This window comes from Mastigoproctus giganteus, chromosome 7 (assembly GCF_048544385.1).
Source record: "Mastigoproctus giganteus isolate SK-2022 chromosome 7, ASM4854438v1, whole genome shotgun sequence".
Taxonomy (NCBI): Eukaryota; Metazoa; Arthropoda; class Arachnida; order Uropygi; family Thelyphonidae; genus Mastigoproctus; species Mastigoproctus giganteus.
In genome coordinates, this window is record NC_143581.1 from 36,927,067 (window position 1) to 37,071,245 (window position 144,179).

The following is a 144,179-nucleotide window of genomic DNA, read 5'->3' on the forward strand; positions in this document are numbered from 1 at the left end:
GAGATTCAGCAATAATACACAATTTCAAATTATTTCCTGTTAAATATGAAACTTCCAACAATGCCCTTAAAGCTTTACAAGCACCTGCTGTATGTTTCTTCATGAAAGATTTCAGACCTTGTATGGCATCAGCGTGTTTTTTGAAAAGGATTCAGTGTTTTTCATTATCTCTGGATGCTTAGTATGCAAGTGTCTTTTTCATTTAATAAGTTTCATGCTTTCGTTATCCAGTTTTTCGTAACATATTACGCACAAAGGATGTTGCTCATCATCAACTGTAGTAAAGCTGTACTTCATAAATTCCTCTTGATATTTTCTATTCTTTTTGATTTGAAATATGAATCCTCTCTACCAGAAATTGGTGGTTGCACTACACTTGAAATAATGTTAGTGTCCAAATTTTCACACTATATTTCTTACCCTTTCAGCTTCTGAAGTATCTGTGGCAATCCTGTCACTTCTCGACCATTTTGTTCTGATTTCCCAATTGTCCATGGTAAAATATATAAAAAAAATTTTTTCTTCTTAAAAACAATAATATAAAAAGTAGCAGAATGAAAAAGACATTCAGGCTGACGTGAAAGCACCAAATTACGAAGCAGAATAAAGCGTGCATGCAACAGACTTGCTATTTACTGCCACTGCATATTTGCACCTCTGGCCTTTAGAAAATTTCAGAAATTTTTGCTAGGAAGCACGAATTAAGATCTAAATGGATTACAGTTCAGCAATTGAATTGTACTGGAAGTATTGATATATACTTAGAAGTCACACTAGTCAGCTGCTTTCTGTGTGTCCATAGCTAGTGAGCAAATTAAGGTGTACCTCCCCACTCCCCTGATCTGATGCCTGCCATGGCCGAGTGTCAATAGCAGGAGTGCAGTAGCACATGCTCTTTGAGTAGACTGGATTCAAGCCCCTGACTCTTAAATACAGTCGATCTGCCAACCTGCACTGGACCAGTGTGGTAGATAGATTATGGTCCATTTCCCTCAGCTGAGGAGTCTTCCATCCTGCATTGGATTGATAATGGCTGTAGTTTCTTTTTTTTTTTACCCACAAGGACAATAAGTAAGAAAGCCACCTGCATCACGTGAAACCACCCTAAAAAATAGAGTGGCAATAAGGTTCATTCGTATCTCAGACATCGTTCGAATAGTAAGGTCTCTACACCCACAGTATTGAAAAAGTAATTTTAGCAACAGGTTTTTTAGCTTTTATGTACACAACTAATTTTATTTAAAAATTTCTGCAACCCCCTTTAATTCATCTCCCAATCTCTAGGGGTCGCCCCACTTTCTTAATAAAATCTTCCAAAACTTGTTCTTTGGAAAATAACCTTCCAGATAATGTGATGCAACTATTTTGTGATACTATTTTCATTCCAGGTTTAATTTCATCTGCACTCACTGCCATTCCATACTTGATAATTTCCCCTTTTTCTTTTTTTTTTCATACATATTTTAGCCCTCTTTTTACATTTTATATTCTAATAAGAATTAAGTAGTTTTATTTGCCAAAATATTTCTTACAGTATTTTTTCTTTCACTGCTTTTCTAACAGCTTGATTCCACCAAGGCATTTTTAATTTCCTGTCTTTACACTTTTTTCCACATCTTTTTATCTTCACAGACTTTTTGCCACATCCATCTTCAGCAGCTTCCACTAGAGTTTTTCTCAGATTTTTGTTATTCTTCATCTAACATCATGTTAGCATTAGGAATGTTATTTAACTTTTGAGTAGTGGAATTTCTATATTTAACTGTAGTTGAACTTTTCAATTTTTGATCATTTTACTACTTTTAAGACACACAAACATATACACACACACACACACACACTCTTATTTTTGGTAATAATTACTATTTTAATTTTTAAGTCTTCAATTGGGCCACAAGCACAAACAAATTTCACCATTCCAGCTTAAATTTTTGTCATATAAATCTACTATAGTGGTTCTCAAACTTTTTTCTCGACCACTTGAAAACTGCTCAGTGTCTTGGCAGACCACTTAATTTTTCTGCCTGTTTAAAATTTACAATGCACCATGCCGTAGATGCAAAATTATAAAAAAAAATATGTGTGTGGAATTCAAATTTTAATACAATAAAAAAACTAAGGGAAGTTTTTTTTTTTTTAACAACACGTAGAACAAAGCTTACAGACCACAGTTTGGGAACCTCTGCTCTACTGAATGTTCCCAGTCAACTGAATTTCTTCCAAGTAGGAGTACAAAGGCTACCTTGCACTCTTACTTCCAAAATAAGTGATCTTTATAATAAATTATTTAGTTGCAGATTTGCTGCACTCTGTGATACCTGGTTCTAATATATCAATTTAGTTCTACTAATTCCACTTCCATTTCTTTGTTCTATAAGATCACTACAATACTATTTTGATTGTTGTTCCTATAGCATATTTAATACCTTGTTCTGCTTGATGAAATGTTCCATACTGGTTACATCAGAGATGATATGGGATGTAACTAGCACGGAACTGATTTGTTCCTACCACAGTGAAATTTTTAGCAACCTGTTATGTCTATTTTTCATACAAGGGCAAATCAATAAAGAATGATCATAATTTTTCATGAACAACCATACTGCTTGCTATTGCTACCTGAGCTGTGTAATTTAGGGCCAAACCAAGCTGCATCAGATAGCAACTGTACATGTTGTGACCTTGGCAGTTAATCAAGTTTATCCCCGTTCAGTTTTGTGTATGTAATATGCTGCTCTCAAATTTTGTTTCCTTCTCAGGAAAAAAAAAAAAAAAAACACAAACATATCAAATGTTAAAAGAAGCTTATGGTGAATCTATGCTTCCATATAGCACAGCTCACAGGTGGTTTAAAATTAAAATGTTTAAAGATGGCCATAATTCAATCACAAAAATTGGCAGCCTTGGAGCTCCAACCACTGCTGTCACCACAGAAACCATTAAGACTGCTTCTGTAATTGTGAGAGAAGATTGTCATATAACAGTAAGGAAATTGGTCGAGAATATCAGCAGGAAGTGCACACAGTATTTTCCAAGACTACTCACACCTGAGCAACAGAAGTTTGCATGGAGGTTTGTCAGGAGTTTCAATGAATGGTTACTGAAAATGGCAAGGTTCTTCACAAGGCAATAATGGTTTATGAGACATGACTTCATCACTTTGACCCAGGGCATAAACAACAAAGCTGTTTGGAAGTCTACGTCATTGCAAACACCAAAAAAAGCAAAAGTTATGGCTTCTGCAGGAAAGGTTATGGTCATCTTTTTTTCTGACATCTAAAGAATGATTTACCAGCATGTTGTGCCACGTCATATGTCTGTTATGGGACCTTACTACAGAACTATTCTGCACACTTTATAGGATCACATTCATTGCAAAAGACCAAAACTGCACACAGGTGGATGGATGCATCACGACAGTGCAAGAACTCACATTGTTCATCCTGTCTTCGAGCCAGTACTAATGTCAAATGTGCTCCTCATCTGCCCTACAGTCCTGACCTTACATCCACTTTTTTTTTTTAAATTTTTAATTTCCAAAGTTCAAGCAGCTGCGAGGAAAATGTTGCCAGTCGTCAGAAGATGTAAAGACATAAGAGGCGATTCTCAAACGCATGTCAAAAAATGGCTTCCACCATGTTTTTGAAGAATGGCAGAAATGTTGGAGTAAATAGATTTCATCAAATGGGGACAACTCTAAAAAAAAAAATAAATAAATTATGATCACTTTATTGAATCAGTTACACTTGAAAGAGAAAGGAAGATACTCATTTATCCTCAATGTCTATCTAGTGCACATGTAAATGAGTATGTCCTGAATTAAGTGCTTTATAACAGCCAACCCAACAATCAAACCACAATAAATATAATGCACATGCCTATAGAAAATCAGATTCCTATAATTCTGTACAGATCTGTAACAAGTACAGGTCAATGTTGAAAAAAAAAGCAGTGAGTTGGGTTGAATTTGAAAGTGTCTGCAATTCTGCCCATACACGATAGGAGGGAGTATATGATGAGAGCCTTGTTGATCAATTTGTCTCTATAGAGGGTAGAATTTTGCTCAGCCTGGTCTGTGCTTCTTAACAGGAGAAACTGCTTCTACAGGGATGGGATACACTTAAATAGAAAGGGTGCAAGAATATTTGCTGACGTTATCGAGGCAGTGTTAGGAAGGTCAGAAAACTGCTAGCTTGGGGGTATACATGGACTAATAAATTAACAGAATTAACAGTAGCCACTAGCAGAGGTGAAAGTGATTCTTGCACTGCTTCTATTGGAATGAGCAGCAGCCTAGAAAACAAGGTGCAGAGGATTTCAGAGAGTGATGGGAGTCATTGCACAACAAGTAAATACATGGGCTGTGTTAGGATAACTAAAAATAGGAACAGGTGTATGTATACTTGTGTGTGCACCGTTCCTATTTTTAGCTATCCTAACACAGCCCATGTATTTACTTGTTGCTTGAAATATTGTTGAGATATCAGAGACGTGGTGTCACACAGATGTAAGGAATGCAGAAATGGAATTTGGGGAGTACAATGTGTAGGAAGGGAGGAGGGGTTATGCTATTAGTTAAGAAACACAAAATCAAAGCAAGTACAGTCAGTCGACATGGCTGGACAGTGCAGTGTCGAGACAGTTTGGTGTGACATAGCCTCCGTAGCCGAGTGGGCAGGAGCGGGAGTGCAGTAGCACACGCTCTTTGAGTAGACCGGGGTTCAAGCCCCTGACTGCTGAATACGGTCGATCTGCCAACCCGCACTGGACCAGCGTGGCAGATTATGGTCCATTTCCCTCAGCATGAATTGTTGAGGAGGCTTCCACCCTGCAGTGGGTTGATAATGGCTGCACTTTACTTTTTTTACTTTTAAGCAATGGGAAAGCAAGATTGAGAGTAGGAGGGTGTTATAGGCCTAATGACTCTGATGAATATAATAAACAACTGTGCAGAAAAATAGTGGGCCAGTAAATCAGAAAGTCTTATAATGGGGGATTTTAATTTCCCAGATATCGACTGGAATTTGTGGGTTTGTCACTCACACACTGGCAAGGCTTTTGTGGATTTATTGGATGATTGTTTTTTACAGCAGCATGTTCAGGAGGTAATTAGAGGGAGTAATACTCTATCTGATTATCAGTAGTGATTCTTCATGCATTAAGAATCTGCAGATAAAGGAACCACCACTAGGTGGCAGTGATCACAGTGTGCCTAAGTCAGATTTACTCAAAGAGGTAACTACCATCAGGAGTAAAGGGAAGGGTTTTTGCTTTTGTCGAGGTGACTATGGTGGTCTGAGACAGTATTTAAACTGTACGGTGGGACCAACTGATGATGTTACCAACAGAAAATTCAAAACTGGAAGCATTCAAAGAATTAATCTTGGAAGCTATTAGGCTTTTCATACCAACTAAGAAATACTGTTCAAGGTTTAGGCCAAAATGGATGTCAGATGAACTAATGAGATATGTGGCATAGAAGATAAATGCATGGGATATATATAAATTAACAGGTGACATGGAAGCCTATGACAGGTATAAGCTGGTCTGTAACCAAGTTACAAAGGAGGTTACGCAGGCATAGGCAGATTATGAGAAATCTTTAGCAAAGGATGCAAAGAAAAACAGCAAAGAGTTCTTTATTTATGTAAACTCTAGAAGGAAGGGGATGAATCAGATTGGTCCACTTGACATCGATGGTTCAACTGTTGATGACCTTGCTCAGGTAGCTAACAAACTAAATGAATATTTTGCATCAACATTCACACATGAGGAGTTATTCAGGGAGGGGAATGCCAGAGGTGTATTCAACTCTGGCAGTAAGCTAGATAATCTTGTAATAACTGAGAGTAAAGTGGAGGAGAAATTGTTGAAGATAAACACAAAGGCACCTAGGGTGGATGGAATCTATGCAGTTATATTAAAGGAGGTGGCAAAGGAAGTAAGCAAACCCTTAGCCATAATTATGAGAGCTTCCCTGGACTCAGTGGAGGTACCCATGGACTGGAGATGTGCAAATCGGACCCCAATCCACAAAGGAGGATCAAAGGGAGACACAAGTAATTACAGACCTGTTAGTTTAACTTCTGTTCCAGGGAAATTAATGGAGGCACTGATTAAAGAAGCACTGCAAGATCATCTAGACAAGACTTCAGTTATAGTTCGGACACAGCATGGTTTTGTTAAGGGAAAGTCTTGCCTGACCAATCTGATTGGATACTATGATGCAGTCACAAAAGAACTGGATGCAGGGAATAACTTTGATATCATATATTTGGATCTTAGAAAGGCTTTTGATACTATTTTTCATGGAAGACTGCTGCACAAATTGGAGCAATGGCATTGGAGGCAAATTGCTGCTATGGGTAAAGGGATGGTTGAGTGGTAGAAGACAGAGTGGTAATTTTAATTACCACTCTGTCTTCAGAATGTTAATCAATGGACACTGCTCTTTGTGGACTAATGTTATTAGTTGCATTGGGTCCATTGTTGTTTTCTGCATTTATTAATGATAGAATATCAGGCTTAATGTCTAAGTTTGCAGACGACATGAAGGTTGGCAGGGTTGTTAATGACACTAATGACAGTACGCTACTGCAACACGATCTAGAAGAGTTGAGCAGATGGGCTGAGAGGTGGCAACTGAAGTTTAATTTTGACAAATGTAAAGTACTGCATATGGGTAGCTGTAACCCCAGAGTAACAAATCAACTGTGTTCTACTACACTCAGGGTGGTAGAGAAAGAAAAGCATTTGGGGGGTAATTGTGCAGTCAGATATGAAGTTTACTGAGCAGTGCAGACAGTCTGCAAGAGTAGCTCATGGTGTCTTGTCAATGATATAGAGGAATTTTTATAGCAGGGATAAGGAGGTGATTATCCCCTTGTCTCCAGTTGTCTGGATGCCTCATTTTAAAAAGGATGTAGAACTGCTGGAACGAGCACAGAGAAGGGCAACAAGATTAATGAATGGAACAAAGGATTGCTTTTATAAAGAAAGGCTTAAGTTTTTCAAATTACAGTTTCTGGAGACTAGGCACCTGTGAGGTGATCTGATTGAGGTGTTAAAGTCTTGAATCGTTTGAGCATGCTCAATGCTGATATGATTCTTCCTCTTGCTCAGAATAATTGCCTGAGAGGGCATAAATTCAAATTGAGGAACGACAGTTGTAGGATAGATGTGTGGAATTTGCCTTTAGCCAGGGGTTGGTTGATTGCTATAACAAAATTCCATCTGTTGTCGTAGAAGTTGAAAGTTTAAATAGATTCAAGGCAGAACTAGACAAACATTAGGAGCGATTGGTGGGTGAAATGAGATGGGTTTTTGTTTTTTTTTTTAGCTGATGTTATATAAGCTTGCTTTCTTACATCATGGGCCTTTACTAATGCTAATTCTGAAACTGACATGGTTCAGATGTGGATGCAGTAACACAACAATCGATTTGTTCATCAGAAGGATGAACGAATGGAGATATGTATATGATACAGAAAATAACTAGCATGAAATGTAAAATCACATAAAAATAAAACAAAGTATGATATTTTATTTCAAATCCCACATTGTACTGCATGTTTATCCAAGAAAAATGGAATTTCAGCACAGGAAAATAACAGCTGTCCTCTTATTAGAAACTGTCATGTGCAGCAGTTTGAAACTAAGTAATCCAGTTATCAGTTTCTTATAAATCTTATATTCATCATGTTAATATTTTTACACACACATTAACATCTCAATATATGGTAAAAAGTACTTTATAAACATTAAATCAGTTTACCTTGACAGCCCATGCACGTATGTAAAAAAAAAAAAAATCTCAGATATAAACTTTTTTCTTAAACGAATAAGATTTTATCAAAGAAAAACAGGTGTAATCTAAATGAAAATTTTCATATTAACTAGAAACACAAAATTTAAACACAGAGCAAATTATTTTTAAATCTGTTGTCTTCCAGGATAATGGTATCTTCAGGATATCCATCTAAGTTTACAAGAAGATATCGATACTCATATTTTCCCCTATCATTCTACAAAGAGAAAATATTTAGATTAATGATTCAGAAACTACTCATTGGAAAACAATCGAGTATATAGCTAATTTAAAAATTTTTTATAATCTGAAAGATAGCAATCAATTTTATGGCAATGATTTTTCTCAAGTAGTGAATACAATATTTTTTATGATTACAAAAGATGCAAAATTTTTATTCATATGATAATGTAAGAATCCATTATCCTTGACTGATGTGCAGCATAGTTTAATACAGTTGCGACCAGTGTCTGTTCCACAACTGATTTTTTCATGATGTTCTTGTTGTCGCTTCATAATCAGTAAGACTGTCAATTTGTTTCATTTCTGTCTACTCTGGTATGATATTCACTTACTTGACTGAATATCACAGTGAAACCTCCCTTAATAGACAGCTCTTGTTTTGGACAGTGAAGCTTTGGTCCTGGCCAAAAAGTATTAGAAATTACACATTAAATGACTTCTCCAAACTGGACACTTTCATGTGTAACCAGCACATAATGGGATTTGCAGTGAAAAGATGCAAACACATCAGTTACCCTCGAAAGTGTCCATTTGTATTCATTCTATACAACTGTATTTATTTCTCTAAATACATTAACTGCATTTAGCAATCACACAGGCTTGAACCATGGTCCACTCAAATGATGCAGAAGATACTCATGGGCTACTAGCCAAATTTTGTTTTATTATTATTATTTTTTTAAATAATTATTCGGGCTGTGAATCAGTTCTATGTCAAACATCACAGCAAGGCAATAAAATATAAAATTGCCAAAATGAGAGATGCTGTTGCCAGAATAAATAAATAAATAAAACCCTGGGGATACAGCTGTAATACAGTTTAAAAAAAAAAAAAATTTAAAAACCAAATTTGACTATTAGCCCACTGTGGTTTGAATCCACATGACTGCTAAATGTGGTTAACATAGAGGAATGAATGCAATTATATTTATCATCAAAATAATCAATTGTAAATTTCTATGACCTAATTAATGGCTGTGCCAGAATATAAACAAGAACATTTTTAGGCCCAATATAAGTGAAGGATTAAGAGTGAGAGTGCAGTAATTACACTCTCACTCAGTAATGCACATGCTTTTGAGTAGTCTGTGATTCAAACCTGCACCTGCTAAACCACCACTAGTAGGTCAGAGGTAAAATTATAATAGATCTTAAAATAATCGTAAACTCCTCTGACCAGTAGTGATTGTGCTGGAGTATAAACAAGAACTTTTTTTTTTCTGATAGAAACAACACTATGTGACGCTTGATATTACTTTCATAACTGCTTTAGTGACAAGTGTCCAGCTTTTTACTGAGGGATGATGACAATTTTCCTGCCAATACACAGTACTTTCTCATTTCTCACTTAGCAGTAAGAAATGGCAGTCATTCAGGCAACTACATAACAAAGGTTTTCAGTATATATACAGGTTTTTACTCTGAAACACTAGTCAAAATTTTTGTGCAATTACACTGATTGCATGTTAATTTTTTAAGAAACAAAATTTCATGCTATTTGCTATAGGGGAGGCAGAAATTTAAAATGGAAGGGGCGATCATGGAATTCTTTTAATGTAATATCCTATTACATTAAAAGAACTCCATGTGAGTAAAAACAAATATGGACTAAACTAGTCCGTGACCAAAATTATCCATAATGAAAATTAAATTGTAAATAAAATGCTCCAAACAAAATAATTTCTATCATTTCCTAAAAGTCAACTATGTGTTGACTAAAATTATTGTTATGGGAGTTTGATGGCGCATAAGCTGCTTGGCTATAACGCGCCTATTCGTTTATTGTAGGAATAGATGAGAAGTTTTCATAACGTCAGAAAAATTCAGAAACATTTGCACTGTCACTGATAAGATGCTCTAGATTTATTGGTTTCCGAAGGCTAATGATAGAAAGGTTGAATTTCTGTCTTGTTTATAGTATGGGCATTCAATGAGAATATGCTTCACAGTCAGGTTTATAGAACAATATGGACACTGTGGTGGATCATCTGTTAGTAAATGAAGGTGGGTCAGATGTGTATGACCTATTCTTGCTCTTGAAAGCACTACTTCTTCTCGTCTAGATGTACGGACACTGGATCGCCAAATTTTGGAATCCTGTTTGAACTGCAAGAGCTTGTTATTAGTTTGAGAATGCCAGATTGTTGTCCATTCTGATAGGCATGCAACATGAATAATTTGTGCATAGTCTGATGCTGGAACAGGGATATTGGTTAAACCTAGGTCGTTGGATTTTTTGCAGCCTTATCAGCCAGTTCATTACAAGAAATTCCAGAATGTGCCAGAATCATTGGCGGCATTTTCAATCTGCAGTAATAATCTTCTAATTTCATTTAGAACAGGGTGAACTTTATCTGAAGAATTACATAATGCTAAGACTGAGCTGAGGGAATCAGTGTAAATGACAAATTTTAATGAGCAGTCAGAACAGAGATTTTCTAAGGCCAGTTTAATTGCATATAATTCTACTGAGAAGATACTGAATTCAGATGGAAGGGATGCTGAAATAGTGTTATTTCAGAACACTGTTGTTACTACAACATTTTAGTTGGATTTAGAGCCATCTTTTTTTTTTTTTTTTTTATGTAAACCCCAAACACGAGAGGTATTAGAACCTATAGTACTTAGTACCGCGAGTGGGTTGGAGGTTGAGAAGACAAAAGAAGATATTTGTTGACATTGGATTTAACTTCTGTAGAGTGTATTTTTCCGGAAATACGTATGAAGGAAGGTTGTTCCAGAAAACGGCAGTTGAATGAATAAACGAGGAAGATGAAAAGTTGGTTCTGAGTTTTAAGTTGGACAGTAAATGGATGTTGGCTGGTGGCGGCACGTGTTTGGACTGTTTTGAAAGAGAGAGCGGGAATAATAGAAGCCAATTCAGAAGAACAGTGCCCATGGAAGAATCTGTAGAAGAGGCATGCAGCAGAAACAGTACGTCTATGAGACAGCGAGTTGAGAGACTCTGTTAGAGATGAATCATTAATTAACCTAACTGCCCTCTTCTGAATGGAATCAAGAAGCCTGAGAGAGGTTTTGGGGGCACCATCCCAGATGTGGGAACAATATTCCATTGCAGGGCGGATTTGTGATTTATACAGAGTGGGCAGCTGTTTGAAAGAAAAGTAACGCCAAGAGCAAAAGAGAAAACGAAGTTTTTTAGATGCGGAGGAAGCAATATTTGTAATGTGCTTGTTCCAAGAGAGATTAGAAGTCAGGGTAATCCCCAAAAGATATATATCATTTTGCCTAGAAATCCGAGTGTCACTAAAGATAAGCATAGGAGCAGAAGAATCCTTTTTGCGAGATATAAGACAAGACTGAGTTTTAGAAGGGTTGAAATCAACTAAGTTGTCTTTGCCTCACTGGAGAATTACCTGAAGATCGGCATTTAAGGAATTGGTAGCAGATTTTCGAGAAATTGAGGCTGATTTAGCAGGACTAGGTTTCTCAAAATGGAAAGTGGAATGCAATGTGCTATCATCGGAAAAACTATGGATAGGATTTACAGTCAACGGAAGAAGGTCATCAATATACAAGAGGAAAAGAGTGGGAGAAAGAACTGACCTTGGGGGACACCGGCATTACTGGAGAAGTTAGAAGACAGAGAGCCATCTACCATCACCCTCAGTGAGTGATCACAGAGAAAACTGGATAACCAATTACTAAAAACAGTTGGCAAACCATAAGATGGAAGCTTGTTTAGAAGACCTTTATGCCAAACACGATCGAAAACCTTTCAGATGTCAAGAGCAACTACTTGTGTTTCCCCGAACCTTTCCATTGAATTAGTCCATAAATGGGTAACATAAGCAAGAATATCACCAGTGGATCGACACTGACAGAATCCATACTGGCGATCGTTGATCAGACGGAAGGTTTCTAGGTAGTTTAATAGTTGGCGGTTAATTGATTTCTCCATTACTTTAGAAAGAGTAGAAGTAATTGCAATGGGACGATAATTGGATGGGAGGGATTTATCACCCTTTTTAGGAACTGGCTGGATATGAGCAAATTTCCAAGCAGAAGGAAAAACACCTTTGGAATAAGAAAGTGAAAAAAGGCGGCAAAGAATAGGAGTAAGTTCAGGAGACAGGTTTTGAGAACAAGTGGAGAAATACCACCGGGACCTGGAGCTTTCTTAGCATCAAGATTCGTCAACATCCTTTTGACGGAAGACCACATGAGGCATTGAATGGAGCATGTTGGGAATGGTAGGAGATGTTTTACAAAGATCATTAATACATGAGTTGGAAGAAAAATGGGATGCTAGCAGGTCAGCTTTATCCTTGGCTGAAGTGGCAACAGAACCATCTGGTTTGAATAGAAATGGGCAAAAGTTGCAGGCAATAGCTTTGGGAAGAGACCAGAATGCTCGGCTACCATTACGGCAAGAAGCAAGTTTTCTACTCTTAGCCAGTTCAAACTCTAGTTTGGACTGATTAATAACTGCTTTACAATTGTTGCGAGCTTTGGTGCAGGCAGAAAATGAAACTGGAGAATTAGAAACAAGCCAATTACGATATGCAACATTCTTCTCTTGAACAGCCTTAGCACATTTATTGGAAAACCAAGGTTTAGATAAAGGACGAGATTTTAAAGTGGCGTGTGGGATAAAGGATTCCATTCCTGCAAGAATAATTTCACTGACACGATCTGAGCAAACGTTGACATCACAAGTTTTGAAACAGTAATCTCACCAAGGAAAAGAAGAAAAGAAGTCTCGCAGGTCATCCCATTTTACATTCTTGTAATGCCAAACAACAAGAGGTTGGGAATAGCCATGAGATAAAGGTTCCACTGGAGAAGAGACAATCACCAAGTTGTGATCTGAAGTGCCTAAAGGACCTCTCACTTCAACCGTGTACTTAGAAGGGTTGTTTGTGAGAAAAAGATCAAGTGTATTGTCTGTATGATTAGGATTATCTGGTATTCTTGTAGGTAAATGAACAATCTGTGCAAGGTCATTAGTAATTGCAAAAGCCTCAGCATCTCGACCAGCTGGGTCGGTGTAACTAGAAAACGGAAGCCAGCTGGAGTTGTGAACATTAAAATCACCAAGGAAAATTACCTCACTGTTAGGAAAGTTGGACTGGAGAAAGTCAAGTTGCAAAGAGAGGAAGTCAAAGAGCTCCAAGCGATTAGTGGAATTGGGAGAACAGTAGAGACAACAGATGAATTTGACGCAATGAGGTAGAGAGATTTTAAGCCAGAGGAGATTCCAAATTGCCAAGTCTCTGACAGGGAATATCAGGATGGACATATGCACAAGTACCACCTTTGAGGTGAAAGGAAACATACAGCGAATAATTTGGGCATCTGAGATGAGCAGTAGTTGAATCAACCGATAACTGAGATTCTGTTAGAAAAAGTACATGGGGTTTGGCAGACTGTAAGTGGAAATGGTCATCGTTGAGATTAGAATTGAGAACCATGTATATTTGTGAAATGAATTAGGAAGTGCTTGGGAGATTTAGATCTCTTCGCAGATAAGCTTGCTCTATTAGTTTGACAATTCATGGTGTATTCAATAGTAAGAAAAGTGGGTGGGACATGCTGTATGAAGTAATGAAATTTTTGGAAATGGCGTACATAGGGTAAGAATATTCCCAAATCCTTGACATAACGTGGCCTCGAGAATGCTCCTCGCATACACACTACCCAGACTCCTTCCAGTCACTATCTGGCAGAGTAGAGGTAACAAGATGCTGATCTGGAAGCCTCCTAGAGAGTTACAAATAGGTTCGGTCCGTTGTACTTACTAGTGGCCGGCCTGCGAACACCATTTTAGAGCTGTACCCTCGAAATGTAAGGAATATTGGATCTCGCCACGATGTTCATCATAACCTCAAAAGTCATCAATCATACTGCATGATGGAAGAGATAGGGAATGGTTGACCGGAACTTAGCTCTAGAGACTAAAGATGGGTTCCATCACTTCAAGCCTCCAATAAGCAAAGTGGTGGTATTGCACCGGTTGATGAGAGTCATTTACCACCTAGTACTGCCTGGTAACATAGAGGGGCGGCATTCCTCCATGTGGTGTGGGCGCCACACCTCGACCCTCTGCTTACATTGGTTCATACCAGTGTGGTCACCCACCATGTACTTGTGCATGGAGGTTATACCCAGGATTACTAACAGTCCCACCGTCGTGAAGGTGCAAGCAGAGGATTTGACTGTCACAGACCGTCTGGACTTCGCCGAAATTAGGTCCACTTGACTTGAGTGTCACCCGAGTATCAGTTCCATCAGCGTTTTAGACTCCCAGGTAGGAAGTGCAGCTTGTCTGGCAAATCTGAGAGAATCTCTGTGACAACCTCAAGGACCCAATCTGTATAAATTGGAGAAAAATCAATATATCTGTGAGTGTGAACTTCATGAAGTTGTTTCACATTTGATGCTTGTAGAATATTTTCGCCCCCATTGGCAGAGGTAAGTGTCACAGGTCAGTAGAGGAAGAGTCCATGGTGGTTGAGCGTATGTTACTACCTGTTGTACAGAATGAATGGAAACATTCCAAACCTGCATCAGTTTGAGAAGCCGGAGACAAGCTGGTTTTATTATGCTAAGCTTATTTCTGTAGAGGTTTTCTAATGGTGGATTGAATTGGTATGACTGAATTGGATGCGAGGCACAACTTTGTATTTTGACAGAATACTTTAGTAACAGTGTTTTTTTACGTGAAGTAAGCGGGGGCTCTTGAGCGTCAATGCAGAGGCTATGTGCTGGTGATGTTCTAAAAGCCCCAAGTGCAATCCTCAAGGCACTGCTGAACTGGATGAAGCCAGCACAAAGCACTTGCTCTGGCAGAATCATAGACAGGAGCACCATAATCAAGACGGGTTCAGATTAAAGCCCTGTATAACCAAAGCAGGGAGGTGCGATTTGCACCCCATGCTAGGTCAGATAAAGCTCTGAGTATATTTAACTTTTTTAAACAGGAAGTACATACATTTTTAATATGGACTTAGAAATTTAATTTGTTGTCAAGGATTAATCCTAGAAATCTGATGTTACTAGTGACTGGGATGGAGACATTGGAAATTTGAAGTTCAGGATCCAGATGAAGTTTGCATTTTCTACAAAAATGGATAGCAACTATTTTCTGTTGTGAGAGTCGATAGCCGTTAAGGCTGGCCCATTGTTGTATTTTATTTAGTGATATCTGAATCTGAAGCTACCTTTCAATAGATCTCATGTTTTGGGAATGGCAGGAGATGAAAAGGCCATCCCCATAAAAGTACGTCTCAATTGTCTTTGGAAGCTGTTTAGTGATGGAATCGATTCTAAGAGCAAAAAGAGTGGCACTCAGTACTGATTCCTGAGGAACACCTTCCTGAATGAAAGTTGTAGAGAGGTCATTTTGGTATCTTACTTGAAACGATCTAGTCTGTAGAAAGTTTTGAACAAATATGGGAAGGTTGTCCCATAGACAGAGAGAATAAAGATCACTAAGTATGCCATGCCACCATGTGGTGTCAAAAGCCTTCTCTATATCTATAGAAACCATTACTAGATGTTTGTGTTTAACGCAGGCATTGCAAATGGCAAATTCAGCCTTGATCATGAGATCGAAGAATGACCTGTTTTGTCGAAAGCCATGTTGATTATTGCTCATTAGATGTTGTGACTCAATGATCCTGTGAGTCTACTGTGGACAATTTTTCCGAGGATTTTGCTGAGGCAGCTTGACAGAGATATTGGTCTATAGCTGTGGGGGTTGGTTGGATGGATCTTTTCCAGGCTTCACAAATGCCAAAACAATAGAGTGGTGCCAAGAAGCTGGATAAACATTTTCTAAAAAAATACGACTGTTAAAGACCAGGAGGAGGCGCAAAGCTTTATCATCAAGATGTTGCAGCATGACATAATAGATTCCATCTTGTCTGGCGGCACCATTATTAGCTGTTTTAATGGCATGCAAAAGTTCAGAATATTGTAGAGGTTTGTTATAGGGTAGAATGAGGGCAGTTTGTAAGTTAATAGAATGCTGTTCTCTACTGTTTTTAATTCGGTGGAAAGATGTAGTATAAGCTGATGTTGCTGAGATTTCAGCAAAAAGTATTGCCCAAAGCATTAGCTATATCTGAGGGACTATATAAATCTTGCCCATTCCAGGAGAGGACTGGAGAAGGTATGGTTGGAAACTTACCAGAAAGCTGTCTTAATTTTTTTCCAAATTAATTTGCTGTCAGTGTTTCTGTTAATTGTTGATGCAAAATGGGTCCAGGATTCTTTATTGGCTTGTCTTTTTAAGAAACATGCGTTTGCCTTTAATTTCTTATAATTTATCAGATTGGCTGTGATTGGATATTGACAAACAAATTCCAGGCTTTGTTTTTTGCTTTTTTTGCATTCCTCATTCCACCAGTAGTTATAATGCTTTCGCCCGGGGTATTTGATAATGGTATTGTGTCTTTGGCCACATTTAGGGGATGCGCTGTGATGTAATCTGTCACATCATCAATAGGCTGGAGATGAATTTTTTCCTTGTCGAAAGAGATTGATGACTGAAATTTTGCCCAGTTTGCTCGGGCAAATTTCCATTTCCTGCAGGGTTTAGTTAAAGGAGCCTGTGCTATCAATAACTTGCATATGATTGGGAAGTGATCACTGCCCATAGGGTCATTTATAACAAACCACTCTATGGTCAGGACCAGTACTGGAGAACAAATGCAGAGATCTATTGCTGAAGTATGTCCAGTTGGGAGCTGAATGTGAGTGTGCGTGCCAGTATTCAGTATGGCGAGGTTTAGTGCATCTAAAAGGCTTTCAATGAGTCGACTCCGTCTATCTAATTTAGAAGCACCTCATAAGGGGTTGTGCCCATTAAAGTCCCCTAATATACAGAGGGGTGGAGGTATCTGTATGAAGAGGTCTTCGAGTTATTTTAAACAATAAGTATGGTTTGTCCGTAAGCAGATCGAGACTAGTGTTATTGCAATATGGAGAGTTATACGAACAGCAACAGCTTCTATTTCAGTTTAAGTGGGATGTGCTCAGTTGGGATCTTTGAATTTATTAGGATTGCTACACCGCTGTGAGCAGCATTTGCTGTATTGCGATCTCTTTGATAAAGGCAATAGTTCTTTTTCGAAGGAGAAATTTGCGAGGTTAAGTAAGTTTCTTGAAGACAAAGAGCAACTGGAGAATAATGGTTAATTAAATCATGGATATCATCTGTGTTGCAATGAAAGCCTCTGCAGTTCCATTGTATAATGAAGGCCATTATTTGTGTTTAATTGTTGGAGCTGTATCTGACTGCTTTTTGAAGGTGACTTGTTTATGACGTTCCAGTTTTTGTTTGTCTTTTTTTTTTTTAGGAAAACTGGCCGACCAGTGTCCATTTCTTCTTTGACATGAATTTCTAAAATTGGATCTTCCTGTATAGATGTGAAATCTGTGTCCATGGTTGTGTCTTGAATATTTTTCATTATATTTGAATTTGTAATACATGGTGTGGTAGCACTCATTGAAGGAGGAGATCCCGCTGGTATTGTCAGAGGAGTATTATTTGCTTGGTCTGAGAGTTTGGGTTGTTGTTTACGTACATTAGATTGTTCCTCAGAGAGGACAGTTCTAGCCCAATCAGAAATTGATTTATTAGTAGGAACTGTGACATCAGTTTGAGTAGAGACTGTTTGGTATTTTTTAACTGCATTAGCATAGGAAATATTTTTGTTCGTAGTAGGTGCAACTAGTCTTCTTGCTTTTTGGTAACTGACTTTGTTCTCAACTTTGTATTTTACTATTTTTTCTCAGTTTTCCATTTTTCACAAGTTCTGGAATAGGCAGGACGATCACCTTTGCAGTTTGGACGGGTCATTTTTGTAGTTGTACAGTCACTTTGTATGTGATCCGAGGAACCACAGCTGGGGCAGACAGGAACTCCTCTGCATATAGTTTGTGAGTGGCCATACTTTTGACATTTATAACATCTTAAAGGATTGGGAATGTAAGGGTGGATATGGCAAAGTAAATAAACTGCTTTTACAGAGGAGGGTAAGTTGGGCGTATTGAACGTGAGAATAATGTTTCTGGTAGGCATAAGTTGATTATCTTTCTTAGTCATTATACGTTTGGCTTGAAATACATTTTGTCCCTGCAGCTCTTGGGTTATTTCTTCCTCTGTAACATTTAAAAGGTCCCAACTGGATATGACACCATTAGATGAATTTAGGGTTGCATGAGGAGATATTTTTACTGGAATGCCAGCAAAGTTTGTTAACTGTAAAAGTTTCTCTGAATGCCTGTGGTTCATAGTTTCCACTAGCAGGTCTCCTGATTGCAATCTTTTGACAGTCTTAGGAGATCCTGCAATACCTTCCAGATGTTTTTGTTTTAAGAAGGGAGACAGTTTGCTCATTGGCTAACTAGTGAGGGAGTGGAAAATTTAAAATGATGGGCAGGGTTACTCCATCTGATTAGTCTTCTGTCTCTTTGGACGATCATTTCCTAAGTCGTGATTGGAGTCGTGGTTAATGTAGGTGTCTGTTCTGGAGCTCGAAGGCTCTAACGGTGGATAACTATTTTTATCCATAATGGCTCCTTTTGGCCCTGGGGGTTTCTCCTTACCATCCAGGTTACCGGTCCTGCCACGGAGAGGCAGGAGCAGTGCCGCTTTGTGGTCAAGCATAGAGTTAGTACGGTTAGTAAGTATATCTAAATTAAAGAAAAAGGTGCTTTCCTTCTTCTGGGCTCTCTTTTTATTTCTTTATAAGAAATTAGAGCTACTTAACAGAAAATTTAAAATTAATTAAAATTTTAATTTTAAGAGAAAACAAAGGAAAACTCAGTCATCGGGAAGAAAAACGTTCGATATACGCACAATAATCCCTTGGCCATGGAAACGCTTGGCACCCGGGGCCGACTAAAATTGTGTTATTTATTAAAAGTTAATGTGTTATTTAATTAAAGTTAATTAACTGAAACACAAATATGTATAAAAAAGTAAGTAACAAATTACAGCAAATTTCAGCTTTCTACATTATCGAGGCTGGTTGTACTGATCTTTGCAAAGCAGATATTTTTATATAGGGACACTTTCTCCTGACCAAATGAACTAGAATTCATACTTGTCTTAATGATGTCTGCTTTAGAAAGGTTTCACTGCATTTATTAATCACTTTTTTGGGGGTGGGGGAAGGTAAGAAATGGTAAAAAATGTTGAACTTTATAATTTTATTCTAATATTGTATTGGATTATAACAAACAATATCTTCAATAACAGCTGTCCTATTAACAAAAAAAAAAAAAAAAAAAAAAACACCCCAACAAAACTTCGACTATCTCAATGCAGTTCTCAATAGCACACTATAAAATTGAAGAATATGGGTTTCTGGAAAGATACATTTTTTTTGAAAAATTTTGCTGTTTTATTTACCTAATTAACATATAAAATCATATTCAGTACACACACACAATCTTTATAGTCCTGATCAGGTTCATCAGTTTATTTTTAAATTTAGCTAGAGATTTTCTATGGTTGGACTTACTAAATGTAGAACCATTGTATCAGTGATTGGCATGAATATTGTATATCGTAATTTATACTGTAGTATATTGTGGAGAATTCTAGTGTTTTAATTGTGGTGAATAGGTATCTTGAAAGTTCGAATCACATATGTTGGCATTAGTTAGATAATTTTATTATCAATTATAATTAAATTATAACTTTACAAACGTAATAGTATAGCAAATACATATAACAAACTCTTTTACTCTGAAACACTGGTCAAAAATTTCCCAGCCTTATGTAACAAATACACATAACAAAGCATAACACTTTTAACTTATATATATATTGGGGAGGGGGGGATTTACAGATTAATATATTAACAGTAGCTGCAGGCAAGAGGTGGAAGTAATTCTTGCACTGCTTTTATTGGAATGAGCAGCAGACTGGAAAGCAAGTTGCTGGGGATTACAGGAACAGCTGGGAGTCATCATGGAACAAGTATGGGCTGTTTTAGGGTAACCAAGAATAAGAACAAGTGCATGTATACTTGCATGTACACCAATGTTAGGAGTATAGTAAATAAATTTGATGAACTGAAAATGGTGGTCAAAACATCAAAGGTGAATATTGTTAGGATATCAGAGATGTGGTGTCACACAGATATAAGGAATGCAGAATTAGAATTTGGGCAGTACAATGTGTACAGAAAAGATAGACAGGATAGGGAGGGAGGAGGGGTTATGCTGTTAGTTAAGAAACACACAAAATTTAAGGAAGTGCATCCAGCTGACATGGGTGGACAGTGCAGTGTCGAGTCAGTTTGGTGTGACATAAGCATTGGGAGATCAAAATTGAGAGTAGGAGTGTGCTATAGGACAAATGACTTATGAGTGCAATGAACAGAGAAATAGAGTGAGCAAGTAAATTAGAATGTCTTATAATGAGGGATTTCAAGTTCATAGATATTGACTGGAATTTGTGGATTGGTCACTCACACACTAGTAAGACTTTTATGGATTTACTGGATGACAATTTTCTACAGCAGCATGTTAGAGAGGCAACCAGAAGAGCAATACTCTTGATTTGATTATCAGCAGTGATTATTCATGAATTAAGAATTTGCAGATAAAGAAACCACTAGGTGGCAGTGATCAGAGTGTACTGATGTAGAATTAGTTAAAGATGTAACTACCATCAAGGATAAAGGGAAGGGTTTTTTGCTATTGTAAAGATAACAGCAAATTCTAAATGGGAATCATTCATGGAATTAATCTTGGAAGCTATTAGGCTTTTCATACCAACTAAGAAATACTGTTCAAGGTTTAGGCCCAAATGGATGTCAGATGAATTAATGCGACTTGTGGTAGAGAAGAAAAATGTATGCGATACATATAAATTATCTGGTGAGGCAGAAGCCTATGGCAGAGATAAGCTAGTCTGTAATCAAGTCACAAAGGAGGTTAGGCAAGCGAAGACAGATTATGAGAAATCTTTGGCAAAGGATGCAGAGAAAAACAGCAGATTTCTTTACTTATATAAATTCTAGAAGGAAGGCGGATGAATCAGATTGGTCCACTTCATATCGATGGTTCAACTGTTCATGATCCTACTCAGATAGCTGACAAACTGAATGATTATTTGGCATCTACATTCACACATGAGAAATTCTGTAGAGAAGTGGAGAACAGAAGCTGATTAAAATCTAACAGGGAGTTAAATGATTTTCTAATAAGTGAGAGCAAAGTGGAGGAGAAATTGTTGAAGTTAAACATGAGAAAGGCATCTGGGGTGGATGGGATCTTTCTAGTTATATTCAAGAGGCAGCAAAGGAAGTAAGCAAATCATTAGCCATAATTATGAGAGCATCCTTGGACCTGGACATGTGCAAATGTATCTCCAATTCAAAAAGGGGAATCAGAATGGTGACATGAGTAATTACAGACCTGTTAGTTTAATTTCTGTTCTGAGGAAAATAATGGAGTCGCTAGTTAAAGAAGCACTGCAGGATCATCTAGACAAGATGGCAGTAATAATTTAGACACAGCATGGATTTGTTAAAGAGAAAGTTTGTATGACCAATTTGATTTGATACTATGATTTGGCCACAAAGGAACTGTGCAAAAATTAAATTTTGATATCATATACTTGAATTCCGATGAGACCAAGATATCGACGAGGAATACTACAATATTCTGAAAGTGATAAAGCCCAAGGAACTTACAGGTAAAAAGAATTCAAAGGAAAAAAATGGTCAAAAAACAAGTCTTGTTGAACCGAAAACTACAAATGAAGAGCAAGATAAACTCTGACAAGGATAAAATTGAGACTGAGTTATGCAAAGCCATTAAAAAGAGATTCAGAGAGGACATAAGAAGATTTAACAAAAGAAAAGTAGAACAAGCATTAAGGGAAAACAAAGGACTTAAATCAGAAGCCATGAGCAGTAATACAGAAGGATAAATTAGCATTAGTAGAGCCATACGATGAAGAAAGCAAGCTTATTCAGCATCAGCAAAAAAAAAGAAAAAAAAAATGCTCCCATTTCATCCCTCCGTTCGTTCCCAATACCTGTCCAACTCAGCCTTCAATTTATTTAGGCTATCAAGTCCACAACAAAATATGGAAGTCTGTTCCACCAATCAATAACCCACTGGCTAAAGGCAAACTTCTGCACATCAATCCTACAACTGTCTTTCCTCAATTTGAATTTATGCCCTCTTAAGTGACTAATCTGAGGAAAAATCCCATAAGCATTCAGCATGCTCAAACCATTCAAGGCTTTATACACCTCAATCAGATCACTTCGCAGGTGCCTAGTCTCAAGGCGCTGTAATTTGCAAAACTTAAGCCTTTCTTCGTAAGAGCACCCCTTTATTCCATTCACTAATCTTGTTGCCCTTCTCTGTACTCGTTCCAACAGCTCTACATCCTTCTTAAAATGGGGCCTACAGACCTGTGTACAGTACTAAAGGTGTGGCCTGACAATTGCCTTATACAAGGGGATAATCACCTCCTTATCCCTGCTAGAAAAATTCCTGTATATCATTGACAAGACACCATGAGCTACTCTTGCAGACCACCTGCACTGCTCAGAAAACTTCATATCTGCCTGCACAATTATCCCCAGGTCCTTTTCATTCTCTACCACTGTCAGTGTAGTACCACAGAGTTGATACATTACTCTGGGGTTACTGCTTCCCATATGTAGTATTTTACATTTGTCAATGTTAAACTTCAATTTGCTACCTCTCTCAGGTGATTAATCTCAGCTCATCTGCTCAACTTTTCTAGATCCTCTTGCAGCAGTGTGCTGTCATTAGTGTCCTTAACAACCCTGCCAACCTTTGTATCGTCTGCAAACTTGAAACCTGATATACCATCATCAATATCATTTATAAATACAGAAAACAACAATGGACACAATACTGAACCCTGAGGGATTCCACTAATAAGATTGGTCCATGAAGAGCAGTGTCCATTGATTACCATCTGTCTTCTCCCACTCAACCATCCCTTTATCCATAGCAGCAATTTGCCTCCAATGCCACACTGCTCCAATTTGTGTAGCAGTCTTCCATGTGCAACAGTATCAAAAGACTTTCTAAGATCGAAATATATGATATCAAAGTTATTCCCTGCATTCAGTTGCTTTGTGACCACATCTTAGTATCCAATCAAATTGGTCAGACAAGACGTCCCCTTAACAAAACCATGCTGTGTCCGATGAAAGCTTGTTTAGAAGACCTTTATGCCAAACACGATCGAAAGCCTTTGAGATATCAAGAGCAACTACTTGTGTTTCACCGAACCTTTCCATTGAATTAGTCCATAAATGGGTAACATAAGTCAGAACATCACCAGTGGATCGACGCTGACGGAATCCATACTGGCGATCGTTGATCAGACGGAAGGTTTCTAGGTAGTTTAAGAGTTGGCAGTTAATTGATTTCTCCATTACTTTAGAAAGAGTAGAAGTAATTGCAATGGGATGATAATTGGATGGGAGGGATTTGTCACCATTTTTAGGAACTAGCTGGATATGAGCTAATTTCCGAGCAGAAGGAAAAACACCTTTGGAATAAGAAAGTGAAAAAAGGCGGCAAAGAATAGGAGTAAGTTCAGGAGCACAGGTTTTGAGAACAAGTGGAGAAATACCATCGGGACCCGGAGCTTTCTTAGCATCAAGATTCGTTAAAATTCTTCTGACATCCTTTTGACGGAACGCCACAGGAGGCACTGAATGGAGCGTGTTGGAAATGGTGGGAGGTGTTTTACCAAGATCATTAATACATGAGTTGAAAGAAAATGGAATGCTAGCAGGTCAGCTTTATCCTTGGCTGAAGTGACAACAGAACCATCTGGTTTGGACAGAGGTGGGAGCAGAGATTGGTGCCCGTCACCACCAAATACGGAGGATGCGGAAAGGTCAGGGAATGACCACCGCATATCCAGGAGCAATATGGCCTTAGTTGCTAATGCTCCTAAAAACCAAATAACAACAAACAGCAGAGATTGGTAAAAGTTGCGGCAAATAGCTTTGGCAGGGGACCAGAATACTCGGCTACCATTAGGGCAAGAAGCAAGTTTTCTACTCTTAGCCTGTTCAAACTCTAGTTTGGACTGATTAATAACTGCTTTACAATTTTTGCGAGCTTTGGTGTAGGCAGAAAATGAAACTGAAGAATTAGAAACAAGCCAATTACAATATGCAATATTGTTCTCTTGAACAGCTTTAGCCCATTTATTTGAAAACCAAGATTTAGATAAAGAATGAGATTTTAAATTGGAGTGTGGAATAAAGGATTCCATTCCTGCAAGAATAATTTCACTGACACGATCTGAGCAAACGTTGACATCAGAAGTTTTGAAACAGTAATCCGACCAAGGAAAAGAAGAAAAGAAATCTCGCAGGTCATCCCGTTTTGCATTCTTGTAATGCCAAACAACACGAGGTTGGGAATAGCCATGAGATAAAGGCTCCATTGGAGAAGAGAATCACCAAGTTGTGATCTGAAGTGCCTAAAGGACCTCTCACTTTGATCGTGTACTTAGAAGGGTTATTTGTGAGAAAAAAGATCAAGTGTGTTGGCTGTATGGTTAGGATTGTCCGGTATTCTTGTAGGTAAATGAACAATCTGTGCAAGGTCATTAATAATTGCAAAAGCCTCAGCATCTCGACCAGCTGGTTCGGTGTGACTGGAAAACAGAAGCTAGCTGGAGTTGTGAACTTTAAAATCACCAAGGAAAATTATCTCACTGTTAGGAAAGTTGGACTGGAGAAAGTCAAGTTGCAAAGAGAGGAAGACAAAGAGCTTGAGTGATTAGTGGAGTTCGGAAAATGGTAGAGACAACAGATGAATTTTACACAACGAGGTAGAGAGATTTTAAGGCAGAGAAGATCAAATATAGGAGATTCCAAATTGCCAAGTCTCTGACGGGGAATATTAGAACGGACATATGCACAAGTAACACCTTTGAGGCGAAAGGATTCATACAGCAAATAATTTGGGCATCTGAGATGAGCAGTAGTTGAATCAACCAATAACTGAGATTCTGTCAGAAAAAGTACATGGGGTTTGGCAGACTGCAAGTGGAAATGGACATCATTGAGATTAGAATTGAGACCACGTATATTTGTGAAATGAATTAGGAAGTGCTTGGGAGGTTTAGATCTTTTCGCAGATAAGCTTGCTCTATTAGTTTGACAATTCATGGTGTATTCAATAGTAAGAAAAAATAGGGGGGGGGAACATGCTGTATGAAGTAATGAAATTTTTGGATATGGCATACACTTGGGAAGAATATACCCAGATCCTTGACATAACGTGGCCTCAACAATGCTCCCTGCATACACACTACTCGGACTCCCTGCAGCCACTATCTGGTAGAGTGGAGGTAGCAAGATCATACACTAGCTGATTCGGAAGCCTCCTAGAGAGTTACCAATAGGTTTGGTCAGGTGTACTAACTAGCGGTTGGCCTGCGAACACTGTTTTGGAGCTGTACCCTCGAAATGTAAGGAATATTGGATCTCGCCACGATGTTCCTCAAAACCTGAAAAGTCATCAATCATACTGTATGATGGAAGAGATAGGGAAGGGTTGACCGGAACTTAGCTCTAGAGACTAAACACGGGTTCCACCACTTCAAGCCTCCAATAAGCAAAGTGGTGGTATTGCACCAGTTAATGAGAGTCATCTACCACTCTATTGCAGAGGTGGTACAGAAATTGTGCTATCTCCATTTGATGGTATCAAGAGTGTATTGGGAATACACCATTTCCAAAATAACATCTCATCGTGGACAGTGCTGTGGGCAGAGAAAGCTGGTGGATGAACGTGGCACAAATCACCGCTGACTTCAACTAGGGAGGTGCTGGAAATGTCTCCACCAAGACCATCAGGCGAGCATTAGCCACAATAGGTTATGGGAGCCGCCAACCCACCAGAGCCCCATTGCTAACATCACGACACATAACTTTGCATCAACTGGGTGAAAGAACATCAGCACTGGACCTTGAATGATTGGAGACAGGTCTCCTGGTGCATTGATTCCCATTTCAAGTTATTTCAAGCAGACGGAAGGGTGCGTATTTGGGGGGAACCACACAAAGCTATGCACCTGTCATGTCAACAAGGAACTGTTCAGGCAGGTGAACAGTCGATAATGGTCTAGGGTGTGTTCAACTGCCACATGTTGGGACCTCTGGTACGTCCTGACGCATCTTTGAATGGTCCACGTTACTTGCCCATCCTTGCAGACCATCTGCATCCCTTCATGGTCATTGTGCACCCACAGGCAATGGACTCTTCCAGCAGGACAATGTGCCTCTCTACAGAGCCATGGTGACTAGAACATGGTTTGAGGAGCATTCCACAGATTTTACTACCATGGAATAGCCTCCCTGTGGAAAGGTTCATTCGAGCTTTGGATTGTCCACCCAGGAATGCCATGGAATTATGGGATAATACCTGTGGAATGCTTTCATAAACTAGTGGACTCAATGCCTTGCTGTGTGACTGCCTTATCCACGTGAAAGGTGGGCCTACTCGTTACTAAGTAGGTATCTCATGATTTCAGTCCACTCAGTGCACTTCTACAGGGAAGGGATATCTTTAAATAATAGGGGTGCAAGAATATTTTCTGATGCTATTAAGGCAGTGTTAGGAAACTGCTAGCATGGGGGCATACAGAGACTAATAGATTAACAAGATCCACAGGTAGTGGTGAAAATGATTCTTGCACTGCTACTGGAATGTACAGCAGCCTGGAAAGCAAGGTTCCAGGGATTTTAAGGTCTGCTGTGAGTCATCATGGAACAAGTAAATATATGCCCTGTGTTAGGGTAACTAAGAGAAATAACAGGTGCATGTATACTTTCATGTACACCAATGCTAAAAACAGTAAATAAATTTGATGAATCTGAAGTGCTGGTCAAGTCATCAAGTGCACACACAATTGGGATATCAGAGATGTGGTGTCACTCAGATAAGAGAGGTGCAAAATTTGAATATGGGGAATACAATGTGTACAAAAAAATGATAAAATTGTCAAAATGTTTATGTTTCATGGCAGTCTCCGGAGTTTCCTCTATTAGCTGCTGTAGATTCTATATGAGGCATGTGCCAATGTTGTTGTTTGGTTTTTAGGAGCATTAACAACTAAGGCCATATTGCACCCCAGGGGCTCACATCTGGTGAGTATGGGCTTGGCAAACCCAGAGTCCTGAGCTGGATATCATCATTCTTCTCTTTCTTGGTGATTCCCCTTCTACTTTTCTCCCCCCCCTCTCACAGAGTAATGCAGAATTTTTTTTTTTTTTTTTTGGCTGGTGCAGCATAAGCCTCAGGCTTCCTTGCACCATATGGCAAATAATAATAATATGCGGTGGTCATTCCCTGACCTTTCCGCATCCTCCATATCTGGAGGTGACCAAATACGGAGGATGCGGAAAGGTCAGGGAATGACCACCGTATTTGGTGGTGACCAGCTCGAACCCCGGTCTAATCAAGAAGCGTGTGCTACGCACTGCTGCTCCTTCCCACCTGGCTACGGAGGCACCTGCATGTGCCAATGCTGGAATTACGGTAAGTGTGGGTGTGTAGGGTGGTGTGTTTGTTCTGTTGAGTGTTATCTGCTAGCTCCTGGTATTTTGGCTGCAATGGGGCACAGAACAAGTTTGTTTGCTGCTCCCTGCCTCCCATCCCTAGCCAAGTAGGTGTGCCAGGGTTCACAATACACTGGCAGTACACCCAGGAAGTGGTTCCTCCAGAGAGGATCCTCCTCCTCCTGGAGGCGCCTGGAAAAAAATGAAAGGAAGATTGTATGTCAGTTTGAGAAGTCAGGTTTTTGGGAGGAGTAAAGTTTTAGGCAGTAGGCGATGGAAGAGAGAGAGGCATCCCTTGAGAAAAGTAGAGTTAGGACAGTGGAACCCTTTTTCTGATCAGGATTCTTTGGTTTGGCATCATGCTTTGGTGTTTGTCATTGTTGGTGAGTGTCCAAATCGGTGTATATCTGTGTTCAGGTTCTGTCTACAGTAGTAAGGATTCTTCGCCTGCATTTGAAGATGACATCAGTGAACAAGATGAATCTTTGAGAAGCTGAGATGAGATTTTTGATGTTTTCTTAATCATATACTTCAGTCAGTATTTGTAGATGAGCTCTTAGGTCCTGATAAATGTGGCACTGGAAGATTAGGTGATTGACTGCCTCTGGTGATCCGCAGGAGCTGAGAGGTGAGTCTGTTAGCCCAAGAGAGTAAAACTTTATGAGTTTATGCTGCCATGTCTGTTCAGCAAAAACGATAGGCGAAGTCCAGCCCCACACCACATAGCACATCATTTGTAAAATACTTTAGTGCTTCAGTAGGAATTCATATGTGGTTCTTCCTAGCACTGAGCTAGTCCACTCCCTTTTCCACTCATCAGTCATTGCTTGGATTATTCTCTTGTCTTCTTTAGTTGACATGTTCAGATTGCATAGTCTCTATTTCTTGCAGGGAGGCTCTTCCTTCTGTAGTATTGAAGATGGTGGAAAGTTACTTCATGTTGGATTGGTAGCTTGCCACAGATGACCTGGTGTACAACTGTGGACACTGTTGTACACCTGGGTCTGCATTAGGCATTTCTTCAAAAAGCTGTTGGTGATTCTGTGGCCCCGGGCACTTACAGCATAACAAGCAATGGAGGATGAAGATGTATTATAACACAGTCTGAGGGTCGAAGGCTTGATGCCCCACACTGCCCTAGTAATCCTGATTAGTTTTCCTGTGACCTGTTTGATATTTTTTACTATATACTCGACATGCGGGACGAAGCTCAACTTGCTGTCCAGCAAAATGCCAAGGTATTTATATGTGGTCTCCATCTTGATAGCCTGATCATTGACTTTGATTGTTGGTGGTCTGTTCAGAATTCCTCTAAGTAGCACTTTCTTTGTTTTGGGAATAGAGATGTTAAGCTAGAGAACAGAGCACCAGCCAGTAAGGTGGTCCAAGATACCTTTTGTAAGGTCCTCCAATCCCCTCCTTCAGCTGCTGAGAAGCAGGACGGCTAGATCATCTGCATAGGCCACTTTGATGATATTTTCCTGCTCCACCCTCAGCCACCTATCAAAGATGCCATTCCAACAGAGAGGGCCTAGAATGGATTCCAGAGGGCAGCCTCTGGTGCAGGTTCTCAGGGTTATAGCAAGGAACCTTTCTTTGAAGTAAATAGTAATTAATCCATAAATCTGGGCCAAGACCCCAGCCTTCCTAAATCTCTCCAGGATGCTTTGCCACCAAAGGATGTCAAAAGTCCCTTTGCAGTCTACGAAGAGGCCAAGGATTATTTAGTAATGGCAGTTGAGGCCATGTCCACTACCATCCTGATGGAGTCTATGGTGGATCTTCCCACCATAAAGCCAAACTGATTGATAAATCTTAGTCCCTTATCTGTGTACCCTGTTTCGAATCTAGTAGAAATTATTTTCTTGAGTACTTTCCCTATTATGGGCAGTAGGGCTATAAGTCTATATGAGGTAGGTGATTGTTCTGGTTTATCTGGAATCTTTAATAGGATTTTAAGGCTCGCCTTTTCCCAGGTTTTGGGGACATCCATCTCGTAGACATGTATTTAGAAGATTTTGGATGAGTTTGGGCCTCATGGACCAGACCCTCTTCAACACTTCCACAAGGTCATTTTCCATTCTTCATCGATTTCACAGCTTCTTCAACTTCTTGGACTGACTGGTTCCTCCTCTGTATGGTCAATATACGTCAGGTTGTTTCTTCTGATCTGTTTGTTGAGGGTCTCTGACTGAATTTCGTCTTCATGTATGATTTCATCTAGGATGGTATTAATTGATTCACCCAGGAGACCCTTTGAAGGTCTCTTCACCTCCAGAAGTGTGTACAGAGGAATGTTTCTCTCTCTCCAGGGTGTATTTTTTCCAGTAATGATTCGATAGGCAATAAGAACTCGGCATATAGGCAATACTGCCTATATGCCGAGTTCTTAAACTTATTCCAGGCAGCTTTCTTCTCTTTGTATATTGTGTTGTGGTACTCTCTTCTGTGGTTTTTATAAATTTTTTGTGGTCAGGGTGTCTCCTCCAGAGGTCTGTTCCTTCCTTCTTTTGGCTTTTTGGTAGTCCTTTCGGGTCACTCTTGTGGTATTTCTCGGTTAAGTTAGTCACTGGGTCCACCAAAGGAGTTCTTTCTTTTTATCATAAAAGTGATAAGCTTCACTTCCATGATAAGCCCAGAAGCTTATCACGGAAGTGATAAGTTTCCAGACCTCTTCGGCTTGGATATTTGCAGGAAGTGAGGCAATCCTATCCATGTTTTCCGGCATGACTTTTTCTTTGAGGTTCACATCAAATCTTTCCCAGTTGGCAATATGCATCTTAAACCTGGGGAAGTCATGCACAATAGTCTGGCAGGGGCTGTTGCTTGAGAGAGCTGGTATTCAAAAGTGATCAGGTTGTGACCACTTCCAGTCCATGAAGTTCTGATCTGCCAGTATTTGATGCTGTCTTGCTGGCTTTTTTTTTGTTAAGGTCAGGTCTACGAATGATTGCCCTGTTGATGAGACAAAGGTGGGAGGATGTCCAGGTGTATTAAATACCATTAATCTGTTTGCCTGTATAAGTTCTTCTAGAAGTTCACCTTTCGAGTCTGTTTTGGGGCTATTCCAAAGGGTGGAGGAGGCACTGGCATCTGTTGTGATAATTACCTTCCTCCCCACCAGTCTGTGCAGGGGCTCCCCCAGGTATGGTACGATGGGTCGTCTTTGTTGGCTGCATTGCATATCCATTTATGCAGGCAACATGCATCGCATAAGCGCTGTGCAGGCAACATGCATCGCATAAGCTGTTTATTCTTGTGATTGTTATGTTGGGGTATGAGATGACCAAGGCAGCCCATACTCTGGCCACTGCTTGCTGCCAGTACCAGTGGTTTCGGTGTTGGATTTCACTATTTTAGTTCCAAAGGGCAGCCCTTAACAAGCCCTTTGTAGGAATAGGACTCCTGCAGCCCTTGGACATGAATTCCATTGTCTGCTATAATTTTGGAAATACCATTCATCACATAGATCGAATGTTGACAGTTTAGCTGCATAAATTTTATTTTTCCTCTTTTATTGTTGTCTTGTATAGCTGTATTATCCATAATTAGTTCTTGCTTTTATTAACTCTTGTGCTCTGACATACTTGGGACAGGTTGGATCTCTGTGAGAATGGTTGTGGTTTATTTTCTTACTTCTGCAGTTTGGACAGCTCAGTGGTTCATCTCTCCCTCGGCGCCTCCGTAGCCAGGTGGGAAGGAGCAGCAGTGCGTAGCACACGCTTCTTGATTAGACCGGGGTTCGAGCCCGTCACCACCAAATACGGAGGATGCGGAAAGGTCAGGGAATGACCACCGCATATCCCGGAGCAATATGGCCTTAGTTGCTAATGCTCCTAAAAAAAAACCAAACAACAACAACAACAACATCTCTCCCTCTTTGGACATTCTTTATATTGATGACCCTGGCAGCCACTGTGCCTAGATGTTGTTTCCTTCTGGATACAGTTTTTTGTGGAATGCCCATAGCATCTAGATGCGACTACAAAGTTCCTGACACCATACACTGACCAGCCAATGTAGGCTTTTTTACTGGACTTCCTTATGGCCCTCTGGATGGTACTGGGGACTTCTACAATCCAGTGCATGGTGTACTTGGACTTAGATTTTATCTTAAGCCATAATTTTACAGAGCTCTTAAATTCATCCTATTGTATATCTGCCTCTCTCAGATTTTTCTCAAAGAGGTCATCCAGGGACTCCTCTGTGGCATCTTTATTTATGTTGTACACAATTAGTGTTGGGTTCAGTTTCTTTGGTCTTTCAAATACTAGTTTTAGTTCCTGTAGCCTATATTGCTCTTTAATTTTTCTATGTCCCTGTAGGTTGCTGTCTCAATCAAGATGCCTTTGTTCCTAATCTTCCTCAACGTCTTGATTTTAATACTCTAAGTCGGATTTCAGATCTTGTGATACATGTTGTTTTACTTCTTTGGGCATCTTTAGGTTGGTGTCTTGTTACTCGTATGATTAGGCCATGTTTGGACTTGTTTGAATTGGGGGAGGTGGTTATTGACTTGGTAGTAACTACTGAGTCACGGCAAACAGCAATCAAAAGTTGCTATTCACCGTGACCTGGTGTAGCTTGTCACAAAGTGCGTGTTCAGAGTGTTATTGGTTAAAGTAGGCAGTCACCAGGGTTCCTTCTATATGCTGCTGTAGCATCTGTAAAGCAAAAGCCATTGCCGGTAAGTGTGAGTCAGTGTAAGTGTGTTTGTATGTTGTGTGCCGGCACCTGGTGACTTTGCAGCCAGGGAGCAGGGAACACCTGGTCACTGCCCCTTGACTCCCATCCCTGGCTACGTGGAGGCACACCAGAGACTACCATCAGAGCGAGACATGTTTGTTGTTTGTTATTTGGTTTTTAGGAGCATTAGCAACCAAGGCCATATTGCTCCGGGAATATGCGGTGGTTATTCCCTGACCTTTACGCATCCTCCGTATTTGGTGGTGACAGGCTCGAACCCCAGTCTAATCAAGAAGCATGTGCTATGCCCTGCTGCTCCTTCCCACCTGGCTACGGAGGCGCCCTAGCACAAGACATGTACTGAGATTTCCAGAACTAGCCGTCAGACAACTAACACACTTTGCCATATGCCACCAAGAGAAAGATATTCATAATAAATGTTGACAGCTTCCAGAAGATAGTATTTTCAATACTATCTTCTAGAACGTAGTTTCCTGCAAGTTAATACCTTTGATCTCGTACATAGTCATTAAAATTCGATACCTATAATATATATCATTAACAGGACTTATTTTCGTGCAAAATTTAATTTTGCAGGAAAATAAGTCCTGTTAATGATAGAACTTACAATATATGACAGCAAAACTCAGAGCCAAGTAGAACCATATAAACTCTTTAGCGTTAGTGCCTTATTAAGGATTAAACATTTACAATGCGTTTTCATCTCCTAAACACTATCAGCAAATTCAGAAAATACAAGAAATTCTCCCTTGTTTCCAAAAACTGTGGAAAATCAGTGGGACTATATACATTTGTCAAAATCTGTAGCTGATTTCTAACATCTAAATAATGGTTACATTCTAGTTGTTGTTGTTGTGTTATTTGGTTTTTAGGAGCATTAGCAACTAAGGCCATATTGCTCCGAGGATATACGGTGGTCATTCCCTGACCTTTCCGCATCCTGCGTGTTTGGTGGTCACGGGCTCAAACCCCGGTCTAATCAAGAAGCATGTGCTATGCACTGCTGCTCCTGCCCACCTGGGGTTGCATTCTAGGATTAAATGATCAACTGTCTCAACAGCTCCACAAGGGCAGAGAGGTGATGCAGACAATCAAGTGCATTTAATTTGGAGTTTATACTCCCATGACCTGTAATCATAAATGTGACATTTAAGCCAGGACAAAACCATTTTAACTGCTTAGTGTATTCAAAGACATTAGGAATAAAACTATATGTAACCCTGCCCAAAAAAAACAGCATTCCATTTCAATACCCAATCTCACATAAATTCTGATCTGAATTTAGCTACATCCTCCTTTTCAGATAAATCCATATTCAAAGTATAGTTATCAATATTAGCTGGGAGATCCCTACTTCAGTGATATAATAGATACTGCGGTGTTATGTCATAATAAATAGGTGGTATTCGACCATTCATAACCTGCAGAGCAACTTCAGAACAGTTCCATATGCTCTGTAGGTAGCTAGAAGGAATAAATGTTGAGATTGGATAAGATATTTTTTTACCATGATATTAACCACCTTAAAGCCTCATGCACCTGCAATATAGCATATCATGGGCAAAAATAGACTTTTATAGTAAAGCTTTAATGTAGTTGATTTTATACCCCAATTGTTACTAATTTTAGTATTTTCCCTGTTAAAGTCTTAACCTTGTTTCAAAATATACTTTACAGGTTAGATGAAAGAGAGCTTATGATCAAACATTACTCCAAGATATTTGTATGTTCTTTCTAGTTTGATACTTTGGTTATTAAGTTTAACAACTGATGGTCTATTTAGATTTAAGTTTTCCTTATGAAGTTGTTTCATTTTGGGAACGGAAATAACTACAGTGGCAGACAAAAAACTGCATCACTTAAAAAAAAGTAACATTTGTAGTGAAGCGTATAAGATATTGTTTGATTACAATCATTTTGTTTGTCACAAAGCAAAGGTATCGCATCAGATAGTAATTGCAAGATTACTGTCTGATTACTGCACGCTCATTAGTATCCTGTTTTGAAGAGGTGTATATATGGCTCTATATGTTCAGTTGACACCAAGAAAAAAAAGTGTAGCTGTTGCTCTGTCCCAGGAAGGGCTTTATACATGTGCTATCACTGATAAAATAGGCTGTCAACAGTATCCTGCGTGCTGAAATTAAAGCATGAAACTGGTGATGTGAAGAGAAGACCTGGATCAGGCCGTAAGAGAGTGACTATGCCTTCCCAAGATTGATATTTGAAATGGCTATGCCTTTGTAATCGCCATGCTGGTGCTCCTGATCTAAAACTGGACTTTGAGATGGCCTCTTGTGTTGAAACAAGTGTACAAACTATCCAAAGATGGCTTTCGGAATGTGGTCTGCATGCCTATTGACCCGAGAAGAAGCCTTTGTTGACCCCAACAAATGAGGAAGAAGGGACTTGCTTGGCCTAAAACGTATGTTTCATGGACAAAAGAGCAACAGGACACCGTCATCTTTTCTGATGAATCAAAATTCAACCTACATGGCTCGGATGGAAAGCAATAGGTCAGAAAACAAAAATCGGAGGAACACCATCCTGACTGCATAACACCGACTGTAAAGTTCCCCGCCGGTCAGATGGTCTGGGGATGCATAACAAGCAAAGGAGTGGGGTGAATTAAGTTTATTAACAGAACAGTGAATGCAGAAACCTACACTGCTATCTTAGAGGAGTGCCCAAAACCCATTATTAGGGATCACCACACAGACGTCCAAAGCTGCATTTTTCAACAGGACCCAGCACCCTGCCACACAGCAAAATTGGCAAGTTTTATGCTATTTAGATTTAATGATGAGTTTGTCTTCTTGTCTCACAAGGCTTAAAACATACACTAATGTTTTCCCCTTTAAGGTGCAGTCATACTTCAGAAATTCTCAGAATTACAGTGTCGGACTGGCCTGTCAACAGTGAGGAGCTCACATCTGGTGAGTATGGGCTTGGCACACTCTCTTGGTGATTCCTTTCTACTTGCTCTTGAAAATTGCTGGCACATAATGTCATCTAAAATTGCTCAGAAGCCAACAAGTAAGATTCAGTTGCAGAAGAACATTGTAAGGGTGTAGTACCACGAAATTGGGCAACTGTATATATCCAGAAGTTATTATTATTATTAGCTATATGGTGCAAGGAAGCCTGATGCTTATACTGCACCAGCCAAAAAAAAATTTGAGTACCCGGAGAGAGAAAGAAGTAGGAGGGAACCACCAAAAAACAGAATGATGATATCCAGATCATTGCAAGGTTGTTATTGCAGTTTGTGGAGGAACAACAAAATATTGAGGACTTATTTTGCTGATTTAAAGTACATAATACTGTTAGGTTAACTTGTCATGACTGCAATTTGAATGATTTCTCATATTTCCATTAATAATGCATTTTACCCTTTGGGAATATACTTATTGCAATTAGGTATATCAGGTGGAGTGTTTATATTGGATTTCATTAACAGATATATATATATATATCATCTAACAAATGCATTTCAAACATTTCTTCAACCCACAATGCAGCACAAAACACATTAGATGCAAAATTCATAAGTGATGCAGTGTTTTTGTCTGCCACTGTATGTGCAGAAATTTGCATTCAACTAGAGTGACTGTTTAAATAAATTTAAAGAATGCTTGGATAAATTAGCATGTTTCCTCAAATACCTCATGCACATTTTCTCTGAAACTTGAAATTTCTCCTAAAGCCACAGCCAGGTTTTGCTAACTACCAATATTTAAAATTTTCCTTTACAGAATTAACATTGTTTACTAGTAAAGACATGATTTATTCAAATATCAGGACCAATATTGTTTATTGCTCAGTGGAAATGAAAGGTCACGGGTAATGGAGCATTCGTCATTCATTTGTCACTCTCCCTTACCAATAACAGAAACTGCCTAGCCCATTTTACCAGTGAATGTAATATATAAAGTATCGTAATATGTGTTCTGCTGAACATGAGTACAGTCAATCCTCGTATAACATGCGTTTACATTACGAATTCGATCATAAATGATTTATAAATAGGGGAACGATATCTTATATAACACAAACCGAATTCGCTTATGCATGATTCGCCTTTGTGTTTACAAGAAATGGCAGTCGAACGCAGAATCACCCCAACCGAACGCAACACGATAGGAATTAAGAGAAGATTCTGAAAATGTATTTATGTTTCTTATATCAGTGAAGGGGAAAGACATTTCACATAATAACCCACACAATTCCAGCTATCGGTTTATCGCAAATGCAATTAGATCGAGTTTACTACCAGTTTATAACAGATTCCACTAGCAGAAACACAACTGGAAATGTGCTTTTGTAAAATGTGAGGTGTTAATAGTGTATCTCTGCCTTTACGGTGTTGTTTATTCAGTTGCTACACGCGCGCAGCTTTGTTTATGTGTATCAAGCGTGCCTCCTCATTTTGTAATTGTGCTTTATTCCCTAAAAATTAGTAAAATACTTAAAAGGTGTGAAAAGGAAGCATCCTGGTGAATACACTACAGATTCAGAGAGAAAAAGAAAAGCAATATCGATAAACAGAGGCGGACTGGATCAAAAATTCTTAACCGGGAAAATTTATAGTGGCCTCGTACTAGCATTTATGGCCAAAATCACACTGGCCTCCGGTAAGGCTTATGGCCAGTCCGCCTCTGTCGATAGATAAAAAAATATGAAATTGTGAAACGCTTTGAGCGAAATGAAAGACCATGTGATATTGCACGTGCTACAGACCTATATGAGGCAACGCCGAGAATTACAAAGAATGCAGAGAAAATAAAAACAACTTTCATAGCAGGAACAACTCAAAGTGTAATTAAAATCCATTAGATTAAGACACAAAGAATTGGAAGAGATGGAATGGCTGTCATCTGTTTGGATAGAAAATCAAACAAAACAAGTTTGCTTACGATAGAAGCAAAAGCATTAGCAATATTTTATTACGTAATAGTCGTAATAAAATACGTAAGTATTTCATTACGATTATTTATTGTGTTTAGTAATGTTTTGGTTACAAATGTGTGTTCAATCTTGGGTGGTCGGCACCTAATCCTATTTTTCCCATAGGGCCTATTGTTTTTTTTTTTTTTTTTGTAGTTGTTGGCGCATAGGCTTCTGTGGCCATAATGCACCTCCCAAGGTTTTTGCAGTACTTTGATCCAAGTCCGAGGCGGGAATCGAACCCGTGACCTTTGGGTTGCCAGGCAGGCACTTTACCCACCCGGCTAGCCCGGTCGGCGGGCCTGTTGTTCATATTGCACGATTTTGCATTGCACGAGGGTTTCTAGGAACACAACTATCATGCTATACGAGGACTAACTGTACTAAAGACATGCAGTTATAACCTTTTACAGTTTGTAAAAAACTGAAAATAATTCAAGAGACAGTAACAATTTGAAATCATTTGAAGTAGAAAATCAATTCAGCTTCCCCCCCCTTTTTCATAGCTTAAACTTTATTCAAGGGCACAAAGTATTCAAGAAAATACAGTGCAAATTAAACTTTTATTTTAATTTTTGGCTTGTGCTGCATAAGCTTTGCTTCCTTATATCAACATTTCCAATACTAAAATTGGTCAAATGGTGCTAAAGTGAAATTTTCTCTTCCAATTTTTAAAGCTATTTCTGTGAAACTGTGTCTACAAATAAGAGATGCAGCACACAATTCACATGTAAAAAAGATACATCAGTTGAAGCAACCTTCAAAAATACATCCCTATTTAATTTAAAATAAAAATCTTACTCTGTAGGTTGGTTTTATGCCACATCACACTTATGTCATAGCAAGCATTCATATTATGTCTCTAAAAGTGTGTGTTCATGGGCTGATTTGTGCATTGTGAAGGAAGAAAAGAATAACTGATGGGGAACCCTACTTAGTTCACCTGAGATTAGCTAACTAGAGCCTTGATTGAAGTGGCCTGAGAATTACTCGTCTTCAATGGGATAAGAACTCAGGCCTCTTCGAATGAGTGAAAAGTGGCAAAATCACTATATGATTAAAGAGGACTTTTTACACTGCAAGCAACCATGATAATATTATTAGTTTGAATATTATAATTGCATATTTAAAATTACACCAAATTAACTACATACTTCTCTCACTTCAACTTGAACTGTCCCCTTCCTTTTGCTTCCCTCAACATAAAACTTTAGCCTCATATGATTAACACCATCCTTGACATACTTGATGTGACTAAAACAAAATTTTAATAAAAGTATTTTATGTACTAATTCAAAGAATAAAATAGCTATTTTATGTACTGAAATTAAGTCAACTACACAGCAATTTGTGTTTAGTTTTGAAAAAAAAACCAAAAAAAACCCCAAATAAATCAGCTTTACACAGGTGGGAGAAAATAATAGAAATAACTACCAGAAATCAGTTGTGATGGTGTGAATAACTGTGTGGCTAGGTGATGGCAAGGAATCCACATGACTGATTCCAGAACTCTGTCACAGGAATCTGGTACCATTTCTTCAATAAGTCACTAATTCACATGGGAGTGGCAGATGAAACCAGTCAGAGGAAACCACTCCAGAAACTTCTAAAAATGTTCTATGGGATAGCATATGGATAATTTAGTCTCTGTGATATATACATTACGATCCTGGAAAATCCCTGTCCTGGACAGGCAGAAATGGGAGAGGGGAAGGGAACTGAGATCACAGGTGCAAAGTTACTCACTCAGGATGGGTGCACAGTTCACACTAGTACATGACCATCTATTGGGGTGAGTGGGGCCATATTAGTGTATCCCCCCAAACTATTACAAAAAAAACTGGACCCCTTTGACTGTGGGATACTGATACTCTTGAAGGTATAGTTCCATTGACTGTCACCACACATGCACTCATCACAAAAAAGAGTGACGGTTGGATTGTCGAGCCATATCACATTCTGAAACTGCTCGACAGTCCATGAGCAGTTTGTGCAGCATCCTTCAGGAAGACAGGCTGAACTCTGTACACATTTGGTGTGCCTTTACTTGTCTATTATTATTCACAATTGAGACTAACAACTCGGCAAACTTATTGCCAGCTATTGCCATATTACACCCATACCAACATCACCTTGGAGATATTTCTTATCATGTTAGTGATCACAGATACTCATGCCCGCTGGGCTCCGATATCTATACCCCATTCTAAGTCATTGACATCTGCTCATGAAACTATAGTCACTCATAATACCATATAACATAGCCTACTTTTATATTTATGACTAGAAGACTGCTGGGAAATGATCTACTGTGTAATTTTCTATTATTATTTTTCCACCCATATAACAAACAGTTTAGCAATGCTTCAATATAAAGGTCACAACTCAACTTAGTAATGGTAAAGGCAAATTAAAGATATTATAAAGTTACTGTACAGCAATCATATAGATATGAAATTTTCAATTGATAAATGTTAGGAAAATTTAGTATAACATATCACACAGCATAAAAGCACAATCACTTCTGTACTAAACAGAAGCTACCATAGTGGTTTACATCACACACTACTTTCCATTGCCACTCTCATATATTTTTCCTCATCAAGGTCTTACTGCTCTGGTATTTCATTTCACCTTACCACAGTATCATCTATTATCTTTAGTGGTTCCATCCAGGGTCACAAATTGAACTACTGATTAACAAAGCAACAGCCAAGTATATATATATATTATTCTTATATTTCAGTGCTAACCTAGCTTCTAAGTTTGTCCCATGTTAGAACCATTCATGCTGCCAATTACAATATAAAATTAATGGTTGGTTACCTTTCTAGCATGCCAATTTAGGATGACTTCAGTTTTTCTAACTGATACAGTAGGAACAGGAAACCTTCAATTTAGTTTTGAATAAATATGAACATACAAGTGGTCAAGTCCACTAAAATTAATGGGAGTCTTCAAAATATAATAACTTACTATATTTCATAAATTATAACAAATGATAAAAAGAAAATGAACACCACAAGAAGAATGTTATTACTTCCACTCAGTTCTTCCTTCCTGTGATTTCCTATTTTTATGTATAATTTGATCTGTGTGTAGATAAGATATCTGATCTGCAATAAGATATTTGATCTGCGTGTAGATAACTTTGATTTTTTTTCAACTTTGTATGTAGATATTAGATACCTGTCCTATACTAAAACAGTCATGAATACTTACATTCAAATATGACATAGAAACACTCATGTTGTCCTTTGAAATGAAATAGTGCTGTAATGCATAGAGAAACAGTAAACATGCAGTGAACAGTAACAGTTATTGAAATTCGATTCTTAATGTGAACTACATGCTTATGTACTCTGAAGGCAGCAAGTATTTCTTTAACTATAACTAGTGTTCTTACAAACATGCATAAATTAAACTACTGTTCATATGTGACCTTATAAGCTGTAGTAACACAGGGATAAAACTTGGTTTCAGAATCAAATTCTGTTGGACAGACAACTTGTGTAGTCAAGACTCGCTAAATTAGTGGGTCTAAATTAAACCTGGTAAATTAGAGGATGGTATTAATGAAAAGCCCCCACAGGCTTCAGGACACCATCTCCCTTTATGTCTACAATTACTCCCCATGAATTAGATTTAGAACAAAAGCTGGCTTTTTCCTTCGTCCTCCTTCCATATAATTACAATTTCAACACCTTCTGAATTACACCTCACCTGGATGCAGCCTTCCCTGAAGAAAACCCCAGGTAAAAGTATTCTTCTGCCTTAAAATAAATTATATAATATTCTTAAAATTCAATATTCCTTTAAAATTTCCAAAAATAGCCTATACTACCCTTTTCAAAAAAATCCACAAAGTTTATTTTGAATCCATAATGAGATCGCAGATCCCCTAAAAGGAAAAATTACAATAAATTATTAGAATTTGTCCGATTTTACGAAAATTACCGGGTCTCGACTACTCAAGTTGTCTGTCCAACTGTTTAATAAAGTTTTGAGACTTCAGGACCTCCACATATATTTTTTTACTGTTAAAAAGGTTGAGCAGTTCTTTCATCAATATGGATGAGTAACAGTAAAACTGTTTTTAGATTAATTTTTCTTTAATTCAATGCCCATCACCATTCTTTGTTAACTTTGAAAGTTAGATTTTCCAGCCACTTTCACTGAGAGCAAATAAAATAAATACTTTTAACTTGGAAATCTTTACTTCTAAAATACTGTAAATGATAGAACAATAAATCTTTGATAACTTCCTTCTTAAAGTAAATGGCTGTACCAAAACCTTAGAAGTTTCCTCATTGATTCTGATTGTCTTCATTTGTTCCATATAAACAGAGGAATAAATGGCAGCGGTAGCCTATAACATGTCAAATTGAACTCATTAAAATAAATACCATCTCATTAAATTGCCTAATGAAATAAAACTAATCTTCAGAAGATTATTTTTGCTTAAAAGCAGAAGGTAATGCAATACCAACTATAACTCATGATTTTTTTTTTATAAAAAACTCCAAACACGACAGGTACTAAAACCTATAGTAATTAGTACCATGCATGGTTTGGAGGTTGAGAAGATGAAAGAAGATATTTGTTGACATTAGATTTGAACTTCGGTAGATTGTAATTATCAGGAAATATGTATGAGGGAAGGTTGTTCCAGAAAATGGAAGTTGAATGAATATATGAGGAAGAAGAAAAGTTGATTCTCTGAGTCTAGTCTGAAGTTGGACAATAAATGGACGTTGAGTGGTAACGCACGTGTTCAGACAGACAGAGAGAGAGAGAGAGAGAGAGAGAGAGAGAGAGAGAGAGAGAGAGAGAGAGAGAGAGCAAGAATAGAAGCCAATTCAGAAGAACAGTGCCCATGGAATTATCTATAGAAAAGGCATGCAGCAGAAACAGAACGTTATGGAGAGACGATTCATTAATTAATCTAACTGTCCTCTTCTGAATGGAATATAGAAGACTGAGAGCACCAGATATGGGAACAATATTCCATGGTGTGGATTTGAGATTTGTACAGAGCGAACAGCTGCTTGGAAGAAAATTAAAAAAGAGACCAAAAGAGGAAACTCAGTTTTTTAGATGCAGAGGAAGCAATATTTGTAATGTGCTTATGCCAAAAGAGATTAGAAGTCAGGGTAATCCCTAATAGAGATACATCATCTTGCCTAGAAATCGGAGTGTCATCAAAGACAAGCATAGGAGCAGAAGAATCCTTTTTGCAAGATATAAGATGGGACTGAGTTTTAGGATTGAAATCTTTGCCTCACTGGAGAATTACCCGGAAATCAGCATTTAAGGATTAGGATTGTCCGGTATTCTGGTAGGTAAATGAACAACCTGTGTGAGATCATTAGTAATTGCAAAAGCCTCAGCATCTCGACCAGGGTTCGTGTGACTAGAAAATGGAAGCCAGCTGGAGTTGTGAACATTAAAATCACCAAGGAAAATTACCTCACTGTTAGGAAAGTTGGACTGGAGGAAATCAAGTTTCAGAGAGGAAGTCAAAGAGTTCTAAGCGATAAGTGGAGTTTGGAGAATGACAGAGGCAACAGATGAATTTGACAGAATATGGTAGAGAGATTTTAAGCCAGCGAAGACCAAAAAGAGGAGATTCCAAATTACTTGGTCTCTGACAGGGAATATCAGAATGGACATATGCATAAGTACCACCTTTGAAGCAAAGGGAATCATACAGCAAATAATTTGGACAACTGAGATGAACAGTGGTTGAATCAACTGATAACTGAGATTCTGTCAATAAAAGTACATGGAATTTGGCAGACTGTAAGTGGAAATGAACGAGAAAGTATTTGGGATGTTCAGATCTTTTCGCAGATAAGTTTACTCTATGAGTTTGACAATTCGTGGTGTCTATCACAACATCAAAAGACATCAATCATACTGCATGATGGAAGAGATGGGGAAGGGTTTACCAGTTTTGCTCTGGAGACTAAACATGGGTTCCACCACTTCAAGCCTCCAATAAGCAAATTGGTGGTACTGTACTGGCTGATGACTCATCAGCCACCTAGTATTGCCTGGTAACAGAGGGGCTGCATTCCTCTGTGTGGTCTGGGCTCCACATCTTGACCCTTGCTTACTGGGTGACAACCCAGTTTTCACCTGGGTGGTCACCCACAGTGCACCAGGTTGTCGTATTACAGAACTTGGAAATGGGGGTTATACCCTGGGTTACTAACAGTCCCACCAATGTGAAGGCACAAGCAGGGGATTTGGCTGTCACAGCCAACTGGACTTCACCGAAATTAGGTCTACTTGACTTGAGTGTCACCCGAATATCAATTCCATCAGCATTTTAGACTTTCAGGTCGCAAGCACAGTTTGGCATATCTGAGAGAATGTCTACAACACCCACAAGGATAGTTCACCAATTAAAACTCCACGTTACTGACTATATCTGATAACTTTTTTTCCACTTTCTACTCTCTTACATTCTTTTTTTTATATACTCAAACTGTTCTAATTACTGTGTTTCAACTTGAGTGCAGGGCTAAGGGCAGATTCAATGACAAAAGAACAAAAACTGCTTAAAAAAAATTACACTCAGAAAAAAAATATATAGATATGTAAATAATATGATTGTAAACTACAAATACAGTCGGTCCTCGTATAACACGTGTTTGCATTACACGAATTCGATCATACACGATTTATAAATAAGGGAACGTTATCTTATATAACACGAACCGAATTCGCTTATACACGATTCGCCTTTGTGTTTACAAGAAATGGCAGTCGAACGCGGAATCACCCCAACTGAACGCAACACGATAGGAACGAAGAAGATTCTGAAAATGTATTTATGTGTTTTATATCAGTGAAGGGGAAATATTTCACCATAATAAAGTAAAAACCAACACAATTCCAGCTATCGATATAATAGCAAATGCAATTAGATGGAGTTTACTACCAGTTTATAACAGATTGCACTAGCAGAAACGCAAATGGAAACTGTTTTTATTGTTTTATGGTAGTAACCCCCAGAAATGTGCTTTAGTAAAATGTGAGGTATTAATAGTGTATCTCGGCCTTTACGGTGTTGTTTATTCAGTTGCTACACGCGCGCAGCTTTGTTTATGTATATCAAGCGTGCCTCCTCATCTTGTAATTTTGCTTTATTCCCTAAAAATTAGTAAAATACTTAAAAGGTGTGAAAAGGAAGCGTTCTGGCTAAAACACTGCAGATTCAGAGAGAAAAAAAAAGAAGCAATATCGATAAACAGAGGCGGACTGGGTCAAAAATTTTTACCCGGGAAAATTTGTAGTGGCCTCATAATATGGTTTATGGCCAAAATCACACTGGCCTCCGGCCCACCGCGGTTTCCCCCGTAAGACTTATGGCCAGTCCGCTTCTGTCGATAGAGAAAAAATATGAAATTGTGAAACGCTTTGAGCGAAATGAAAGACCATGTGATATTGCACGTGCTACAGACCTAAATGAGGCAACGCCAAGAATTACAAAGAATGCGGAGAAAATAAAAACAACTTTCATAGCGGGAACAACTCAAAGTGTAATTAAAATCCATTAGATTAAGACACAAGAATTGGAAGAGATGGAACGGCTGTCATCTGTTTGGATAGAAAATCAAACAAAAAGCAAGTTTGCTTACGATAGAAGCAAAAGCATTAGCAATATTTTATTACGACTTACGTATTATAAAATACGTAAGTATTTTATTACGACTATTTTATTTAATATAATAATTTTTTTACGAATAAAATACGTATTTTATCCGTAAAAATACTTTTTTAGTATTAAAAAATACTAAAAATACTTTATTATAATATAATATTATTTTTATTACGTATTTTAATCGTTATGAAATACGTAAGTATTTTATAACGATTAAAATTACCCGATTATTTATTGTGTTTGGTAATGTTTTGGTTCCAAATGTGTGTTCAATCTTGGGTGGTCGGCACCTAACCCCACTTTTCCCATAGGGCCTGTTGTTTATATTGCACGATTTTGCATTGCACAAGGGTTTCTAGGAACGCAACTATCGTGCTATACGAGGACAGACTGTATTTCAGAAACAGACATTACTCATGTGAATTTAAATTAGACTATTACTGCATACATATGCTTTCTCAGATAATGTGACAATTTTGTGATTTTTAAGTTCCTTTTTTATTACAGTTCTTTAAAGTTCATTCTTTATAATCTTTTGGGCTTCTGTTTAATACCAATACTGAGGATAATTTTAGAGTTCATTGTTTGATAATGTGACCTGGGCATGGAGGCTCCATGCCCAGATCCCATTAACAGGTAAGCCCTTCCAACTAATTTTGGGAGAAAATCTAGAGATTTTTTATTGAATTTATGAGTTAATTAAATTATAAGGAAAAGTGTAATAATTATATGACAATTGTACATGTACAAGACTATAGTATAATTAGAATACTTTGTATGTATATAATCATTGAAAACTTGTAGGACCACTGTCCAATGTTATATTCCCCAGAGACGGGGAAACAGAAAGTTCTCAAAATTTAGGCATAAATAGTTTAAGTGTTTAGCATCAAGGTGGTTCAATTCCTTTAAAATTGTAACATTTCAATAATAAATTAATTAATCTACCATGTGATTAAGTGTGGTGATATAATAATAGTACAGTCTATCAATTCATTAAAATAATTTGGAAATGTTTTAAAGAAATGATTGTCTCTAATAACAGCAAGTAAATTTACAGGTAAGTTCTAACTTATTTAAATAGACTGATGCTAATTATCTACATATCAATACTAATAAATGTTTATGGTTTCCAATACTGATTCCCACAATTAGCATTAGCATTAGTAGAGGCATATGATGCAAGAAAGCAAGCTTATGCAGCATCAGCCAAAAAAAAAAACACTTCCATTTCACCCTTCCATTCGTTCAAAATACCAGTCCAGCTGAGCCTTAAATTTATTTAGGCTATCAACTTCCACAACAAGGGATAGAAGTCTGCTCCACCAACCAACTACCCGTTGGCTAAAGGCAAATTTCCGCACGTCTATCCTACATCTGTCTTTCCTCAATTTGATTTTATGCCCTCTCAGGTGGTGATTATTCTGAGCAAGAGGAAGATCCCATCTGCATTGAGCATGCTCAAACCATTCAAGGCTTTATACACCTCTATCAGATCACCTCGCTGGTGCCTAGTCTCCAGACACTGTAATTTGCAAAAGTTGAGCCTTTCTTCTTAAGAGCACCCCTTTGTTCCATTCACTAATCTTGTTGCCCTTCTCTGTACTTGTTCCAGCAGCTCTACACCCTTCTTGAAATGAGGCCTCCAGACCTGTATACAGTACTCAAGGTGTGGCCTGACCATTGCCTTATACAAGGGAATAATCACCTCCTTATCCCTGCTAGAAAAATTCCTGTATATCATTGAGCTAAAAAAAAAACACCATGAGCTACCCTTGCAGACAACTTGCACTGCTCAGAAAACTTCATATCTGCCTGCACAATTACCCCCCCGGGTCATTTTCATTCTCTACCACTGTCAGTGTGGTACCGCAGAGTTGATATGTTACTCTGGGATTACTGCTTCCCATATGTAGTACTTTATATTTGTCAATGTTAAACTTCATTTGCCACCTCTCAACCCATCTGCTCAACTTTTCTAGATCCTGTTGCAGCTGTGTACTGTCATTAACAACACTGCCAACCTTCGTATCATCTGCAAACTTGGACAGTAACCCTGATATACCATCATCAATATACAAAGGGTACTAGGAAAGTTTTGCAATATGACGCAACAATGAATCACAGGAAGCTGCTTGTTGCTGCATGTTGAGACATGTTCATACGTGCATAGTAGCCGCCGTGCCAAGTCGATGGGCTCAGTTATTCATTAGTAGTGAGAGTGTAAAGTGCTTGCGATGGCATCGTGGTCACGAAATGAGATAAGGAACAGTTTTGCAGTATAATTTCGTGTGTGGTTTAACCACAGACCGGTGCTCAGAAGAAACAACTCTTGCACTAGATGATGATTGTCCACATTGTACAACGATATTCAGGTGGTATAGAGAATTCCAAAGGGGAAATTTCACTCTGGAGGATTCTGAGAGGCCGGGAAGGCCACGAACGTCAGTTACGGAGGAAAACGTTACTGCTGTGAGGAAAATGCTTGACGAAAACAGGCGAGTGACCTACCAACAGATAGAGGATACTTTGGGCCTAAATGCACCAGCAATTCGTTCGATTCTGCAAGATCATTTGCACGTGAAGAAACTTTGTTCTCTCTGGGTGCCGCATCAACTGACTGAAGAGCAGATGACACGACGTGTGACTTGGTGCCGGGAGATGTTAAAAAAGTTTGATAAGGGACAATCTCGGTATGTGAACAACATCGTGACAGGTGATGAGACTTGGCTGTACTATTACGATCTGCCGACCAAGGCTCAAAACAAAGTTTGGGTATTTGATGATGACGACACACCCGTAATTGTCAGAAAATCCCGATCTGTAAAGAAGAAAATGATAGCTGTATTTTTCAAATCGAGTGGAATTGTGGAACGTGTCGTTTTGGACACGCAGAAGACAGTCACAGCTAAGTGGTATACTGAACAATGCCTGCCTAAAGTCATTGGATCTATGAAGAACCTGCGGCCAAAGTCAAGAATGGACACCTGGTACCTCCATCACGATAATGCTCTAGCTCACCGCGCCAAAGCCTGCACCGAATATTTGACCACGACAGGACTGAAACTTCTCGAGCACCCTCCCTACAGTCCAGACCTTGCTCACTGCGACTTTGCACTGTTCCCGCATGTGAAAATGAAGCTAAAAGGGAGGCGGTTTTCCAGTGATGAGGACCTTCTACGGGCTTGGGATAACGAGTGTGCTTTACTCCCTAGTGAAACTTGGCAGAACTGGTTTAAAGATTGGTTTCGGAGGATGGAGAGGTGTATTGAATGTAGAGGAAATTACTTTGAAAAAATTAAATAAACAAAGCTGTATTGCAAAACTTTCCTAGTACCCTTTGTAATTTATAAATACAGAAAACAACAATGGACCCAACACTGAACCCTGAGGGACTCCACTAATAACATTAGTCCATGAAGAACAGTGTCCACTGATTACCGCTCTCTGTCTTCTCCCACTTAACCATCACTTTATCCATAGCAGCAATTTGCCTCTAATGCCACACTGCTCCAATTTGTGCAGCAGTCTTCCATGTGCAACATTATCAAAAGCTTTTCTAAGATCCAAATACAGTCAGTCCTCGTATAACATGCGTTTAGACTACACGAATTCGATCATACATGATTTATAAATAGGGGAACGATATCTTATATAACATAAACCGAATTCGCTTATGCACGATTCGCCTTTGTGTTTACAAGAAATGGCAGTCGAACGCAAAATCACCCCAACCGAACGCAACATGATAGGAATGAAGAGAAGATTCTGAAAATTATTTATGTTTTTATATCAGTGAAGGGGAAACACATTTCACCATAATAACGTAAAAACCAACACAATTCCAGCTATCAGTATAATCGCAAATGCAATTAGATCAAGTTTATAACAGATTCCACTAGCAGAAACGCAACTGGAAATTTTTGTTTTATGGTAGTAGCTCCTAGAAATGTGCTTTAGTAAAATGTGAGGTGTTAATAGTGTATCTCTGCCTTTACGGTATTGTTTATTCAGTTGCTACACGTGCGCGCAGCTTTGTTTATGTACATCAAGTGTGCCTCCTCATTTTGTAATTGTGCTTTATTCCCTAAAAATGAGTAAAATACTTAAAAGGTGTGAAAAGGAAGTGTCCTGGTGAAGACACTATAGATTCAGAGAGAAAAAGAAAAGCAATATCGATAACCAGAGGCGGACTGGGTCAAAAATTCTTACCCAGGAAAATTTATAGTGGCCTCATACTAGCGTTTATGACCAAAATCACACTGGCCTCCGGCCCACCGCGGTTTCCCCGGTAAGGCTTATGGCCAGTCCGCCTCTGTCGATAGATAAAAAATATGAAATTGTGAAACGCTTTGAGCGAAATAAAAGACCATGTGATATTGCACGTGCTACAGACCTAAATGAGGCAACGCTGAGAATTACAAAGAATGCGGAGAAAATAAAAACAACTTTCATAGCGGGAACAACTCAAAGTGTAATTAAAATCCATTAGATTAAGACACAAGAATTGGAAGAGATGGAACGGCTGTCATCTGTTTGGATAGAAAATCAAACAAAAAGCAAGTTTGCTTACGATAGAAGCAAAAGCATTAGCAATATTTTATTACGACTTACGTATTATAAAATACGTAAGTATTTTATTACGACTATTTTATTTAATATAATAATTTTTTTACGAATAAAATACGTATTTTATCCATAAAAAATACTTTTTTAGTATTAAAAAATACTAAAAATACTTTATTATAATATAATATTATTTTTATTACGTATTTTAATCGTTATGAAATACGTAAGTATTTTATAACGATTAAAATTACCCGATTATTTATTGTGTTTGGTAATGTTTTGGTTCCAAATGTGTGTTCAATCTTGGGTGGTCGGCACCTAACCCCACTTTTCCCATAGGGCCTGTTGTTTATATTGCACGATTTTGCATTGCACAAGGGTTTCTAGGAACGCAACTATCGTTTCAAAAAAGCAATATTATAAAATTCAAAAAACTTACAAACTACAACTTTGATATAAACAACATATTTGCTGTGTGATTTCATATTACATTCAGACCTGTACATAATTATATAGTTATATACCTCTTTCCTAGCCACCGCCGTGTCTCACAGTGTAGAAAACTTGTGCCAACAGATTGGCTGTCTACAGGAGTACTATGTTTTATAACGTCCTGCTTACTGTTTCATTATGTTTTGTCGACGTTATTATTTTTATTTAAATTTTTCTTTCTTTTTACATTTCCTCAATAACAAACTGACTTAAACACATGAGGCATTTGTCCAGTCATCCGTCCAGGACCGACTATAGTATGAGTTACACAACCCCAGACGGCCTGCGCACAACTATATTACCCTTCTTCCAATTTCTTTCTACTGTCCTTAATAACTACAACTTATTTCTCTGCACGATTAGGCTGGCCGAAAGCAATATCAAGATGCTGTTCCTCTGCTATCGCTCGCTCCTCTATTTCTTCTAAAACAAAGTTCAGTGTCTTTTCTACAGTACCTTGTTCGTCATTGATTCTCTCTTTACTGGCACTTTGCCTCATTTGTTTAATTGCTTAATTTCCCATCACACAGGTATGGTTCACCCCGACAATTTCACACCTTCCCCCCACTATGGATTACTTCAACTGATATAAATATACTGTACAGAGAACTATCGGCTTTCATCTTTCGTCTCCGATGTAGCTCCTTATTCACCACAGCTAATTTCACCAATTCCGATCTAAGCACACAGTAATTAAATAATCATCCAAATCGTCATCAGGTTTATGACAACAGTAAGTTTTCATAAACCTGATGTTATCCCTTTATCTTAAGTTACTGTGTTTAAATTTCATACGAAATTCTGCCTTCTTTTTGAATTCAAACTTTCATTCGTTTTTCCTTTAACAAGATTGAATTGGCATTATTTTAGCTTTTTAACTCTATTTTATTTATGTTTGAATTTTATTCCTTCCTTTTGGTCTCTGCTGTGGCAGCTATGATGTATACGTTTTTTTGTATGTATACATCACAACAGAAACAGAGACCCTGCTTATTGCGGTGGTTCCTACGGTTTTGGCTGCCAACCCTCTGATGAAGTAGTTAAAGTCCTAGGACCCACTGCTTTAGGTACTATAGTTGTTATCATTATCATTTTTATGTTAATCTTAATTTTATTTAATTTCAGGTAATCTACTTTTACCTTGCAGGCAATCTCAATTTTTTCCATGGTAATTATATTTGACAGGTCAGCACCTATACCCGATACACTGATATATATACATATATATATATATATATATATATATATACACACACATACATACATATACACATATATAGGCAAACAGATTAGATAAGTGTGTGGATAGGGGTGCTGACCTGTCAAGTGTGGTAACAATGGAAAAAATTAAAAGTGCCTGAAAAATAAAAGCAGAGTACATAAAAATTTTAAATAAAATTAAATGAAAATATATAAATGGTACTTAATGCTGTAAGTCCTAATATTTTAACTACGTCATCAAGGACCGGCAGCCAAAACCAAAGGAATCACAGCAATAAGCAAGGCCTCTGTTTCTGTTATGATGTATACGTAGCAGACAGAAAAAGTGAGCAGCTGTATACACCATAGCCGGCCTGACAGAGACCAAAAAGAAAAGGAATAATAAAAAAAAAAAACATACTAAGATAAATAAAAAGTAAAAATCAAAATTATATTAAAATTAAAAAAAATTGATATCAGATAACAAAAAATGAATGAAGAGCCTACCTGAATTTTAATAAAATAATTTCGCCAAGAACTTACAGCTAACCCCTAACTCCTTTGGTTACAGCCCTGTTGTGTTGGCTTCCCTCAGCTCGACAGTTAGTTGTCATATCTTGACTACATTCTCCCATCCTGAAACTTTGCTTTCTTTGTTAAAATTCAGGTAGGGCTGGTTGCTATTCATTTATTTTTCGTTATCTGGAATCAATCGGTTTTAATTTCAACATAATTGTGATTTTTACTTTTTATTTATCTTAGTATTATATTGGTATTGTTTTTCATTATTCCTTTTCTTTTTGGTCTCTGTTGGTTGGCTATGATGTATACGGCTCCTCGCTTTTTCTGTCTGCTACGTACACCATAACAGAAACAGAGGCCTTGCTTATTGTTGAGGCGCCTCCGTAGCCAGGTGGGAAGGAGCAGCAGTGTGTAGCACACGCTTCTTGATTAGACCGGGGTTCGAGCCCGTCACCACCAAATACGGAAAGGTCAGGGTATGACCATCGCATATCCCGGAGCAATATGGCCTTAGTTGCTAATGCTCCTAAAAACCAAAAAACAACAAAACAACAACAGCTTATTGTTGTGATTCCTTTTGGTTTCGAGTAAACCTAATGTAGTTAAAATCTTAGGGCCTACAGCATTTAGTACCATTTATATATTTTCATTTAATAAATTTTATTTAAAATTTTTATGTAATCTGCTTTTATTTTTCAGGCACTTTTAATTTTTTCCATTCTCTAAATGCTACTACACCTGACAGGTCAGCACCCCCATCCATACACTTATCTAATCTATTTGCCGATATTTCATTATGGTTGCTGGGCATTTCTGCTGTGACTAGCAGTGTCCTGGATCCATAATCAATTATAATATATTATTTTTTTTCTCATTTTTTTTTTTTAGATGTTCTGTTTTATTACTACAACCTATTATTATTATTATTATTATAATATACAGTGGAACTTCTCTATTACGAACTTCTATTTAACGAATTTCTCTATATTACGAATTTTTTGGCAAAACATTACACCTTGAAACGAAATTACAGGCAAAATTAACCCTGTATAGCGAAGTGTTAGTCTCTCTATAACGAATTTTTAAAAAAATTAGTAAAAGCATTTTTGAAGATTTTCAAGCATTTACTGCTAAACAGCCACTCAAATATACTGCCTCCTTCCCTCCAAAATTGTGCATTAGCATCTGGAATTAAATAATCATCCTTTTAGTGAACACTTGTGGCCATTGATGCCCATAGGAGGGTCTTTGTTTCATTTTTGTTACTGTTATAAAACCAAATGGGTTTTCTTAAAAGTGGTCATAAACTTTACAATAAATAGGGTAGATTTGTAAATTGATGTTGGCAAAGGGGAAACGAAATTCACTGCGGTAAACCTTTAGCATGCTGCAGTGGCAATACATTGAATGCTACCACAGTTGGTTTTTAGTAACACGTACTGAGTGACATTCGCTTCTCACCTCAACCGTACCACGTGACCTTCCTGTCAATCATTATATATGTCCGTTCTCATCTAACTGGACTCCCAGTAGATGGTTTTCATGAATTTTTTATTTTTTTATTTCGTTCTTTTAGAACAATTTGTCAACAATCAAATAGGCTATATGCTCTTGTATTTTTTTTTTTCTGAAAAGTAACATACAGCATAAATTAATCATAAATTTTTTTTCGTGTATATATGAATGAAAGCAGAATAAAAGAAATTCACAAAGTTGTATATTTCTTCAAAATGACTGATAGGAAAGGTCACATGATACTGTTTAAGTGGCAAGCGAATGTCATTGAGTAGGCGGTACTAACAATTCACTATATGGCCAGTGCAGCGAAGTTTGCGGTGTATGTATCGGCAAGAGCTGCAGTAGAGTAATTTTTACATTGCGAAAACAATGTCGAAGAGAAAGTGTTTAAAGTATTAATGATAAAGCAAAGATTGTTATGATACTGACCAGGGTTTTAAGAAAAAAGATGTTGCGGAGAAATACAGCATATCTGCAAGCAGTTTATCTACGATTTTAAAAAATCGAGAATCAATTTTAAATGCAATTGAAGGAAAAGCAGACAAGAAGCGAATTATGTTGTGTACATATGAAAATGTTGATAAAGCTGTTCAAAAATGGGTGCAAATGATATGTGAAAAGAAAAATTTCAAAATTATAAAATTACAAAAAAATAGAGGAGACAGGCATAACGTCAGTAAGTTTTACCTCTCGACCATCATTTCCAGAATCGATGTCTTCGGCTGATAAGTATGCTACTGTGGAGATTTAGAAGGGGTTGGCTGAAAGAACATATTAATAGATGACTGACGGTGGCTTTTTCTTTTCATTGTAGATTGGCCGCCTCCGTAGCCAGATGGGCAGGAGCAGCAGTGCGTAGCACACGCTTCTTGATTAGACCAGAGTTCGAGCCCACGACCACGAATTACGGAGGATGCGGAAAGGTCAGGGAATGACCACCACATATCCCCAGAGCAGTATGGCTTTAGTTGTTAATGCTCCTAAAATCCAAATAAACAAACAAACATTGTAGATTTCTTTGTAGCAAACACGCATATCATTCACCCCTCTGTTAACTTTTAAGAATCGTTCACTGTCAGGATCCTTCTCAAACCTTGCCATTACCGATGCAATTTCATGAAATGCTATTGCCATCTTTCTGGCGATGAAGCGTCTCAGCTCCTCATTTGGTTCATCTCGAGCTTTGTCAGCATTTTCTTCTTTCCCTAACGCTGCTTGCAAGTCAATAAGTTCTTCATTAGATAATTCCTTCTCTTCTTTCTCAATTAACTCCTCCACGTCTTTGGCATCAACTTCCAACTGAAGTAGCTCAGCAACCTTCACAATCTTATCTGTAACATCTTAATATGATTTGTCTTTTTCAAATGCTTCGAAGCCTTTTACGTGCCGTGGGCATATTTTCTTTCCATGCGCCATTTAAACAACTTTTAGTTTTTTTTTATGAAAACCCGAAACACAAGAGGTATTAGAACCTATACTTAGTACCATGCTTGGGTTGGAGGTTGAGAAGATGAAAGAAGATATTTGTTGACATTAGACTTGAACTTCTGTAGACTGTAATTTTCAGGAAATACATATGAAGGAAGGTTGTTCCAGAAAACGGCAGTTGATGAATAAATGAGGAAGATGAAAAGTTGGTTCTGTGAGTTTGAAGTTGGACAGTAAATGGATATTGGCTGGTGGCAGCACATGTTTGGACTGTTTTGAAAGAGAGTGGGAATTATAGAAGCCAATTCTGAAGATCAGTGCCCATGGAAGTATCTGTAGAAAAGGCATGCAGCAGAAACAGGGCATCTATGAGACAGAGAGTGGAGAGAAAGACTGTTAGAGAGGAGTCATTAATTAACCTAACTGTCCTCTTCAGAATGGAATCAAGAAGCCTGAGAGAAGTTTTTGGGGCACCGCCCCAGATGTGGGAACAATATTCCATGGTGGGATGGATTTGCGATTTGTACAGAGTGAACAGCTGTTTGGAAGAAAAGTAATGCCGAGACCGAAAGAGAAAACTAAGTTTTTTAGATGCAGAGGAAGCAATATTTGTAATGTGCTTGTGCCAAGAGATTAGAAGTCAGGATAATCCCCAAAAGAAGAAGAGAAGGAGCTGAAGAATCCTTTTTTGCAAGATATAAGACAAGACTGAGTTTTAGAAGGTGAAATCAACTAAGTTGTCTTTGCCCCACTGGAGAATTACCTGGAGATCGGCATTTAAGGAAATGGTAGCAGACATTCAAGAAGTTGAAGCTGACTGAGCAGGGCAAGGGATGCCTTCTTAGCCAGGTGGGAAGGAGCAGCAGCACGCAGCACACGTTTCTTGATTAGACTGGGGTTCGAGCCCATCACCACCAACTACGGAGGATGCGGCAAGGTCAGAGAATGACCACCGCATATCCCGGAGCAATATGGCCTTTGTTGCTAATGCTCCAAAATAACAAACAAGAAGCAGGGCAAGGTTTTTCAAAATGGAAAGTGGAATGGAATGTACTATCTTCGGCAAAACTATGGATAGGATTTCCAGTCAATGGAAGGTCATTAATATAAAAAAAAGAAAAGAGTGGGGGAAAGAACTGAACCTTTGGAAACACCAGCATTAGTGGAGAAGTTAGAAGACAGAGAGTCATCTACCATCACCCTCAGTGAGCAATCAGAGAGAAAGCTGGATAACCAATTACAAAAAACAGTTGGCAAACCATAAGATGGAAGCTTGTTTAGAAAACCTTTATGCCAAACATGATCGAAAGCCTCTGAGATGTAAAGAGCAACTGCTTGGGTTTCACCAAACTTTTCCATTGAATTTGTCCATAAATGGTAACATAAGCCAGAACATCACCAGTGGATCAACACTGACTGAATCCATGCTGGCGATCATTGATTAGACGGAAGGTTTCTACGTAGTTTAAGAGTTGGCGGTTAATTGATTTCTCCATTATTTTAGAAAGAGTGGAAGTAATTGTAATGGGACGATAATTATATGGGAGAGATTTGATACCCTCTTTAGGAACTGGCTGGATATGAGCAAATTTCCAAGCAGAAGGAAAAACACCTTTGGAATAAGAAAGTGAAAAAAGGCGGCAAAGAACATGACTAAGTTCAAGAGCACAGGTTTTGAGAACAAGTGGAGAAATACCATAAGGACCTGGAGCTTTCTTAGCATCGAGATTCGTCAAAATTCTTCTGACATCCTTTTGACGGAAGCCCACATGAGGCATTGGATGGAGCATGCTAGGAATGGTGGGAGGTTTTTTACCAAGATCATTAATATAAGAGTTGGAAGAAAAATGGGATGCTAGGAGGTCAGCTTTATCCTTGGCTGAAGTGACAACAGAACCATCTGGTTTGGACAGAGGTGGGAGCAGAGATTGGCAAAAGTTGCGGCCAATAGCTTTGGCAAGGGACCAGAATGCTTGCCAACCATTAGGGCAATAAGCAAGTTTTCTACTCTTAGCCTGTTCAAAATCTTGTTTGGACCGATTAATGACTGCTTTACAATTGTTGCAAGCTTTGGTGTAGGCAGAAAATGAAAGTGAGGAATTGGAAACAAGCCAATCAAGATATGCAACATTCTTATCTTGAACAGCCTTAGCACATTTATTGGAAAACCAAGGTTTAGATAAAGGACGAGATTTTAAAGTGGAATATGGAATAAAAGATTCCATTCCTACAAGAATAAATTCACTGACACGATCTGAGCAAACATTGACATCAGAAGTTTTGAAACAGTAATCTGACCAAGGAAAAGAAGAAAAGAAATCTCGCAGGTGATCCCATTTTGCATTCTTGTAATGCCAAACAATACGAGGTCAGGAATAGCCATGAGATAAAGGCTCCATTGGAGAAGAGACAATCACGAAGTTGTGATCTGAAGTACCTAAAGGAACACTCACTTCAACCGTGTACTTAGAAGGGTTGTTTGTGAGAAAAAGATCAAGCATGTTGGCTGTATGGTTAGGATTGTCCAATATTCTTGTAGGTAAATAAATTTGTGCAAGGTCATTAGAAATTGCAAAAGCCTCAGCATCTCGACCAGCTGGGTCAGTGTGACTAGAAAACAGAACCCAATTGTAGTTGTGAACATTAAAATCACCAAGGAAAATTACTTCACTGTTAAGAAAGTTGGACTGGAGAAAATCAAGTTGAAAAGAGAGAAAGTCAAAGAGCTCCAAGTGATTATTGGAGTTTGGAAAAAGGTAGAGACAACAGATGAATTTGAAAAAAACCACTTCAACTTCATCCCTCTGTTCGTTCAAAATACCTGTCCAGCTGAGCCTTAAACTTATTTAGGCTATCAACTTCCACGACAAGGGATGGAAGTCTGTTCCACCAACCAACCACCCGCTGGCTAAAGACAAATTTCCGCACGTCTATCCTATATCTGTCTTTCCTCAATTTGAATTTATGCCCTCTCAGGTGATTATTCTGAGCGAGAGGAAGAATCCCATCAGCATTGAGCATGCTCAAACCATTCAAGGCTTTATACACCTCTATCAGATCACCTCGCTGGTGCCTAGTCTCCAGACACTGTAATTTGCAAAACTTAAGCCTTTCTTCGTAAGAGCACCCCTTTGTTTCATTCACTAATCTTGTTGCCCTTCTCTGTACTCGTTCCAGCAGCTCTACATCCTTCTTGAAATGAGAAGAATTTACAGAATTTAAGCTTCTCTTGGTAAGAGAACCCCTTTGTTCCTCTCACCAATCTTCTTGCCCTTCTCTGTTCTTCTTCTAGCAAATCTACATCCTTCCTAAAACGAGGCCTCCAGAAATGTACACAGTACTCAAGGTGTAAAAGAACCAATGCCTTATACAAAGGTATAATCACCTCTTGTCTCTGCTAACAAAATTCCTATATATCATTGACAGAACTCCATGACCTGCTCTGGCACCTGTCAGCACTGCTCAGAGAACTTCATATCTGACTGCACAATTACTCCCTGGTCTTTTCATTCTCCACCACCCTGAGTGTAGTACCACACATATTCAGTACTTTGAATTTGTCAATATTAAACTTCAGTTGCCACTTCTCAGCCCATCTACCTAACTTTTCTAGATCCTGTTGCAGTAGAAGTGTCTTTTCTATCATTAACAACCCTGCCAACCTTTGTATCATCTGCAAGTTTGGACATTAAGCCTGATATACCTTCATTGATATCATTAATAAATACATACATTAAATAATAACATTAGTCGACGTAGAGCAGTGTCCATTTATTACCACCCTCTGCTGTCTCCCACTCAACCATCCCTTTATCCATTGCAGTAACTTGCCCATAATGCCAATTTGTACAGGAGTCTTTCATATGCAACAGTATCAAAAGACTTTCCTGAAATCCAAGTACAGTAAGTTCTGCCATAACGCACTACACGTGTTCATAAAAATCTCCAAGTTATAGTATTTCATGCATTAAAAACAACAGAGTTTATGGGGAAAATAGGGATAGGGACAAAGCACTCAAAAAAAAAAAAAAAAAAAAAAAAATGTCCAGTCTGGTAAGTAAAACACTAAAAAAAGTTAGAAACCCAATAAAATTGCTAACACAGGTTTAAACATCTTAAATTTCTAATAAATAAATAAATATTACAATAAATATAGCAGTTTACCTTGACAAGATATGAAGTTTGTTTGATTGATATTTCTGTTCACTGACATTTTCATTCTTTTTTTTTTTTTTTTTGGATTGTAAAATTTAAAAGAGTAAAAATAGTTAAGCAATCAATAATGATGAACATGGCATGCACAAATTGCACAAGTGAGATACAGGTTACAAGTTTACGAAACTTAAAAAATAGAAATGAAGAGAAGATTCTGAAAATTTGTTTATGTTTTTTATATTAACAATGCGAGTGTAGCACGAAAATTGCACTATACTAGCATTATTGCCTAATATATCAGTTGTGTTGGAGCAAATTTGCATTGTATATGATATCAAAATTATTATTTGCATCCACTTCCTTTGTGACCACATTGTAGTATCCAATCAAATAAGTAACACAAGACTTACTGCAGTTTTGTCTAGGTGATCCTGCATCATGTCTTTAACCAGTGACTCCATTATTTTCCTGGGAACAGAAGTTAAACTAACAGGTCTATAATTATTTGTGTCACCCTTTGAACCCCCTTTGTGAATTGGTGATACATTTGCACACCTCCAGCCCATGTGGACCTCATCTGAATCTAAAGATGCTCTCATAATTATGGCTCAGAGTTTGCTTACTTCTCATGCTGCTTCCTTAAATATAACTGGATAGATTCCATCTGCCCTAGTTAACATTTTTATATTTAACATTTTCTCCTCCACTTTGCTCTCCATTATTCCAATATCATTTAGCTCCCTATTAGAGTTTAGTAAACTTGTGTTCTCCCCTTTCTTACAGAATTCCTCATGTGTGAATGTAGATGCAAAATATTCATTCAGTTTGTCAGCTATCTGAGCAGGTCATCAACAGTCGAACCACCAACTTCAAGTGGACCAATCTGATTCATTCCCCTCCTTCTAGAGTGTTTACATAAGTAAAGAAGTCTTTGTTGTTTTTCTTTGCATCCTTTACCAAGGATTTCTCGTAATCAGCCTTCGCTTGCTTATATCTTCCATAGGCTTCTGTGTCAGCTGATAATTTATATGCATCGCATGCATTTTTCTTCTCTGTCACATCATCATCATCATCAGCCATTTTCAATCCACTGCAGGATGAAGGCCTCTCCAGCAACTTTCCAGTTCCTTCTGTTTTGAGCACTGGCCATCCATTTACTACTCAAACACTCATGAATTTCATCTATCCATCTCCGCCTTTGTCTTCCAGGTTTTCTTCTAGCTCCTCTTGGGTACCATTCTGTTATTTTCTTAGTCCATCTGTCATCATGTCTTCGAGCTATGTGTCCTGCCCAAGACCATTTTAGTTCTTTAGTTTTGATAAGAATGTCCTTTACTTGAGTTTGCTGCCTAATCCATGTGTTTCTCTTCTTATCTAACAGTCTGATTCCCAATATAATTTTTTCCATTCTTCGCTGTGTAGTTCTTAGCTTCTCTTCCATTCTTTTGGTGAGTGCCCAAGTTTCACTTCCATAAGTCATGGTGGGGAGTATACATTGATTCATTATTTTACGTTTCAGACAAACTGGGATATTGCTCTTCAGTATGTGACTATATTTCCTGAATGCTATCCATCCAAAATTTATTCTTCTCTTGACTTCCAGCCATTTATCATTATTACAGCTAATAACTTGTCCCAGATAAGTATATGACTCCACCTTTTCAATTACTGCTCCATCAATCATTATTTCCCTTTCCGTGGCATACTTGTTCATCATTACTTTTGTTTTAGCCATATTCATCTTTAGTCCAAAATCCTTACTAACTGTGCATAACTGATTAAGATTTTCCTCTAATTCTTTGGGATCGTGGCTTATGACCACAATGTCATCTGCAAATCGTAAATGGTTTAGGTACTCTCCGTTCGCATTGACTCCTTTCTGCGACCAGTCTAATCTTCTGAAAGCTTCCTCAAGGGCAGCAGTAAACAGCTTCGGAGATATTGTGTCTCCTTGTCGAACTCCTTTCTCGATTTTAAATTTGCTACTGTCTTTGTCTAGTCTAATAAAGGATGTAGCACTCTCATATATTTTCTTCAAAATCATAATATATGGAGTATCTATGCCTTGTCTTTCCAGTGCCCGAAACATTGCCTTATGCTGTATGGAGTCAAATGCCTTTTCATAATCCACAAATGCCAGGCATAATGGTGTTTTATATTCATTTGCTTTCTCCATTAGCTGTGATATTACGTGAAGGTGATCCATAGTTGAGAATCCCGTCCTAAAGCCAGCTTGCTCTTTCGGTTGATTCTCATCAAGTATTCTTTCTAATCTGTTAGTAATGACCCTTGTGAACAACTTGTAGATATGGGATAACAAGCTAATTGGTCTATAATTGCCAATTTCTGATTTATCTCCTTTCTTATGCAGCAAAACTATGATTGCATTATTCCACTGCTTAGGCATCACACCTTTTCTAATGCACTTTGTGAAGAGCCTTGCCAGTTTTTGTGTTATGTCTCTTCCTCCCAATTTTAACAACTCTACAGTAACTTCATCTTCCCCCGGGGCTTTCCGATTCTTCATTTTCTTCAATGCATGTTCTACCTCATCAGGAAGAATATCGGGTATGTCGTATGTGTTGCTACTTTGCAATCCATCTTCCCCACTGCTGGTATCATTCCCTCGCTCCTTGTATAGTTCTCTATAGTAGTCTTCTGCTATTTGAATTATGCCTTCTCTGCTGTTTATAAGTACACCATCGCTATTCTTCAGTTTCAGTATCATTTGTCTTTCTGTATTACTGCTCATGGCTGCTGATTTAAATCCTTTGTTTTCACTTAATGCTTTTTCTACTTTTCTTGTGTTAAATCTTCTTATGTCCTCTCTGAGTCTCTTTCTAATGGCTTTGCATAACTCAGTATACTCAATTTTCTCCATGTCAGTGTTTTTCTTGCTCTTCATTTGTCGTCTTTGGTTCATCATGACAAGTGTTTCTTGACTAATTTTTTCTTCTTTGGATTTCTGTTTCCCTATAGGTTTCTTGGGCTTTATCACTTTCAGAAAGTTGTAATATTCCTCTTCAATATCTTGGTCCTGAGCAGTCTGCAGAAGCTCAAACTTGTTCTTAAGTTCCAGTACATACTGCTTTTTCTCCTCCTCTGTTATTTCAAAGACCTTTGTATTATTTACTCGAGTCAGTTTTTTCCTTTCCTTTCCTACATCTATATCAAGTGTACATCTTACCATTCTGTGATCACTTCCAACATTTACCTTATTCAGGACGGTAACATCATTCACAATATATCTTCTGTTAGTGAGGATGAAGTCGATTTCATTAGTTGTTAATCCATTTGGACTCTTCCATGTCCACTTTCTGTTCACCCTTTTCTTGAAAAAAGTGTTCATTACTGACATTCCTTGAGATTCTGCAAATTCCACAAGTCTTTCACCTCTTTTATTTCTTTCACCAATTCCAAAATTTCCTATAGTTCCTCTTTCTGTGCTGTTTTGCCTTTTTCCAACCTTAGCATTGAAGTCCCCCATAATAATAGTGTAGTGGGTTTTCTGCTCATCTAGAAGACTCTCAATTTCGGTGTACATTTCTTCAACCTCTTCATCATCATGGCTCGATGTTGGTGCATAAATCATTATAATCTTTAGCTTGTACCTCTTAGAAATCTTGAGTATTAGTCTTGACACCCTTGGTGATGTACTTTTGAATTCCAAAATGTTGTTTTTAAAATCTTTATGGACCAGAAACCCAACTCCACCTTCACTCCTTTCACTGTTTCCATTGGTGTACAGCAGATTTCCACTTGATAAACTTATAAGTGATTCATTTCTTCTTCTTGTTTCAGCCAAACCAATGATATTCCAATTCACATTTTCTAATTCCTTTTCCAGCTCTAATATCCTGTCTTCACCGATGAGTGATCGTACGTTATAACAGGCCAAGTTCAATTTCCGTGCATGGCAGCCTGGTCGTACCCAGAGATTCTTAGCACCCTCTGCTTCCACTCTGATCCTCTCGCTGCCGTAAGAGGGAGAGTGAAAGCTGCTGGGGACTGAGGGCCATTTGTATTGTTGTGCTCTCATTGCTGGAGGGTTTGGTCTTTTCCTCTTCACGCTGACCAGGCGTCTTGAAGAGAACCACTCTACACGTTCGTTGCCACCTAAGTGACGTAACAGGGCTTACCATCGAGAAGGTGTGCATGAGTGGATTTTAGGGAGGCAGGCCAACCGGACTTCTCCTAAATCTTCTGTAATAGAGAGATATTAGATCCATCAGTGTTTTAGGCTGAGTGTCTGATAACACACAGGATACCTGTTCCCCTCTAAGCCCCTTTCTTCTCTGTCACAAGCCTCATTAATTCATCTGACATCCATTAGGCCTAAATCTTGAACAATATTTCTTAGTTGGTATGAAAAGCCTGGTAGCCTACCAAGATTAAGTCCCTGAAGGCTTCCCATTTATAATTTACAGTTAGTAACATCATCAGTTGACCCACTGCATAGAATTTAAAAACTGTCTGAGACCACTGTAGTCACTTTTATGAAATCAAAAGCCCTTCCCTTTACGCTTGATGGTAGCTACATCTTTAAGTAAATCCCACATCAGTACACTGTGATCACTGTCACCCAGTGGTTCCTTTATCTGCAAATTCTTAATGCATGAATAATCACTGCTGATAATTAGATCAAGAGTATTACCCCCTTTGGTTGCATCTCGAATATGTTGCTGTAGAAAACAATCCTCCAATAAACCCACAAAAGTCTTGCTAGCATGCGAGTGACCAACCACAAGTTCCAGTCAATATCTGGAAAGTTAAAATCTGCCATTACAAGACATTCTGATTTACTGGCCCACTCTATTTCTCTGCACAATTGTTCGTCGTACTCATCAGAGTCATTAGGCCTATAACACACTCCTACTCTCAATTTCACTTTCCCAATATTTATGTCACACCAAACAGACTCAACATTGCACTGTCCACCCATGTCAACTGGATGTATTTCCTTAGATTTTATGTTTCTTAACTAACAGCATAACCCCTCCTCCCTTCCTACCCTGTCTGTCCTTTCTGTACACATTGCTCCCCAAATTCCAATTCTGCTGGGATATCAGAGACATGTGTGACACCATGTCTCTGATATCCCAGCAATATCTGCCTTGATCAGCACTTCAAATTCATCAAATTTATTTACTGTACTTCTAGCATTGATGTACATGCAAGTACACATGCACCTGTTCTTACTCTTAGTTAGCCTAACACTGCCCAGGTATTTACTTGTACCATGGTGACTCTCAGCAGCTCTTGAAATCCCCAGCAACTTGCATTCTAGTCTGCTGCTCATTACAATAGAAGCAGTGCAAGAATCACTTTCGCCTCTACCTGTGGCTACTGTTAACCTCTAAGTCTGTGAATCCTCCCTAGCAGTTTTCCAACCCACCTAACACTGCCTCAACAGCTCAGCAAATATTCTTGCACCCGTTCTATTTAAGTACATCGAAATTAGGTTAGAAATACCTATCTATGCTAATTGGACACAATCCTTTTAAAGAGAACCTATAAAAATATAAAATTCCTCTTTCTAAAAACAATTAACTACAGAAGACATAACTGCAAAATCAAAGTGGTTGCACTTTTGTTTTGCATAATTTTCTTGTTTTTGTCAGTGGAACAGCAGAACAAGGGGTTTGAATTATATCATCAAGATTTGAATTGGTCATCCCAAACAGAAGAATGTTTGCCATCCCATCACTCATATCAGGCCGTAGTAGCTGAGTGGCCATGTGCGAGTTTGTATAAGTATACACATGCCTATAATATGGTGCAGATTCTTGTATTCTCCCTAACGTATGAACTCCTCTGACCATGTGGTGGTCCAGGAGTATAAACAGAAAATTTATTTATTATTCATACTGGTATTTCCAAATAATGCAAAGAAGTAAGCTTATATAAAGCATCAGTTAAAAAAAAAAAAAAAAAAAACTACTCACCTCATCCATAAATCACTTCTGACAATTTTTTTCTAATCCTACCTTAAAATTATTCAAGCTACTCCAACAATAAATTACACTCAGGCTGAAACAAATTTATTTTTGTGCAACAAAAATAAATTTGTTCACAATTGCATTTCACATTGCTTTTACAATTGCATTTCAATTTAAATTTGTGTCATCTGTGGAAGAGTAAGTATGCCATTAGAATTTAGTTTACTCAATCCATTTTAATGAATCCATTGCAGAATAGATGTTTGGAAGTTTGCCTTTAGCTAGCAGGCTCTATTCTACAATAGATTGTAAAAAACCACATCTATTCTACAATCCATTGCAATCCATTATGCGGAAGTTTTCCTTTAGCCAGTGGGTAGCTGATTGCCGGAACAGACTTCCATCTATTGTTGTGGAAGTTGATTGCTTAAATAAATTTAAGGCTGAACTAGACAAACATTTGGAGTGACCAAACAGGCAAAACGGGAAGGTGTTTTTTTTTTTTTTTTTTTTTTTTGACTGATGCTGTACTGTATAAGCTTTCTTTCTTGCATCATATGCCTCAACTAATGCTAATGCCAATTAAAAGCCTCACAGATGCCTAGTTTCCAGACAATCCAATTTACACTGAAGTCTTTCTGGATAAACGTACAGTTCTTGTTTAATCTCATTGTTTTTTGCCCCTATTCCAGCAGATCCACATCTTCCCTAAAATGAGGCTTCCAAACCTGAATGTGGTAATCAAGATACATTCTACTCATTACCTTAAACAACAGAATAATCACCACCTTATCCCTTCCAGCAAAATTCCTGTATATCATAAACAAAATCCCATAGTCTGTCCTAGCAGCCTGATTGCACTGCCCAGACAACTACATGTCAGACTATACAATTATCCCAAGATCTTCCTTAATCTCCACTACCCTGAGGGTGACACCACCCAACTGGTACATTACTCTGGGATTACTGCTACCCAAATGCAGTACACATTTATTTATTCAAGTTAAACCCCAACTGTCACTTCTGCCTAATTTATGTAGGTTTTGTAGTATATCCTGATTCCTGTCATTAACTACTCTGCCAGCCTTTGTATTTTCAGCAAACTTAGGCATTAAATTAGATGTGCCTTCATCAATATTTAATCAATATTGAAAACAATAACAGGCCTGGCACTGAACTCAGAGGGTCTCCACCAATAACATTATTCCAAGAAGAACAGAGAAGTGTCTTAATAACAACTGTCTCCTGTCACTCAACTATCCCTTCTCCATAGCAGTAACTTGCCTCTAATGACACACTACTCCGGTTTGTACAACAGTCTTTCATGTGGAGGTGTTGGAAGACTTATTTAAATCCTGTTATGTGTCAATATCCAGTTTTTGTTACTATGTCACAGCAGTTAATCAGATTGGTCAGATATCTAACAAATTAGATATCTGAACAATCATTTACCCTTAAATCCATATTGTGTGATTTCTGTATAAATGCATTCCTGAAAAGATGATATATGCAAAACAAAATTCTATTGCCCTATCTTCATAAAAATTTTGGCTTAATAATAAACTATGTAAAAGTTCTGGGATTTTGTGGGCTTTGCAATACAAAGATCAAAGAGGAAATATTCATTGGTCCACAAATCAAAATGTTAATGAAAGACAGTTCTTTTGTCAAAATACTCAATGTATACAAAAAAGCAGCATGGAATGCCTCCAGGGCACCCTGCCAAAACTTTTAATGAAATTAAGGATCTGCAAACTATGAGGAGCTTGGTTACAAGTCCCACAAGTGTACAAAGAACTGGATTGTAATATAGCTTAAAGTTAATTTTCTACATTTGCAACTTAGTTTTTTTTTCTTTCCCCCAAACTTGGTGACACTGGCAAAAACATGGAAAAATGGCTATTTTTTGTATAGAAAAAGGTATGAAGGCAAGTGGAATCTGAACAGGCTGGACACTTATGAGGGAAGCCATGGGGACAACATACAAGTGGAAATCTGGCCTCCAGACATTTTAAGTTCATAAAAAATTCATCATTTGTCAAAACTTCTTAAATGACTTGTTAACAAACTAATAATATAAAAATGTTAATTTTCTCATAAACTGTACATGGCATTAATATTTTAAGGTTGTATTCATGTTGAGTACTATTATATAAATATGGATAACATATTTTATTATAAGAAAAAAAAAACCCAAAGTTTTCAGCCAGATAATTCTTAATTCTAACCTGACATGCCGCCTCCGTCCACGAACAGTGATTTCTCCATAACCCTTAATTGGTTCACCTACAATTTTTATTACTCTTTCATCTTTACGACATCTTTCCAGAGCTTCACTGTAAACAGAGTTTGGGCTATTACCAGAAAACAGTTCATGGAAGATACCATAAAATAACAGACCTAAAATACATAAATACAGAAAAAAAAAAAAAAATAAATAAATAAAAAAAATATATATATATATAAAGATCAGAAACTGAAACACATGAAATAAAAATTGGACCTTTTTCACATTTATTTAAGAACTAGAATTGCATAACGTTAAGAATTAAAATAAAAAAAATTATATACAGGGTTCACCACTACAAGTGCGACAAACTTGCAGGAGGTGTAGGGGGCACAAAGACGAATTGGAATCACATAGCATTGCATGGTCCGAAATTCCTTCATCATGCGGTAGAGGACGTTGAACGGGAGGTCGCATGAACAGCGATCCCATTGGAAGTCAGCATTTGCGAACCATTTCTGTTGAAGAAACCAAGTAGCAAAAGTCCTCCGGAGTGGATAATTCACAGGCTCCAATGATTGGACGCATTGCAGATGGTATGAACTCATTTGGTTTGTTGACAGTATCCTCCATACAGTGGATTGGGAAATACCCAATCGTTGGCCTATCGCTCGAGTACTCGTACTCGGATTGCCTTCTGCAAGACGTACGACATTCTCCTCATTGTCTGGCATCCTCATCATTCGCTCTCGATTCATGGTACCTCTCGTGAAACAAACAGTCTCATGTAACCTTCTGTGCACACGTGCGAAAATCGTATGATGAGAAGCACACCTGTGTGGGAAACGTTCCTGGTACAAGCGCAGAGCGGCACGCCCGTTACAGTCCACAGCTCCATATGCGAGGTGCATGTTGGCCAGTTCAATGTTTGAATACTTGTCCATCCTACTGCCTCAGGAACCGGTTCGCAAATGCTGACTTCCAGCGGGATCGCTGCTCACACGACCTCCCGTTCAACGTCCTCTACCGCATGACGAAGGCATTTCGGACCCTGCAATGCTATGTGATTCCGATTCGTCTTTGTGGCCCCTACACCTCCTGCAAGTTTGTTGCATGGTAGTGAATCACTCTGTATATAGGGTGGCTTAGATTAACATTCTACAGAATGTTATGAGAAAACAGGAAAAGAAAAAAACAAAAACATTATACAGAAATTATGCTTTCCATGCAACTATCTGGAATGCACAGTGTTAATCAAAATGTTTTCCCCCACCCTCCAAAGATAAAATGTTACAAATTGAAATCATTCTTGAAATTCCTAGATGCAACGTAAACAACAAAAAACATATGAGAAATTTTCAACCATCAACTCAAAATCTGTTACAGGCCAAAATTTAAGTAATACACTATTAATCAACACCACGCTACATAAATACATATAATATTTTTGTTATTGTAATAATAACATATTTTACATCAATTTTTAACAATACACAAATTTAATTTAAAGCATCTGAGAAAAAAGCTAGATTTGATTTCAATTTAATAATACAGCCCAGTCACATCAACCACAAAAACCTGCTGAGTTAAATAATTTCTATTCACACTTTTACTTTTTCTATCAACTTCAGCATTAGAAACAATGATTGTTTTGAAAATTTGCAAACTAACACTATTGATGAATTTGAAGTGCTGATCAAGACATCAAAGGAAAATATTGTTGGAATATCAGAGACAGTGTCACACAGATACAAGCAGTGCAGAATTGGAATTTGGGACTTCCTACCCTGTCTATCCTTGGAATTTGGAACTTCCTACCCTGTCTATCCTTGGAATTTGGAACTTCCTACCCTGTCTATCCTTACTGTACACATTGTATGTGTACAGTAAGGATAGACAGGGCAGGAAGGGAGGAGGGGTTATGCTGTTAGTTAAGAAACACAAACCTAAGGAAGTGCATCCAGTTGACATGGGCAGACATTGCAATGTTGAGTCTGTTTGGTGTGACATAAACACTGGGAAAGGGAAAATGAGAGAGTAGGAGTGTGTTATAAGCCTAATGACTCCGATGAATATACCGAACAGTTGTGCAGAGAAATAGAATGGGCCAGTAAATCAGAATGTCTTGTAATGGCAGATTTTAACTTTCCAGATATTGACCCAATGTTGAGTCACCACACTGACTCAACATTGCATTGTCCCTTTCTGTCTCGTCTATCCTTTCTGTACACATTGTACTCCTGAATTCCAATTCTACTCTTCTTATATCCATGTGGCACCATGTCTCTGATATCCCAACAATATCCGCTTTTGATGTCTTGACCAGCACTTCAAATTTTATGCTCCTAGCATTGGTGTATATACAAGTATACATACACCTATTCTTACTCTTAGTTACCCTAACACAACCCATGTATTTATTTGTTCCATGATGACTCCCAGCAGCCCTTGAAATCACCCTCGTACCTCGCTTTGCGGGCTGCTGCTCATTCCAATAAAAGCAGGGCAAGAATCACTTTCACCTCTTCCTGTAGCTACCGTTAATCTATTAGTCTGTGAATCCTCCCAAAGCTACAAGTTTTCTGACCCATCTAACACTACCTCAATAGCATCGGCAAATATTCTTGCTGATGCTATAAATAAGCGTATCCCATCCCTGTAGAAACAATCTCTCTTGTTAACAAGCATAGACCACACTGAGAAAAATGCTTGTTTTGGAGAACCCCATAAGCCTTGCACAATCTCTCCAGGGCCGAATTGATTGACAAGGTTCTCATCATATACTCCCTCCTATCATGCCTGGGCAGAGTTGCAGACACTTTCAAATTTAACCCTAGCTCCTGACTTTTTTTCAATATTGACCTGTAGTTAAGTTAGTTAGCAGATCCCCTACTTGTATTAGTGCCAACGTGTACAACAATATCACCCTTTATGCCCTTAAAAGATATCTGTTCTAAAACGTCATCTACTTTTGCCCCTATATGGAGTAGGATCAGTCATATCCTGGTCCTACTCCACCTATCCGTTTTGCACTTTTTATTTCCCATCTCCCTGACAACAGAGTCACGATAATAACTATCTCCTGTGGGACCAGCACATTCTGCCTTGAAGGTTGCCACTGCGTTGCCTGATGATCAAGTGCAAGCTCTGGCATTGATGTGGGCAGCTGAGAGCTTGATGGGTCTCTCATTTTAAGTCCTTTGAGGGCATCTACCCCGTACTTCAAGCTCTCATAAAGGCCCATAACAACACTGAGTTGGCACCTAACTTCTTCATACTGCGTACATCAAGCAAGTACAAAGACATTTCCCTTGGCAATACCATGTCCCATCCCAGAAAGATCTGCAAACATTTCACAAGTTGCACATTTCTTTATTCTGTTGAATTGAATAATCACCACCTTCAGTTCACCCCTGGCCACAGCACTATTGCTACTTTGTGCACGTTGCTTTGCTGCTGTAGTCTGGGGCATGATTTCTGTTTAAATTCTACCCCGGGGGCTCACATCTAGTGAGTATGGGCTTGGCAAACCCAGGGTCCTGAGCTGGATATCATCATTCTTCTCTTTCTTGGTGATTCCTTTCTACTTCTCTCTCTCTCTCTCTCTCTCTCTCTCTCTCTCAGGGGGTAACTTGGGGATTTTTTTTTTTTTTTGGCTGGTGCAGCATAAGCCTCAGGCTTCCTTGTACCATATGGCCATTAATAATAATAATAATAATAATATGATTTAATTAATTAACAACGAAAATTAATAAGGTTAATGAATTTAATTGATTAATTTACTATGCTATACTTGACTATACAATACTATACTGAGCTAATGCAGTAATACATATTCCATTATATAGTTTTACATTGTACCTTAGCATTCAAATTCAAGATATACAGTAATACCCCGAAGTTACGCGATAGGTGGGTCCGACGAAAATCGCGTAAGTCGAATTCGCGTAAGTCGGGGGTACAACTTTGCATATAAATACATATAAATTTTGCTTAATTGGGACCAAGGACTAACAAAAACACTAATTTAGAAGAAAAATATTAATAAAATTGCAGTTCTTTATACATATTAATACAAAATATGTATTAAAAAAACAAATGACTTACGTAAAAAAGTTATTTCGATGTCGATGGCTTCATAAAATCTAACAAATTCGTCTGACGACACAGCGCCTTCTTTTTTTCACGCAGAATTTCGTCGTAGCAAGCTAATAATTTTTTTATTCCTTGCTTTGTAGCTATAACGCGTTCTTCGTTGGAGTCTATGTTTTCTAAAATTTTTAAGCCCTTTAGAATTGAGCCCTTTTCAATTTTCAACCTGTCAAGTTTGCAATTGTCATGTGCTTTTCGCCGTTGCTTCATTTAGGCCTGTAGCACGTGCAATATCACATGGTCTTTCATTTCGCTCAAAGCGTTTCACAATTTCATATTTTTTCTCTATCGACAGAGGCGGACTGGCCATAAGCCTTACCGGGGCCAGTGTAACCCCGGTGGACCAGTGTGATTTTGGCCATAAACCGTAGTATGAGGCCACTATAAATTTTCCCGGGTAAGAATTTTTGACCCAGTCCGCCTCTGTTTATCGATATTGCTTTTCTTTTTCTCTCTGAATCTGCAGTGTCTTCACCAGGACGCTTCCTTTTCACACCTTTTAATTAAGTATTTTACTCATTTTTAGGGAATAAAGTGCAATTACAAAAAGAGGAGGCACGCTTGATACGCATAAACAAAGCTGCGCGCATGTAGCAACTGAATAAACAACACCATAAAGGCAGAGATACACTATTAACACCTCACATTTCTAGGGGTTACTACCATAAAACAATAAAAATCCAGTTGCATTTCTGCTAGTGAAATCTGTTATAAACTGGTAGTAAACTCGATCTAATTGCATTTGCGATTATACCGATAGCTGGAATTGTGTTGGTTTTTACGTTATTATGGTGAAATGTGTTTCCCCTTCACTGATATAAAAAACATTAAAGCAGCAAAGTTGAATTTTGTTCATCTTTCGCTCTCATTCTCCGCCGTCGCACCGTATATCGATAACATATGAAAAACGACCTTGAAGATAGTGGGCGGCAGCGTTGCCAAACAAAAAAATGAAGAACCGCGTAACTCCGAGTTCGCGTAAGTCGGGGTAGCGTAAGTCGGGGTATTACTGTACGTTATCAAGTTGTTAACTTGATAACGATCACAATGCTAAATTAGCTATATACTTAGCTAAATACAAAAGATATATGCCCAAAAAGTGATTAAAACCTTCAAAATATTTATTTATTCCAATTAAATCCTACTATGCTATGATATTCCAGCCAAAATACCAATACGATAGTGGTAGGAGTAGTGAATTGTAAATTACAAAGTCCCTAGCTAAATTAAAAAAAAAATACGCTAACTAATGCTACTAAGTCTATTAATCTATTTGTAAAACACAAATTAATACGTTAAATAATCAAAAAATACAACAGATATATGCCCAAAAGATGAATAACCCTTTAAAATACTTATTTATTACAATTTAAACCTTACTATTCTTCAAAGCTACTGGCTACACTATAACATTCCCGCCAAAAACACTGCTACGATAGGAGTAGCAAGTTGTAACTTGCAAAATCAAATTTAGCTAAATTTAAAAAAATTAGCTAACAAATGCCACTAAGCCTATTTAATCTATTTGTAAAACGCAAATTAATACACTAATTAATCAAAAATACAATGAAAACTTATCGGCTTGCAAAAGCCTCAGAAGTCTACGTCTTCACTAAGCAACACCTGGGGCCAATAATTTATTTATCCAAAGAAATGAAAATATAGCCTTTAAAATCAAGCATATTATAGTAATAAACAAATTATTTATGTCATACAAATATTAAAGAATGTTTATTATTCACCATCATCAACTAAATGCACACTCCTTGGTCCTTGAGGTTGTCACAGACATTCTCTCAGATATGCCAGACAAGCTGTACTTGCTACCTGGGAGTCTAAAACGCTCATGGAACTGATATTAAGGTGACACTCAAGTCAAGTGGACCCAATTTCGGCGAAATCCAGAAGGTATGACAGCCAAATCCTCTGCTTGCACCTTCACGATGGTGGGACTGTTAGTAATCCTGGGTATAACCTCCATGCACAAGTACATGGTGGGTGACCACCCAGGTGTGAACCAACATAAGCAGGGGTCGAGGTGTAGCACCCAAAACCATATGGAGGAATGCCGCAACTCTATGTTATCAGGCAGTACTAGGTGGTAGATGACTCTCATCAACCGGTGCAATACCACCAATTTGCTTATTGGAGGCCTGAAGTGGTGGAACCCATGTTTAGCTCTAGAGCTAAGTTCCGGTCAACCCTTCCCTATCTCCTCCATCATGCACTATAATTGATGACTTTTGAGGTTATGATGAATCCAATATCCCTTACATTTCAAAGGTACAGCTCTAAAACGGTGTTCGCAGGCCAGCCCAATAGTTAGTACACCAGACCAAACCTACTGGTAACTCTCTAGGAGGCTTCCGGATCAACTAGTGTATAATCTTGCTACCTCTACTCTGCCAGATAGTGACTGGAGGGAGTCCAAGTAGTGTGTATGCGGGGAGCATTCTCGAGGCCACGTTATGTCAAGGATCTGGGTATATTCTTACCATGTGTATGCCATATCCAAAAATTTCATTACTTCATACAGCATGTCCCACCCACTTTTTCTTACTATTGAATACATCATAAATTGTTAAACTAACAGAGCAAGCTTATCTGCAAAAAGATCTAAACCTCCCAAGGACTTCCTAATTCATTTCACAAATATACGTGGTCTCAATTCTAATCTCAATGATGTCCATTTCCACTTGCAGTCTGCCAAACCCCATGTACTTTTTCTGACAGAATCTCAGTTATTGGTTGATTCAACTACTGCTCATCTCAGATGCCCAAATTATTTGCTGTATGATTCCTTTTGCCTCAAAGGTGGTACTTGTGCATATGTCCGTTCTGATATTCCCTATCATAGACTTGGCAATTTGGAATCTCCTTTCTTTGATCTTCTCTGGCTTAAAATCTCTCTACCTCATTGTGTCAAATTCATCTGTTGTCTCTACCGTTCTTCCAACTCCACTAATCACTTGGAGCTCCTTGACTTCCTTTCTTTGCAACTTGACTTTCTCCAGTCTTGAGTGGAGAAAGTCAAGTTGCAAAGAAAGGAAATCAAAGAGCTCCAAACTTTCCTAACAGTGAGGTAATTTTCCTTGGTGATTTTAATGTTCACAACTCCAGCTGGCTTCCGTTTTCTAGTCACACCGACTCAGCTGGTCGGCATGCCGAGGCTTTTGCAATTACTAATGACCTTGCACAGATTGTTCATTTACCTACAAGAATACCGAACAATTCTAATCATACAGCCAACATGCTTGATCTTTTTCACAAACAACCCTTCTAAGTACACGGTCGAAGTGAGAGGTCCTTTAGGCACTTCAGATCACAACTTGGTGATTGTCTCTTCTCCAATGGAGCCTTTATCTCATGACTATTCCCAACCTCGTGTTGTTTGGCATTACAAGAATGCAAAATGGGATGACCTGCAAGATTTCTTTTCCTTGGTCGGATTACTGTTTCAAAACTTCTGATGTCAACATTTGCTCAGATCGCGTCAGTGAAATTATTCTTGCAGGAATGGAATCCTTTACCCCACACTCCACTTTAAAATCTCGTCCTTTATCTAAACCTTGGTTTTCCAATAAATATGCTAAGGCTGTTCAAGAGAAGAATGTTGCATATTGTAATTGGCTTGTTTCTAATTCTTCAGTTTCATTTTCTGCCTACAACAAAGCTCGCAACAATTGTCAAGGAGTTATTAATCAGTCCAAACTAGAGTTTGAACAGGCTAAGAGTAGAAAATTTGCTTCTTGCCCTTTGGTAGCTGAGCATTCTGGTCTCTTGCCAAAGCTATTGGCTGCAACTTTTGCCCATCTCTGCTCCCACCTCTGTTCAAACCAGATGGTTCTGTTGCCACTTCAGCCAAGGATAAAGCTGACCTCCTAGCATCCCATTTTTCCAACTCTTGTATTAATGATCTTGGTAAAACACCTCCCACCATTCCTAGCATGCTCCATTCAATGCCTCCTGTGGTCTTCCTTCAAAAGGATGTCAGAAGGATTTTGACGAATCTCGATGCTAAGAAAGCTCCAGGTCCTGATGGTATTTCTCCACTTGTTCTCAAAACTTGTGCTCTTGAACTTAGTCATGTTCTTTGCCGCCTTTTTTCACTTTCTTATTCCAAAGGTGTTTTTCCTTCTGCTTGGAAATTTGCTTATATCCAGGCAGTTCCTAAAAAGGGTGACAAATCCCTCCCATCCAATTATCGTCCCATTGTAATTACTTCTATTCTTTCAAAAGTAATGGAGAAATTAATTAACCACCAACTCTTAAACTACTTAGAAACCTTCCGTCTGATCACCAGTATGGATTCCGTCAGTGTCGATCCACTGGTGATATTCTGGCTTATGTTACCCAATTATGGACTAATTCAATGGAAAGGTTCGGTGAAACACAAGTAGTTGCTCTTGACATCTCAATGGCTTTCGATCGTGTTAGACATAAAGGTCTTCTAAACAAGCTTCCATCTTATGGTCTGCCAACTGTTTTTAGTAATTGGTTATCCAGTTTTCTCTCTGATCGCTCACTAAGGGTGAAGGTCGATGGCTCTGTCTTCTAACTTCTCCACTAATGCCGGTGTCTCACAAGGTTCAGTTCTTTCTCCCACTCTTTTCCTCTTGTATATTAATGACCTTCTTCTATTGACTGGAAATTCTATCCATAGTTTTGCCGATGATAGCACATTGCATTCTACTTTCCATTTTGAAAAAACTTGCCCTGCTCAATCAGCTTCAACTTCTCAAAAATCTGCCACCAATTCCTTAAATGCCGATCTCCAGGTAATTCTCTAGTGGGGCAAAGACAACGTAGTTGATTTCAACCCTTCTAAAACTCAGTCTTGTCTTATATCTCGCAAAAAGGATTCTTCTGCTCGTATGCTTATCTTTAGTGACACTCCGATTTCTAGGCAAAATGATATTCCTCTCTTGGGGATTATCCTGACTTCTAATCTCTCTTGGCACAAGCACATTACAAATATTGCTTCCTCTGCATCTAAAAAACTCGGCGTTACTTTTCTTCCAAACAGCTGCTCACTCTGTATAAATCGCAAATCTGCCCTGCCATGGAATATTGTTCCCACATCTGGGGTGGTGCCCCCAAAACCTCTCTCAGGCTTCTTGATTCCATTCAGAAGAGGGCAGTTATCTTAATTAATGATTCATCTCTAACAGAGTCTCTCCACTCGCTGTCTCATAGACGCACTGTTTCTGCTGCATGCCTCTTCTACAGATACTTCCATGGGCACTGGTTCTTCTGAATTGGCTTCTATAATTCCCGCTCTCTCTTTCAAAACAGTCCAAACACATGACGCCACCAGCCAACATCCATTTACTGTCCAACTTCAAACTCACAGAACCAACTTTTCATCTTCCTCGTTTATTCATTCAACTGCCATTTTCTGGAACAAACTTCCTTCATACGTATTTCCTGAAAATTACAGTCTACAGAAGTTCAAGTCCAATGTCAACAAATATCTTCTTTCGTCTTATCAACCTCCAACCGAAGCATGGTACTAAGTACTATAGATTCTAATACCTCTCGTGTTAGGGGTTTACATAAAAAAAAAAAAAAAAAAAACCCCACTCATTAATGGTTTATTGCTCGTTGGTTGGTTTGCTGGAAGCACAAGGAGTCATCTTCCGAAATGCTTCAATAGTGGTTTGTTTCCTAGACCAGCGATTCCCAAACTGGGGTCTGCGGATCCCAAGTTTGGGAATCGAAAATAACCCAAGTAACTTACCTGGGGGTCCATACACCAATTTCAGGGGGTCCGCAAAATGGACCCGCTGGAACTGGTCAAATTATTCATTCTATGTATAGCAAATTGATGATAAATAGTTAATAAAAAATAATTTTGATATCATATACTTGGATTTCAGGAAAGCTTTTGACACTGTTGCTGTTGTTATTTGGTTTTTAGGAGCATTAGCAACTAAGGCCATATTGCTCCGGGGATATGCGGTGGTCATTCCCTGACCTTTCCGCTCCGTATTTGGTGGTCACGGGCTCGAACTCCAGTCTAATCAAGAAGCATGTGCTACGCACTGCTGCTCCTGCCCACCTGGCTACGGAGGCGCCGACACTGTTGCACATGGAAGACTACTATACAAATTGAGCAGAATGGTATTAAGGGTAAGTTGCTACAATGGATAAAAGGGTAGTTGAGTGGGAGACGACAGAAGGTGATAATCAATGGACACTGCTCTTTGTGGACTAATGTTATTAGTGGGCTTCCACAGAGTTTGGTGTTGGGTCCACTGTTATTTTGTATATTTATCAATGATACTGATGAAGGATATCAGGCTTAGTGTTGAAGTTTGCAGATGATACAAAGGTTGGCAGGGTTGTTAATGACAGTAATGGCAGTTTGCTACTGTAACAGGATCTAGAAAATTTCGGCAGATGAGCTGAGAAGTGGCAACTGAAGTTTAACATTGACAAATGTACAATGTACTGCATATGGGTAGAAGTAACCCAAGGAACTTATCAACTGTGATACTAGTCAGAGTGGTAGAAAATGAAAAAGACCTGGGAGTAATTGTGCAGTCAGATATGAAGTTTTCTGAGCAATGCAGACAGGCTGCAAGAGCAGGTCATGGGGTTTTGACAATGATATGCAGAAACTTTGCTAGCAGGGAAAAGGAGGTGATTATCCCTTTGTATAAGGCAATGGTCAGGCCACACCTTGAGTACTGCGTACAGGTCTGGAGGCCTCATTTTAGGAAGGACGTAGATTGAGTGTGTACAGAGAAGGGCAACAAGATTGGTGAGGGGAATGAAGGGATCCTCTTACCAAGAGAGGCCGAAGTTCTGCAAATTGCAGCAGCTGGAGACTAGGCACCTGCGAATTGATCTGACTGAGGTGTATAAGGCCTTGAATGGGTGGAGCATGCTGAATTCTGATAGGATTCTTCCGCTTGCTCAGATTATGAACCTGAGGGGGCATAAATTCAAATTGAGGAAAGATAGTTGTAGAATAGATGTGCAGAAATTTGCCTTTAGCCAGCGGGTGGTTAATTGCTGGAACAAACTTCCATCTGTCATTGTGGAAGTTGATAGCTTAAATAAATTCAAAGAAGAACTGGACAAACATTTAGAGGGAATGGTTGTGTTTTTTTGGCTGATGCTACATAAGCTCATACGCTTGCTTTCTTGCATCACATGCCTCTATTACTATTATTACTATTATTAATTATATATTTATGTAAAAATAAGAATATAAATAAGAATATTTATGTAAAAATAAGAATATATAATTTCCACTACTTGGTGAGTAATAACTATATATGATTCCTTATGGAATTATTTTCATTGGAATGATTACTTTGTTTCTTTACTCACTAAGTGTCTACTTTTCTTTTTAAGTATCCACTTCTTTCATCTATTCATTTGATATATGTTTTAACAATCCTTTATGAAATTACTGATAATTCACTTCCCTCCTTGAGACTTTATTGATATTTCATTTTTGTTTTCAGGCACAGATAATATATGTAGGTAAATGCATTATTTGGATCTTGGATCTTTCAAGTATTAAAGCTACTTTAAGGTATTCAAAAAGTTTTGATACCTTTCAACTCCACCTTTGAATATCCACCTTTGCTTTTATTTGCTCTAGATGTATACTAACTTCATTCACTATTGTGCATATTCATTACTACTGAAATTTTATTCAGTACTTGTTCAATTCTGGATTCTTCAACTCCATGGATCTTTGTGACTCTTTATTTATATTACAATTTTATTTTATTTTTTTCTACAGTCTCCTAATAATTTTATGCCTAATTACCCCACCATTGGGTCTACAGTCATCTAGTTATATACATCCTTGAATTTATTTCCTATTCTTTCATCACTGGATTTAAACTAGATTTCCTTATAAAAAATTTCCTATGGATTCTTACTACACCCTTTCACCTTTGGATTCACATCTGAAACTACCTTTGGATTTATGCCACTCTATCAGCAATAGATTTATTTATTTTTACAGAAATGATTACTGATATTACTTCAGTTTTGTTTCACTCCATCTTGGACTACAGGTTATAATTCTAGAGTCATAATCTAGCCTCTCCATCTCAGGATTTTATGTGTTCTTTACAAATTTCCTGTAATTACTCATTTCCTGGATATTAAAAATTTTTATGTGTAAGCTATACCCTCCCCCCTAATTGATATAATTTTGATTTATATACCAGGATTATACAACATCCTTTTTTACTAAGTATATAGTAGCCATGTCACTTGGTCTACTTTCTATTCATTTTATTACGGCTATGTTCAATACTGTTTATTTATCTACGAACTGTTTTATTTTTATATATCCTTTTATTCCAACCGCATTTCTACGTTATAGATATAATCTCTCTTTTCTAATGCTACTCTTATGTATCCCTACGCTCTTATTTGTTCAAAATACAACTATAGAGGTCACTATGTCCATATCTATTTCCACTTCTTCACAGCTCTCTATCAAGTCCATTATGCTGCTATAAACTGCTTATCCTGTAGCTAAATCACCAACGTAGTTATGCTTTAGATACATTCATCTACTCTACTAAATATGTGCACTTTATTTTCCTGCCGTCTTCCTGCCACTACGTTTTACTTGAAAACTCCAGGTATCGTTCCCTTTCTTATTATACTTTCAGTTTGTTTCTAGACCTGTTTTGACTTACATATTTTTTCACCTGCTTTTTCCCTGCAGTACAAACATTTGGTATTCATCTCTTTTTTATACTAACTCTTTACAAAGCCAGGGGCCCTTACCAAAAGGTTGGGCTTTACAACCCCCAACTAGCTCAGTATGTTTTAATAACTTTTTCTATACTTTTTACTTTTCTACTTTCTTTCCATTCATAGAGCTATTAGTGCAATACGAGGGTGATACAATGTTCTTAATAGCTTCATTCTATCACTATTTTCATCTTTATTTAACTATGCCTTTATCCCTTCCCTATCCTCAATTTAATACCTCTCCCTATACCATCATGCTTGTTACTATTTATTTTAAATTCTTCTAATCTCCACAAAATTCCAACACTAAAATATTTTTCCATATTTACTCAAAAAAATCTACATATATTTCAAAACCTTTTTCCCACTCTGAAAACACTTAATTATATTTTTAGCCTTATACTTATTTTTACCTTAATAATTTTCATATTATTGACACTATGTTGGGACTGCTTTGTCCATACTGTAAAAGAATGTGCTAATTTTTTTCTTTTTGGCTTTATTTCACATTTCTTCTACTGTTATGGACAAGTATAGAAATGCAGTTCCTGATGCATGATCAGGTGTAGTCCCCTGATGAATTATCTGACCATGTATCAATATTTACTTCTGCTGAAATCAGATTTTGCATTTTTGCTATCCCTGTATTCAACTTATAACTAAATTTGCCCACCCATATCTGATGACAGCTCTACCACCTTTTATTTTACTTTATACTTTTTTTTGTTTTTTACTTTATTTTATTTAATTATTTGGTATTAATATTTTTACTTTACAGTTCTTCACCTCCAAATTGGCTTTGCAATTCAGCCCATACTTTTCTTAATTCATCATAACTTTTAGGATATTAAGATTCTTTTGCCTTTTTCAAATCTACAATACTTCTTTTTTTCTACTATCTTTACCCTTCTAATCCCTGGCACCTTGTGTAATTTTCACCTCCATCTATGCAAACTTTATCAGACTTATCTATATTTACGTGCTTATATATAGGGTACGCAAACCTTTTTTGATTATTGAAGGGGTCTGTAAACTTTTTTTGATTTCTGAAAGGGTCTGTAGATCTCAGTAGTTTGGGAAGCACCGTCCTAGACAGTCTTCTCTTTTCTTTATAAATTTCACAACAACATGCATAAGCATTTTTTAAATCTGTAACAACTTTTCTAGCACACTTGAAATTTGAATCTTGTGACTCAAAAATCTCAATTGCTTTTTCTGTGTTGAAAAGCTTCGTCAAGCCCCTTGAGAGTCAAGGAATGAACAGGAGTTTCAGCTGTTAAATCTTCTTCCTCAGCTTCTTTACATTTTGTAATTTCAAGGATGTCTTCACTTGTGAGCTCTCCATCGTGTGCTTGAAGCAGATCAGTGACGTCAGCTGTAGGAACCTCAAGCTGCAATTGGTTAGCAATATTAACAAACAGCTTCTATTTTGTACAATCTCTGCTGATTCTTGAAATCCTTCAAATTATTAATAAACTGAGGACAGAGTTTATCCCAAACACTCTTCAAATTTATTGCCCTTAATAAGGGAAATAAATTTGAAATAACAAAAGACAGCAAAAACGAAGAGCAACACAACCACTCTTCGTAAAGTCAGTGTAAAGTAACTGCTGTAGTAGATGAGATGCTCTCATCTGCCTGAACAAACAAACACATGCATAGCACTGTATTGTATAACCACACACGTGGTTTGAAATGCCATATTTATGAATGTTTAGCATTTATTTATTGTGATTAATGTTCATATTTTCGATTCTGTTGATACTTGGGGTAAAAAAAAAAAAAAAAAAACCTCAAAACCAGGAACTCGTAAAACAAAAACTCAAAGTGAAAACTGCCTGTATACATAAACCAAATTGCTCAGTAAAAAAACTGTTGTCAGCTTCCAGATTAGTGCTGCATATCAATACTTAGATTTCTCCCTTCATCTACTGTCAAAGCTTTCAAGAGTAACACTCTATAATCTTCAGCAACAAGACCAAGATGTGGAGGTACGCAATCACCTAGTCTGTTAACTCCATATGTATTCTTTTGGGAATTGACTAAACCTTGGCTCTTGAAAAAACTTTAGACAGAAGTTTACAATGCTAATGAAAGTCCTGAACTATAAGAAGATAATAAAGAACACAGTTTATTAACTGATTTTCAGGCAAAATGAAGATTCAAAGTTTAAAATGCAGCTCAGTAACACATGTGTACATCTTAACTATACTATTAACTACACTCAACAAGTCTTAACTATACTATTAACTACACTTATAAAAAGGTCCTAACTGTGACCACTAATAATAGTCACAAATGATCATCATACATAGTTACTACATGGAGCATTTTTTTTTTTTTTTGGCATGAAAGGATTCTGTCCATTTTGTCTTGCTATCAACTTTTTAACTTATTGACATTTGTCGGGGGAAAAAAACCCCTCAAACTCACAAGGGAACCATTCTGACCCTATTCAATGAAGATTTATCAAACTTAAGGAAAGCCAAGCAAAAGAGATTTAAATGAATGGTCCATGTCATGCCTAGCATTCTACTACTGCTGAGTTTTATGATATGCATTTTTGTATGGCATTTGCTTCACTCAAGTTTTCAACCAAGTTGCAATTCTTTAACCTTCTATCACTCATCTGTCCTAATTTATGTTACTTGACAATACCTGGAATTCAGTTCTGTAGATTGTACAACTCTTTTTCAAGTCTCCTACGAGAGGTGGCATAAATTAATCTTCCCACTTCAAGCTGTTTTGTTATGGTATATGCTAATATTCAATAAAAACTAAAACTTACCTGTAACTCCAATTCCTGCTAATACAACTCCAAGGTAACCGGCATCTTTGGTGGTCTTCCTCACTTGAACAATAAATAGAATTACATTAGGAAAAATAACTACGTTCTTACTTCAGTTTAAATATTAATTATGGTGTTCTATACTATATACCAGGTCCTTGCCATTCACAGGTACTATGTTCCTGAAATTGCTCACAAACAGAAAGGTTAAAGGCCTGTGGGGAAAAGGTGGGAGGTTAAATTTCACATTCCAGTTCACATTTTATTTTCCTATAAACTAGATTTTGGTATCATATAAACATATTTTACATACCCTGAATGGCCATTAATTTTTCTAAATGTGTACACTGAATAGAAATACAGTAAATCCTAGCCTTTACAGGTCTCAATTTAACAGGCAAAAAATTTTATTTTTTTACTAACAGCAGAGTATTGTGAGTATGCTCAACAAACAGGGAAAACTGAGAACTCATTGTTTGTTGTTTGTTAGTTATTTGGTTTTTAGGAGCATTAGCAACTAAGGCCATATTGCTCTGGGAATATGTGGTGGTCATTCCCAGACCTTTCCTCATCCTCCGTATTTGGTGGTGACGGGCTTGAACCCTGGTCTAATCAAGAAGCGTGTGCTACGCACTGTTGCTCCTTCCCACCTGGCTACGGAGGCGCCTGAGAACTCGTGAATGAAGGCTATTGTTATTTATTTGTTATTTTGGTTTTTTTAGGAGCATTAGCAACTAAGGCCATATTGCTCCGGGGATATGCGGTGGTCATTCCCTGACCTTTCCGCATCCTCCGTATTTGGTGGTCACGGGCTCGAACCCCGGTCTTATCAAGAAGCGTGTGCTATGCACTGCCGCTCCTGCCCACCTGGCTACGGAGGCGCCTGTGAATGAAGGCAGCTTGCATCAAGCAAGTGAATCTGTTTTTGCATGCATTCACTATTATATCATTAAGTGCTTTCTGTGCCCTGTTACATTATTATAACCTTACTTACTTACACTGCATCATCACAGCCATCAAGTGGTAAAAAGAGAGAGCACATGCAACTGAGAGATGTCAGACTCTGCTGTAACCATTTCCTACTTCTGTGGGGAATATAGTGTGAATAAAGTGTCAGATATTGTAAAAAAGTAAGGCTAAGCTTAAGGAATTTTTAAGGTGTCTAACTTGAATTCACCACTATCTCAACTTTGGCTTCTCAAACTGACTCTGAATAAAGTTTTTCCAGGCACTTCCACACGGTAATTATCTTCTTCTGACAATGTGCTATAGTCAGAAGAAGATAAAAAAGTCAAGGTAAATAACAGTTTGTTTTTTATTGCTTAACTTTATTTTAATATTCCTAATACATACACATACAAAGTAACTGTTCAAATTTCCAGTTATGTGGGGTGCAAATGGTCTTAAAAAACAGACAATCAGCAATAACAGATATACCCCTCCCCCACAATAGCCCATAAAATTGAGGGTTTAGTGTATAGGAGTCATCTGATTGTGGAGCTTGTTTAGATATCGTTAACAATATTTTAATTTTAAATGATATTACTGGTCAGAGCTATGCAAGATTTGCACCTCTAATATAACCAATAATATAATATATTTATTATTTTGAATTATTGTTTAATATGTTTAAACTTATTATGCAAATGAAAGTATTCACTTTAAATTCTACTTTTCACCAAGCATGTGCATCCAAATATTAGGAAGGCAATTTGTATGTAGGAAAAAAAATATATATATTGTGACATGTAAGATAAAATAAAATAATAATGTAATTTACAATACAGCAAAGTTAAGGATCTGTATTATGCAATTTGTAAATAATAAGCAGAATGCATTTGATTAAAAGGATAAATAGACCATCTAAACAGCTATAATCCAAACAAATCCTACAGGAATGTGATTAATATCTCTAAAACTAAATTGAAACATCAATTGTAAAAAGGAAGGAATAAAAAAAAAAAAAAAAGCACCAACTATCTTGCTGCTTCTACTCTGCCAGACAATGACACTTGAGGGATCCCAAGTATTATGTACCCAGGAGCATTGTTGAAGTCACATTATGTCAAGGAGCTGGGTATATTCTTGCTACGTGTAAGCCATATCTAAAAATTTCACCACTTCAAAAACACATCACCCCTCTACCTTTACTTTACTACTTGCTACATTGTAAATAGACTAACTGACTAACTAATACAACAAACTTAACTGCAAAAAGGTTGAAACCTCCCAAAAACTCCTTCATTCATTTCAAAAATATACAGTCTCAGTTCCAATTTCAATGACATCCATTTCCATCAGCAATCTACCAAGCCTTATTTTTTTCTGAGAAAATCTAAATTACCAGTTTTCAACCACTACTCATTTCATTTGTCCTAATTATTTACTATATGATTCCTTTTGCTTCAAAGGTGATACCTGTGCATATGTCTGCTCTGATATTTGCTTCAGAGATTTAGTACTTTTGATTCTCCTCTTTTTGATCTTTTCTGGCTTAAAATCTCTCTACCCCAGTCTGTCAAATTCATCGCTACCTCTATTGTTCTCCCAACTCCACTAATCACTTGGAACTCTGACTTCCTTTCTTTGGAACTTGAAACTTCAAGTTCCAAAGAAAGGAACTTCAATCCAGCTTCCTAACAGTGAGATAACTTTCTCTGGTGATTTTAATGTTCACAACTCCAGCTGGCTTTCACTTTCTAGTCACACAGACCCAACTAGTTGAGATGCTGAGGCGTTTGCAATTTTCTCACGAATAACCCTTCAAAGTACACAGTCGATGTGAGTGGTCCTCTAGGCACCTCAGATCACAAGTTGGTGATGCTTTTCTCTCATGGCTGTTCTTAGCCTCATGCTAATTGACATAACAAGAATGCAAAATGGGATGACCTGTGTCTTTTACTTGGTTTGGTTAGCCCGTTTTCTATTCTTAGCCCACTCACAACTAGGTTTGAACAGGCTAAGAATAGAAAACTTGCTTCTTATCCAAGTGGTAGTTATGCATTCTGGTCTCTTGCCATATCTATTGTCTCAAAACTTTACCATTTATACACCCACCTCTATTAAAAACTGATGGTTCTATTGCTACAGATAAAGCCAGTTTACTAGCATCCTACTTTTCATATAACCCTTGAACTGATGATCTTGGTAAACCACATCCTATCATTCCTAGTACACTTCACTCAATACTTCCTGTGGTCTTCCGTCAAAAGGATGTCAAAAGAATTTTGAACAATCATGATGCCAAAAAAGCTCCAGGGCCTGATGGAACAGTAAGCACCAGTTATATTGATCACTGGTATTAGAATCAGCCACTTTACAGAATCAAATTTCAAAGAACCGATTCAAATCAATAAAAGATACTACACGTTCATCATTTATTAGAATCACATCTTCGGTTATAAGAATCAATTTTGAATGCCTCTATGATATTTTTCTAAAGCACATTTCTGAGGTCACATTTCTAGAGATCACAACCATAAAACAATCTGCAGTTTTCCATTTATTGGGCTTATTTGTTTGTATGATCTATTATAAATGGGTAGTCAAACTCGATCTTATTGCATTTGTGATAATACTGACAGCTGTGTGTTTTCACGTTATTACGGTGAAATGTGGTTCTCCTTTGCTGAAATCTTCAATCATATAAAAAACATAAACAAATTTTCAGAATCTGCTCTTCATTCTCTTATCTAAACTTTTTATTCCGTAAAAAGTTGCTCTCATGTTATGTTAGTTCCAATTTGTGCTTGTCTTTTACTGTGTTTTAAATTTTACTAACCAAAAAAAATAAATAAATAAAAATGGCAGGAAAGAGTGATATTGAGTGTCTGGAATATTCCAAAACCTACGTTAGCAACTGTTTCAAAAAGTCTGGATTAATTATTCATGATGGTCAACTAAGTCACCCCAGAGGAATGTACCAACTGTGTGGTTCTACATTTAGGGTGGTAGAAAATGAAAAAGACCTGGGAGTGATTGTGCACTCAGATATGAAGTTTTCTGAGCAATGCAGACAGGCTGGTAGAGCAGGTCATGAGGTATTGTCAATGATATACAGGAATTTTGCTAGCAGGGAAAAGGAAGTAATTATCCCTTTGTATAAGGCAATGGTCAGGTCACGTACTGAGTACTGTGTACAGGTCTGGAGGCCTCATTTTAGGAAGGATGTAGAGTTGCTTGAGCATGTACACAGAAAGGCAACAAGATTGGTGAGGGGAACGAAGGGGTCCTCTTACCAAGAAAGGCTTAAGTTCTGCATATTGCAGTGGCTGGAACTAGGCACCTGTGAGGTGATCTGATTGAAATGTATAAGGCCTTGAATGGGTTGAGCACATTGAATTCTGATGGGATTCTTCTGCTTGATCAATTTACAAACTTGATGGGACAAATTCAAATTGAGGAGAGACAACTGTAGAATAGATGTGTGGAAATTTGCCTTTAGCCAGCGGGTGGTTAATTGCTGGAACAAACTTCTATCTGTCATTGTGGAAGTTGATAGCGTAAATAAATTCAAGAAGGAACTGGACAAACTTTTAAAGGGAACGGTTGTGTGAATTTTTTTTTTTTTTTTTTTTTGGCTAATGCTACATACACTTGCTTTCTTGCAATACATGCCTCTATTACTATTACTATTCAAGGCATACTATGATACTGATCACATTGAAAACATGTGCGAATAGGAATTTAATGATTGGGTGGAGATAGATGGATGGTGATCTACAAGTTACTACAGCTTTAACAGATGAAGAAATTGCCTTACCGATAATTTCGCCAAGGAGGAGCAAAATGTGGATGAACCCGAACGAATTCCAGTTACAAAACAGCAAAATCATGACACTATAGCCATCCCGAGGAGAGTGTGGGAAGAAACTGGTACAGCTGGTTGTGAATATAGACTGTTATACAATATTGAAAAATCTATAGATTTTTCAATATAATGATAATTTAAAGCAATCTAAAATAAGTAGCTACTATATTTTAAATTATAATCATATTACAAAGTGTTGTGTTTAATTAATATGTATATTGTTGTTGTTGTTATTTGGTTTTTAGGAGCATTAGCAACTAAGGCCATATTGCTCCGGGGATATGTGGTGGTCATTCCCTGACCTTCCCACATCCTCCGTATTTGGTGGTCACGGACTCGAACCCCGGTCTAATCAAGAAGCATGTGCTGCGCACTGCTGCTCTTGCCCACCTGGCTACGGAGGCGCCATATACAAATAAATTTTACATGTAGAATCTAGTGTAGTTGATTGAGTTACATGATAATATACAAGTAATATATACCTTTATATTATAAAGTAACTCAATAAGTCAAAACATGCTGTGACGTGTCACACAGTAATAAGAGGATCTAAATATAATAATGCAGTATCGCTGAGAAGAAAACAGATAAAATAAAATCAGGTTGAAGTAAAATTCCTTTAATAAACTTGAACAAATTAAGACTCAGAAATAGAGTCTCTGCACATTAGAAAGCAATTCGTTCTGTGGACGTCGAACAATCAGCAATCATTGAGCACTTCTGGTCTACCAGCACAACATCGACCCACGCTGCAACGTCGAGATTATTGACAAATTCCTGCCACTACTGTCATCGTGTTTGGTTGGAATTTCTCCACATCTCATGTTGCAGCAATCCTTTAACCGAAACAGAGGAGGTCATATCCATCTCATCACTGAGGCAACCATCCTCCTAAATGGCAAACATTGGCATCTGGAGCCTAGCCAAACATTACAGCTACAACCGCAACTCCTACTTCCAACATCTAATTGTTGCCTACACCTGTATTACGCAGTTTCCACCTTGCATGACCACCATAGCTGGGCACATGACATTCTGTATTTTGTAATAACGCTTAAAACTGAAGAAGGACATCTTCTGTCTGAAAACTATTGTGATTTATTACTTTTATCTTTGTTTTATTTCAATTTGTTCCAAGTTTATTAAAGGAATTTTCAACCTGAGATCATAGGCCTGTTGCCATTTAATAATAGGATCATTAATGACTCTAAGAGGATTTAAGGTCAACACTAAGAGAATTTAAGGACAAGTGTTTCTGGTCTTCAGGAAAATGAAATTTTATTTTATTTCCTACTATCACATAAATAGAACAGTTTTTAATATAAAATGAAAATTTTCAAAAATCTGATATGGTAGGAAGCAATTTTCAATTTCAAGGAAAAAAAGTAATAAAAAGGTCTTACTTTAGCAAATAAAAATTTATGTTGTTTAATGGTGTTATCTAAGAAACAGAAGCAAATAGTTTATATATATGTGAACACTACTACTGGCCCATAATAGAATAGTTTTAATAATGCTACTGATGACTCCAAAATGGTAGCTGAAGAAGCTTAATAAAATTTTTCCATCAACATTCACACGTATTGGGTAATATACTTTGGGCAAAACTAATCTGTGCCTGAGGAGTCTGTGGAAAGGCATATACCTCAGAAATTTATATAGTTCTTATATAACTTTGTTTCGTAGTGGCTTAAAATATTCTAGCACTAATATTTACTGACAAAGAAATACTGCAAACACTGAAAATCTATATATTTACAAATTTAAGGATTTAAATTGTAACATTGAACCTATTTTTCACTTAAGTAATAATAAAATTAGTAATAATAAAATAAAACATACTGCACAAAAGTTTTATTTTGGCATATTGTAAATCCCTGGCACCACCATGCCATGACAGGATTAATTATATGTAGTGCATACTGCATTTAAAGATTTTATTCTCTAAATACAGATACCATATATGTCATAAAGTAAAATAAGGAATAGTGTAAATATATCATGCAGTACTTTATAATTACCTAGAGAAGTTTTTGATGTCAACCATTACATTTTGTCTTGTATGAAATGCCAATGGCTTCTCCTTTCAAAGTCGGCAGTAACCTGCAAACATCACAGGTATCCACTTAGCTTGATATCTTGCTTCTATACTTAAAATGGTCTAGTGATAAAAATGGGCCGCCATGGAATTTTCTAGCAGTGTAAAGGCTACCTCGAAATGCACATACTAGTATGTTATGCACATTGTGTAAGTTACTCCAAGATGATAGTCAGTACTTTGCATTCTTTATATCAAAACTATTTTAGAAAATAAAGTCACTCACCTTTTTCACTTAATGTAAGTTGATTTTGATTATCTTTTGTCTCAGTGACTGCAGAAGGTGATGATGAGGACTTTGATCTTTTCCATATGAGATCTCCACCACCAATATGAGGAACTGCTTTGCAGAAAAGTGTAGTTGCTTCACTGCAGCTTAAAATATGGCATATCTTTCCAGAAGAACCATTATGAAAGCAACTGAACCATGATCCTGAAGCAACACAATGCACCCTCGAAGCAAGCATATCTATATTACTGACAAAAAAAAAAAAAAAAAAAAGAGAGAGGAAAAAGATGTATTTACAAGTAAATGTTTCTTAAAGAAATAGTTCTTAAGAAAGGGAATCAAATTGTAAAACACTAATTACCAAAAAAATAGTTTTATTTGGGCATAAAATATTAAAATAGAGTTGAACAAGTAATTAACATAATATACAAAAAATAAGAATTTTGTCATTACTAACTGGTCATCACTAGTATACTTTTAATATCAAAGTTTTGTATGAATCATAATCATAATGTAGTGTTCCCCAATAATATCTTTCTCATTATAAAAATCAGTAACTTTGTATGAATAAGGAGATGCTTGTAGTTTGTAATGACACGATGTTCAGCTAAAAATTTTTAAATATTTTAATTTAATTTTTATTTATTCATTTTAATGCTAAACGTTTTATACAGATATTTTTGTCTTTCGCCCCACACACAAAATGCAGATGTAGTGACTAATATACTGCTGCAATATGGCCTGAGCTGTTGATCTGTTCTATAAAACCACCATTTTTGTCATATCAGTACTAAGTTACTAAGGGTTGTACACAAACAACCCTTAGTAACAGGAATGATATGATGATAAATAAGCATTTATCATACACACAGACAATGCATCAAGTTTTAATGAGACAATGACACTACTTTTCACTGTTGATAAGATTGGCATAAGTATGTATATACTACATCAGGTCCTTTGAACACCACCACAGCCAAAAATAAAGTGGGGTTATTTCAAACGAATGCAATCAAGGTAACAAGATGTGATAGATTAACAATCAAGAAGCTGAGGACCTCCATTTTCAGTAAGAAAATAGTATTCATCTCTTCCTACAATGCATAGCAAATTCAATATTATTCAAAATTTAAATTATGAATTGAAAAATTGTGTGAATATTTTTACAATGTTCTTTGAAATTTTTGATGACTGGTTCTTATATGCAACCAAAATTAATCTAAACTGTGTTGCATACTGTGAGACAGAGCTGTACCAGCTACAAAAAATGCACATCTGATCTTTAACTGCTGCACTAGCCATTACAAACTATGAACATGCATTCATAATTTGTAATGGCCAGTTCTTTTATTATAACAAGCTTCAACAACTATACTCTGTAGAAAAAGGTTTGTTTGGCTGGTTGTTTGTTTGTTATTTGATTTTTAGGAGCATTGGCAACTAAGGCCATATTGCTCTGGGATATGCGGTGGTCATTCCCTGACCTTTCCGCATCCTCCGTATTTGGTGGTGACGGGCTCGAACCCCTGTCTAATCAAGAAGCATGTGCTACGTACTGCTGCTCCTTCCCACCTGGCTACAGAGGCGCCTTTGGCGCCTCTGTAGTGTATACTCTCCAGCTGGTGTGAAGCTATTGTGATTTATTCTTAGATGAAATTTTTAACAATGGAGTGGTTTCTAACTGGTACCCTGAGGTGCAAAGTCTCTAATGTCATCTAATTTAAACCAACATGATTTTTATCTCTCAGGTTATCTCAAAGGCTGTTCAGAAAATATCAGCAAATTAGTTCTTCACTGAAGAAAGCAACTGAAGATTAAATTTTTTCTGTCAGAGGAAATTGGAGCATGTTCTTCATAATTTCATACTCCAACTAAGACTCATCACTGATAAACAAAGAGGACACATTAAACATAAAGCAGCATGTTGAATTAAAAATCATCTTGTATATTTATCCTTTAATTTGATTTTCTTAGCAGTTTATTCCCCTTATCAAGTATATTGAGATATTTCCTGAGCTACATACAAGAAAAGTCAAAACTGTTTCACCCAAGTGTGGATCTAGCTATGAGCACAAAAAGGCACCTGTCCTGCAACTCCCTTCACAAAAATTTGGCAATGACATCACAAATGTAGAAAATGTGGTCAAAGGAGAATTTAGCTCTGTGCCTAGTAGTGAAAGAAACAGAATCTGTGTCCTGAAAGTGCCACAGAAAAACTATTAGTCTTGAGAAATGAAACTGATATTAAACTCAATAATAAATATAAAAATTCTTAAATACATTATATTAACAGTACTTTCTAAAACAGATAAACTGGTATTTACAATAGGATCACTTTTTTTCTTTTTTTTTTCAACTATTACCAGGCCTCACCTTACTGATCGCAGGATTATATAGCAAATCCTTATGGTCAGAAAGTCACAAACAGTAAAAACCTCTGTTTGACTTTTCTGATCATAAGGCTGTTAGTGTAATGGAAAAGTGGGAGGAGTTACTTTCCAGGCACGTGGGAAAACAGAGAAATACAATTTTTAAACAGAAATAGTCAAAATCAGTAAACGTAAATTATGCTCACAAAAATGTATAAGCATTTAATTTACCAGTAATCCAAAGATAACTATATACAGGTTTAACATGCTGGGAGACAGACAATTTGTTAGTGGAGGAGCTAGATGCCAAGAGTAGAAAATAGCACAAAAATTGTGATTGAATTCTGCTTACCTTTCTTTTTAATTTATTTATAGTTCTTCATAAGATAATACAGCAGCTTCTGGTTTTTCAACCCCCAAACATGCAAATCAAGCTGTGAATGCATATTTGTAAATATCTATATGTACACAATAACCAGTGCATTATGTCCAAAACAGTCTATGCACCAAAACTCTTCAAAACAAGAATAACCATAATAAAGTAATATCTTATAATGGAATTTTTTTCATAAATTTAATTACAAAACAAGTTGACACCTTATATGACCATATATTCAGTAGGTCATATTGCTTGGGCCCACCAAGAAATTTCCTGGAGCCACAGTAAATCAGTTTACCCAATTCCTGTGACAACCCATTCTTTCAAACAATTTTTTAGAAGAATTAAAACATATTTAAGAAGTGGGGAGAGGGAATATAGACCAGTGGAACCGCCCGCACTTTCACAAGTTCACAAAAAAAATCTCACTTGATTAGACTGCTTTTAAAAAGATGGATTTGTGAAGATGGAATTACTGAAAAACAAATTTCACTATACAACAAATTTTGGATGCAGGAGGAGATACCATTAAATATGTGGTTATCATAAATTATTATTTATTATTAATCTTTCATTTTCTGTTAACCAAATACAAAAACTATAAATATAATTATGTGTCATGGTTTGTGATCACGACATGAAGCATGTTACTGCACGTAATTTTTTTTTTTTAATTAACATAATATATACATTTGAACACTTCAAAGAACACACTGATAAAATTGCACATCCAGTAGGGGCCAAAAAAGAACTGCATCACCTTAAAAAGTAACAATTGTAGTGAATATAAGATATTGTTTTATTACAGTCATTTTGCTTGTTGCAAAGCAAAGGTAATCCGTCAGATAATGCTTCTATTGCATCAGACAGTAATTGCAAGGTATTGCATCAGCTGTTTCTATAAATACGGAGTTGGAAGAGTATACATGCTCATTAGTATCCTGTTTTTTTATTATCATTATTATTAGCTATATGGTGCAAGGAAGTCTGAGGCTTAGGCTGCACCAGCATTAGTACAGCGAAATTGTGTACTAACGTACAGCCACAAAAGCTGGAACTTTTGTGGCTGTACCTTACTGTACATTTGTGGCAACCCAGCCAGGCAAAAAAAAATATTTCTGTTGACGTGCATGAGCAATTCTCTTTTAATGCACACAAACTTATGTAGTATTGTACAGCCACAAAAGCGGTGGTTTGGGTGTGGCAAACCCCAGGAAAAAAAAAGCAAAAAGCATTTCTGTTGACATGCATGAGCAGTTCTCATTGTTACTGCACACAATTCACAATTGTGAATTGTGTGAATTCACAATTGGGGTCACAATGTGACCCCAATTCACAAAGGAGGATCAAAGGCTGACAAGTAATTATAGACCTGTGAGTTTAACTTCTGTTCCAGGAAAATTAATGGAGGCACTGGTTCAAGAGGCACTGCAGAATCATCTAGACAAGACTTCAGTTATACCTCAGACACAGCATGGCTTTGTTAAGGGGAAGTCTTGCCTGACCAATTTGATTGGATACTGTGATGCAGTCATAAAAGAACTGGATGCAGGGAATAACTTTGATATTATATATTTGGATCTTAGAAAGGCTTTTGATACTGTTGCACATGGAAGACTGCTGCACAAATTGGAGCAGTGTGGGGTTGGAGGCAAATTGCTGCTACGGATAAAGGGATGGTTGAGGGGGAGAAGACAGAGTGTTAATCAATGGACACTGCTCATCGTGGACTAATGTTATTAGTGGATTCCCTCAGGGTTCGGTGTTGAGTCCATTATTGTTTTCTGTATTTATAAATGACATTGATGATGGTATATCACGCTTAATGTCCAAGTTTGCAGACGATACAAAGGTTGGCAGGGTTGTCAAGTACACTACTGACACTATGCTGCTGCAACAGGATCTGGAAAGGTTGAGCAGATGGGCTGAGAGGTGGCAAATGAAGTTTAACATTGACAAATGTAAAGTACTACATATGGGAAACAGCAACCCCAGAGCAACGTATCAACTCTGTGGTACTACACTGACAGTGGTAGAGAATGAAAAGGACCTGGGGTAATTGTGCAGGCAGATATGAAGTTCTCTGAGCAGTGCAGACAGGCTGCAAGAGTAGCTCATGGTGTCTTGTCAATGATATACAGGAATTTTTCTAGAAGGGATAAAGTGGTGATTACTCCCTTGTATAAGGCAATGGTCAGGCCACACCTTGAGTACTGTATACAGGTCTGGAGGCCTCATTTCAAGAAGGATGTAGAGCTGCTGGAACGAGTACAGAGAAGGGCAACAAGATTAGTGAATGGAACAAAGGGGTGCTCTTACAAAGAAAGGCTTAAGTTTTGCAAATTACAGTGTCTGGAGACTAGGCACCAGCGAGGTGATCTGATAGAGGTGTATAAAGCCTTGAATGGTTTGAGCATGCTCAATGCTGATGGGACTCTTCCTCTTGCTCAGAATAATCACCTGAGAGGGCATAAATTCAAATCGAGGAAAGACAGATGTAAGATAGATGTGGGGCAATTTGTCTTTAGCCAGCCGGTAGTTGGTCGGTGGAACAGACTTCCATCCCTTGTTGTGGAAGTTGATAACCTAAATAAATTTAAGGCTCAGCTGGACAGGTATTTCGAACAAACAGAGGGGTGAAGTGGAAGTGTTTTTTTTTTTTTTTTTTGGCTGATGCTGCATAAGCTTGCTTTCTTGCATCATATGCCTCTGTTAATTACAAAATTGTGTAGTAATGTAAGGCCACAAAACTGGGGGTTTGGGTGTTGTGGCCCCCAGAAAAAAAAAAAAAAAAAGGAAGCATTTCTGTTGCATTTAAATGCATACAAAATTGTGTAATAACCTACAGCCAAAAACCAGGGATGTTGGGTGCAGGTGCAGCCACCTCCAGAAAAAAAAATAAAATAAAAAAGGAATCGTCGGTTATACTCCAGATTATGGTTACACCTCTGGAGGAAGTGGTTTCTTTTGCTCTCGAATCCATCCCGAATCGCTGGTGTAAACTAGCCTAACCTTTTTTCACTTGCCAAAAATCTATTAAAAAAACCCACAGTTCTTTTGCTTGAATCCATCCCAAATTTGGCCATGCAATCAATGAGGTGGGAAGATGTACCGATAATCTGGAGGTTCAGCCAAATTGTTAGTAATGTACGGACAAGAAGTAGCAGTGGTTTTCTGGTGTTAATTTTGTTACTTGTTTAAAAAAAATTGAATTTTTTGCTCCGTACTGCTGTTTCTTTTCATTTCAGCTCTGACATATTGATATGTCAAGTGACATCTCTTTGTAATGTGCGGGCAAAGAGAATGGAAAAGAGTGAGTGGGAGTTGCCTTCACCTGGCAATCCCTGCCTTCTTTCTCAGTGAAGTACAGAGGTGTTTCAAAGTTCTGGAATATTGCCATTATTTCTTTGAGAAGAGTTATTCCTAAATGTTTTTGTTACTGGGGGATACTTTTTCCAGGCTTCCTATGCTCCACCTCACAAATACACCCTTGTTTGCTCAGTAATTTCGCTCTTTCACATTCATGCATTGTTTACCAGGAAACTAAATATTCGCTGTTGTGACAATGGAAAGTGGATTGAACGAAATCTGTTAATAAAATGGATGAATATTCGCATTTGTATATGGGAAACACTGTTCAAATCAGGGCGGTTGCAATCTTACGTAAAGTGATACAGAAGTATCACTAGAAAACCATATAACTGTAATTGGCTAAAATCTATTATTTGGGTACCACTTGTCTCCACGCAGTGGGCGTGATCATAGAACAGTGTGATTGTGCAGTCGACTTCTGCGATTGGATGATTATTGTGAAGGTATTTTGTTTCTGATTGTTTTGTGTAGTTGAGGGGGTGGAGTGCGTAGCTTAGGTAGGGTGTTTATCCTCGCCATCCCGCTGTTTTAAAATCGAAAATGACTTCCCGATTTTAAAACAGCGGCAAGTGGGGGGGGGGATAAACATCCTAGGCATATCAACCTAGGCCATAGAGGCATAGTGTTTGGGTAAGGTGCCACCTGTGGTTTCCCACATCTGCACCATCAGTACTCTTGTGATGTATACAGAATAATGTAAAAGCCAGAAAAGGTGTAGTGTGTTGTATGTGAAGAGTTTTGTGTTTGGTTCTGTTGTAATGTTCTGGCTTCTTAGCCGCAGGGCCCCTAGTGGGACTCCACATTGCCTGCCATCACCACTGGGAGGTGAGCCAGACTTCCACAGTCCTATGGCTGCTCTCTATCAGGGGCAGCCTGAGCTTCCTGACGGAGAACAAAAAAAAAATAAATAAATAAAATAATAATAAAATAAAATACAAAAAAAATAATAAAATAAATAAAATAAAATAATAAAATACAAAAAAAATAATAAAATAAATAAAATAAAATAAAAAAGATAATAAATAAATAAAAAATTTAAAAAATAAATAAAAAAATAAAAAAAAATGGTGATATTGAGTGGGAAAGATAGTACGAGAAGTGGAATCAAAGTGGGAACAAGGAGGAGGATGAGGAAGGAAGGTATTCTCCAGCAGAGCAAAGAGGTGAGAAGGAAAAGTGGGAATCACCCCTGGCATTGGGAGCCCATCCACTGCAGGGGAAGAAGACAGTTTGCACAATAAGTGAGGTCTGCAAAGGAGAGCACCATGTTGTCATACCAATCTGGCATTGCTGACAGGGCTAGCCAGGTGGGTAAAGTGCCTGCCTGGCAACCCAAAAGTCGCGGGTTTGAATCCTGCCTCGGGCTTGGATCAAAGTACTGCAAAAACCTTGGGACGTGCACTGTGGCCACAGAAGCCGATGCACCAACAACTACCAAAAAAAAAAAAAAACATCTGGCATGGCAGATTTCAGCTCCACCCGACCAACCCAAAGGTATTCAGATGTCAAAAAAAAGAAAGGAAAGTGCGAAGAGTTAGTGTCATCAGTTGGGTTGTCCTGGAATTGGTAATGTGTGTCTCAAGGGCGTAGAACGCCTTCTCTGGAATACATCTTGAGCGAATTCAGTGAGAGCTATATAAAAAATCAACATTGGACAGTGGGCGGAGAAAGCAGCGAGTGGCACCTACCAATCACTGCTTTATTCCTATCCGTTTGTCAAAATATTATTATTATCAGCCACAGGATGCAAGGAAGCCTGAGGCTTATGCTGCACCAGCCAAAAAAAAAAAAAAAAAAAAAAAAATTACCCGAGTTACCCTGACTGAGAGGGCGTCAAAAGTAGAAGGGAATCACCAAGAGAAGAATGATGATATCCAGCTCAGGACCCTAGGTGTGCCCAGCCCATACTCACCAGATCGACTTGTACCCAAAATCTGTAGGTTTGCCCTATAATTATTCCAAAAAAGAAATAAGGAGGTTTAAACTCTATGTAAAAAGTGTTTCAATCCTATTAATTAACTTGGTATCATGCCGCTAAAATAACTAACTTCAAACCATCGCCCTATTATTTCACTTAGTCATTTTAACTACATTAAACATAATGTCCAATCAATATAGGTGCAATCAAATTCCCCAAGTTTACTTTTATAAATGAATTTTACGATTGACAGCTGTTAATAGTCGGTTACCCTCATACAGCATAAAAAACTTTAAACCTACCAACAAATTTTTAAAGACTGCCATTGTCTACGTCTCTAGCGACCTCTCCTGTCCAATCGTATGTATAACATAAATTCATATCTATAATCTTCACACGAAAAAAAAAAAAAAAGCGATGAATAAATGACATCAAAAATTACAACAATTAGCATTTGTTCACATTATTATAATATGATTTCTCCCTGATTGAGGGTCCCACCTCGCAACGGATATTACTACCACGTACACAGGGTGGTTGTTGTTATGTCTGGTGTTACTGTTGGTCGACGACCTCTCTGACTATACCAGAGGTGTTTAGGATTGCGAATTTCTGGAATTCCTTGTAGGTGTTCTCTGGGAGACCTATTGCTGCTAGGCTGTTATGAAGGGTAATTGGCACCATACTTGTGGTTGACACGATGATCGGGATGGTCGTTACTTTAGCATTAGCATTAGTAGAGGCATTTGATGCAAGAAAGCACGCTTATGCAGCATCAGCCAAAAAAAAAAAAAAAAAAAAAAAAAACCACTTCCACTTCAACCCTCTGTTCGTTCAAAATACCTGTCCAGCTGAGCCTTAAACTTACTTAGGCTATCAACTTCCACGACAAGATGGAAGTCTGTTCCACCAACCAACCACCCGCTGCCTAAAGGCAAATTTCCGCACGTCTATCCTACATCTGTCTTTCCTCAATTTGAATTTATGCCCTCTCAGGTGATTATTCTGAGCTAGAGGAAGAGTCCCATCAGCATTGAGCATGCTCAAACCATTCAAGGCCTTATACACCTCTATCAGATCACCTCGCTGGTGCATAGTCTCCAGACGCTGTAATTTGCAAAATTTAAGCCTTTCTTCGTAAGAGCACCCCTTTGTTCCATTCACTAATCTTGTTGCCCTTCTCTGTACTCGTTCCAGCAGCTCTACATCCTTCTTGAAATGAGGCCTCCAGACCTGTATACAGTACTCTAGGTGTGGCCTGACCATTGCCTTATACAAGGGAATAATCACCTCCTTATCCCTGCTAGAAGAATTCCTATATATCATTCACAATACACCATGAGCTACTCTTGCAGCCGATCGGCACTGCTCAGAGAACTTCATATCTGCCTGCACAACCACCTCCAGGTCCCTTTCATTCTCTACCACTGTCAGTGTAGTACCACAGAGTTGATACGTTGCTCTGGGGTTGCTGTTTCCCATGTGTAGTACTTTACATTTGTCAATGTTAAACTTCATTTGCCACCTCTCAGCCCATCTGCTGAACCGTTCCAGATCCTGTTGCAGCAGCATAGTGTCAGTAGTGTCCTTGACAACCCTGCCTACCTTTCTATCGTCTGCAAACTTCGACATTAAGTTTGATATACCCTCATCAATATCATTTATGAATACAGAAAACAATAATGGACCTAACACAGAGCCCTGAGGGACTCCACTAATAACATTAGTCCACGACGAGCAGTGACCACTGATTACCACTCTCTGTCTTCTACCCCCCAGCCACCCCTTTATCCACAGCAGCAATTTTCCTCCAATGCCACACTGCTCCAATTTGTGCAGCAGTCTTCCATGTGCAACAGTATCAAAAGCCTTTCTAAGATGCAAGTATATAATATCAAAGTTATTCCCTGCATCCAGTTCCTTTGTGACTGCATCATAGTATCCAATCAAATTGGTCAGGCATGACTTCCAGTTAACAAAACCATGCTGTGTCCGAGCTATAGCTGAAGTCTTGTCTAAATGATTCTGCAGTGCTTCTTTAACTAGTGCCTCCATTAATTTTCCTGGAACAGAAGTTAAACTCACAGGTCTATAATTACTTGTGTCAGCCTTTGATCCTCCTTTGTGAATTGGGGTGACATTTGCACATCTCCAGTCTCTGGGTACCTCCCCTGAGTCCAAGGAAGCTCTCATAATTATGGCTAAGGGTTTGCTTATTTCCTTTGCTGCCTCCTTTAATATAACTGGATAGATCCCATCCAGCCCAAGTGCCTTTCTTCTGTTTATCTTCAACAATTTCTCCTCCACTTTACTCTGAGTTATTACAAGATTCTCTAGCATACTGCTAGAGTTGAATACACCTCTGGCTTTCCCCTCGCTAAATAACTCCTCATGTGTGAATGTCGATGCAAAATATTCATTTAGTTTGTTAGCTCCCTGAGCAGGATCATCAGCAGTTGACCCATCGATATCAAGTGGACCAATCTGATTCATCCCCTTCCTTCTAGAGATTACATAAGTAAAGAACTCTTTGCATCCCTTGCCAAAGATTTCTCGTAATCTGCCTTCGCCTGCCTAACCTCCACTGTAACTTGGTTACAGATCAACTTGTATCTATCATACGCTTCTGTGTCATGTGTTAATTTGTATGTATCTCATGCATGTTTCTTCTCTACCATATGCCTCATCAGTTCATCTGACATTCATTTAGGCCGAAACCTTGAACAATATTTCTTAGTTGGTATGTAAAGCCTAGTAGCTTCCAAGATAAGTTCTTTGAATGCTTCCCATCTTGCATTTGCTGTTGGTAACATCATCAGTTGGTCCCACTGTATAGAATTTAAATACTGTCTCAGTCCATCGTAGTCGCCATTACGAAAGCAATAACCCTTCCCTTTACCGCTAATGGTAGTTACCTCTTTGAGTAAATCCCACTTCAGCACACTGTGATCACTGCCACCTAGTGGTTCATTTATCTGCAGATTCTTAATGCATGAAGGATCACTGCTGATAATCAAATCAAGAGTGTTCCTCCCTCTAGTTGCCTCCCGAACATGCTGATGTAGAAAACAATCATCCAATAAATCCACAAAAGCCCTGCTAGTGTGTGAGTAACCAGCCCCCAAATTCCAGTCAATATCTGGGAAATTAAAATCTCCCATTATAAGACCCTCTGATTTACTGGCCCACTCTATTTCCCTGTACAGTTTGTTATTATACTCATCAGAGTCATTAGGCCTATAGCACACTCCTACTCTCAATTTTGATCTCTCAATGCTTATGTTACACCAAACTGACTCGACACTGCACTGTCCAGCGATTGTTGCATATACTTGTTGCATATACCATATCTCTCTGATCTCCTATCTTAAGTAGGTGTACTTTAGATTACCATTAGTATGAGTAGAGGCATATGATACAAGAAAGCAAGCTTATGCAGCATCAGCCAAAAAAAAAAAAAAAAAAAACCACTCCCATTTCACCCCTCCGTTCGGTCGAAATATCTGCCCAGCTAATACTTAAATTTACTTAGGCTATCAACTTCCACAACAAGGGATGGAAGTCTGTTCCACAAACCAAATATCCGTTGGCTAAAGGCAAATTTCCGTACATCTGTCCTACATCTGTCTTTCCTGAATTTGAATTTATGCCCTCTCATGTGATTATTCTGAGCAACAGGAAGAATCCCATCAGCATTGATCAAGCTTAAACCATTCAAGGTTTTAAAGCTCCAGCAGCTCTACAACCTTCTCGAAATGAGGCCTCCAGACCTGTATACAGTACTCAAGGTGTGGTCTGACATTTGCCTTATACAAGAGAATAATCATCTATTTATCCCTGCTGGAAAAATTCCTGTATATCATTGACAAGACACCAGAAGCTACACTTGCAGACCGTTTGCACTGCTCAGACAACTCCATATCTGCCTGCACAATTATCACGAGGTCCTTTTCATTCTGTACCAGTCAGTGTAATACCACAGACTTCATACGTTACTTTCTGGTTACTGTTCGCATATGCAGAACTTTACATTTGTAAATGTTAAATTCCATTTGCCACCTCTCAGCCCATCTGCTCAACCTTTCCAGATTCTGTTGCAGCAGTATACTGCCAGTAGTGTCCTTAACAACCCTGGGAACCTTTGTATCGTTTGCAAACTTGGACATTAAGCTTGATATACCATCATCAATATCATTTATAAATAAAAAAAACAACATTGAACCCAACACTGAAACCTGAGGAACTCCACTAATAACACCAGTCCATGATGAGCAGTGTCAATTGATTACCACTCTACCCTCTCCTGCTCAACCATCCCTTTATCCATAGTAGCAATTTGCTTCCAATGCCACACAGCTCCAATTTGTGGAGCAGTCTTCCATGTGCAACAGTATAAAAAGCCTTTCTAAGATCCAAATATATGATAACAGAGTTATTCCCTGCATCCAGTTCTATTGTGACTGTATCATAGTATCCAATCAAATAGTTCAGGCAAGATTTTCCCTAAACAAAACCATGCTGTATGAGCTATAACTGAACTCTTGTCTAGATGATCCTGCAGTGCTTCTTTAACCAGTGCCTCTATTAATTTTGCTGGAACAGAAATTAAACTCAGAGGTTCATAATTACTTCTGTCAGCCTTTGATCCTCCTTTGTGAATAGGGTCACATGTTCACATCTTCAGTCCATGGGTACCTCTCTTGAGTCCAAAGAAGCTCTCATAATTATGGTTAAGGGGTTTGCTTACTTTCTTTGCTGCCTCCTTTAATCTAACTGGAGAGATCCCATCCAACCAGGGTGCCTTGTTTATTTTTATCCTCAACAATTTCTCCTCCACTTTCCTCGCAGTTATTACAAAATCATCTAGCTCATTGCCAGATTTTAATACACCTCTGGCATTCCCCTTCATGAATAACTCCTCATTCATGAAGGTAGATGCAAAATACTCATTTTATTTGTTAGCCATATGAGCACGATCATCAACAGTGAACCATCAATATCCAGAGGACCAATCTGATTCATCCCTTTCATTCTAGAGTTTACATAGGAAAGAACACTTTTCTGTTTTTCTTTGCATACTTTGCCAAGGATTTCTCATAATCTTCCTTTGCTTTGCCTAATCTCCCTTGTGACTTGGTTACAGACCAGCTTATATCTATCATAGGCTTCCATGTCACCCATTAATATATATGTATCCCATGCATTTTTCTTCTCAGCCATATGTGTCATTAGTTCATCTGACATACAATTAGGCCTAAATCTTGAATAATATTTCTTAGTTGGTATGTAAAGCCTAGTAGCTTCCAAGATAAATTCTTTGAATGGTTTCCATTTTGAATTTGCTGTTCATAACATCATCAGTTTGTGTCACTGTATAGAATTTAAATACTGTCTCAGACCATCGTAGTCGCCTTTACAAAAGAAAAAACCCCTCCCTTTACTCCTGATGGTAGTTACCTCTTTGAGTAAATCCCACTTCAGCACAATCTGATCACTGAAACCTATTCGGTCCTTTTTCTGCAGATTCTTAATGCATGAAGAATTAATCCTAATAATCAGATTAAGAGTATTACTCCCTCTACTTGCCTCCCGAACATGCTGATGTAAAAAAAAATCATCAAATAGAGCCACAAAAGCCTTGCTAGTGTGTGTAAGTGACCAACCCACAAATTCCAGTCCATATCTGGGAAATTAAAATCCCTATTATAAGACTCTCGGATTTACTGGCCCACTATATTTCCTTGTACAGTTTCTTATTATACTCATGAGAGGCATTAGGCCAAAACACACTCCTACTCTCAATTTTGATCTTCCAATGCTTATGTCACACCAAACTGACTCGAAACTGCACTGTCCAGTGATGTCGACTGGCTTCACTTCCTTGGATTTTATGTGTTTCTTAACTAACAGCATAATCCCTCCTCCCTTTCTGTCCTGTCTATCCTTTCTGTACACATTGTACTCCCCAAATTCCAGTTATGCATATCTTGTATCTGTGTGACATCACGTCTCTGGTATTCCAACAAAATCTGCGTTTGGTGTTTTGAGCAATACCTCAACTTCATCAAATTTATTTATCAATTTTATTTACTTCCTTATTTTTTTCCCCATGGGTTTTCTAGAAGTTGCCAGTGTTGGGTACGGCTATGTCAATCAGATAGGTAGTCTTTTCCTTCTTGTCTACAAGGGTTAAGTCCGGTCTGTTGTGAGGGATTATTCTATCCATTATTATGGCGCGGTCCCAGTAGAGCTTGTGAGTTGGGGTCTCTAGTATTGCCTGTGGTTCTTCCTTGTAATAGGGTACACCTTCTTTGGTCTACTGGTATTTCTTCGATAACTTCTGATGTATTATCCTTGCTACCTAGTCATATCTATGAATGTGCTCAGTCTGGGTGATCACCTTACACCCCGCAGTGATGTGTTCGATCGTTTCTGAGGCCAGGTGGCATCGTCGACTTGTATCATCGGACACCTCGTGCTCCTTGGCAATGCATTTTCTAATTTCTGGTGTTGATTACCTGGTCTTGGATGACTAACATGAATCCTTCAGTTTGATGGAAGAGCGTTCCGGTCGTGAGCCATGCAATGGAAGCAGTTTTATCCATGTTATCTTGATGGAGATCATTGTAGTGTCTGCCATGGAGTATCTTCTCTGCCCATCTTTCTAGTTTCGTTGTGCCTCCTGGTTGGGAGGGAACTCTTCGCTTAGATTGATTGGCGTATTCCGCTTGTCTATCTTCCTTATGGCCTGGTGGAGTGCTGCTGTGTGTTTCTGGAAGTAATCCTTCAGGTTAAATATCGCTGTCTTCTGTTGCTCAATGAGGTCTTTCAGGCCCCTTCCTCCTTCTTCCCGGGCAATTGTCAGTTTGTCCATGGCAGATCTCGGGTGTTGTTCGCTGCTCTGGTCATCATTGTCCTTTTTCTCATGATATCATCCAGCTCGGTGTTAGTCCAATTTTTGACCCCGAAGGAGTATGTTAGTACTGGGACTACAAGTCTGCGTGGGTGGCACAGTGGTATCGTCACCATCCTCCCCACACCGGGTGGAAAAGGCCCGGGTTCGAATCCCGTCGATGACGCGAGGAACTTTAGTGAGCTTTTTCACTCCGTGGCTGAGTTAGTTGGTCTCAGGCGTAGATTGCAAGGTTTTTCTCCCCAGTAACTGGGGTTTTTTCGTCCAGCAAAACAGGCAAATCAACCATAGAACATAAGCAATTTACAGACACAAATACGGGTTAATGTATTTATTTACGGGCAACCCTAAAATATTATTATTAATAATAATAATAAAATACTGGGACTACATAGGTGTTTATGGCTTTAACTGTGTTCCATCCATTCAGCTTTGATTTCTGCAGGTTTCTGAGCCTCTGATGGTATTTTTCGGTTAGGCAGTCGTTAATGTCATTGTGCTGTAACTGCTGACACTGCATCATCCCCAAGTATTTGTAGGCCTCTCCCTCTGCAATGGCTTCGATCCCTTTACCAGTCTGCAGCTGGTAGTTTCGCTTCACTAATTTTCCCAGGTGCAATCCGTGGGTCTTGCATTTGTCTAGAAAAAATTCCATCCTAATATCATTGCTGAATGCTTCGGTAATCTGGAGTAGTTGCTGGAGATGCTTCTCGGTTTCCGCGTAGAGCTTGATGTCATCCATCTCCATTAGGTGGGTTAGGGTGCACAGTTTTCTTCCTTCCTTCTTTGAGGTTATATCCGTACTGCTACAGTTGATATTGGTGGATAGCGGGTTAAGTGCTATCCGCAATTGGCTCAGGGTATCTCCGTGAAAGATTCCTCTCCTGATTGGTATTGGCCTGGTTGTGATATTTTCGACCTTAATGGTGGTACTCCATTTCGCCATCGTTTCTCGTAGGAAGTTTGTCAGTATCGGATCGACTTTGTAGATGTTCAGCGCCTCTATTAGCCAGTATGAGGTACGGAGTCGAATGCCTTGCGGTAATCGATGTAGGCTGTGTGCAATTTGCGGCACTTCTCGTAGGCTTGCTCCATAACCGCAGGAGCATCTATGGTTAATTGCTCCTTGCATCATTTGCTGAGCCACTTGGATCCTTTCTGCTGTTCGGCCATTATGTTCTAGCTCTCCAAGTGGTCTGATATCTTCCTGGTTATGCAGTTGGTCAAAATGTTGTACATTGTTGGGAGGTAGGTGATTGGCCTATATTTCGCGGGGTTTCTTGTATCTTCGTTTTTAGGCTTCAGATATGTGATTCCTTGAGTGAGAAACTTCTGGATTGTCCCTGGGTGCCTTATCATTCGGATGAACTGCTCTGCCAGGTGCTTATTTGTGCAAGTGAGTTTCTTGTACAAGAAGTTGTGGACGTTATCTATTCCTGGAGTTTGTCAGTTGTGAAAGTTCTTGATCGTCTGTTTTAATTCTTCTTCCCGAATCTCCCAGTGAGTTTTATTATTATTATTATTATTATTATTGGCCCTCATGCAGGGCCAATCAAGTTCAACATCTGTATAAATGACATACATATTCTAAGAAATAAAGAACTCCTTTTTAAAAATTTATGCAGATGATATAATATTACTGTATATACAATTGGAAATAACCTGACGAAAATGGCAAAAGATTTACAGCTGGAAGTAATAAATTTACAAAATTGGTTGCATGACAATAAATTAGCACTCAGCTTTGAAAAAACAAAATTTTTGGTAATTAGACCTCCTCATCAAACCCTGGACATTCATCCCTCTATTAAATTACATGATCATAAATGCCTGCATGTTCAGGATTTCCAGAATTGCAAATGTCTAACAGTGGAAGAAGTTTCATATCACTGTTACCTTGGGTTATGGATTGACTATAGTCTCAGTTGGGCAATGCGTATAACAAACTTGTACAAAAAAATGAGATTTTACGTTTAGTTTTTTATTACATTAAAAATAAGTTAAATCTAAGAACAAAAGTTACCTTATATTATGGATTAGTGGATTTCCAACTCAATTATTTAGTAAATGTATGGGCACGAGCAAATATAACTGAAATAAGAGTAATAAACAACTTACTTAACAGGATTCTGAAACTTTTAATCGGGACAAACTCTTGGAATGAACTGAATAAGAAAAGCAATTTTTGTTGAAAAAAAATACTTTATCCAATTCAAAAACTGAAATTAAATTTATTCTTGAAGAATCTTAACACTATTTATGGAGAGTCGAATCTTCAAAGGAATGTATCACATAACTTTAGGAATCCAAAAGCAATTGTTTTGCCTCACCATAAGGTACTAAATAGATTTGGAGATAGGCACACAATGAACATAATAAATAACTTGTTGGCTAGTGTTGATTTCTGGCTCAGGAGAAGTTATTCTATCTCCAAATTAAAATTCCTAATAAGAAGACTTTTGATAGTCAATGATATAGTAGATTAGAATTGATATGCAGATCAATTACTTTCTCTGTTTGCAGTGTGGAATGTACTATGTGTAATGACTTCACTGTCTTTTCTGTTAGTTAACAAATCTGTATGCAAAAACTGTTGTAATTGATGAATTACAACTTGTTGTCAAGAAATTCACTTTTCTTAAGAAGTTCTTTTATTGTAAACAAATTCTCTTGAAAAAATAAAATTGTATTGTATTGTATTGTATTATTATTATTATTATTATTATTATTATTATTATTATTATTATTATTATCTTGATAAAATAAAATTGCACTGTATTGTATTGTATTATTATTATTATTATTATCGTGCAAGGAAGTGTAAACATGTCTTCATTTTTACTTTTTATTCGCCTTTGAGAGCAGTCACCGCTCCAAGACACCCTATACTTTTGCCACCACTATATTTGTAGAACAACATCCACTTCCGGTGAAGGCTGTTTTCCTTTCGCTTTAGTACGCGCTCGTTGACGCCGCGCTAGGGAAAGCAGCAATTGAAACACTATTCCACCGTAATGAGTCCGGCTGGATCATGATAAGAGATCGTCCCTCGATCGGACCGGACGAACGTCGTGCACGTAATATTTATAAAAACGGTGAGAAAGTATGTGACTTTCGTCGGGGAAAGAGAGTAACGTTAGTAAGAAACATACTTTTTAAGTGTAATCTGAACCAGGTAACTATTGAGTGCTTGTTGTTTGGAGATTCTTTGTGTAGGAGTGGGCGAACTTTATGTCTGGTAACCTCCGCTGGGCAGTTCGGAAACGTAACCCCATGCAGATATGAAGTTTCCCCTTGCTCCTCATGAATCCCATTTTTGGCTGTATCAGGTCTCCTAGATGACAGTCCCTGGTTTTTCTTCTCTCGGCAAAATTGACCTGTGAGCCAATACAAGTTCAGGGACCTCAAAAAGGGGGACATATATATATATATGGAGAGGGGAGATGGAAAAGGGGTTGTTGATGTGTTGGTAGTCTTTGTTGTTGGAGTTGTTGTTACGGAGAAGATCGTCGTCCAAGTTGACATAGAACGCGTACTGAGAGAGATTGGCCGATGAGAAGTAGATGTCTGAGAGAAGATGTGATTGCGGTTATCCTGAATTGTCAACCCCGGAACATAATCAAGAGTTTTCGGGTAAGTCCACCCTAATTTCGTAATAGTTAACCGTATGAGACTGTACGACAATAAGACTAGCCCCTTTCTTACTGATGCCACTAGCGGACATCCCTCCTCCTAGCTATACACTATGATAAATGTATATTTTATGAATCATCAACACGACCCACTATTGTGTGTATTACTATCAATATTGTTAAACTTACATGTCAACTTTTCGCTGGTATTTAAATACTTGGACAGTAAGATGTTCATAAATTCCTGAGTGTACGAGTAATAGTTATCTACCAAAGGCCACATGAAGAACACTGACAAATCTACAGATATATACCATTATCATGTTAGTCCATTGTTTATATAGAAATAGAAGTATAAAGTTTATGTTACTATACTAAAGACATAACCATTTGTTTCTTTTACCCATTTGAATGATATGTTTATGTTTAATAAATGTGCACTAATAGATGTTATTAGCGGAGTCCCTCAGGGCTCAGTGTTGGGTCCATTATTGTTTTCTGTATTTATAAATGATACTGATGATGGTATATCAAGCTTAATGTCCAAGTTTGCAGATGATACAAAGGTTGGCAGGGTTGTCAAAGGACACTACTGACACAATGCTGCTGCAACAGGATCTGGAAAGGTTGAGCAGATGGGCTGAGAGGTGGCAAATGAAGTTTAACATTGACAAATGTAAAGTACTACACATGGGAAAAAGCAACCCCAGAGCAACGTATCAACTCTGTGGTACTACACTGACAGTGGTAGAGAATGAAAGGGACTTGGCGGTGATTGTGCAGGCAGATATGAAGTTCTCTGAGCAGTGCAGACGGGCTGCAAGAGTAGCTCATGGAGTATTGTCAATGATATACAGGAATTTTTCCAGCAGGGATAAGGAGGTGATTATTCCATTGTATAAGGCAATGGTCAGGCCACACCTAGAGTACTGTATACAGGTCTGGAGGCCTCATTTCAAGAAGGATGTAGAGCTGCTGGAACGAGTACAGAGAAGGGCAACAAGATTAGTGAATGGAACAAAGGGGTGCTCTTACGAAGAAAGGCTTAAATTTTGCAAATTACAGTGTCTGGAGACTAGGCAGCAGCGAGGTGATCTGATAGAGGTGTATAAAGCCTTGAATGGTTTAAGCATGCTCAATGCTGATGGGATTCTTCCTCTAGCTCAGAAAAATCACCTGAGAGGGCATAAATTCAAATTGAGGAAAGACAGATGTAGGATAGACGTGCGGAAATTTGCCTTTAGCCAGCGGGTGGTTGGTTGGTGGAACAGACTGCCATCCCTTGTGGTGGAGGTTGATAGCCTAAATAAGTTTAAGGCTCAGCTGGACAGGTATTTTGAACGAACAGAGGGGTGAAGTGGAAGTGGGTTTTTTTTTTTTTTTTTTTTTGGCTGATAATAAATAATAAATTTTCTGTTTATACTCCGGGACGACCAAACGGTCAGAGGAGTTCACAAGATAGACAGAATACAAGAAACAGCACCGTATTCAGTAGTCACGGGCTTGAACCCCGGCCACTCAAGGCACGTGTACTCATGCACCCGCGCGCCTGACCACTAGGCTACGGCTGCTGCATAAGCTTGCTTTCTTGCATCAAATGCCTCTACTAATGCTAATGCTAATGCTAATAAATCATGTTTTGTTGTTTCATCCTTGCTTCTTAGCCATTCTCTTGCCACACACCATCCACAGCACAAGTTATAATAAAAGAACCATATTCTGCGGCATTCTAAGTCTAACTTCTGGGAGGAATTCAGAGTGAATTAACACAACGCCTTCTTGATGTTGTGAGATTATTCTCCACGGTTCAGAATAGGTCTTGAGAACACAAGATGTTTGTCCTAAAATTAAACCACAAGTTGATTATAAAAAACAGGCGTTTTCTGGAACATCAAAGTTAGTCCTCGAACTTTTCTGGAAACCTGACTGTACACATTGAGTTACTCAGAGAGAGAGAGAGAGAGAGAGAGAGAGAGAGAGAGAGATCACCAAGGAAGAGAAGAATGATGATATCCAGCTCAGGACCCTGGGTGTGCCAAAACCATACTCACCAGATATGAGCCCCTGGGGTAAAAAGGACCTATGTACCATGTTGTTGTTGTTGTTGTATGTTTTACGGCACAATGGCAGCTATAGGCCATTATGCGCCTATGTGCCATGGATTCATAATCAGAAAAGCAATGATACTGTGTCACAGAGCAAAAGCAGAAAGAAAATTACATGACGACCATGTAACAACAACAACGAATATTTATCGGCTGGAGCTCTTGCCGGTTCAAGGAGCACATACCTACCATCAAATGCTTTAAATGTCTCCGATTTGGACACACATCCCATGTCTGTGCCCGACAAGACTTCACCTGTGGCCACTGTGCTGAACGCGGACACACCTACAACAATTGTCCAAACAAAAATCGAACCCCTAACTGCGCCAGCTGCAAAGCAGCAAAAATGGATCCCAATCACTCCGTCCGGGATGCCAAATGTCCAATCTATTTAAGGGTATTGAGAACCATCCAGAACAAAACCGACTATGGCTGTACACCATAATCGCCATTCCACCAACGTCCTCAAAATTCTCCAACTTAATGCCCAAAGAGCCAGAAATGTGGTCGAACAAATTAGAATGAAAATGGATGAAGAAGAAATTGATATCCTCTGCGCTCAAGAGCCCTACACCCACAAGGGACGGGAACGGGGCTACCCTCGCGCATATAGGATCATTGAGACAACCACAGATAGTCCATGGGCAGCCATCATTATTAGGAATACTACAATTACAGTCACAAAGATTGACTCTTTATGCACCCCCTTTGGTGTTTATGCACACATTATCTGCCAACAAGGCTCTCTGCACTTAGTCTCATTGTACTGCCGACCACGAACTGATATCGCACCATATATTGAATATCTCCAGTCATTCATAACTCTCTTACCGTCCAGCAAAATCCTAGTAACGATGGATGCCAATTGTAGATCTCGCTTGTGGCATAGCCGGGTGGATGGTCACGTAGTTTCCCAGAATGGAAAACTTTTCTTTCATCTTCTCCATTTGAGGTGCTTTACAAACCACATCACCTTTCTACCTTCAGCAATACCCTGTGGGAAATCAACATTGACGTTACCCTCGCCACACGGTCCATAACACAAAAGTTCTCATCATGGATGGTTCATGAGGCCTGGACCACCTCAGACCACAGGGCCATCTCCTTCCATCTATCGAGACAACTTGATAGTACTCCTCCCATATACCACGATATCATCAGATACTCCACCAAAACAGCTGATTGGAATGCCTTCAAGGACAATATAAAAGCAAAGCTACAAATGGATACATCCCAACTAAATCATCTTGATCCACAGGAGCACCTCTCCCTCCTAACAAGCACAATCCAACAAGCATGTGAGAGAACTATGAAAAAACGTCAGAAACACCTAAAAGCAGTCCCTTGGTGGTGCAGGCGCACTATAGCCCCAGTAGCTCGTGCGCCATTAAACCCCCATCACAACAACAACAACCTTGGTGTTGCAGGGAACTAGAAAACCTAAGGCACCAAGTCCACGCTGCCCGGAAAGCCTTCCAGAGAGCGAGGCACTCCTGGCCTCCTGCTGAGTTCCAGGCTCTATGGGAAGTATATAGAAGATATCGTAATGACTACACAAGCCTCATTCGGCAGAAAAAGAAAGTGTCTTGGCAGAACCTTGTGACAACTACTGGAAACGCAGATCCTTGGGGGGTCGTTTATTGCATTGTTATGAACAAGCTGCCCAGGGGAGAGATGTTAAATGCAACCCTGACTCCTGATGGCAATCCAACACACACATGGGCTGAATCCATGAATAATATTCTGAATGCCCTACTTCAGACTGATGAGAGTCCCCTCAATGATGAACAAAAGCAAATTAAACAAGACAACCAGGCCTTCTCCAACAATAAAATAGAACCTCCTTTCACCTCTAAGGAAATGAACAAAGCACTTGACAGAACAAAAATAAATAAATGCCCTGGTCATGATAATATTGAGGCTGAGGTCATCAAGAAAGCAGCAACACATCTCCCAAACCACCTATTAGCACTGTTCAACAAATGCCTTGCGAAAGGAATTTTCCCTGATTCTTGGAAACAGGCAGTGCTTCGACTCATCCTAAAAGGTCCAGATAAAGATCCTACTCTACCCAAATCTTACCGCCCCATTGCTCTTCTCCCGGTCTTGGGAAAGGTAATGGAGCGGCTGCTTCAATCCAGATTATCTACCTACTACCAGACAGCCAACTTAGACTCTCCAAAGTAGTATGGCTTTAAGCCAGGATGCTCCACTGAAGACACTATGAACAATCTCCTCAACACAGCAAACTCAACCACAGAAAAATATCTACTGGCTATCTCCATTGACTTTGCTGGTGCCTTTGATTCCATCTGGTGGCCCAGCATTGTCAGGAAATTACGTCAACTCAATATTCCATTCAACCTCTACCGCTGTCTCCAGAACTACCTCTTCAACCGCTCAGTAACTGTTCAAACAAATTTTCAGAAAACCTCCCGACCAGTTGTTAGAGGGTGTCCACAGAGCTCAGTTCTTGGGCCCTACTTCTGGAACTTAATACTAGATGGATTTCTTCTTATGGATCTAGGTCCTGTGGACTGCATGGCCTATGCAGATGACCTCACCCTCCTTATCAAAGCTGATTCTAGAACTCAGCTTGAGCAAATTGCCTCCCCTGCCTTAACGATCCTCCAAAATTGGGCAAACAACTACAAGTTAGTCATCTCTGGGGAAAAAACGAAGACTATCCTCCTCAAAGGATCCTTGGACATAAGAAGACCGCCCCAAAATAAAATCTCTGGGCAGACATTGCAACTCAAAACAGAACTAAGATATCTAGGAGTAACCTTCGACTCCCGATTAACATTCTTACCTCATCTTAATTACCTCTCCAACAAAATACGTCGTTATACTGCCATGATCGTAAGAATTAGTAGAGCAGACTGGGGTTTGAAGAGGAGGACTCTCATGCTACTTTACAAAACCATCTTCTTACCAGCTGTGTGCTATGGTGCAGCCATATGGTTTCCTCGTGCTATCATTACCCGTAATAAAGCAAAGCTACATACAGTTCAACGCAATATCCTACTCACTGTTACTAGAGCTTGCCGCACAGTCAGTAATCCTGCCCTGCAGGTCTTAGCAGGTACTCTTCCTCTGGACCTGGAGGTTATTCGTCACGGCCTTGCATACCGCATAAAGAGAGGAATTCCCACCACCATTCTGGATATAACACTCGATCTAGCTAATGATCCAAAAAACGAAATGAAACAGATTTACTCTAAGCTCTTCCAGCATTGGCAAAGATCTTGGGAGCAAACAACCAAAGGTGAAACAACTAAAAGATTTCTTCCACAAGTTATGATAACTGCACCAAAACCTCCTCCATTGTACTCACCAGGCCTTCACGTCTCGTTCTTCCTCACTGGTCATGGATCGTTTCGGGCCAAGCTGCATGCCTTGGGTCTCACCGATTCTCCTCTCTGCACATGCGGCGACAATGAAGACTGGATTCACCTCATGTATAATTGCCCTCTTTATGATTTACCCAGAAGTCTCCTAATTACCAGAACTGGAAATATATCCAGTGGGCACCGGACTTAGATCTCAAATTGTGACAATTTTCTACAAGATGGAAACAATACTACATGACCAGTACCTTGAAAGTGAGCTAGCCACCACTCGACTTCATGCTTACATAGAATGCGGGGCAAGTAAAATGCCACAGCGCGCCCCGACATATTCTGAAGCGCTGAGGCATAAAGGCGCCACTGCTGCCGATACCATGACCATTACAACCACAAAATCAGCAACTAGGAAGACGCTGCTCCCCACCCCACATCTCGTGCTACTCAAACCGACCAACTCAGATACGCTGAAAACAAGTGCAGATGTCAAAAAAAAGGTTATTGACTCGCTAACACAGGAATTTAAAACAGCCAGAATCCGCTCCATACGGAAAACTAGAAACACTGGTGTGATAATCGAAACGGAAAATAAAGAAGACGCTAAATTGATTATCAACAACACCAAGATCCCTACAGTCGGTCTCATGGCGGAAACTCCTAAAGAAAAAGGTCCCTCAGTCATCATATTTGGCGTAGACCCGAATCTGACTCCGGAGACAATCTGTAAAGAAATCTTCATGCGAAATCTGCAACAAGACTTCACCGACGGAGACTACAAAAGTTTAGTAGTGCCCAAACATCAAACCAGGACCAGGGATGGCAGCTCGAACAACTGGGTGGTCGGATTGACCCCTGAAGCGTGGAGAGTCATCACAAAACAAGAAAGGATCTACATATGCTGGAGCTCCCACCGCTTTAGGGAACACATCGCGGTGCCAAAATGCTTCCGACGTTGCCGATTCGGTCACACCACGCACACATGCGCCCAACAGGAACCAACCTGCGGACACTGTGCCGAGAAGGGGCACAACTATGCTAACTGCCCGAACAAAGGAAAAGAAGCAGCCTGCGCAAACTGCAAGTGGCAGAAGCTTCCCCACACGCACTCTGTTCAAGACAACAAATGCCCGGTATACGTAAAAGCAAGAAGTGCACAACAAATAAGAATAAATTATGGGAACTGTCCCTAAAAGGTACAATAACAACTGTATCAAATTTCTTCAACTGAATGCGCAGCGGGCTATTGCCGTAGCTGGTCAAATTAGACAAAAAGCTGAAGAAGAGAACCTGGACATCCTTCTGCTGCAGGAGCCCTACACCTGCGCGGGTGCTGTCCGGGATTACCCACTCAGCTACAAAATTGTTCAGGTAGAGGGAGCCACCCCCTGGGCTGCGGTGGCTGTCAGGAATCCTTACATAACTGTGACAAGAATAACACACCTATGCTTGGAGTGGGCGGCCTGCGCTCACATTGTTACTCCACTGGGAGAGCTATATATCATCTCTCTGTACTGCCGTCCAGGAGCAGACATCCAACCAGCCATCCAATACCTAAATCAAGTACAAACAGAACTTGTGGGTTCTAGGATCCTCGTATCTGCGGACCTAAACTGTCGATCGCCATTGTGGCATAGTGAGACTCCTGAACGTCGAGGAACTAGGAATGGCCAATATATGGAGGAATTCCTGGCTAACAGCAGCTTCGTTGTCCTAAATCGACCAAACAATCTCCCCACATTTAGTTCCACTCTCTGGGAGGTCACTATAGATGCAACAATGGCTACCAGATCCCTTGCTGGGCACCTAAATGATTGGAAGGTACAGGAAGACTAGACATCCTCAGACCATAGGGCTATCACCTTCACGATGCACAGATCGCTTCACCGGGCTCCAACAAAAAGCTACAAACTCAACAGATATGCCGTTGATAAGGCCAACTGGAACAACTTTAAAGAAGCCATAATTAGGAACACAGAGAACCTGTCTTCCAATAACCTCCACAACCAAACCCCCGATCAACACCAGCGTGCTGTCACTAATGCCATCCTACAAGCAGCGGACCAGTCGATCCGGAGAAGGGCCCCCCGGCCAGGCGCTGTGTCGTGGTGGTCGCAGGAACTTGACCTACTTAGGAGAGATATGAACAGGAAAAGACGTGCCTTCCAAAGAGCCAGACGATCCTGGCCTCCTCCTGAGGTTGAACCCCTCAGACAACAATACAGGGAAGCCAGGAATAACTACACTGCGATGATCAGGCAGCGGAAGAAACAGTCCTGGGAGCATCTGGTTTCCACAGTCGGCAATACAGACCCATGGAGCATCATATATAGAATAACCACAAACAAGTTACCAAGGGGAGAGGTCACGCCCTCCACCATCACCCCACAAGGCACCATGACAAAAAACTGGCACGACAGCGTCAACAACATTCTCAATGCCACCTTCAAACCCATCGAAGAGGACAACACACCTCAAGAGCATCAGCTGTGCCACGCCAACAAAACCTACCAATCGGCCAGAGTGGAACAACCATTCACCCTGCAAGATTTACAAACTGCCATACAAAAAATAAAAAACAAAAGAACCCCATGACTGGACATGCTTGAACCAGAACTGGTAAAAAAGGTGGCCGAGTATGTCCCGAACTTGCTGTTAGACTTATATAACCACTGTCTTCGTCAGGGCTGGTTCCCCTCGGACTGGAAGGTAGCCAGCATAAAATTAATCATAAAAAACCCATCAAAGCAGCAACATATACCGGAGTCCTACCGACCTATATCCCTCCTGTCTGTACTCAGCAAAGTCCTGGAACAACTTCTTAGACAGAGGCTTGAAGTACATTACACCGCAGCAAATTTAACAACAGACAAACAATTCGGATTCAAAACGGGGAAATCCACTCTGGATGCACTAGAATATATCATGAATGCCGCGTCAAACTGCCAACGAAAGTACCTTCTTCTCATCTCTGTGGACTTTGCAGGGGCGTTCGACGCCCTCTGGTGGCAGAGCATCCTCGCAAGACTAAGAGCTGCCAACCTGCCATCAAACCTATATGGATGCATTCAGAGCTATCTGAACAATAGGAAGGTCCTAGTGCAGGCTCCCTACTGCAAGGTTGAACGTCAGGTACACAGGGGCTGTCCTCAGGGCTCTGTACTGGGTCCCCTCCTTTGGAACTACGTGCTGGATGAGTTCCTCTCCCTGGAACTGGGGGGTGTACAAGCGCTCTCATACGCAGATGACCTCTCCCTAATCCTCTCTGCTGATTCAAGAGCACAACTGGAAACGCTTGCCAACTCAGCACTTTCTACACTAAGAGAGTGGACCGAAACTCATCACCTTAATATCTCTGCCACCAAAACCCAATCTATCCTACTAAAGGGATATCTAACTCCTACCAGACCACCGCAGATAAAAACTACAACAGAACGATCAAGTTGGCCACAGAACTCAAGTACCTAGGAGTGATCCTGGACCGAAATTTATCATTTACACCCCACTTAAAATACATCCAGAAGAAAACGAAAAACTATGCTGCCATGCTTGCCAGGATTACTCGCCGCGACTGGGAGCTGAAAAGAAGAACCCTTGCAATACTTTACAAAGCAGCCATCATCCCTGCGATTGCATATGCTTCTGGCGTCTGGCACCATAAGGCCTCTACCGCGGTAAATCGTCGGCTACTCAACATCATTCACCGACCGATTTTATTAACCCTCACCAGAGCGTGCCGCACTGTATCTACTCATGCGCTGCAAGTACTCACTGGGACCCTCCCTCTTGATCTTGAAATGATTCTCCTAGGCATGTTACAGCAGCTTAGATGCGGAAATCCAACTACCTTCCAGGATCACACCACAGACCCAACTGGAAATCGGACAGTGGAGAAGAAAAGACTCCAGATCTATTTGCGATCGATATGGCAGCAGCGCTGGACGACCTCCACAAAAGGGGAAGTCACGCGGAGGTTCCTCCCAGATCTACAACAAATATACCCACAGTATCCGGTGTGGCTTTGCCCTGGATTGTACAGCACGTATCTCCTAACAGGACATGGAGCGATCCGCCACAAATTACACCTTCTCGGACTCGAAAACAACCCAATGTGTGCATGTGGCTGTGTGGAGACCTGGGGACACCAGATGTATGACTGCGAATTTTATGAAGATCTTCGTGTTGAATTAATCATCCAAGTGCGCCTTAATCCCAAAAACCGGGAACACTACTTACTGGAAGATGAAGCCTCATATATAGCGTTCACCAAGTTTGCCCAGAACCTGTATGCTAGACGCTTGACCATTCCTCTGCCTACAAACTTCGAATAGATGTGTCAAACAAAGCTTCTCAGAGACCCCCAACCAGACGTCAGGTTTGACTGCTTGATCCTTCATGCAAGACAAAACTGGAACTCTTATGAGAAGTGAGAAAACTCCACTTCCCAGAACATTGACTACCGGACGGGACAACAGTCCCATGAATGACTCCCAACTGTGACATTTTGCCAAACCTGTTCAGCCAAACCAACATTGGATCGCCTCTGCTGGGCCTCAAGTTTTTCTGGATGGTGCGGACCTGACCCTGCGGTCTGGTTTGCTCCCACCCATGCACACAGGCCACATTGGCAACCTGAGCCAGCTCTCTTGTCTGGCTCACTGTCTCACCTCTTCCTGGCAGGTGGGGAGGGGACAGTTAACTGTCCCCTCCCCACCCTGCCACCCTATTTCTTCCCTCTGGTGGGGCATGGGCATGCCCCACTGTAAACTGGAGTTGCCTTCCCTTTCGGCTCCATATTTCTGTCTATTTGCCCCCCCAGTCTTCAGCCTTCACCCCGCTCTATCTGATAGCAACGTGAACACGCCCCACACAATCTAAAATCACCAATCTAAATTAATTTTGCCCAACATTTTGGACTTCTAGCGCTCCCCGCGACGCGTACGCGATTTTTTTTTTTTTTTTTTTTTAAAGGTCCTAGCCACTGAAATCTTAGGAAATTAGGTGGCAGGACCTGCCAGAGTGAACTATATACTAGTGAGTACCTGGTCTGCCTCCACGGGGCTAAAGTGGGACAACGTCGGGCCTCAGTAGGGGTCTGGCGGCTAAATGATCAGATGAACAACGGTACAAGGCATCAAATATATACAAAGTCCATACACTTTTAAATCTCTGGCTTTTCCAGTCAACTGGTTCACCCACAATGTAAACTACGCGGAGATGGGGAAAACCCCTGGTGCCGCTTAACTCTAAGCACACTTTACACTTTACTTTACTTTATCCAGTGGGCAGGAACATCTCTACATAATTGACGAAACCAACTACAAAGCCTTCACTACTTTTGCCCAGACTGTATTTGAAATGCGTCAAATTCACCTACAGCAAACTGTTCAACGCACCCCCATCTTATAATGAACCCAAAATTCAATTCACAGAACATATCCTGAATGGAATCAAAGAAAACACAAACAGGATATTGATCTTTATCCTGACCTATCAGGAATCTCTCGACGTTCACAAAGGAAGCTATCTGACAAACCCACGAACCCAAAAAGGACTTTTCTACAATAGACACAAGAACTCCAAGCAATCCTCGAGCTTCATGAATCCATGTGCCTCCTCTCATCCCCTAAGAGAAGGTTATCCAAGTCCTCTACTCAGTGTGGGACACTGCTCATTGCCCACAAGTCACCCTTGGATGAAGAAGATTAAATTGCTGACACTGGGCCCCTTGCCCAATGTGGCACCCACTCACTTGCCGGCACCTCTTCTCTTCAAGGTGTAGGACAATGTCTGATTTTCCTACTTGTGTAGGAACTCATATAAGTACTCCTCTGGGAGTGGGACTGGCATTTGACATCAAATGCAGGGTCATGCTATTAGGCAATCTGACTTTGTGGGTCACTAGACCTCACAATCTTTTCTCTTCTTCCTGAGGTAGGGTGGGCTTCCCCCCACCCTACCTCAGGAAGAAGAGAAAGAGGGCGAGGTAGGGTGGGGGGAGCTCACCCTACCTCGCCCTCTTTCTTCTGCTTACCTTCTTTCTTCACCTCAATCTCTCACCCCTTCTCCTATTTCAAAAAAAAAATATTTTTATTTTTTATTTTTTATTTTTATTATTTTTATTATTTTTATTTTTTTATATTATTTTTTTATTATTTTATTTATTTTTTTTAATTAATTTATTTTTTTTATTTTTATTATTTTATTATTATTTTATTATTTTTTTATTTGTTTACTTTTTTTGTTATTATTATTATTATTTATTTTTTATTTTTTTATTATGTTATTATTATTATTTTTTGGCTCTCCCTGGGAAGCTCAGGCTAACCCCAGGGTCGGCCAGCCAGAGTTCTCTTCCCACATACCTGGTCCGGCTCCCAGTGGCAGTGACGGTAACTAGCGGTCTGTGGCCCCTCAACGTGGGTACCTGTACGTGGTGAGGGGACCCCCCAGTGATGCTGCTGGGTTTCCAGATTAGCATCACTGGGATCTAACGCCCATACCTTGGTTCCAGGGTTACATCATTGGAATCCGGCATGTGCAGCCGTGCGCTGCGACCCATGGACTTACTTCGGAAAGGGGGATCCTGGTGGTTGAGGGGTCCAGCCTTAATACACCACTTTGTTCCCTGCTTCGACAAGACGGGATGGTCCCGGACCGGCTCGACTGGGATCAATCGGCGGGTAGTTTTATACTGCTAGGGTCAACTGCGTTCCAATAAGTCTCCCTCCCTTTGATCCTGGGACGGGATAAAGACTTATTGGTAACGTGGGTATGGTGTTCTAAGCGAACTCGGCGTCCCATTCGTGTACGCAGTACCTGCTAGTTCACGAGTGGGCGTCCCCTCGTAGGGCTCCGTGGTGGGTGAGGTACTTAGGCATCAGACATTTTCTCTTTACTCATATGAGTAATTTAAATTCTTCTTCTGGGGGCCCCAACAAGGCCCCTACCTAATCGATCGTCAGATGAGAGTGAAAGCAATTCAGCTAAAAGAGCCAGAACGGAGGAGAAAACAACATCTGTGACACCTCTTTTCCTCATTCTCCATTCCACCGGAGAGCAGTCACTTGGATAAATGTCACCTTTCTTTATCCAGAAAGGATTAGAAGGGATGGCAGGTTCACCCAAATCCGTAAAACGGCTGCGTTCTGGAGATATTCTAATAGAAGCATCAAATATAAATCAAGCTGAAAAATTTTTGAAAGCCACATCTATAGGGGGAATACCCATCATCACAATCCCTCACAAAACTTTGAACTCTTCAAGAGGTGTGATATCAGAGTGGGATCTTCTTCATGTTTCTGAAGAAGAGATCTGCTCTGAATTAAAAGATCAAGGAGTGACAGCTGTCAAGAGAATATCAATGCGGAAGGAAGGGAATCTCGTCCCTACCCGAGTTCTCATCCTAACATATAACACCCCACGGCCTTCTAGTTCCATCAAGGCAGGGTATTTAAACTGCCCAGTGAGGATCTACATTCCAAACCCACTGAGGTGTTTTAAATGCCAAAAATACGGACACTCACAAACGGTTTGTCGTGGTAACCCTGCCTGTGCTCGATGTGGTGCGAAAGTCCACGAGAGCAAGGAATGTTCAGCTTCTAAACCGATCTGTGTAAATTGCCAACAAGATCATCCTGCCTACTTCAGAGCATGCCAGCGGTGGAAGGATGAAAAAGAGATCCAGAAATTGAAAACGGAGCTGAATATCTCCTACCCAGAGGCTAGAAAATGCATTCAACCAATAAATAGCGGGAAACCTTCATATGCCCAGAAGGTTTCTGCGAAGTGTACTATCGGTACGCAGACTGAGATGACTGTACCACCAAGAGAGTCATTCACACCGATTTCCCGCTATTTATTGAGTTCACAAAAGCCCACCAAAAAAACGCAATCAGCTGCCACTCCTATATCCGTACCTCCTAATGCTCCACCACTACCAAAACCAAGTGGTAAAGAGCCAACAGTAATAACAGAAACAATGGATGTCGAGCACAAGGAGGTACCGGATGAATCAGTCTTGGAACTCTTTGCGGAGGAAGAAATGGACACGGGACAGCGTCCATTCTTCCCCAAAAAAGATAAAGCCAAGACTGATAAAAGTAAGCCCTCAGCACTTCGGAAGCCGCCTGATGGACCCACCAAGCCAAAATAATGGCTAAATTCCTACAATGGAATTGTCGTGGATTCCGGCGAAATACTGATGACATCAAGGCCCTCCTGCAAAAGCACGAGCCAGTTTGCTTTTGCTTGCAGGAGACGTATCTAAAAGCAAATGATGATCCCACCATGTATAACATCACAATCTTTCTTAAGGATAGAATTGCGGATGGTCCTGCTCATGGAGGAGTGGCTATCCTTGTGAGTAATCAGACCCCAGTTCAGCCCTTGCTAATTACAACCAGCATAGAGGCTGTTGCAATTCGCCTTACAGTGGGATTATTATTAACGCTCTGCTCTATTTATTTGCCACCTGGGACTGACATCTCCCAAGAAGACCTTGATGATCTTGTAACGCAGTGCCACCCCCTTTCTTACTTCTTGGGGATTTTAATGGACATAGCACCCTGTGGGGTAGTGCTAACATCAATGGAAGAGGACGGGTCATAGAGCGTATGCTCAATGACATTGCCCTTTCCCTTGTAAATACTGGAACAAACACCTTCTTCCACATGCCTACCCGTACGTTTTCTGCCATTGATCTCTCTATCTGCTCCCCTTCTCTACTCCCTTCACTCACTTGGGAAGTGGAGGAGAATCCATACGGAAGTGATCACTTCCCTGTGATAACCTTGTTACACAGTGGGAGACCATGTCTTCCTTTTAGGTTACCACGGTGGAAGTTTGATCAGGCTGACTGGAATGCCTTCCAACATCAGGCAAATTTTGACCTCACTACAGTCAGTCAGGAGCCTATCAATGACGCAGTAACGTACATCACAGAAATCATTGTCGAAGCAGCTGCGAATGCTGTTCCAAAAACATCTGCCCGGTTTCCACCGTTTCCCAAACCTTGGTGGAATTCACAATGCACAGCAGCAAAAAAGGCTCAAAACAAAGCGTGGGGGATATACCGTCGATATCCTACCACCGTAAATCTAATAGCCTTCATACGTGCACGAGCCAAAGCACGCTACATTCGCCGTCAGAGTCAAAAGGAATCATGGATCCGTTTTACATCATCTATTAACCAGGCTACCAATTCTAAGGTAGTCTGGGATAAAATTCGGAAAATGAAGGGAAAATATACATCCCACCCTTCTTCAATCCTAGATTATAATGGATGCGCGATCCAACTACAATAGCCAATGCTCTTGGGGAAACATTCTCTAACATCTCTGCAACATCTTCGTATTCCCCAGAGTTCCTGGTCCTGAAACATAAACTGGAAAAACAGGCACTTAATTATAAGTCTAAGAAGATATATCCCTACAATGGCTCGTTCACTATTCAGGAACTGAAACGAGCCCTCGCCCTTTCCAAAGCAAGTGCTGTTGGACCAGATGGCATCCATTATGAAATGGTTATTTTTTTTTTTTTATTTGTTTCTTTTATTTTATGAAAGGTTTATTCTATTATCGGTTAAAAATAATTTTTTATTTGATTATTATGTTTTATTATTTATTAGACTTAGTAAAGGAAAATGTCTTGAAATGGAACTGGTGCTTTAATTTCCGTGTACCAAATAGCTATTCTTGTAAGGACGTGTTAAAAAGCATTGGAAATATTACACAGTTGCTGAAAGAGACGATGTCCAAGGAAACAGCCTCCCTTTATTTGGGACCAGACGAAATGATGTCTATAGGTGAACCTTTCATCAACCATATATACATGTGGACATGTGTATATGTAAAGGGCGGCTCCTAGAACGTTTGTTCAACTCCGCCTCGTATCTCTGTGAAGAACAGTAGCACTACAAATGGGCCAGATATGTGTGTGACGTCGGTTTGTGTGTATTATGTGTGTGTTTTGTTGTTCTGTTCTGGCCGCTTGGCTACCCAGAAGCATCAGTCACCTGGACAGATGACTCTGGGTACTCGTCCACACCACGGGAAGGTGGGCCAGTCCATGTAAAGCACGTACTGTCTCAAGAGAGACTCTGACCCACCTAATGTTGTCAGAAGGTAGGCCAGGATCCTCTGGGGGCCCATTCCAGAGGGGAAGAAAAAAAAAAAAAAAAAAAGGATCACCCGTGGTGCTGGATTTGGAACCAAAATTATTAAAATAAAACATTTATGTAACTAAATAATAAAATAAATAAAATTAAAGAAAATAAAAATAAATAAATAAATAAAATTAAAAAAAAAAAAAAAGGAAGAAAGCACTTAATTTTGTCTGCAGGCCGAGGAAAATTTCATTTCTTGAGGATTTGAGTTTATGTATTATTAAACGAGATCTAACCAGCTATGCATCAGCAGGACCGTTGTGCTGCATCCTGTTGAGATCTGTCGACACTGAACGCCTTCGAAGAAATACGCCTTGAGCGAAAGCTTGAAGAATCTGAAATGACTCCGAGCTTTGAAGCAGAGACGACTCCTGTCCTGATTGAAAATTAGTAAGTGCTTGAAGAGGAAGTCTGAGATCGTCATACAGGGAGCAATGAAACAAGATGTGATCCCAACTCTCTGGTGATCCACACGAACAGAGGTCTGTTTGTGATAAATTGAACCTAAGAAGACTCTGGTTCATCGATCCATGTCCTGTCAACAGGTATGACGTGAATATGTCCACACAGAACCACAATCGAACACGTTTATCAAGGAGAAATGAAACTTGTGGTATAAATTTTCTCGTTGTTGCACCAACGGGAGCTGTGTCCCATCGAGACTGCCAAATGTTTACTAACTCGTTCCACAGTCTCCTTCTTTCTCTTTTAGCATCTTCTTGAAGGTTGATGGTTATTCCAAGAAATTCGGTCTCAATCTGCCTTTTCAGTCTGTATAAAAAGCCTCTATAAGTAACTTGCAAGTCTAAAGGTAATGTTCCGGCTAGTACTTGCAGAGCTTGCGTCGAGACTGTCCTGCATGCCTTAACTAAACACCGCAAAATGGTTCTCTGCAATGAGGCGAGTTTTGTAATGAAGTGTTTGAGCCGTGCCCTGTGAAACCATGCACCGGCAGCATACGTGATTAGAGGGAGGAAAACTGCATTGTAATAAATCCTTAAAGTTTTTCTGGAGAGCCCCCATTCTACACGGGACACCCTAACAATTGCACCAGTAAATCTACGTATTTTAGATGATAAGTTTGTCAAATGAGGAATAAAATTGAGACTGGAATCAATTACCACTCCTAGAACCTTGTACTCTTTAACTATGGGGAGACGAATGTTGTTGATCTTGACCAACGGAGGACGAGTGATATCCAACTTTGATCCAAGAATCATCATCTTTGTTTTTGACAAGCTGATTTTAAGCTTATTGGCCACAGTCCAATCGTAGAGATCCCGGAGAACAAAATTTGCGGTATTTTCCAGATCGGCCCTAGAGTTACCATTTACCAAGATGGTGAGATCGTCTGCATACGCTATTATTTTTACGTTACCGAAAGATCGGGAGAGCCACTGCTGCAGCACCATGTTCCATGTAAAAGGACCCAATATAGAACCTTGTGGGCACCCTCTAGATACTGATCTTGATACTTGGCTATGTTTAGCCTTGGCTATTATGGTTCTATTGGCAAAATAATTGCGGATTAAAAGGTAAAGGTGGTTGGAGCACCTAGCCGATCGCAGACGCTCCAGGACGCTCTCCCACCAAAGGGAGTCGAAGGCACCCTCGAAGTCGATGAAAACGGCCAGGGTATATTTATGTACCGAGTTTTGAACTGAAGAGACAAAGTCCACAAGAGCATCCTCGCAGGAACGTCCGGGACAGAACCCATATTGACTTCTTGAAAGCAGATCCTGTTCTACCAGTAGGGTATTCAATCTAATGGCCATTAGTCGCTCTAGCAATTTACCCAAGTTAGCCAGCAGAGCGATCGGCCTGTACGATCTAGCCGCTCCAGGAGGCTTATCCGGCTTTCTGATCAACTTAACTAGAGCGACCTTCCAAATTTCCGGAAAAGTTTCATCCTGAAGGCATCTGTTGAATAAGTTTAGAAGAACGTAAGGTTTTAATTTCAAGACTCTGATGATAAAAATGTTTTCTATAAGATCTAGTCCTGGGCACTTCTGAACATTAACTTTATGGGAGACAGCCTGCAGTTCATCCAGCGTAAAAGGTTCGGTGGTTGTTGAGGACACATAAAATTCATTGTCTGATCGGATTTTAGAGTGAATAGGTAAGTCTGAGGTTGGATCATCCAACGGAAAAAGAGCATCTAGGATTGCATTTGTAGAAACATGCCAGTTCAGTGTTTCCACGGAGTCTGCCACAATTGAGCCAAATATGTTAGAACTAGAGGTTTTTCCTCTTACAATCTTGTATAGAAGACCACAAGGGTTAGCATTTCCAGATGTGTGAACGAAATTCATCCACGTTTCACGCTTTCGAGAGGCAATGGCCTTCACGTTAAACATCTTTCACCAAAATCTATGGATTATCTGCTCTCTCTGTATAACAGAATCTTTATTGAAGGGCAGTTTCCGGATTCCTGGCGCAAGGCAATCGTTCTTGCCTTTGCTAAGCCAGGAAAGGATCCAAAAGTCACTACCAATTATCGTCCTATTGCTCTGACTAGCTGTCTGTGCAAAATCCTGGAGAGAATGGTCAATTCTCGTTTAATATGGTATTTAGAATCAAATGACCTTCTCTCCAATATCCAGTGAGGCTTCCGAAGGAACCAGTCCACTTTGGACCATCTTATTAGACTGGAAACATCCATCCGAGATGCTTTCCTAAAACGCGAACCTTGGTGTCGGTGTTCTTTGACATGGAGAAAGTGTATGACACAACTTGGAGATTTGGCATCTTAAAAGATCTGCATAGCCTGGGTCTTAGGGGGCAACTCCCCATTTTTATTAAAAACGTTTTAGCCAATCGATCTTTCCAAGTTCGTGTGGGATCCTCACTCCTTCGTTCCTTTAGCCAAGAGGAGGGAGTACCACAAGGATCAGTATTAAGTGTCACGCTTTTTGCCATCAAAGTAAATTCCATCACAGAACAACTTCCTCCAACTGTAAACAGGGCCCTCTATGTTGATGACTTTAGCATATTTTGTCGGTCATGCAACATGCAACAATATTGAAAGACAACTGCAGAAAGCCATTGATCGTCTCAACTCCTGGGCACTTGCAAATGGCTTCAGGTTCTCGCCGAAGAAGACCGTTTGCGTACACTTTTGTCGTAAGGGTAATCTTCATCCTGAACCTGAATTAAGGCTCGGACAAAATGCTATTCCAGTAGTAGCGGATACAAAATTCTTGGGACTCGTATTTGACAAAAAGTTGACCTTTCTGGATCACATCCGTCAACTCCGTACAAAGTGTACAAGAGGGCTGAATATTCTGCGCTCTCTTTCCTCTACATCTTGGGGTGCGGATCGATGCACCCTACTACGCATCTACCGTGCACTTGTACGATCCAGACTAGATTACGGGTCCCTGGTATACAATTCGGCCAGAGACAGTGTACTTCGTTGGCTGGATCCTGTCCATCATCTGGCTCTCCGTACCGCTATTGGAGCATATCGAACATCTCCTGTCCAGAGCTTATACGTCGAAGCAAACGAACCGCCGTTATTGCTTCGACGTAAGCAGTTGTCTCTAAACTACGCTCTAAAACTGAAATCCCTGCCAGACCACCCGTTTTTGAGCCACGATTGGAAAATTTGTACAACACCCGTAAGACTGCCAATCGTCCTTTTGGTATTCGTGTCCAAGAGCTACTCAAAGAACTTAATATAAAGGTAGGCAAGGTTGCCCAAACACCAAAGCAACCCCTTCCACCCTGGAATGCTCATGTCCCGGCATGCGACTTTGTTCCTTTGAAATTGGGGAAAGTCGGACACTCCATCGTCTGTCTACCTGCAGCTTTTTTCAGCACACCGAGCTGAACATTCTGACTTCGCGCCAGTCTACACAGACGGCTCGAAGGCGGAATCATATGTGGGATCTGCTGCTGTCTTTAGAGACAGCACTACATCGGAGCAGATTCCCTCTGAATGCAGCATATTTACTGCAGAGCTGCACGCTACAAAGTTAGCCTTGGATCACATTAGTGAATGCCAATGCCAACGGTTCATTTTATATTCCGACTCTCTCAGCGTGTTACAGGCTTTAATAACCGTGAGATATAATTCTCATCCAGTTCTGTCTAGCATTCAGCAGAAGATTCGCGTTCTCCATGAACGTGAATATGATATCCGCTTCTGCTGGATTCCCAGTCACATTGGGATTAGGGGAAATAATTTGTCTGACGCCGCAGCCAAATCAGCAATTCCCAATAATAACCACTGCCTGTTAGTCCCCTATACAGACTACAGGCAAATAATACATCAAAAGATACATTCCCAATGGTAGGATTCGTGGAATAGACAGACTGCAAATAAATTATATCATATAAAACCTGTAATTGAACCGTGGCAGTCTAGTCTGCGCAGTAATCGTAAGGAGGAAGTTGTTCTTGCCCGGACCCGCATAAGACACAGTCATTTAACTCATTCGTTTTTGCTGAGGGCTGATGACCCTCCTATGTGTGAGTCCTGTGGCACAATTTTAACAATCAGACACATTTTAGTTGACTGTACCAGTTTTAGAAATGCTCGTTTTACCGCTTTTAACCATCTGACTGAGCCGTATACACTCAGTCAGATTTTATCCGACAATGACCATGTGTATGCTATTTTTAATTTCCTAAAATCAGTAAAACATTTTAATCATATTTAAAAAATCTTATTAGTTTAAGATTTTCTATTGTTACTTGTTTACTGATATTTGTCTGTTACAGTTTATACTTGTTTTTATAACCTCGTAGTGACCTAATTCAGTAGGTCACTGAAAATTTTTTACTTTTTATGACAAGGTTTTGGCGCATTATTGCCATAGTTGCGGATGCGCCAATAAAACTCAACCAAACAAACAAACAGCGGTCTGTGGTGTTCCACGGACCCTAGGCTAAGCGGCCAGATGAACAACATAACCAGCACTAAGCAAACATGAACATATGCTATCTGGCCTTGACAGTACTGTCTTACTTAACAAATGATTCAAATGCGGAGTTGTGCGAAAGCACCGGTGCCGCTTGTGAAAAAAGCACAATGTCACTGTGTAACGCACATGACGTCCATGCATTTTAGCAATAACGGCACAACTGATGAAGGACGTCCCACGTTCGAAAGTGAGGTATTATTATTTTTACTTGTATTTTTGTATATAGCATTGTCATTAAACGTGTTTTTAACTGCAAACTATTATTTTCTTTCCTATTTTTGCTCTTTGACACATAATTATTACTTTTCTGATTGTTGACATTAAAAAAAAGCTAACAATATTTGAAAGTTTCAAAAGCGCATTTTTGAATGAGATCCAGTCCTGATTTAGAGAGTCGAGTCCCTCATACGTCGCATTTAGGGGTCTCATCGAAATCGTAAATGTCAAAATAAACGTGGGGAAATGAAGAATGAATTTAACTTAGCATTAGGATTAGCATTACCAGAGGCATACTATGCAAAGAAGCAAGCTTATACAGCATCAACCAAAAAAAAAAAAAAAAAACCCTGACCCATTTCACCCATCCATTCACCCCAAATGATTGTCTACCTTTGCCTTGCATTTATTTACCTCTCAACTTCTACAACGACAATTGAATGTTTGTTCCAGCAATCAACCACCCGCTGGCTAAAGGCAAATTTTCACACATCTATTCTGCAACTGTAGTTCTTCGATTTGAATTTATGTCCCCTCAGGCGATTAATCTCAGCAAGAGGAAGAATGCCATCAACATTGAGCATGCTCAAACCATTCAAGGTCTTATACACTTCAAACAGATCACCTCGCAAATGCCTAATCTCCAGACACTGGAGACTAGGCATCTGCGAAACATTTGCAAAATTTATGCCTTTCTTCATAAGAGCAACCCTTTATTCCATTCACTAATCTTGTTGCCCTTCCCTGTACTCCTTCTAGCTGCTCTACATCCTTCCTAAAATGAGACCTCCAGACCTGTATACAGTACAGTCTAAAATGAGACCTACAGACCTGTATACAGGTGTGGCCTGACCATTGCTTTATACAGCGACTCATGCGTCGGGCACCACTGTCATCCCTCTTTCAAATTCGGTTAACTGACGACGTTTATCCACACTGACATCGAATTACTCTCTACTTGAATGCATTGTTCGTCCACTGGCGAGACGGGTGACGGGGTTGCGTTGACAAGGAATCAGGTGTCCCATGAATTCTATCCTTGCAGTGTGCAACACTAACTTGATACCTCATTAAACGCAAACACTACATAACATTCACGACTATCTTAGAAGTGCTGGTTCTGCTTCATAGTGATAATACTCGGCAGTTTTGTGGGTATCCTCTAGTGCAGTCCAGAAAAATAAACCCATCCCTATAGTACAAGTAGCTTTCACTCACCTCCTTTAGGTTCTTGGTCTTCACTCACCTTGGAAGTACGCTTCATCCTTCCTTCCCGTCACCCTATTTTAACGGTTTTGTACTTACTGTCCATTCGGTTCTCGAACCTTTTGACGTAATAAGTGTTGCTATATATCTGATCTGGTTTGGCATCCCATTCCGTAGACAGATCTTGGGAATCCCTTACTGGTGATTATATCTCCTGGTTACTAAGTAACCCAATGAAAAACACGAACCGCATAAGGCCTCGTGGGTAGCACAGTCCGTATAATCACAGTGCTGTCATCAGCGGTGGAAAAAGATGCGAGCAGTTTTTGTTGACCGAGATCCCAACATTGCGAATTTATCTGTTTCTGGCACAAATGGCATAGGTTATTCTATCCGGAAACGGGTTCTTCGTCCAGCGAGCAAAAAATCGACCTCAGAACATACGCAATTTATAGACAATAGCATTTGCATTAGTTAAGGCATACAATGAAAGAAAGCAAGCTTATAGAGCATCAGCCAAAAAAAATCTTCCCATTTTACCCTTCTTCATGGCTAAAGGCAACCTCCACACATCTATTCTACAATGTCTTTCTTCAATTTGAATCAGTGCTACCTCAGGTTTTTAATCTTAGCAAGTGGAAGCATCCCATCAGAATTGAGTCTGCTCAAACCTTTCAAGGCTTTGTACACCTCAAGCAGATCATCACACAGCCTATTCTCCAGACGATGCAACTTAGAGAATTTAAGCCTCTCCTGTAAAGAGAACCCTTTTGTTCCTCTCATCAATCTTGTTGCCCTTCTCTGTACTCGTTCTAGCAACTCTGCATCTTTATAAAATTAGGCCTCCAGATCTGTACGTAGCATACAAAGGTGTGGCCTGACCATTGCGTCAATCAAAGGTATAATCACTTACTTGTCACTGGTAGCAAAATTCCTATTCTGTATGTCTTTGAAAAAACTCCATGACCTGCTTTGGCAGTCCGACTGCACTAACTCAGAGAACTTCATATCCGACTGCACAATGAACCCCGAGTCTTTTCATTCCCTACCTCCCTGAGCGTAATACATCACAGTTGGTACGTTTCGGTTGGGTTACTGCTACCCATATGCAGTAACCGTACAGAACGTATTTTTTTTAATATTGACAAAAACAGTACTTTGCATTTGTCAATATTTAATTTCAGTTGCCATTTCTCAGCCCATCTACCTAACTTTTCTAGATCCTGTTGCAGTAGCATACTGTATTTACTGTCATTAACAGCCCTGCGAACCTTTTTATCAACTGCAAACTAGAACATTAAGCGTGTTATACCTTCGTTGATATCATTAATAAATACGTTATGAGAGCATCCTTGGACTCAGGGGAGGTCCCCACGGACTGGAGAAGTGCAAATGTATCCCCAATTCACAAGGTCGGATTGAAGAGTGACACAAGTAATTACAGATCAGTTAGTTTAACTTCTGTTCCGGGAAAAATAATGGAGTCACTGGTTAAAGATGCATTGCAAGATAATCTAGACAAGACTGCAGCAATATTTCAGACACAGCAGGCGTTTGTTAAGGGAAAGTCTTGTCTGACAAATCTGATTGGTTATTATGATGTGGTTACAAAGGAACTAGATGCAAAAATAATTTTGATATCATGTACTTGGAATTCAGGAAAGCTTTCGACACTGTTGCGCATGGAAGACTACTGTACAAATTGGAGCAGAATCGTATAAGAGTAAGTTGCTACAATGGATAAAAGGATGGTTAAGTGGGAGAAGACAGAGGGTGGCAATCAGTGGGCGCTTCTCTTCGTGGACTAATATTATTAATGGAGTCCGAGGGTGTTAGGTGTTGGGTCCACTGTTGTTTTGTATATTTATCAATGATATTGATGAAGGTATATCAGGCTTAATGTCGAAGTTTGAAGATGATACAAAGGTCGGCAGGGTTTTTAACGACAGTAATGGCAGTGTGCTACTGCAACAGAAAATTTGGGGATCTAGAAAATTTGGGGAGATGAGCTGAGAAGTGACAACTGATGTTTAACATTGACAAATGCAAAGTAGTGCATATGGTTAGGAGAAACTCCGGAGGCCCGTACCAACTGTGTGGTAGTACACTTAAGGTGGTAGAAAACGAAAAAGACCTGGGAGTAATTGTGCAGTTAGATATAAAGAATTCTGAGCAAAGCAGACACTATGCTGCTGCAACAGGATCTGGAAAGGTTGAGCAGATGGGCTGAGAGGTGGCAAATGAGGTTTAACATTGACAAATGTAAAGTACTATACATGGGAAACAGCAACCCCAGATCAACGTATCAACTCTGTGGTACTACACTGACAGTGGTAGAGAATGAAAGGGACTTGGGGGTGGTTGTGCAGGCAGATATGAAGTTCTCTGAGCAGTGCAGACGGGCTGCAAGAGTAGCTCATGGAGTATTGTCAATGATATAAGGAATTTTTCCAGCAGGGATAAGGAGGTGATTATTCCCTTGTATAAGGCAATGGTCAGGCCACACCTAGAGTACTGTATACAGGTCTGGAGGCCTCATTTCAAGAAGGATGTAGAGCTGCTGGAACGAGTACAGAGAAGGGCAACAAGATTAGTGAATGGAACAAAGGGGTGCTCTTATGAAGAAAGGCTTAAGTTTTGCAAAATACAGTGTCTGGAGACTAGGCACCAGCGAGGTGATCTGATAAAGCTTTGAATGGTTTGAGCATGCTCAATGCTGATGGGATTCTTCCTCTAGCTCAGAAAAATCACCTGAGAGGGCATAAATTCAAATTGAGGAAAAAGAGATGTAGGATAGACGTGAGGAAATTTGCCTTTAGCCAACGGATGGTTGGTTGGTGGAAGAGACTTCCATCCCTTGTCGTGAAAGTTGATAGCCTAAATAAGTTTAAGGCTCGGCTGGACAGGTATTTCGAACGAACAGAGGGGTGAAGTGGAAGTGGTTATTTTTTATTTATTTATTTTTTTTTTTTTTTGGCTGATGCTGCATAAGCTTGCTTTCTTGCATCAAATGCCTCTACTAATGCTAATGCTAATGCTAAAGCAGACCGGCTGCCTGGTTATGTCGTGGGGTTTTGTAAATGATATGCCGGAATTTTGCTAGCAGGGAAAAGGAGGTAATGTTCCTCTGTATAAGGCAATGGTCAGGCCACGCCTTGAGTACTGCGTATAGGTCTGGAGGCCTCAATTTAGGAAAGATGTAGATTTGCTTGAGCGTGTACAGAGAAGGGCAACAATGTTGGTGAGGGTAATGAAGGGATCCTCTTACCAGATCCCTTCATAGAGAGACGCCTTGGGTATTGCGTACAGGTCTGTAAGCCTCAATTTAGGAAGGATCTAGATTTGCTTGAGCGTGTACAGAGAAGGGCAAGAAGGTTGGTGAGGGTAATGAAGGGATCCTCTTACCAGATCCCTTCATAGAGAGTCTTAAGTTCTGCAAATTCCAGCGGGTGGAGCCTAGGCACCTGCGAGGTGGTCTGATTGATGCGTATAAGGCCTTGAGTGGGTTGAGCAAGCTGAATTCTGATGAGATTCTTCCACTTGTTCACATTACGAAACTAAGGGGACATAAATTCAAATTAAGAAAAGATAGCTGTAGAATAAATGTGCGGAAATTTGCCTTTAGCCAGTGGGTGGTTAATTGCTGGAACCAACTTCCATCTGTCGTTGTGGAAGTAGCTAGGTTAATTAAATATAAGGAGGAAGTGGACAAATATGTAGAGGGAATGATTTTGTGATTTTTTTTCTTTTTTGGCTGATGCTGCATAAGCTCACATACCAGCTTTCGTGCATCACATGCCGTTATTACTACTACTACTACTACTACTACTACTACTATTACACAAAACAACAATGGGTCCAGTTGTGAACTCCACTGATAACACTGTTCTATGTAGAACAATGCCAATTTATTATCACTCTCTGCTGTCTCCCACTCAATCATCCCTTTATCCATTGCAGCAGCTTGCCCTTAATGCATACTGCGCTAATTTGTAAAGCAGTTTTCCATGTGGAAAAGTGTCAAAAGTTTTCCTGAAATCCAAGTATATGATATCAAAATTATTTTTTGCATCCAGTCGCTTTTTGACCACATCGCAGTATCCATGAAATTAGCATTATCATTACAAAGGCACATGATACAAGAAGAAAGCTTATATAGCATCAGCCAAAAAAAAAAAAAAAAAAAAAACCACCCTTCTTTCACCCATCCATTCGCTCCAAATGTTTGTCAAGCTCTGCCTTGAATATATTTAATCTATTAATTTCTACATCTACAACGACTGATGGAAGTTTGTTCCAGCAACCAACCACCTGCTGGCTAAAGGCAAATTTCCGCACATCTATCCTACAACCGTGTTTCCTCAGTTGGTCAGACAAGACTTCTCTTTAACAAATCCATGCTGTGTCTGAAGTATTACTGCAGTGTTGTCTTGGTGATCATGCATCTAGGTGATCCCCCATGTCAACTGGATGCACTTCCTTAGATTTTATGTGTTTCTGAACTAACCGCAAATACCCCTCCTCGGTTTCTAACCTGTCTATCTTTTCTGTACACATTGTCGTCCCTAAATAGCAATTCCTCTCAGGTTATATCTGTGTGACACTCTGTCTCTGATATTCCAACAATATCTGGCTTTGATGCCCTGATCAGCACGGAGTAATATGGCTTTAATCACTGCTTTAGTCTATTTGTTGTATAGGAGTTAATAATAACTCATATACAACAACTCCGTAGCTGCTATGACGTTCAACGCACGCATCCACACAGCTTGCCGTCGTGGTAGCACAGTTGATAGGATTGCCGTCCTTCCCACACCGGGGCGAAAAGCCCTGAGTTCGAATCTTGTATATGACTGGAGGGGAAATTTTTATGGGTCTCTTTCCCAACATGGCTGAGTTAGACGATATCAACCGTGGGTAGAATGGTTTTTTGTCGCGGAAACTCGGGTTTTTCGTCCAGAAATTCAACCTCAGAACACACGCAATTTACCGCAAACATACATGGCAACATGGCCTTAGTTGCCGATGCTCCATAAAGCATCCAACAACAACAACAAATTTAACCCCAGGGGCTTACATTCTGGTGAGTATGGGCTTGGCACACCCTGGGTCCTGAGCTGGAGTCATCATTCTTCTCTTTCTTGGTGATTCCTTTCTACTTCTCTCACTCTCTGAGTGTAACTCGGAATTTTTTTTTTTTTTTTTGTCGGTGCGGCATAAGCTAATAATAATAATAACTCATACTGTAACTACTTGTGTATTTTTGGATTTGTAGAGTTTCTCTAATTTATGTTACGAAATGCTGTGTGCATGGCGTCGCATTTGTTTACGTTACTTTTTCATTGGTGATTTCACTCACTGCACGCAGTATCATGTCATCACAGCCTAGTGTAGTTTCATATTTTATTACTCTGTGATTCCCCGTTTTAAATTTAGTGTTGTCTTGGTGTGATGCCGCCGAAAAGATCTAATTTAAATGAAATAAATAGCATATCTCCAAAGCGGAAAAAGAATTCGGAAAGCGATGATCTTCAACATTCATTTGGTTGTGTGCAAAACAGAGTAGGTTGTGTGCATAACATTAATGTTCATTATTACTTCAAATAGTTTTCGTTCGTGTTTTTCGTAACTGTGTCGTACTTTTGGTGATGCCTTCCGAGGAGGGACAAAAAATTACTAGTGTTAATGAGTAATTATAAAAAAATTAATGGTGAAACAATCGAATGTAATTAATTCCACAGTAAACGAAGAAAGTGAAGTTCACTATTGTATTCACCTTCTACGTAACTTCAATGGTTTTACGGCCCGATTTTCCCAGGAGGAACAATTAAAAGCTTAACACCCGGCCGTGAACAGACATTTAAAAATTGCTTGAAATACTGAATATTCTTTAATTTTTTAAAATTACCCAAAATTAAGATAGCTCGTACATTTACAGATTCCCCGAGTTGTTAGAGGGGTGTCCTTACATAGAGTTTGGATGTTGCTGCCGTTGCCTTTACGTTCCTTTTATCTTCCAGTTCAAATAGCAGCGGCTGGAGGCAAGGCACCTGCGAGGGGATCTCATTGAGGTGTTTAAGGCCTTGAATCGGTTGACCACCCAGAATTGTGTTGGGATTCTTCCGCTTGCTCAGATTACGAACCTGAGGGGCCATAAATTCAAATTGAGCAAAGACAGTTGTAGAATAAATGTGCGGAAAGTTGCCTTTAGCCAGCGGTAGTTAATTGCTGGAACAAACTTCCATCTGTTGTGGAAGTTGATAGCTTAAATAAATTCAAGGAGAAACTGGACAAACCTTAATGGGGGAATGGTTTTTTTTTTTTTTTTTTTTTTGGCTGATGCTACATAAGCTCACTTGCTTTCTTACATCACATACCTCTATTACTACTGCTGCTACTATGTGTGATGTTTATTAGCACCAGTTTATTCTTACCATATACAGTAGAACCTGGATAAGAAGTTTTCCAAGGGACTGGAGGTTTATAATTTCTTACGAAGGAAAATTTTTAGAAGGGAAAATGACCCAAGGGTATGAAATATTAACTGCACAAATAAAAATGTAAAGATATACATAAGTTAAAGATCATTTTTAAGTACTATTACAGAATTTATAAATATTTTACTCGGCCTATGAGAAACATTTTTAAACTGAGAATTTCTAATTGCTTAACATTCTGTTCATTAAACTCATTACCATGTTGGAAGGATGAGCCCCTTTGGAGTTTCAAAATACCTTAAAAGGTCACAATTACAGTAAGACAGAGTAACAATCTACTAAGCAATTTAGAACTGTTAACAACCATCAGAACTTAGCAGCAAATGCTTCACGTGCTTGATGCAATCCAGTTATGGATATCGATGTAAACAATTGCAATTTTTCACCTCTATTATATTAAAATGTTTACATTAAAAAGGTTTTAGCACTGAAAGCCTCAGACTATAGAAAATTCACTAATCAAACAAGTTAGTTCCAAGCGTCATTTTAGTTTGTAGTAAATCACCGATTGTAGTAGGTGAAATGCCATGGTTTCAGTTATATCTCATATTATGAATGCCTTCATGAGTTGTCCCAATATTTAACTACCTCGAATAAGAGGTAGTTAAATATTGGGGAAGTATATAGCTCAGACACAGCATGGTTTTGTTAAGGGGAAGTCTTACCTAACCAATTTGATTGGATACTATGATGCAGTCACAAAAGAACTGGATGCAGGGAATAACTTTGATATTATATACTTGGATCTTAGAAAGGCTTTTGATACTGTTGCACATGGAAGACTGCTGCACAAATTGGAGCAGTGTGGCATTGGAGGCAAATTGCTGCTATGGATAAAGGGGTGGTTGAGGGGGAGAAGACAGAGAGTGGTAATCAGTGGACACTGCTCATCGTGGACTAATGTTATTAGTGGAGTCCCTCAGGGTTCAGTATTGTTTTCTTTATTGTTTTCTGTATTTATAAATGATATTGATGATGGTATATCAAGCTTAATGTCCAAGTTTGCAGACGATACAAAGGTTGGCAGGGTTGTCAAGGACACTACTGACACTATGCTGCTGCAACAGGATCTGGAAAGGTTGAGCAGATGGGCTGAGAGGTGGCAATTGAAGTTTAACATTGACAAATGTAAAGTACTACATATGGGAAACAGTAATCCCAGAGTAACGTATCAGCTGTGTGGCACTACAGTGGCAGAGAATGAAAGGGACCTGGGGATAATTGTGCAGGCAGATATGAAGTTTTCTGAGCAGTACAGACAGCCTGCAAGAGTAGCTCATGGTGTCTTGTCTCGGCTCGGCTGGACAGGTATTTCGAACGAACAGAGGGGTGAAGTGGAAGTGGTTATTTTTTATTTATTTATTTTACTTTAATTTTTTTGGCTGATGCTGTATAAGCTTGCTTTCTTGCATCAAATGCCTCTACTAATGCTAAGTAGATCAATATCGCTTCGACAATAGATTCTCAAATAGGCAACACTTCACCAGTGGATTCTCGGCATATACCACCACCCCTGGGTGTTTGTTGGTATTCATTGAGAATAAGTAGCATTTGTCTTCTCCACTGGAAAAGCATTGCTTATTAGAGGTAGTGTAAAGTACTACCTATGGGAAGCAGTAATCCCAGAGTAACGTATCAGCTGTGTGGCACTACAGTGGCAGAGAATGAAAAGCACCTGGGGATAATTGTGCAGGCAGATATGAAGTTTTCTGAGCAGTGCAGACAGCCTGCAAGAGTAGCTCATGGTGTCTTGTCAGTGATATATAGGAATTTTTCTAGCAGGGATAAGGAGATGATTATTCCCTTGTATAAGGCAGTGGTCAGGCCACACCTTGAGTACTGTATACAGATCTAGAGGCCTCATTTTAAGAAGGATGTAGAGCTGTTGGAACGAGTACAGAGAAGGGCAACAAGATTAGTGAATGGAACAAAGGGTTGCTGTTACGAAGGAAGGCTTAACTTTTGCAGATTACAGTTTCTGGAGACTAGGCACCAGAGGTGATCTGATTGAGGTGTATAAATCCTTGAATTATTTGAGCATGCTCAATGCTGATGGAATTCTTCCTCTTGCTCAGAATAATCACCTGAGAGGGCATAAATTCAAATTGAGGAAGGATAGTTGTAGGATAGATGTGTGGAAGTTTGCATTTAGCCAGCGGGTAGTTGATTGGTGGAACACACTTCCATCTTTTGTTGTGGAAGTTGATAGCCTAAATAAATTTAAGGATGAGCTGGACAGATATTTGGAACGAACAGAGGGGTGAAATGGGAGCAAGTTTTTTTTTTTTTTTTTTTGGCTGATGATGCATAAGCTTGCTTTCTTACATCGTACGCCTCTACTAATGCTAATATCAAGGCATCTCGTTGTGAAGGCATTCACAATATGAGACGTAAAAAAAGATGCCATTTCACCTACTTTGGTGGTTTACTATGAACTGAAATGATGCTATGCACTAACTTGTTCGATTACCAAAATGTTTATATTGTTTTATTTATTTTTTAATATAAAAATAAAGAATTTCTATGTTTAAAAAACATTAAGTGTGAAAACATCATTATAACAATACACTGTATTCTTCATCATGAACGTTTTGTGCAGGAAAGCTTTTTACCCAGGAAACTTTTTACATGGGAAAATAATACATTGCAATATATACAGTTGAAATTGGGAATTAAGAAACCAAACCTAGTACAGGAGAAAACTTCTTATGCGGGAATTTCTTATCCGTGTCCTACTATAATTTAATTTAATGATATCAGTTTGTTTATTGGTATGCCGCCATTGTTCTCTTTGTTGGGATTGATGCCGGCCTTAAAATGGAACACTCAGTAAAATACAGTAGAACCCAGATAAGAAATTCCTGCATAAAAAGTATGTGATAAAGAATACGCTGTGTATTATTACAATGAGGTTTTCCCACTTAATAATTTTTTTAAATGTAGAAATTCTTTATTTTTATATTAAAATATTTTAAAACATTATAAACATTTTGTATAGGTTTGTGTTATAGCATCATGTTTATGCATAGCCAGCTACTAAGTAATTGCAAATTGGCATCATTTAAATACATCTCATATTGTGAATGTCTTCACAATGAGTTGCCATGATATTGCACTACCTCGAATAAATTATGCTTCACCAATGGAGAAGACTACTGTTACTTATTCTCAGTGGATACCACCACCTAGAGAACACCATTTCAGAGCTTATTGTCTCTTCATAGGTGGGTGGGTGGGCGGGCGGGTATCCCGGTGCTGCAATGATGACAACCCAGTTGCCAAGTATAACTCCACAAACTGCAGGGACTCTCATTTGATGAGTATGGGCTTGCCACACCCAGGGTCCTGAGCTTGAATGTCATCATTCTTCTCTTCCTTGGTGATTCCTTTCTACTTCTGACTCTCTCTCTCATGGTAAGTCGGTTATTTTTTTAATTTTTTTTTTTGGCTGGTGCATCACATGGCTAATAATAATATGAGAGATGCCTTATGGTGTTACTGTTAGGCATTTTCTGTTTGATTGCTCCCTTTATTATATGTTCAAATGCTTTTCAGTTGCTCTCTAGGCTGAATGCCTCATATGATTTAACTCATATCCTTCGAAATTATGCAAACATAGAAGAACTTATAATCTTTTTAAAATGTATTGGCCTATACAGGAGTATTTAATTTAAATCTATACCAGTATATTTTGACTGAATAAACTATGAGCAGACACAATTTGGCCTCAGTAGCCCTTGTGTAATTAAGCCAAATACCAACAACAACAACAGCCTTATTGTTATTCGGTTTTTTAGGAGCATTTGCAACTAAGGCCATATTGCTCCGGGATATGCGGTAGTCATTCCCTGACCTTTCCACATCCTCCGTATTTGGTGGTGATGGGCTCGAACCCCGGTTTAATCAAGAAGCGTGTGCTACGTACTGCTGCTCCTTCCCACCTGGCTACGGAGGCGCCTAAAAGCCTTATGGTGTGCAGTAATTGAAAATTACATAATTTGTTTAGGGCAATAGCCTCAGGTTACAAAGAAGTTAACTGATGTTTAGGTTTCTGCTATAGCATGTTTATACACAGCCAACTACTAAGTAGTTACAAAATGGCATCATTTAAATACATCTCATATTGTGAATGCCTTTAAATACATCTTACAATATGAGATGTATTGAAATGATGCCAATTTGTAACTACTTAGTAGTTGGCTATGTATAAACATGATGCTATAGCACAAACTTATACGTTAGTTTACTTCTTCGTAACCTGAGGCTATTGTCCTAAACAAATATAATTCTCAATTACTGCACACCATTAGGCATCTCATATTGTGGAGTTATACTTTGCAACTGGGTCGTCATCATTGCAACACCAGGGTACCTACCCACCGATGAAGAGCTAGTGAGTTTTGAAACAGTACCATTTGGGTGGTGGTATCAGCCGAGAATAAGTAACGGTAGTCTTCTCCATTGCTGAAGCATTACTTATTTGAAGTAGTGCAGTATCATGGCAACTTGTGAAGGCATCACAATATGAAATGTATTTAAATGATGACAATTTGTGACTACTTAGTAGTTGGCTGCATATAAACATGATGTTATAGCAACTTCTTCGTAACCTGAGGCTATTGCTCTAAATAAATTATATAAACATTTTGGTAATCGAACAGGTTAGTGTATAGCATTATTTTAGTTCTTAGTAAATCACCGAAGTAGGTGAAATGGCATCATTTTTTACATCACATATTGTGAATGCCTTCACGAGTTGCCCTGATATTGCACTACCTCCTAGTGGGGTATCCAAGTATCATCGTAAGGTGCGCATGGCGACCGAGTTGCCCTGATATTGCACTACCTCCTAGTGGCGTATCCAAGTATCATCGTAAGGTGCGCATGGCGACCGGGCTGAATTTTCTTTAGAACATTTCCTGCATTCTTTTTCTTTAATTTCAAATTTTTTGTTAAGGGGGCATATACCCCTACTGCCTCCAATACCAAATCCTCGAGCATATCACAGCACGACGAAACAAATGGCCCTCAGTCCCCAGCGGCTTTCACTCCCCCCCCTCTTACGGCAGCAAGAGGATCAGAGCGGAAGCAGAGGGTGCTAAGAATCTCCGGGTACGACCAGGCTGCCATGCACGGAAACTGAACTTGGCCTGTTACAACGTAAGATCGCTCATCGGTGAAGACAGCATATTAGAGCTCTAAAAGGAATTAGAAAATGTGAATTGGAATATCATTGGTTTGGCTGAAACAAGAAGAAGAAATGAATCATAAGTTTATGAAGTGGAAATCTGCTGTACACCAGTGGAAACAGTGAAAGGAATGAAGGTGGAGTTGGATTTCTGGTCTATAAAGATTTAAAAAACAACATTTTGGAATTCAAAAGTACATCGCCAAGAGTGTCAAGACTAATGATCAAGATTTCTAAGAGGTACAAGCTAAAGGTTATAATGATTTATCCACCAACATTGAGCCATGATGATGAAGAGGTTGAAGAAATGTACACCGAAATTCACAGGTGCATGTATACTTGCGTGTACACCAATGCTAGGAGTTTAGTAAATAAATTTGATGAATTTGAGGTTTTGCTCAAAACATTAAATTTAGGCAGATATTGTTGGGATATCAGAGACATGGTGTCACACAGATATAAGGAATGCAGAACTGGAATTTGGGGAGTACAACATCTACAGAAAGGGTAGACAGGATAGGAAGGGAGGGGTTATGCTATTAGTTAAAAAACACATAAAATCCAAGGAAGTGAAGCCAGTCGACATAGATGGACAGGGCAGTGTCGAGTCAGTTTGGTGTGACATAAGCATGGGTAAATCAAAATTGAGAATAGGAGTGTGCTATTGGCCTAATGACTCTGATGAGTATAATAAGATACTGTAAGGGAAATAGAATGGGCCAGGAAATCAGAGAGTCTTATAATGGGGGATTTTAATTTCCCAGATATTGACTGGAATTTGTGGGTTGGTCACTCACACACTAGCAAGGCTTTTGTGGATTCATTGGATGATTGTTTTCTTCACCAGCATGTTCGGGAGGCAACTAGAGGGAGTAATACTCTTGATCTGATTATCAGTAGTGATTCTTCATGCATTAAGAATCTGCAGATAAAGGAACCACTAGGTGACAGTGATCACAGTGTGCTGAAGTGGGATTTACTCAAAGAGGTAACTACCATCAGAGGTAAAGGGAAGGGTTTTTGTTTTCGTAAAGGCGACTATGATGGTCTGAGACAGTATTTAAATTCTATACAGTGGGACCAACTGATGATGTTACCAACAGCAAATTCAAAATTGGAAGCATTCAAGGAACTAATCTTGGAAGCTACCAGGCTTTACATACCAACCAAGAAATATTGTTCAAGGTTCAGGCCTAAATGGTTGTCAGATGAACTAATGAGACATATGGCAGAGAAGAAAAATGTATGGGATACATATAAATTAACATGTGACACAGAAGCCTATGATAGATATAAGCTGGTATGTAACCAAGTTACAAAGGAGGTTAGGCAGGTGAAGGCACATTATGAGAAATCTTTGGCAAAGGATGCAAAGAAAAACAGCAAAGAGTTCTTTATTTATGTAAACTCTAGAAGGAAGGGGATGAATCAGATTGGTCCACTTGATATCGAAGGTACAACTGTTGATGATCCTGCTCAGGTATCTAACAAACTAAATGAATATTTTGCATCGACATTCACACATGAGGAGTTATTCAGGGAGGGGAATGCCAGAGGTGTATACAACTCCGGCAGTAAGCTAGATAATCTTGTAATAACTGATTAAAGTGGAGGAGAAATTGTTGAAGATAAACACAAGAAAGGCACCTAGAGTGGATGGAATCTATCCAGTTATATTAGAGGAGGCGGCAAAGGAAGTAAGCAAACCCTTAGCCATAATTATGAGAGCTTCCTCGGACACAGGAGAGGTACCCATGGACTGGAGATGTGCAAATGTGACCCCCAATCCACAAAGGATGATCAAAGGGAGATACAGGTAATGACAGGCCTCTTAATTTAACTTCTGTTCCAGGGAAATTAATGGAGGCACTGGTTAAAGAAGCATTGCAGGATCATCTAGACAAGACTTCAGTTATAGCTCGGACACAGCATGGGTTTGTTAAGGGGAAATCTTGCCTGACCAATTTGATTGGATACTATGATGCAGTCACAAAAGAACTGGATGCAGGGAATAACTTTGATATTATATACTTGGATCTTAGAAAGGCTTTTGATACTGTTGCACATGGAAGACTGCTGCACAGATTGGAGTAGTGTGGCATTGGAGGCAAATTTCTGCTATGGATAAAGGGGTAGTTGA

The 144,179-nt window shown here is 39.1% G+C and overlaps 2 protein-coding genes across 2 annotated transcripts in view; one reads left to right on the plus strand and one right to left on the minus strand.

Moving 5' to 3' along the window:
- Window positions 1-7,871: 7,871 nt before the first annotated feature.
- LOC150082822 (mitochondrial import inner membrane translocase subunit Tim21) lies at window positions 7,872-98,198 on the minus strand. The gene is made up of 6 exons (XM_090376839.1): window positions 98,148-98,198; window positions 89,805-90,055; window positions 82,671-82,733; window positions 66,996-67,167; window positions 38,427-38,526; window positions 7,872-8,024 (listed from the first exon to the last, which is right to left on the minus strand). Exons 2-6 carry the CDS (start codon window positions 90,043-90,045, stop codon window positions 7,911-7,913), a joined length of 690 nt encoding a protein of 229 aa, XP_090232965.1. The 5' UTR covers window positions 90,046-90,055; window positions 98,148-98,198; the 3' UTR covers window positions 7,872-7,910.
- Window positions 98,199-135,718: 37,520 nt separating this feature from the next.
- SMC6 (Structural maintenance of chromosomes 6) overlaps window positions 135,719-144,179 on the plus strand; it is a 655,684-nt gene continuing 647,223 nt past the window's right edge. The window contains exon 1 of the mRNA XM_090377619.1: window positions 135,719-135,916. Within this exon, the coding sequence (XP_090233745.1) occupies window positions 135,806-135,916 (111 nt within the window). The 5' untranslated portion in view covers window positions 135,719-135,805. The remainder of the gene's footprint in view (window positions 135,917-144,179) is intronic.

Coding starts and splice junctions, on each gene's coding strand:
- LOC150082822 (XM_090376839.1), bottom strand. CDS start 90,045: ATGCTTGCTTCGAGGGTGCATTGTGTTGCTTCAGGATCATGGTTCAGT. Junction 67,168..82,670: donor AGCAGGAATTGGAGTTACAG/GTAAGTTTTAGT, acceptor TATGTATTTTAG/GTCTGTTATTTTATGGTATC. Junction 38,527..66,995: donor GGACGGAGGCGGCATGTCAG/GTTAGAATTAAG, acceptor ATTTTGTTTTAG/TCACATCAAGTATGTCAAGG.